Raw genomic sequence first — 144,179 nt, 5'->3', positions numbered from 1 at the left:
TAACACAAAAACCATGATAATTCACTTTTACCTAAATTCAGGTCTCATCATCCTGCTTCTTTTTTTTAAAAAATTTTTTATTTTTTCATCCTGCTTCTTACAGCCATCCAATGACTCCGTATCTCAGACTAGGTCCAATTTATTAAAATGCCGAACTTGAGATATTCTTCTCATTTTCGGTTAAGGTTAGATGAATTGATTGGTGTCTTTATTTATTAGCACACCCTCTAAACTGCAGGGTAGTTCCAATTTTGTGAAGAGGGTTGCTTCCAGACCCTGTACTTTTTATGGCTTCAAGGCTGTGTGTTCTCAATTCTATCAGATCATTTAGGTAAATGAAGTAAAAAAATGTCCTAAAGTGAGCTTTGCATTTAGGGGGTGTTACTTCTCTAGTTTATGGCTCCCACTTTCTTGTGGCTCCTCTGGATATGGCTGACTTTCTTTTAAACATGGATATACTTTTAAAGAGGAGTCCCTGGTGGTGCAGTCAGTCAGACAGGGACTGCTAACCACAGACCTATGAGATGCTCATTGGGAGAAAGACGAGGCTCCTGTAAAGATGTGTGGCCCTGGTATCCCTATGGGTCTGAAGGGACTCCTTCTTGTACAATCCAGAAGAATATTTTATCAACTATTTTGTAAATGCAAGTTTTTAGTAGATCAGGAGATATTTCTAAAGAAGGAAGTCCCACACCACCTTCTACCACCACCACTCCCCGCCCCCCCCCCCCCCCGCTTTTTTTTAAGTGTAAATGCTTTTCTTAAAGATCTAAAGTCATGTACTTATTATTTTTTGGTACAATCAGAAAATTGTGGCGTGTTGACTTGTGGGAATATTTGCTTCTTTAGGGGTATCAAAGTAACGGTCTGTAGGATGGGGGTAGGGGTGGGGACATGGAGTTTTTGTATCCCTAATACAAATCATACTTAATGGCAATTTGGAGTAACTATCATACATTTATATGTCTTGAACATTTAAAATTCTGTTTTGATTTTTTTTTAAGTAGGATTGTGTCTGAAAACTGTTCTCTCTTGCGAGCCATGAATATATGGCTCTTTTCTCAGAAATGTGTGCGTTCTGTAACACTTTTGTTATGGTAGTCCAGTTTTCCTGATAATTTTGTTAAGTGCTATGAAAGGTTGGAAATTTGAGTGTGTCGTGTGTGTGGCATTAAGTTGTGAATTAAACAGCTTATCGGCATTTGAAGGTAATAGTACTTGATATCCTCTTAAGAAAAATTTGCCTGCAAATTTAAAGCTGGAAAATCACTGGAATTTAAAAAATTGTTACTGCATGCCACTTGAGGATTTCATTGTGTGCATTAAGAATTGTGTATAGAGTTTGTATGAGCCCCTAATAAAATGTTTTTTAAGAAAAGAATTGTGTATAAATTGCTCATAATGTCTCCTGATCTCAAAACAACCAATAAAATACCAGTTACAAAAACCAAGTGTATCTTTTAACAAAGTCATAGTGTAACAAAGTTCTCCACTTGCCACATTCCCTAGCTCTATTTTGTTCCGCCCCCCCCCCAACAGCCACTGTCTATGGAAACTATTGACCTATTTCCATCTCTTTGATTGTACTTGTTATATCGATTATGCAAAGGCATTCGACTATGTGACTCATAGCAACTTGTAGATAACATTTCAAAACATGAGCATTTCAGAAAACTTAGTTGTGCTCCTAAAGAACCTGTACATAGACACCCCCCCACCCCACTCCCAAAAAAAGAGGCAGTTGTTTAAGCCGAGCAAGGGATTGCTGCATTGCTTAACAGGTGTGCATCAGGACCGTGTCCTTTCATTGTACTTACTCACTCGCTGTGTTAAGCACATAATGCAAGAAGCTGGACTATATGAAGAAGAAAATGGCTTCAGAATAGGAAGAAGACTCACTAACAATCTGTGATATACAAAGGATACAACCTTGCTTGCCAGATGTGTGGGAGACTTCAAGCAATTACCGATGCATATCAAACCTTTAGTATGAATCACACCTCAACGTAAAGAAAACCAAAACTCTCACAGCTGGAAGACTAAGTAACATCATGATAAATGGTGAAAAACTTGAAGTTGTCAAGGATTTCATTTTACTTTTTGCAATATTATTTTCCACTAATTCTAGTCAGGTGATGTTTAGATTTTTTCCCCATTTTCTGTCATTCTTCTTACCAGGAAAGTTGGTATAAACTATCTAGTCTTCTGTCATCAAAAGTGGGTATTTCATATTTATGTTTCTGACTTTTTAAATTGATACCTGAAAGATAATAGTTTTAATAAAGTCTTATATGGTACATTTGAAAGAGGAATAGCTTCTGGGTAGCCTTAACTTAGAAAAGTCCCTATGAGCAAACCCAAGAGTGTTTCATGAGGGAAAAGGGTACAGATAATAGAGGACTTTGTCCTAGTCATGGAACAGAGTTTGTATCTATCAAGCGTAATTTGGAAAATGTTTAACATTTTTAAGTTGATACTCTAAATTTGGATCAAAATCAGTTGGGAGAGTTCCACGATTAATACTAGAAATTTATATTTTCTTTTTCTTGTTTAATCATTAGAGTCATATACAATTAGTCCTGGAGTGTTATTTGGGCATCTGATTTTAACATGGTCCCCAAGTTATTTTGTTCCCCACCGTGGACTTAAAACATTTTGTTCATCTCTTCCTGTAAGTTCTCAGATAAACTTTTATAATTCTCTGGTTTTTCATATGTTCTTTACATGTTATTATATGAGATCATTTTAAGCATTTTAAAATTCCAAAGCAGGTGGCAACACATTACTAGAGCATGAAACCAACTGGATATATTTTGACTATTGTGTTAGTCTGCGTTGACTAGAGAAATAAATCCAAAGACACGCGTTTGTAAGAGAGAACTTTATATCAAACAGCAATTATACATTAAGAAAAAACAGCCCATCCCAGTTCAGATCACGCCCCTAAGTCCGCTATTATCCCATATGTCAATACTAGCCCATACATTCCTCTTTACGCTCATGTGTATTGACATATGCAATGATGCTGAATGCAGGAAGATCACAGGCCAGTGGGAGGAAGGTCTTATGGATCCAGTGGTGGTAAAAGCATCTCAGCACTGGCATGAATTTCCATGTGGCTCCTCCAGTTCCAGGGCTTTGACTGCACTAGCACACCTCTGTGTGGCTTGTCAGCAGGAAGATGAAGCAGAGAGTGTGTGTCCCACCTCCATGGATGAAAACAGGAGTTCCCAGAATCCCAAGGAGAAAGCCATGCCCACACTCCATCCCTTTGACATGAGATTATTTAACTGCCACAACTGTCGAGTATATATAGAAGAGGAAAAGGCGAGAATAAAAGTAGGGCTGATATTTTGTAAAACTATAGATATGTACTGGGTTGTTATCTGAAAAATAAATATTACTATGGGTCATAGTAAACAAAAATTTTAAAACAATTTGATGTAAGCCTTATGTATATTATGGGTATTATTTTCATATTGTCAGAAATTCTGTTTTTACTGAAATGACAATTATTTTCTTTCATCTTTCAGACTTTTCTTCAGGATGTGTGAGCAAGCACTTACCTCCCAAAAAGGACATTTATGAAGCGACTTAAAAAGACTGGCAAGCTTTACAGCTGTGATCTTGGCAGGTCCACTTCCAAAAACTATTTTCAAATTAATGGCTTTTTGCAGAGGTCATAAAGAAATCAAGAATATTTCAGGGAAGGGATGATAATATATGAAAAAATGTCCATATGCAACCAGCATACTGACTTATCTCAACATCCCCAAAGTAAAAACCAAGGTTTTTCTGAGAAACCCTATAAATGTAAGGAATGCGGAAAATCCTTTAAACGAGCTTCACACCTTACTCAACACCACAGTATTCACACTGGTGAAAAACCCTATGAATGTAAGCAATGTGGAAAGGCCTTCAGCCGTGACTCTCAGCTCAGTCTTCATCAGAGACTTCATACTGGTGAAAAACCATATGCGTGTAAGGAATGTGGCAAAAGCTTTACTCAGAGGTCACAACTTATTTTGCATCATAGAATTCATACTGGAGAAAAACCATATAAATGTGAAGAATGTGGGAAAGCCTTTACCCGTAGCTCACAACTCTCCCGTCATCATAAAGTTCATACTGGTGAGAAACCTTATAGATGTGAAGACTGTGGAAAGGCCTTCCCTCAGAACTCACAACTTACTCTGCACCAGAGACTTCATACGGGTGAGAAACTTTATGAATGTAAAGAGTGTACAAAGGTCTTTACTCAGCTTTCACAACTTGTTCTCCATAAGAGAATTCATACAGGCGAGAGACCCTATAAATGTAAGGAATGTGGGAAGGCTTTTATTTGTGGCTCACAGCTTTCCCAACATCAGAAAATTCATAAAGGGGAAAAACCTTATGAATGTAAGGAATGCGGAAAGGCCTTTATTCGAGGCTCATTACTTATGCAACATCAGAGGATTCACACTGGTGAAAAACCCTATCAATGTGAGCAATGTGGGAAGGCCTTTCTCCGTGGGTCACAACTTAGGCAACACATGATTGTTCATAGTACTGAGAAGCCCTTTGAATGCAAGGAATGTGGGAAAACCTTTTGTCATGGCTCACAACTTACTCAACACCAGAGAATTCACACTGGTGAGAAACCTTATCAATGTAAAGAATGTGGAAAGGCCTTCAATCGTGGCTCACTTCTTACCCGACATAAGCGGATTCATACTGGTGAGAAACCCTACGAATGTAATGTATGTGGCAAGAATTTTAATCGTGCTTCAGAACTTACTCAACATGAGCGAATCCATACTGGTGAGAAGCCTTATGAATGTAAAGAATGTGGGAAGGCTTTCACTCGAAGCTCACAGCTCACCCAACACCAGAGAATTCACACCGGTGAGAAGCCCTATAAGTGTAAAGACTGTAAAATGGCTTTCACTCAGAGTTCACATCTTTCCCAACATCAAAGACTGCATACAGGTGAGAAACCTTATGTTTGTGAAGATTGTGGGAAGGCCTTTGCTCGAGGCTTACTCCTTGTACAACATCAGAGAATTCATACTGGTGAGAAACCATACCAATGTAATGAATGTGGGAAGGCCTTTGTTCGTCGTTCACAACTTACTCAACACCAACGAATTCACACTGGAGAAAAGCCCTATAATTGCAATGAGTGTGGGAAGGCTTTTAGTCATGGCTCTCAACTGACTCTCCATCAGAGAATTCATACTGGTGAGAAGCCTTATGAATGTGAAGAATGTCAAAAGGCCTTTACTCAGAGATCTCATCTGTCTCGACACCAGAGAGTTCATACTGGCGAGAAGCTGTATCAGTGCGAGAAGTGTGGAAAAACTTTTACTCGTGGTTCACAACTAGCTCACCATCAGAGAGTTCATACCTGTGAAAAAGCTTTTGAATATAAGTAATGTGAAATGAATTTTAATCATGGCTCATAGGCTTTCCTATGAATTGTCTGTAGTTTACGTAGAAAATATGTGGTCGCTCACTTGCTATTAAAGACGTCTTATCGATGTAAATATGAGTGTATATTTGCATTTTAGAGTTCAGCATCAGAGATTTTGCATGGAATAAGGAATGTGAAAAAACCTTTGATTACAGAAAACCTGTATATCTTAAAAAATTATAATAGAGAATAATTCTGATAATTCATAAATTCAGGATCCTTTAGACTTATCAAGGAGCCCTGGTAGCATGGTGGTGTAAACCCACAATATTAGAAGTTCAAACCCACCAGCTACTCACTGGAATAAAGATAAGGATGTCTGTTCCTGTAAAGATTTAGTTTGGGAAACCCTACAGAGGGTCACTGTGAGTCAGAATTCACTCACAGACAGCGGGCTGGTTTCATCTGTGCCATCATAATACTTCATCTCCGCCCTGATTTAATCAAGGATCCCTGGTAATACACTGGTTAGTGCACACAGCCACTAACTAAAACCTGGTTAGATCAAGCCAACCACCCCCTCCATGGAGAAAGATGTGGCATTCTGATTTTTGGTAAAGATTTCAGGCTTTGACACCCAATGGGGCAATTCTACTCTATCCTTCAGGGTGCCTATGAGTCAGAATTGGCTTACTGGCAGTGAGGTCAAATTTGGTTATTTCAGTTTAAACACCTGTAAACTATCCTACGATTAGTCCCTGACTTATGTTTATTAGAAGTGTGAGATGTGTTATATTACTCAAAGCTCATAGAAAAATGCCTTGAACAGAATACAAAAATGGCTTGAACATAATACAAACAATGAGTTCCATTCCTGGCTGTATGTCTAATTTATATATAAGCTGGAACAGTTAGATATGGTTCATATTTAATGTCAGCTGCTTGATATATTATACAGTGCACAAAACATTGAAACACTAAAAAAACAAAAAAACATTGAAACACTTCCAGAAAAAGTAAAATATATTTATCATAATGTTGTGTTGACAGTAATATTCTGTGAGTTGCAACGTTACATGTGTTATTATCAACCATTGTATGTACCTCAACTTATGGTTCTCAACTTTTGTTTGTTTGCTATATTAGGTGTTACAGTGTTTGGTTTGTACCTACATGTTTATGTAAATCAGACATTCATAACCTGGGGACTGCCTGTATATCACAGATGTTAGGCATCATGGTCATTTTGTTACTTTAGAGACTTTGCATGTGAGTGGCACACTATGAGTGTCATGAATATTAAGAAATCTCTTTTGAAAAAATCTCTTATTAACACATTTAGATTATTTGTGAAGGAGGATATAATAATAAATGTGAGAAGATTTTTATTTGGATCTCACCCAGTATAAGAGCAAATTAATACTTCAAAAGAACTCTGTGCGTTTAATCAGTGGATTGTTAGCACAGCTGTTAGAGAATTGAGAGAGGTGTGAAGTAACTTATAACAGCCTTGAAACATTTTCTATTCTCGTTAGCCATAGTTTAAAAATAGGGAACAAAATGAAAATATTACCACTATGAAGTTCTTGTGAACATAAACATATAGCTTTTGAATTAAATTAAAAATAAAAACTGACCTTGCAGAACATTTAAAAATGAAAAGTGAAAGCCTGTTTTAGAGACTATACCCTACCCATATATATTTTTCTTCTCTAATAACAGATTTCTGAGCTGAGAAATTATCTCCGCCGAACTGACGAGAGTACAAGAATGGTAGCTGTGTCCGTATGATTTTTAGGAAATATCTTTTTCTCTCTGGCCTCTCCCCACCCTACAATTTGGGCATATACGTGGCAGATCCAGCAATTTTATGGGGAATTCAAGAAAGAATATTGGATATGAATATTGGGAATGAATATTAAGTATGGTGGAACAGAAATACAGTAAACTGCCGCCCTTAAGAACAGACATTCTAACTCATCTCTATTCTTGTCTGTTTTTAATTAAAGCTATTTCTTGATCCTAATATAGTTCTCAATTCTGTACACTAAAACTAAAATTTTAAGGCGATAGAATTTTTGTAGCTGGTTAAATTTTTCATTTTGTAATTGGAAATAGGATGCTATGGGTAAAAGAAAATTCAAACGTGGCACTTGACCACTTGGAGCAAGGCTAACAAAAGCTACCTTCAATTCTGTATTTAAAAAGCTTGTTTCAAGTTGAAGCTGTCATGTTAAGGGAAATGGTAGCAGTGCTTCAGAATGTTGATGTGGTTTGAGTGTTTCTTACTGTTTTCAGAAACATCCTATGAAATAGATAAATCCAGTGTAGCGCTACCTAGGTGACTAGCAAAGAATAAAAGCTATTACTTTGTTAACTAATGCTATCTCTGTCTGTAGGTGTGCAATCCAGCTTGACTAAATTTCATAATTTTGGACTTGGCATGGTTCACAAAGCCAAACTGATTTGTCATCACATCAACAGAAGCTATATTGATTTAAAGTGGCAGCCTTAATAAGAAATAAGACAATTGTCCAACCACAAAGATAATGAGTGTTAGCAGAGATGAGATTCTTAAATATGTTGTCCCCACTCAAGCCTATAGTTCCCAAATTAGCCATCGGTAGTAAATGCTTGTGAGGAACCCTGGTGGTGCTGTGAGTTGCATGTTGGGTTACTAACCACAAGGTCAGCAGTTCAAACTTCCAGCTCTGAGAGGGAAAGATGAGGCTTTCTACTGTGATAAAGAGTTAGAGTCTAAGAAACCCATGGGTGGCAGTTCTGCCCTGTCCTACAGGGGTGCTATGAGTCAAAATTAGCATGATGGCAATAAGTTTATTGAATTCTTACTACATCCCAGGTACTATTCTCTGCCATCAAATCCATTCTGATTCATAGTCACCTTGTCATAGGACAGAGTAGAACTGCCCTTGTGGGTTTCTGTGAGAACCTGAGGATGAGGAAGAGAGTGAATGTGGACGAATTCGCTATACTCATCAAGAAGAAGCCTGGGAGGCCAGGATTCTAGGTGGCGAGAGTAGGCTTCACATTTGTGAGTTGAAGAAGAGTCCCAGTCCCATCCTCCTAATTTAAAAACATCCCTACAATATCCTCCCATTATACTGCTACCTTGATGACATCTCTTATAAGCACACAGCTAATTACTATCAAACAAGCATCTTTATCTATAGGAGCAGACATAACTGGTGATAGGTTATTCCCCCAATAAAGTTAGGGACCTCTAGGGTTAATATGCTGTCCACCTTATTATGTATGTAAGTGTCTGGAGGTGGGGAAAGACTTTCACACCCCCACACTATATAAGTTGGTGAACGAATACATCCTCTCTCTAACTCACACCTGGCTACATGGAGGAGGTGAGCACCCCACAGCTTTTGTCTGTCTTTATATTTCTTCCCTTCAATCGCAGCTGTCTCTTAGGACCCAACCCAGGTGGGCTGGCTCCCACATAGGGCACCTGAACAAGGACGAAGAAGGTCTCCTGGAGGAGAAATAGTCCCTGTAAAGATGGTTGTGTAACCTCATCGGACAGTAAGCTAAGTTGGGGGATTATTTTGAAGTGAGAGTCTGGTTTTGAGGGATTTAAAAATATTTATATAGAGTAATGAGGCAAGGTGAAAGTAAATCTAAAACTATACTACTCTCATCCATCTATTGAAAAAATGTAGTAGCAAACAATAAGATGCAAGAGGGAGAGGGGTCAAGATGGAGCCCCGGTGAGCAGCACATATCTTTAGTGCGCGGTGGGTCTGGTGTCTAGGATGCCTAGTGGAAAGATTCTGGTGAGTGAGAGGACTCCCCGGGACAACACCGCCCCACGCATGTGTCCTGAGCTGGAGCACCTGAGCTCTGGGATCTAATCCTTAGGACACCTCGACTCACTGGGCTGAACTGCCCCAGTGTGCCGCCACCACCACCACCATAGCTATTGACCCCTTCCACCTCCAGGCCTGGTCTCCAAGCCAGGAGTTGCTTGGCTGCTCCGCCAAGACACACACAGCTGTGTTGGGACTCCTGCAGCAGCTGCCCACTCACTGCGCTCCACTTGGAGGGCGGCTTCCTTCTACCGTGGCTCCCCTTTCCCTACATGGCAGCGATCTGCCACCAGGTTTGGGTCTCTCTTTCCATTCACCCAGGGTCCTAGAAACTGACATGTAGTCCTCCTGTAGCAGGTTAGGTGACCTATGACTATGGGGAACCCACCCCAATTGTTGCATCAGATCCCGCCACTGTGTCCCTTCAACCTGCCTACTTCGGCAGGACCTGTGACTCCCAGCACTCCTGCCAGCGCCACTCCTGCCCCCCACCTGGGCCTGCATAGCTTCTGCCCACTCCCGCCAGAGCAGGCTCACACCACTACAGTGTACTTCCCATAGGCGCCACTTCTGCAAACCAGCTCAGCACTCCAGGCCCACAGGGAGCAGAGGGGAATGCATCTTTGATGTGAAGAGTGTACATTCCCCACACATAGTGTGGCTCCAGAGCCCTTGATCACCACCTCCTGTGGCAGCGAGGCCTCCCCCACCTTTGCCTTCTATTAGGCATCTTTAAAAATAATTTTTTTAATTAAACAAGAAGAATGCTAAGCATGACCTGACATACCAAGTTAAAGCAGCCCAGGGGCATACATACAGGTTCCAGCCCCGACTCCAGTTGCTGAAATTCCTCACCAGTTAGCCACTGAACCACTGAGGAACTCTGCCTACACAGCAATCTGACCCACCTCTATAGTAGGTCATAGGTAGCCCCCTCAAAGCATCCTTATCAGTAGCAGAGAAAGACCTCAGGGCCCCTTTGTCTCTTAGAAACATGGGGCCTACAAAGGGACCAAAGAAGCATGAAAGACCACATAAATCTCAACAAAGAAAACATACAAAACATGGTAGCAGAGTTTCCCAAATCCAGACATGGATTTCCCCCCCCAAAAAAATCTTCCAAAGTCTTTTAGGAGTAATACAGTTGTTGAGGGAAGTAACACAGAATGAAGAAGTAATGATAGAGGAGATGAAGTCCATAATAGAGGGGATGAAGTCCACACACCAAAGGGTCAAAAATCCTTAACAAAATAGTGGCTAATAGGATACAAAGTATATAAAACATTATCATCCACCAAGATCAGGTAGGATTCATGTCAGGGATGCAGGGATGGTTTAACATTCAAAAATCTATCAGTATTATATACCACATTGATAAGAAAAAGTATAAGAACCACATGATAACATCGATAGATGTAGAAAAAGTATTTGATAACACCCAAAACCCATTTCTAATTAAGAAACTTATGTTAGATAGGGTTCTCTAGAGAAACAAAACCAGAACATTAATTTATATGTATTTAGATAGCTAAATAACATAAGAAATAAACAATTAATCGATAAAGCAGTACAAATGGCTCAGTGCAAGGCACCTCCATGAGACAGTGAATACACTGGCAGTCCTTCAAGTCTTGAGGGCACCGGGTAGTCCTCTGTAGAGAAATTCAGGCTATCCTGTCACAGGCAGCAAACAGCAAAGCAAGTCACCAAGTCAGCCAGATGATAGGGTCTGACAGTCCCCAGCTCAAGAGATGTATATTCCAAAAGCATGGCAAAGCAGTTCTTGAAGGAACCTCAAATTACAGCAACACAGTCCACGGGTTAGGTGTCTCACAGGTAGTGAAGCTTGCAAATGGAGGCACAGAACAAGCAAGGCAGCTACCCATTGGTACAATCATCAAAGAGCAAGAGACAAGAAAGGCAAGTCTCAATGAGCCATTTATCTCTCCGCCCTTCAATTAATCCCACATGTGTTCATTGGCCATGTTGGCACAGAAAACCTTAACTATCTCAGCACTCATGAATATAGGACTAGAAGGAAAAGTCCTCAAGCTAATACAAACTAAAAGACAAATAATCCCACTTAAAAACGGGTACCAAACAAGGATGTCCCTTGTCCCCACTTCTACTCAATACCTTTCCTGAGGTCCTGGCTAACAACATAAGACAGCGGAAGGACATTAAATGTATCCAACTGGGAGAGGAAGAGGTGAAACTATCGCTATTTGCAGACATGATCCTGTACATGGAAAACTCCAAAAGCTCCACAATGGGAGTACTTGCAGCGACTGAGGAATATGGAAGAGTGGCAGGATACGAAATCAACCAACAGAAGTCGATAGGTATGCTATATACATTGGACAGGGCCATGGAAGAGGAGATCAAGAAAGCAGTACCCTTTACAATAGCCCAAAACCAACTGAAACACCTAGGAAAATATTTAACAAAAAAAACCCCTAAAGACCTATATATGCAAAGAAAACTACGAGACCCTACTACAGGAAATCAAAAGCAACCTCCACAAATGGAAGAATACCCCATGCTTGTGGATTGGAAGGCGCAACATAGTAAAAATGTCAATCTTACCCAAAGCATTTTATAAGTTTAATGCTATTCCGATTTAAATACCAACAACCTTCTTCAAAGAATTGGAAAAATGGACCACCAATGTCATATGGAGAGGGAAGAAGCCCAGAAATGGCAGAGAACTACTCAAGAAGAAGGACAAAGTCAGAGGACTTGCTTTACCTGATTTTAACACCTACTACACAGCCACAGTGGTCAAAACATCATGGCGCTGGCAGAATGATAGACACTCAGACCAGTGAAAAAGAACAGAAAGCCCAGAAATAAAACCATCAGCATATAGACAACTGATTTTTAATACGGGTCCCAAGAACATCAAGTGGGAAGTGGATGCCCTCTTTAACAAGTGCTGGAAACAATGGATATCCACGTGTAGAAAAAAATGAAACAAGATGTTACCTCACCCCATGCACAAGAACAAACTTAAGGTGTATCACCCCAAACCATCAAGGAAGGAATCAGGACTAGCCTAAAATCATTGGCCCAGGAAATACCTAGACTCACTGCAATAGGGAAGGGTACACACACAGGTGAACTGGGAATTGACAAATGGGATTTAATAAGAATAAAACACCCATGTGCCTTGAAAGACTTCACTAAGAGGGTAGCAAGGCAACCCACAGACTGGGAGAAGATTTTTAGTAATGATACATCAGACAAAAGGCTTATTACTAAAATCTACACCCCCCTCCTGGCCTGCAAAAAGAGGAATACAGTTAACCCCCTGAGGAAGTGGGCAAAAGAAAAGAAATTTCGCTAGGGAGGAGACCCGTATAGCCAATAAACACATGAGAAAGTGTTCCCGTTCATTGTGCAAATTAAAACAACCATGAGATAGCATCTAACACCCTTGAAGTTATCCCAAATCAGAAAGTCAGAGAGCAACAAATATTGGAGGGGCTGTGGTGAAGTAGGAACTTTCCTCCAGTGCTGGTGGTTGTGCACATATGTACAGCCACTGTGGAAAGCGATCTGGCGATACTTAAAGAAAATGGAAATTGATCTGCCTTATGACCCAGCCATCCCTCTGCTGGGCATATACCCAGAGGTAAGAAATAAAACAAGACCAGTCATCTGCCTTCCAATGTTTATTGCGGTGCAATTCACAATTGCAAAGAGTTGGAAACAACCTAACATTCCATCAATAGACGAGTGGATTAGTAAACTCTGGCGCATACACACAATGGCGTTTTATGCAGCACTGAAAACCATGGACAATCACATGAAACACGTCATTTCATGGGAAGAGTCGGAGGAAATTATGCAAGCAAGGTCAGCCCGTCACAAAAGGACAAATATAACATCAGCCCCCTGAGGTAAGTATAATCAGCACAGTAGGATTAGAAGAAAAGACATATCTAACAATATGTGGGTGGAGGAGGCACAGGCAGTCAGGGGGAGGGCAGAGCAAACCCAGGGAGGTACATGTAAATTCAACATAAAGAAGAGGAAAGGGGTAAGGAAGAGGGAGAATGGGGGTGGGGAGAAACAGAAATGATGACAAGGGGGGAACAAGGCACTAACCCACCCAGGAGGAGAGTATTGGCTGTGTCTCCATAGAATCGGAGTGTGCACACAGACCCTACCATGGCGCACCAAACCAGGAGGGCAATGTAAAATGGAGGAATGCATGCAAAGACTGGAATACAGACAGGACCAACCCCGATCAGAGCCAGCCTGACCCCCACCCTGGAAGTGTGTGCCACAGAGAACGACACTAGACCTTCCAGCAAAGGAACCGACTTAGCGTGCCCACACGGAAGCAAACCCAGAAGGAAAAAGAGAAAGGGACAGTCAGCCTAGCCTCCATGTAGGCACACCACACCCAGAGGATGAGGTCCCTGCACGGAGCTGCTGGGGCACAGAGAGGTCTGTGGGACTGTCAACAACTCAAGACATGCTGTCCCCTAACTGGAGCATATGGTGACTGGGGACAATAATGGGGACACATAGTGGGGCGACTGTGTGAGAATGGAGCATAACAGGTCAGAAATTGGAGTAAAGCTGATCCTCTGAGGCCCTGAGGAACTCAAGAATGGACTTTGGGCTAGGAGGGGGAGCCCCCAGATCTCCCCCAGGATCATTGGGAGGGACTCGTGGGGGCCAGTGAACAACCCTGATCCTATGTAGGGTTTTTTACTTCTTTTTCTCTCTTCTTTTCTTTTTTCAACCATGTTTTCTTATTGTTCAGAATAGGACATTGCTGGTTTTCCTACTTACATGGGACTGAAATGGGAGAGAGGCTCGGGGAGAAGGCAACAGGGACAATGGCCCCAGAAGATCTAGAGGTATGGAGGAGCGGGGAGAAGGGGGTGGTGAGTGGACAGCATCATGGACAGGGGAACAACTAGGGAATCAAAACCAACATCTAGGAGGGAGAGATCCTGTGAGTACTAGAGCAACACCAGACTAGCCGACAGGAAGCACGAAGAAGGGGGAAAGTGATGGCAGGGAGACAAACGGAAACAGAGGTAAGCTCTAGGAAGCAAAGGTATAGATAAGGGTAGTAACAGAGGTGTGCACTTATTTAAATACATTAATCCATAAAAATAGAGGTATTGACCTATGTACATATAATTATAAGGCAATATACCGAGGCTGCATATAGGCCTTGGGCCTCAGCTCATACCTTCCCTCAATACAAGAACACTTTGTTCTAACAAATTGGCATTCTGTGATGCTCACCCTCACCCCCCACATAATCACTGAAGACAAAATGGTTGCATAAGCAGAGGTAGTGAAGACAGAGGATGGTGCCCTGCTATTAAAAGATATAGTGTCTGGGGTCTGGGGTCTTGAAGTTAAACAAGTGGCCATCCAACAGTAAAGCAACAAGCTGACATGGAATACGCACACCAGCCAATGAGATCGTGAGATGTCATCAGGTCTGGGTAACGGGCATCAGAAGATTCACAACAAACAATAAACAAATGAACAAAAATGCATTGGTGAGAATGGGGCGGGGATTGGAGCAGAGACCCACAGCCCATCGGTGGCCAATGAAACATCACCCATCGAGGTGTCACAGGCAGGGGATGAGTCAATCAGGGTGCAGCAGAGCACCAGTGGACCACACAATATACCTCTGATCCCTTGAGGCCTCCTCACCCCCCACTATCATGACCCCAGGGCCGCTTCCCACTCTGGACTAGATGGGAGCATGTACATATGTATAGACAAGAGATAAAACTTATGACACGCGGAACCCAGGAACAGGAATGGGAATGGTGATACTGAAAGGGTAGGGGAAAGCGGGGGAGAGGTGGGCATGGAGGGGGGTACTGATCGCAATGAATGGCACAGAACCACACACCCCATCCAGGGCAAAGAACAACAGAAATCAGAGGGGGAGGGAGACAGCAGTTGGTGTGAGATTTGAAAATAATTAATAATCTATAATCTATCAAGGCGCCACAGGGGCTGGGGAGTGGGGTGAGGGAGGGGAAAAAAGAAGCTGATCCCAAGGACTCATTGGAAACTAAACGTCTAGAAAAGAACGATGGACTATATGTACTAATATGTCAGATACAATTGATGTGTTGATTGTAACGATAGTTGTAGGAGCTCCCAATAAAATGATATAAAAAAAAAGATGCAAGACTTTCTATTAGTAGTGAAAAGTATAATTCATGGTTCTCTGAGGCACCTTGGAGGAGGTCTGTATAAATTTAAACAAAGCACACACCGAGGGGCAACATGTCCACATGCAGGCCTGGGCTCTGTGGGTGCACGTTAAGAAGATCTTAGAATCTCTGCAGACAGAACAAGCAGAGGAGGAGGAGCTTCTAGATAGTGAAAAGTCTGAACTGAGCTATTTACAAAATTTACAAAAACAGGCAAAAGTCGCTTAAAATGAATATGAAATAGTTGATAAATTTTAAAAGAAGCTGAAAACACTTAGTCCAATTCAGAAGAAAGCCTCCTAGCCAGAGCTTCTGCCCCTCCTAAGGAATGCAGCCCCAGAGGCCCGGGGGCAATAAATCAACAGAGGAAGCCAGTGCAGCAGTGGTTCTTGACCTGTGGGTCACGACCCCTTTGGGGGTCAAATGACCCTTTCACAGGGATCACCTAAAACCATCGGAAAACACATTTCTGATGGTCTTAGGAACGGAGACACGACTCCTCTTTCCCTCTCCAGATGGGTCCGCCCACAGGCAGATACGCCCACATATGAGTACCCGTGTGAAGACTGTTACCCGTGCTACACCATGTTTCAAGACAAAATTCCATTTATTTGTAATTAGAAATAAATATTTCACAATATATGATTACATATAGTTTTGTGATTTACCATTATGCTTTAATTAATTTAATTAATTTAATTAATTAATTTGTAACAATGAAAATGCATCATGCCTATCAGATATTTACATTATGATTCCTAACAGTAGCAAAATTACAGTTATGAAGTAGCAATGAAAGTAATTTCATGGTTGGGGTCACCACAACATGAGGAACTGTATTAAAGTGTCTCAGCCTTAGGAAGGTTGCGAATCTCTGCAGTGCAGGATAAAAGGGTGAGAGAACTAAGTATAACAAAGCTCCTTTACTTCAAAGATAGAGGAATTATAGAGGAAGGAGATTTGGAAATAAGATTAGTCTTCCCTGTTTGTGTATCTGTTTGGGCCAGGTCAGACTAGGCAGCCCCCATCTCCTCTCCAGCTCCTCAGGAGGATAGAACTTCAAGGCCCCCATTACCAGCCGGAAGATGAATGACCTATTGAAGTCTGCATCTTCTGCCCCAACATTCCAAGGAGCTTATCTCTCCAGACCAAGGTTGTGCAGTCCCTGTCCCAGCACTCCAGGGAGTAGGTTGGCAAACAACTAAGGCACTTCCCACGGATCATCGCATCCCGACTCCAGGTCCTGCAGCTGCAAGGAAACAATCTCCCTTCTTGTTGTCAGCATGTACCTCCCTAGCACGAGCCCTAGATATCGCCCACCACCTCACCGACAAGCTGCGATTTCCCTGACCTAACTGATTGGGTCTCGGAACCTCCCAGGAGCTCAAGATGCTCCTGTCCCTTTCTCTGCTCTCCCTTCCCTCCCGGGAGCTCTTTCCCTGCCCTAACAAAGCCCCTCTTAACCTCACGTTCTTGGTCTCAGTCCTATCTCCGTTCAGTGTCTCAGTGTTGACCTCTCATTATCAAGAGAGAATCCAGTGCAGAAAATCCAGAAAGACTTCAGGAGCCTCATTATCATGCCTTTCTCTTTAAGCTGTTAAAGGCCTTCAAACAGGCTGCTTCAAATTATAGGGCTGACTCTTCCTCTGTAATTGTCATGACCAAATCTTTGTTGAAGCTGATAACTGGATTCCTGCTGACTGGACAATTTTAACAAAAGCTTGCCTTTCCCCAGCAGATTACTTACAATATCAAATTTGGTAATTTGGAGGAGCTAAAACATAAGCTTGCCAGACCATAGAAAAGGGTATTGCTGTAGGAACAGATCAGTTATTGTGTTCTGATGCAGCAGACATAACCTACCTGATGAATATGCAAATTTGGATTGCCAAACAGATGCTCATACATGGAACAGGGCATGTTTTTAGACCAGTGGTTCTCAACCTTCCTAATGCTGTGACCCTTTCATACAGTTCCTCATGATGTGGTGACCCTCAACCGTAAAATTATTTTCGTTGCTACTTCATAATTAATTTTGCTACTGTTAGGAATCGTAATGTAAATATCTGATATGCAGGATGTACTGTCATTATTACAAATTGAACATAAACATAAAGCATCGTGATTAGCATACATACTTGTGTATAAGCCGAGTATTTCAGCACATTTTTAATGCAGTTTCTGTGGTAAAATTAGGTGCCTCGGCAGATTTTGGTTTACTTATACTCGAGTATATACGGTAATCACAAAACAATATATAATAATATATTATGAAATATTTATGTTTTCCAATGATCTTAGGCGACCCCTGTGGAGGGGCTGTTTTACCCCCCAAAGGGGTTGCAGCCCACAGGTTGAGAACCGCTGTTTTATCTATCTATCTATTTATTTATTTTTCTGTTTGAGACTGTCCCCAAGATCTGCAAGGGCGTGAGATCTCAGATGCAAAGAGATGACCTAACCGTCACTCTGGCCAATTACACCACACCTAAAGGGAATGTTTTCACTGCTGCAGAATCAGTTATTTTCAAAGAGAGCGCCGCAGCCCACACACACCAATGAGCCAGGCAGTGAGAAGCAAGCAGGGCCTGAGCCAGATCATGGGCCATGAGACCAAGATCAGGTTCAAACACAGCTGGGCTTTGCCTCCACTGCACAAATAAGTGCTGGCTCAAGATTTAGCAGTAAAGGAGTTCCGTTAGCAAATGCTAATTTTCCCAGTGGGAAAATGGAATGAAGCATGCTCCAAGCCTTGCCCAGCAGAGCCTGGGATGCGCTGTTTCAGCCTAACTCGGCACACAAATCCTTAAGCATTAATCAGACCTGTCACCGGCCCTGAAACAAGGGTCCGACCCGGACTTGGCTTGAGAAAGCCTGATGTTTGTTCTCAATAATGTAAATTTAACTAGCCAAGCAAAGGTTCAAGAGCCCCCGCCCCCCAGAAAGCTGTTATAATTGGAACTCTGTGAAAAGGGTTGACTGATAAGAAGGGAGGCCAGAGAGATAACAGAGGACCAATGTGGGACACTGGATGAAAATGTAAACAGCCCAGTTCTCTGTGCGCATAACCGTGGGGTTTGGAAGGCTGACTCTGGTGGGGGAAGGCTCTCCCAGTTCTGAGACAGAGAACTAAAACCTTAGAGGCATTCTCCAGACGGACAGAGTTCTGCCTGCAACTGCTCTCCTTTAAGATGTTGATACAAAACTGATCGTTAAAGGACACCTGGCTTTTGCTACTGGCTGTAAATGCCTATGTCTTAAAAGTAGACAAAACCCCTGTAGTTCTTCTCACCCAGGAGTCAATTTTTCCTTAGTATCCTAGCTGCTGGTACTTTAGAGAAGTATGCACCCGTTTCCTGTACGTTACTAGGAAGCCAGATGCATATAATTCTCCAGGAACAAGCTCTTCACAACTACCCGCTATATATTGATGTTACTGCCTACAAACACCTAGTTTCTCACACATTTAAGAATGTGCTTATCTCTATAGCATCCGAGATCTGCTCTTTAATATTTTCTGCTGTTTAATATTATCACCATTTGGACACCATTTGCTTATGCTTGCCAGACATTTTAAGATGTTCCTCTAAAAGAAGTCAGGATATCTCAGATTCACACTTTGCCCAATCTATCGTATATGTGCCTGATGGAGGTGTGGATACCTTGCTACGATATATACTGCTAATAAACCGGACCCTTCCTCTCTTAATTCTGAAGTCAGGACAGACCCCTCTTGCTCCGTTGTCCATCGTCTGTTTCTTTCACCATCTCACAAGCTGCGCCTCAGACCCCATTCGCTGTGGGGTTGGTTCCCACAGACCAGATCCTGTAAGCAGTTTGGATTTTATTGCGTGGGAAATAGTCACTGGAAAGTTTTGAGGAGAGAACTTGTGTTTTGTGGATGCCGAATTGTGAATTTACCACAAGGGGTTAAGAGTAGAAGACTCTCGCAGTAACTCAGGGAAGCTAGCGGTGCCTCCGACCAGCATGGTAGCAATAGCTGAGGACTCCAGGTGTGTGTTATGGGGCTTACGAAGTAGGCTTCAGATGTAGGAGCAGGGAGAAAGCACATTTACAGTGACTGACTCAAAGGCTTTTTTGTCTTCAGCAACTGGAAAGATGGTGGCCCCATCAGATGAGACAGCTGGTGATCCAGCAGGTTTCTGAGTGAAAATTGCAACTTTTCTTGTCATCACGTTGATTATGAGATCTTTTAAGACTTCTAATCAGGTAGATTGCATATTCAGTTGGATAAACTGTCAACTATTGCCCTGGAGATTATAGAAATTTGGAAGATATTGCCTATATTGGTGTAAGATCATGAGGCAAAAACTAATGGAATAGAAATAGTAGTGGTTTTGTTGTTTGGATGATTTTGTTGTTGTTTGTTTGCCTGTTTGCTCTTGGGATAGGAGGAATAACAGTTCTGTATGTTCATTGGAATAATCTAGAAGAGAGGAGGAAAATTTTTTTAACAATTTATTGGAGCTCATACAACTCTTACCACAGTTCATACATATACATACATGTGTATAAAGCACATGTGTACATTCTTTGCCCTAATCATTTTTTTCTCCTCTTTTCTTTTTTTACATTTTATTAGGGACTCATACAACTCTTATCACAATCCATACATATACATACATCAATTGTATAAAGCACATCTGTACATTCCCTGCCCCAATCATTCTCAAGGCATTTGCTCTCCACTTAAGCCCCTTGCATCAGGTCCTCTTTTTTTCCCCCTCCCTCCGAGGAGGAAAATTTTAAAAGGGAGAATTGCTGAAGCAATTATCTACATGGGAGCAAGGATAGGAATTAGTGACTAACGGCCTTAGCTTTAGGTGCTATAGAATGCTGTAGGAGCAAAAGAGCCAGGGCAGGCACTGTGCTGGTTACAGACAGGAAAGCAAAATATGAAGCGAACGTACTGGTAACTGAGTAGATGAGGTGGGAGAAGTTTTTAGAGGTGTTCTTCCGATTACTAGCTGAAAGTGACCAAGGTTACTAGCTGAAAGTAAGATTCAGGTTTAAGAGAGAAGATATGAAGTCATTAAAGTGAATGGGATATTAATGGAGCAATATATATTATTTATAGTGAGTGGGATATTAACAGAGCAGGATATATATATATATATATATATATATATATATATATATATATATATATATATATATATATATATTTGAAGCAGGGTTTATTTTATGATTGCCTGGGAAGATTTGGAGACTAGAAAGTGAAATCAAAATATCCAGTAAGCAAAAAGAATAATATTAAATATTGCAAAGTAATTTTTGATATGGTAATTAAATAATGGCAAGCTTTTTGAAAGTCTACTGAGCTTTTGAGGAAAAGCACTGCTAATGAAACCCAATGCCAGCGTGCATTACCTTGTTGTGGAAACAGAAAGATTCCTCCCAAGTTGTCTCCCCCAAATATATGCTAAATCCAAGATGCTGCTTGCTACACATGGCAAATGGCTGTACTCTGGGTCATTGAATGTAGGTCAGAGGTTCTTTTCCTTAAGGGAATCTAGAGCAACCAGACTGTATAGTCTGACTCACCCTAAGTAGGGCCCACTCCTGATATTGTTCCCTTGAAGAAGTGTCCAAAGGCAAGCCCAGGACCACTCAAGGATGACTAAGCTTGGGGTACTATATTGAGTCTAGGGTCCACCCATCTTGCTACATATGTACCTCTATTCCCTCCCTGAACTACTGTGTGTATACCCCTAGGCCACCCCGCTCCTATTGCTTGCATTGCCTATGTTACAACCCCTTCTCATGATGTACATTGTTATCTGTAATCAGAGGCCTTGCATTCCCCCAAAGATACATGAGCTTTGCTTAGAAATAAAGCCTCACGAGAGCTCTCTCCTGCCCTCCCGTCCCCCACCTCCATGTGGACCATCAAGAGGAGCTGAGGTGAGCATGCTACCATGAAATGTGTCTGACTTCTTTTTACCCTCTCTCTCCCATGTCTCCCATTTCCCTATGACTTTACTATAATCTCTGTATTTCTTAAATGTACAATTGCACCCAGAGAACCCGTGATTAGTTGTGGGGGGCTGGCTACCCCCACACTGTCACTATTAAATCCCTTCTGCCCCCAAACACTTTCTAGGTTATGGTATAATTCCACGCTACAGTCCATGAAAATAAGACATTTCATACCTTAAGAACTGCGAGATAAACTGAGGCACAGGACGAGTGAGAGGTAAACCGAGGCACAGGATGACAACAAAGTCAGGATGAAGTCGGTGAATTCGGAGACAGCTTTATTGTAGCAAGGAGAGGGAGAGAAAGGGAGCCCCCCGGTGAAGCCCCATGGTCTAGCAAGTAGCCCAGGGGAATCGTGGGCCTCGCCTGAGGTCTAGGATTTCAAAAGGAAAGCGAGGAAGCAGCAGCAAGGTTGATGGCCCAGGATGCAGTTGATCAGCTCTGGCAGGCAGGTCGACTGTTTCTCGGGGAGTCAGGCATTCTAGGTATTGTTCTCCTCATTTCAGGGGGGCAGCTGGTGACCTCGGGAACGTGCATGGAAGACTGGGCCCCAGCCTGCTTCAGCTCAGCCCAATCAAAAACACCATGTCATTTATTTACAAACACTGCCAGACCCTATGCAATCTGTAGTTAAATCCCCTAAAGCCAAATAAGCCTGAGAGTTGTGCCATCTGAGTGCAGGAGACTGTCCTTGTTGGGTGTCCACCTGGTCCTGGAGCGGGGAAGCTGTGCTTACAGTCAGATGGGGACTTTCCCCACGTTTCCCCACTGCTTCCTCTCTGCTTCCACTTGGATCATACCTGAGAGAAAGGGGCCATATTTGTCCTCAAGAAAGAACACTTGTCCTTTCAACTTAACACACTTAACAGAAATCCACGCCAAACATCACGCTAAGTGTGGAACTATTGAAAGTCTTCCTTTAGTGTCAAGTTCAGGGCAAGGATACCTGCTATGACCCCTGCTACTGGCATTTATAGCCAATGTGATTAACAGAACGGATATATGTACTATTATTTACAGACCATGTGATTATCCTTATTTAAAAATCCAAGACAAAGTCCAAATAATTAAACTAATGTGAGATGAGCAAGTTTGCTAAGAACAAGATTAAGGTAGGAAAAAGAAACCCAACAATTTCAAGGTTCATCACTGATTATGAGGGGGCATTAAAAGTTCATGGAAATTTTTCATTATCTTTTAATTGCATGTTCCCACAGAGTTTTTTGAAGCCCCCTCTTATTACCATAAGCAGCACTGGCAGCATAATGGTTCCCGTGTTAGTTTGAAACCACGAGCTGTATCATAGGAGAAAGATAAGGCTTCTAACTGGGTAAGAATTTACTTTCTCAGAAACCCACAAGAGCGGTTCTACGCGGCCCTGTAAGGTGGCTATGAGTCAAAATCAACTCTGTGGCAGTGAGTGAGTGAGGGGAGCAGACAACCAAGTCAAAACTGTTCAAACACACTCTTCACAAAAGCTCTAAGGTACTAGGAATAACCTAAAGGTTGTGTGAAAGCTCCATTTTAAAAATGTATCCAATATACTGTAGTGCATAAAAGTGGTCGCAAAGATGTACCATAATTAAAGATATGATAAAGATGGAAATTTCCCCATCACTATCTTTAACATAATTCTCAATCACACCTGCCAGAGTTTGTAATTCAGCCTCACACTCATTTAAGGTGAAAGAGATGGAAAAGAAAGATGGGGAAAGTACAGGGATAGGATGTTTAAGAGGGGTGGCATAATCAAACATACATGCATGCATCTTTTACCTAGATTATTTCAACAGTTCCTGACTGGTCTTTCCCAACCCTTTGCTACCCTTCTTGCCTCCTCTTTCCTCCTGCCCTTGGTTCATTCTCAAGAGGAAGTACAAAGAGCCGAATGTAGGTTGAACATGATAGTGGGACAGGAGGAAAGTAAAAGGAAATAGAGGAAAGAACTCGGAGACAAAAGACATTTATAGAGGTATAAACATAGGCATGCTCACATGTAAATATATTAATATATAATGATAGGTATATAGGTCTATGTATATATATTTATGGGTTAAGTATTAAGGCAGGAAACAAACATTGGGCCTCTACTCACATCCTTCTTCAAAGCAAGAACCCTTTGTTCTGACAACCTGACATTCTGTGATGCTCACCTTCCCAACATGATCACAGAAGACAAAATGGGTGCATAAGCTAATATGGTGAAGACAGCTGATGGTGCCCAGCTATTACAAGATAAAGGAACTTGGGTCTTAAAGTCTTGAAGTTAAACAAGCGGCCATCTAGCATGGAAGCAACAAAGCCCACATGGAAGAAGCACACCATCCCATGCCATCATCAGATGTTGACGGGATCAGGTATTAGGCATCAGAAGACCCCAAACAAACAATAACTTTGATGCAAATGAGGGGTCAGAATGGAGACCCAAAGCCCATCTGTAGACAATTGGACAACCCTTGACAGGAGGGTCACAGGAAGGGATGAGCCAGCCAGGGTGCAGTGTAGCATCGAAGAAACACACACCATTCCTCTAGTTCCTTAATGCTTACTCCCCTTGCCCCTACACACAATCATGACCCCAGTTATACCTTACGAATCTGGCTAGACCAGAGCAGGTACAGATAAAAGCTCTCAACACACAGAATCCAGGACAGGTAAAACCCTCAGGGCCAGTAATGAGAGTAGTGAGGCCATGAGGGTAAGGGGAAGGTGGGGGGAGAAAGGGGAAATCGACTGAAATGATCAATATGCAGCCTGCCCCACCCCACCCTGGGAGATGAATGACAGAAACGTGGGTGAAGGGAGACAGCAAACAGGGTAAAATATAAAAGTAAAAATAATTTATAAATTAACAAGGGTTCACGAAGGTAGGAGGGTAGGGAATGGAGAGAGGGGTAAAAGAGCTCATACCAAGGGCTTAAGTAAAAAGGAAATGTATGGAAATGAGGATGGCAACATATGTACAAATGTGCTTTGTACAATTGATATATGGATTGCTATAAGAGCTGTAAGAGCCTCCAATAAAATGATTTATTAAAATTTTAAAAAGAGAGAAGGGGCTTTCTACTCCGGGCACGAGTTACCGTCTGAGAAACCCACAGGAAATCTGTTGACCATTGTCCTGTAGGCTCACTATGAGTCGGCATAAACTCCACAGCAGTGAGTTTGGGGAAAATTTTTTTTATTTAATCATTTTATTGGGGGCTCACACAAGTCTTATCGCAATCCATACATACATCCCTTGTGTCAAGCACATTTGCACATCTGTTGCCATCATCATTCTCAAAACATTTGCTTTCTACTTGAGCCCTTGGTATCAGCTCATTTTCCCCTCCCTCCCCATTCCCCCTCCCTCATGAACCCTTGATAATTTATAAATTATTATTTTGTCATATCTTACACTGTCCAACATCTCCCTTCACCCACTTTTCTGTTGTCCATCCCCCAGGGAGGAGGTTATATGTAGATTCTTGTCATTGGTTCCCCTTTCCACCCCAACCTCCCTCCACTCTCCCGGTATCGCCATTCAACACTGGTCCTGAAGGGATCATCTGTCCTGGATTCCCTGTGTTTCCAGTTCCTATCTGTACCAGTGTCCATCCTCTGGTCTAGCCAGATTTGTAAGGTAGAAGTGGGATGGTAGTGGGGTGGGGGCGGGGAGAGGAAGCATTTAAGAACTAGAGGAAAGTTGTATATGTTTCATCATTGCTACACTGTACCCTGACTGGCTCATCTCCTCCCCACGACCCTTCTGTAAGGGGATGTCCAGTTGCCTACAGATGGGTTTTGGGTCTCCACTCTACACTCCCCATCATTCACAATGGCTTGGGTTTTTGTTCTTTGATGCCTGATACCTGGTCCCTTCGACACCTCGTGATCACACAGGCTGGTGTGCTTCTTCCATGTGGGCTTTGTTGCTTCTGAGCTAGATGGCTGCTTGTTTACCTTCAATTCTTTAAGACCCTAGACTCTATATCTTTTGAAAGCTGGGCACCATCAACTTTCTTCGCCACATTTGCTTATGCACCCACTTTTTCTTCAGCAATCATGTCGGGAAGGTGAGCATCATGGAATGCCAGTTTAATAGAACAAAGTATTCTTGCATTGAGGGAGTACTTGAGTGGAGGCCCAATGTCCATCTGTAACTTTAATAGTAAGCGTATAAATATATGCACATAGATCTATTTGAGTTTGGGGAATTTTTACTAACAGGTAATTCACAAAAGATATATAAAAATCGCTTCTCAGCCTTTTGGCTAAGTCAAGTGTAGTAAAAGATATATAAAAATGCTTGACTCCAGTAGTTATGAAACTATTGCAAATTAAAATAAACAAATAATTATATTTAGCCAGGAAGTTAACAAAGATTACTAATGTTTGCCACATTCATTGTTAACATGGGAATATATGTATAAGCAGTCTTAGGCCAATAATATTATAGACTAATGGAACCTTACAGGAAAACAGATTCAGGGAGCCTTTATTAAGGCATGTACTGACCTTATGGGGAACATGGCATCCCCCATAGACCACACCAGAAGGACATGATGTGGAAAACCTACTGAACAAACTGGGCCCTACCTGAAAACTACCTGGGATTTTTAGACTTAAGACTGAAATTCCCTGATGCGAGAGACTGTGGAATTGGTGATCCTTTGACTTTGGTTAGGATCCCTATCTTTTTAAAGTGACAACTGTGGAAGTGTATAATCTGTGAATTGTAAACAAACTGTTGAAAAAAATTAAAGGCATGCATTGTGACTTGTTTGTTCTGATTTTAGATGTTTACTCTTCTCTGGAATTACAAACTATAGCATTTATCAATTGGTTGTTGACAAATGCGTTGTTTAAAAAGAACCAAAATTTTTTTCCTGGGGGCAAGGGGATGGCGGTGGCAAATAAAGGGTGGGACCAAATTGACTTAGTGGGGTGAGGGTGGAGTGGGGGTGAGCCCTAGGAGAACAAAGCTCCCGGCCACTGGCCTGCAATAAGTGGCAGAAGTGACCGTCACTGGCTCCAGCACAGGAAGAAGGGGAGGGAAAGCGTGGAGAGGCGGGGAGGGCACACGGGGGTGGGGACAGGTTCCAGCCTGGGTGAAGTGTTGGTTCCTTTCCCTAATTTTTAAGGAAATGAATCTCAGGAAGGGGCAAGAGGCAGCAGCATGCCTGCCTGGGGTAGGCCGGCAAAAGAACCAAATCAATGAAGAACTGAAGTAAACACTTTGAAATGATCCTACGAAACTCTATATGAAGACCTAGATTTATGATTGTGTGGATGGAAAGATACTAACCTTGTAGTATTCAACGAAAAAAGTAGACTTGAGAATCGCATGTCCAGTGTGATAGCTGGGTTGTTTTTCTTTTAATCACTTACAGCTCTAATCACAATCCACACATGCATCCACTGTGTCAAACACAAGTTTTAAAGCCATTATGCATGTATATGAAATGCAGGCTTTGGAGCTTGGAGGTGGAGTAAGAGAAGATACTGAGGGGAGATAAAGCTATGGGCTAGCCCAGTGGTCAGCAAACTTTTGAGATGCAAGAGCCAGTCCCATCCCTCACAACAATTTAAAAATTAGAGCCATAAATATGTTTGCAAACAAATGAAATCACCATAGTCTGAATACTAGCCCTTACAAATTTTATAAATGAAACTATGATAGTTTTATTTTCATTTTCAAATTTATTTCAGAGCCACATGTATGTACTGCAAGAGTTACATATGGCTCATGAGCAGCAGCTTGCTGACCCCTGGGCTACAGACTGTTGTGTTAGGCAGGGTTCTCTAGAGAAACAAAACCAGGACACTTATGACTTTATAAATATAGCTAGATGGAGAGATATAGTTTTGATAGGTTTATACAGTGAGAAACAATATAACAGCTAATTAGTCCACCCAGTAGTACAGAGGGTTCAGTTCCACTCACTTTGTGGAACAGTTAACATACTAGAGTCCTTCAACTCACATGGGCTGCCGGGTCCAAGGTGAAGGAAGCAGGCAGTGGAGTTCCCTGAAGCAAGGCAAGCAGAGGCTGCCCACAAGCAGGTCAGCAAGTCAGTAGCTGGGAGCTTAGCGAAGAAGGCCCTGATGATCTTGAACTCAAGCAGAGTGGGGTAGCAGGACTCAAAGGAGCCTTGGCTTGGCCACAGGTAGTGAAGCATACATGTTGAGGCAGAGAACTAGCTAAAGCAGCAGCATGCTGGTCCGATCACCAGAAAGCAAGCGGGAGATGGCAAGCTGGCGGTCTCTATCTATCTCGGTTGTCCTCCAATCAAGCTGCAACCTGACTAAGCCTTCGCTCACATGCTCCTTTTGGCCTAGTTGGCACAATAAACCTAACTATCACAACTGTTGGCGGGTGTTCATGGGCCAAAGAGAAGACAGTAGTACATAAGATGCGAAATCAGGGAGAAGGTGAGGGTACATTTGGGGAGTTGATGAGTGATATAAACTGTTGAATGCAAAGTTTATGATCTGCAATGTAAACTCCTACCTCATTTACCAAAAAAGAGTGATCCCCCTGGGGGAGGTGTGAGGAATAGACTTTTTGGTGTGGTGGGGAGGGACAGTCAGAGCCAGCCTGATTCCTAGCTCCTGGAAGCAGTCAGAAGAAGGAGAAGAAGTTTTGTGTGATTGGCCGTGCGAAGGAGACCTATGCCCCGGCACTGGGGGGGGGGGGGGGGGGTCACAAGTTCATGGCTAAACACAAAACATCACTGCCATGTGGGAAAATGAAGACCTGGAAGAAGGTGTACGTGGTCGACTCCCAGCACTCGTGACTACAGGGCTTTGGCACGCCAGCCTTAGTGTCGGGGCATGCCTCCCCTGTCCAAGACCTGGAGTCACGCATGAAACACTAATTCCAGGCAGGAGTTTCTCCGCAACACATCTGTTCTCTATAAATGCTTAGATTGAGCTGTTTTCCTACAGACGTTTACCTTAAAAGAAAATTTGTTCCTTTTGTCACTTATCTTAAGGAACATTGGCTCCTCGTAAGCTTTGTACTCTTTGAAAGCCTGGACTACCAAGATTAGTACATTGCACATTTGTGTGGGGAATATGATTCATGAGAGGCTTACATGCCTCAAGAGGTATAAAACCCACTGTTGAATAAACTCAGGACTCTTCTCCTGAGACTGGAGTCCCCTGTACCCCCTTTTCTGTCTTCTTTAATAGAACATCGCTCCTCAGGTCGTTCAATTGTGGGCTAGATCCCACAGTCAATTCTAGCTCGTGACCCTACAGGACAGAGTAGAACTTCCCGGTGGGTTTCTGAAATGGCAACTCTTTATCGGAGTAGAAAGTCTCCTCTTTCCCCCAAGGAGCAGCTGCTGATTTTAAACTGCTAACCCCAATGAAAGCAGCCTAACTTTTAACCACTATGGCACCGGGGCTCCTTGCAAACACTGCATTGGGCCCTCGCTCCATTTTGAGTTCATGATTTGCAGAGCTGGTCAGAAGCTTGGATCAGATGGGGAGTTTGAAGGTCTAACTCAGTCATCCTCCAACAGAGAATTCTCCAGGAGGAAGGAGGCCAAGCAGGGGTTCTCCAAACACCAGCTTTTCTTCCATCTCTAACCCCACCCCCATTTGACCCTTATGTACACCCAAAGCACTTCTGAATCTACAGCACCTCGAATGCAGAGTGCTCCTCAGAGGCTACTGTGAACTTGAGGGAAGATTCCTGTCCGCCAATGTCTGGACATGTGTTTATCTGCTAGTCAGGGGGGAAACTGGTGGGAGGAGAAGCAGGTAAGGGAAGGAGTAAGACTTTCCCACTTGATGGTAGGAAGGAGCATTGGCGGGAAGTCTGGCATGCATCACTCCTACTTACCTCCTCAGGTTTCTGCATTAGGGGGAGCGCAGGAGGAAAAGGCATGACACACCAAAGCCTTGACTGAAGCCTTAGTATTTCCTTCTTTTAATGACTGCTACAAACACCTGCCTGTTTTCAGACCCTTAGAACATTGCTCGTGCTCTCCCTCTGGCTCTGACTCTCACTTTTCCGGCGGTGACACGGTAGTGGTGGCTTGCGGCCTAATAGGGATCCATCATCTGGAAATCTAGCCGTTTATCCTTAGCCCAGTGCATGATGACCTCTCTTAGTGACCTTCCTCTCCACCAAATGCTCACCATGCATTCTTTATGCACCGTCTTTTCCTATGAATTCTGATGACACAGAAGTAAATGGACTAGTGAAATGTGGGGATCTTCATTACAGAGACTGTAATGTCTTGAAAAAGTGAGTGGTGGTAATGAAGCATCCCCAGATCATCTTCGACACTCTCCACACAACCTGTCTTTAAAATCAGCAGAAGAACCATGTGAGAAAGAGGGAACGAACACACACCTGGCAGGGGACATACCTTGATCGGGAAGGTGGTTTTCCCAGGGCGAGGCTTGTCCATTGCACTCGGGATGTGCTGACCCCTGCGATTTTCCCCAAATGTGGGAAACTCGACTGCACAATTGGTGGCAATGGGGGACTGCGTTCCGCTCTCCCCTTATTTAAAAAAAAAAAAGCAAAGAAAGAAAGAGGGGTGTGACACATTCACACCGGCCATCACCGGATTATAAATACAAGAGTCACAAGCAAAGCGTGGATGCTCTCTGATCCATGTCTCCAAAGTCACCTGTTTGTTCTCAGAGTACGAAAAGCCTAATGGGGGTGCTAGTCGTGGGGATGGGCAGGAGTATACAGCACCTGCACAACTCTACCCCCAAGCTCTTTGGGAAATCCAGCACAATGCTTGGAACTCCATACTCACCAACCCATTTGTTACTAATCACCTCCCACCGAACCGAACCAAATCAAAAAGAAAGACATTGCCTTCAGTCGACTGGGACTTATAATGGCCCTTGTTGGGCAGGGTGTCCCTGGACACTATGGCTACGATCTGTAAGGTTCGCAGTTCGAACCAACCAGCCACTCCGAGGAAGAAAGACGGGGCTTTGTATTCCCATAAATAGTTACAGGCACAGAAACCCAGAGGGACAGTTCCGCGGTGCCCTCTGGGGCCGCCGAGTCAGCACGAACTCGAGGGCAGGGAGTTTGGTTAGGGTTGGGTTCTTCAGGGCAGAGGATTTCCAGTCGCCGCATCTTTTTCCGCCGCCGAGCAGAGCGCTGGTGGGCACGGCAGGCTGTTAGCGGTCCCCGGCGCGCCGCACCCCGGGGATCCCTGGGCTTAGTGGCCCGGCTGCTGAGCGAGGCAGGCCCGCCGTTGGCGCCAGGGCACTCCCACCCCAGGCCGCTCGGAGGGGCGTTCGGCCCACTAGGGCTGGTTCCGAGCAGGGAAGAACCGGGCCGCCGGGCTCCGCTCTGGAAGGCCGGTGAGAAAGCCGCGTTGGACCCGGGGCGTTGCGGACCCCGGGCCGCGCCGTGCGGCGACGCCGCCACTTCCCGCCCCCGCCGCCGCCCCACCTCTGCGGCACCCCCTCCGCCGCCGCAGCCCCCCTCCCGTCGCAGCCCCTCCCCCGCCCCCCCTCCGCCTCTCCCCTCCCGTCGCCGCTTCGACCCCCTCCCGCCGCCGCCGCGCCCCCTCCCACCCCTCGGCTTCCCCTCCGCCCCCCGCCGCCGCCGCAGCGCCCCGCACCCCCGGACTACAATTCCCGGTGGCCTCTGCTGGCGGCGGCCGGCGCCCTTTGTGAGGTCCGGAGAGCCGGGCAGCTCGGGCGCCTCTTTGCGGGCTGTCCCCCGCGCGGGCCCACCGCGCTCGCAGAGCCAGGGCCCAGTGCAGAGCCCCCGAGTCCTGGGGCGGGGACGGGGTGTCGGGGGCCCAGGGCTGCAGGTAAGGAGTGGGCTGAGGAGGAGCTTGGGGTCACCCACCCAGGCGCCCGTCACCGCGGCCTCTGAGCGACCCCGCGGGAGAGACTTGCACCCGTGTGCCCGTCCCTGTCGCACCTGTGTGGCTGTGGGTGCGGAGGAGTCGGTGCTGTGACGTCCCGTGTGTGTGTGTGTGTGTGTGTGTGTGTGTGTGTGTGTGTGTGTGTGTGTGTGTGTGTGTGTGTGTGTTTGTGTGTGTGTGTCCTCTGCCTGGACCCTGTGAGGGACTTGGTGGATTTCGATCCCTTTGCTCATGTTTGAGGCTTTGAGGGTTTGGGAGAGTGTGCCCACATCCATGGCCCCGACACGTGTAAGACAGCGGATAACGGGGTGGTTTCTAAGACTGGGAGGGGGGGTGGGTGGGACCCAGAATGTGTCACCCAGGATCATAAAACTAGCCAACTGGAATCGTGTGACTAAGTTTCAAAATCACGGGTTTGGTGGATTGGAGGATCGTGGAGTCAGCCTGAATTTTATTTGCTCTTGGTGCTGTTACTAGTTATGTGACTTCATTCTTTGCCTTTAAAATCTAGAACGCCTTTGGTTAAAATCGTAAGCTACGAAGTGACTTGGGCATGGGCTAAATTGCCTGTCAAATTTCTAGGTGTACCTTAGAGGCTCTCTTTGAAGGAAGAGTGGAACTGGGAAAAGACGTCACTTTCTAGACTGGTAGATTGCGAGGCTACAAGGAAAGCCTGGTTGCTCACTTTCTCTCCTTCTCGTTTATCTAAGGCCCCTGCTGTTTCCCAGAAGAGCCAGGAAGAGGAGAAAATGGCTGTTGGACTTCTGAAAGCGATGTACCAGGTAAGTTTCTATCTTCTTGCTTGCCTGAAATACCTACTACCTGCACTCCCAAACAAGTAGACATTAGCTCTCCTTCTGAAACGCCTATGGGTTATCAATTATATCACTTCACAGTGGTTTCTCACCTTCTTAAGGATAAATGAAGTTCTTGATTTGACCTGCAGGGACCAACCTAATTGGTCCAACATAATAAATTCCTAATGAATTTATCAAATTCTTCTTACTCTGTGTGTAACTCATTCAGCTCCAACCAGACTGACTTCCTTGTAGGGTGCTGAGGACATTCTTAATTCATGGCCTTGTACTTGCCCCAGGTGCAGACCAACTGCTTCATTCCTAATCTTTGCCCAAACAGCATTCATGTATTCACAGATATTTACTAAGGAATTACTAACTTTTTAAAAAAGCTCTGCCTACATTCACTCCTTTAATTATCTCTTCCTGCTTCATGGCTTTTTTTTACCAGTCACATGCCAAGGTAATAGAGACTATAGTAGAGACAAATCCATGAAAGCAAAACAAAAGAGGTTTATTGAAGGTTCAATACAGTTGAACTGGAAAACCTGCAGATCATAAAAATGAAATCACAGGTTTGGGGTCCTCAAACTACAGCCGTGGGCCACATGCGGCCCGCCGTGGACATTTATCCGGCCTGCCGGGTGTTTTTGCCCCATTAGTTTTTTTTACTTCAAAATAAGATATGTGCAGTGTGCATAGGAATTTGTTCATAGTTTTTTTTTTTAACTATAGTCCGGCCCTCCAACGGGTCTGAGCAACAGTGAACTGGCCCCCTGTTTAAAACGTTTGAGGACCCCTGATTAATGATCAGAGAAACATGGTTACAGGATTTAGACAAAAAACGGGAGCTACAATATTCTGGTTGGTTTTCAGACAATCAAGGAAGTTAGAAGCAGGCTTTCCAAAAGCAGTGGCTTGTCAATGATTGGGGCTCCGTGACTTGGGTTGCAGCAGTGTGTACAGGGAGGTGGGTACACAGGATCACAGGGCAATGACAGAGCATGCTGCTCTAGGAAGGTGCTGTTAAATTCGTTCTCAAGCATGTCTTTGGAAGGGGTCCACCATGAAGGATATTTTTCTAATAATGTGTGTCAGAACTCTCTGGGAACAGGTTGTGAGATCCTGCTTATATATGACCACAGAGGAAATAAGCTTCTGGGAACAGGCTGTGATACCCAGCCTCTGCTAGACACCAGAGGAAAAATATTTGCTTCAGGGAATATTTTTAAGGATGACCTACAGTTAAGAATAGTAGAGAAAAGTTGCTGTATTTAAATGAAGTTTTTTCTCAAGCCTGGGCCAGATTCCCCTACTAACACCAAATGCCTCATATAATTTTGAAATTTTCTGTCATATTCCTTCTTTTGATCGAGGAATTCTAGGGAAATTCTTTGATCACATTTTAAAGAATGCCTTCTGCATAGATTTGGGACTCCCGGTTTCTGCTTATCTCTCAAGCCTCTGAGATTCCAGATACTATTTTTATTCCAAGTTTTACCTGGATCTTCACAGTGCCATGGCTTTGGCACTCAGCTTCAGCGATCTCTTGGGAGGGAAGAATTTAAATAGGGCTCTATGAGAGGACTGTTTGGTCACTCAAGGGAACTGGTCTAAGGAGTTCAAATTTATCTGAACAATAGCTTTTGTCAGAGTACATTATATTTCTCAAGGGTGATTGGTTTTCTGGGTCACAACATTGGAGGTGTCTTTCATATAGCCTTCGAGAGTTCCAATAATAAGTCTAATAACTATACATATCATTAATCTAGTTAATGAGATAGACTTGGTTCATGATCTGATTCTTAAGTAGTTAAAAAATACTTAAGAAAGAGGAGTTTGGCTAGCGGCCATCTAGCTCAGAAGCAACAAAGCCCACATGGAAGAACACACCAGCCTGTGTGAGCGAGTGATCCCAAAGGGATCAGTTATTAGGCATCAAAGAACAAAAAATCATCATATCATTGGCTGCACACCTCCATGATAGGATCGCTGAAGACAAATGGGTGCATAAGCAAATGTGGTGAAAAAAGCTGATGGTGCCCGGCTATCAAAAGAGATAGTGTCTGGGGTCTTAAAGGCTTGAAGATAAACAAGCGGCCATCTAGCTCAGAAGCAAAAAAGCCCACATGGAAGAAGCACACCAGCCAGTGCGATCACGAGGTGCCAAAGGGACCAGGTATAAGGCATCATGCAAAAAAAAAAAAAAAAGAATATGTGTGTGTGTGTGTGTGTATATATATATATGTGTGTGTGTGTGTGTGTATATATATATATGTGTGTGTGTGTGTGTGTGTGTGTATACCATATTGAATGAAGGGGGAAGTGCAGAGTGGAGACCCAAGGCCCAAGTGTTGGCCACTGGAGATCCCCTCATAGAGGGGTTTAGGAGAGGAGATGGGTCAGTCAGGGTGCGAGGTAGTACCGATGAAGAGCACAGCTTTCCCCCAGATTCTGGATGCTTCCTCCCCCCAACTACCATGATCCGAATTCTACCTTGCAGGGCTGGATAGGGCAGAGGTTGTACACTGGTGCATATGGGAGCTGGAGGCACAGGGAATCCAGGGTGGATGATACCTTCAGGACCAAGGGTGTGAGGGGTGATGCTGGGAGAGTGGAGGGTGAGTGGGTTGGAAAGGGGGAACTGATTACAGGGATCCACATGTGACCTCCTCCCTGGGAGATGGACAGCAGAGAAGGGGGGGAAGGGAGACTCGGGATAGGGCAAGATATGACAAAATAACAATGTATAAATTACCAAGGGTACATGAGGGAGGGGGGAGCGGGAGGGAGAGGAAAAAAAGAGGACCTGATGCAAAGGGCTTAAGTGGAGAGCAAATGCTTTGAGAATGATTGGGGCAGGGAATGTGCGGATGTGCTTTATACAATTGATGTATGTATATGTATGGATTGTGATAAGAGTTGTATGAGTCCCTAATAAAATGTAAAAAAAGAAAAGGAAAAAAAAAAATTAAGAAAGAAAAGAAAATGATTAGGGCAAAGAATGTACAGATGTGCTTTATACAATTGATGTATGTATATGTATGGACTGTGATAAGAGTTGTATGAGCCCCTAATAAAACGTTTAAAACAAAAAAAGAGAGGAGTTTGGCATGCAAACATTTGAAATTTAGTAGCTTTGTGGCAGATGTATCTGATAGGCTGTTCTCTTTCTGGTGTATTACGTATTAATTCCAAGGCAGCAGGAGACACTGGCAATTGTCCAGACTCTTAAAGAAGAGTTTGGATAAGTGAAAAGTAGAGGTAATTCTTTATCCAGTACAACTTTAATTACAGAAGGCAATGCCGTACATCACTCGTTATGATCTACACATGGAAGACCTTTTCCAGTGAAACACAAGTAAACATCTCTGCTTTCAGCTATGATCCATTTGACGTCAGCAATGATAGTTCATTCCATGTTATCATCATAATTAAGGGCAATATACTGTTGATCTACTGCTTCATCTGTATTTGCATTATGCCCTGTAAAATTTTACTTTTATGTGTTATTAATGGCATTGGTCAATACTTTCTGCATATCGGGGTCATCTTTCTAAGGAATGGACACGGGTATCGATCTCTTCTAGCAGTTGACCAGGTGGCCCTAGTGAGTGCTTCTAGCATTGCACCGGTTTTTGGAAGCATTTCAGTAAAGTAGTAGGAACACTGAAAATAGATTTTTAAAATTCAAGAATAGCAATAGGTGTTAAGAGGCCTCAGAGTAATGCCCTGTCCGTGAAAGGTTTTTTAAAAATTAGATTTCTTTTTTCCTCAATTTTATGTTGAGTAAGGATGTTCACATTGTTGGTCTAATGTATGCTTTCATCATAGAAATGGATAACAAAAGGGACTCCTAAAAGACTTAACATACCTTGGACTGTCATATTAACCACCCAAGCAGGATAAAGCCCAGGTATGGGATTCTTCTTTTGGGTTTGGATTGGCAATGTTTGGGGGTCTTGATTATCTACCTAAAATAGGTGCTTCTATGGGGCGCATATTAGGGCAGTTCTACTGTGGAGAGGGATGGTTTGATTTATTAGTTCAAGCCAGTTTTCCATGAGATGGTTATAAACACGTGGTTGCCCTACTCAGCCAATTCAACATTTTTTTTTAATACAAAAAAGCTTTTTCTCTAGTCATGCTGTTAAATTGCTTGTAAAAACATTTTTCAAAGTCTGGGAGGAACATTAAATATAATAATAATCCTTCATTTTAATCTGGGTTAAACTGAAACATGGGACCTGGGACAACCCCAGGTGATGCCATAGTCCCGTATGAATGGCTTGTTCAGAGGTTAGCTTAAGAGTTGATGATAGCAGAGAGGACAAAACTATAATTCAATATAAGTGAAGCTAATGGATAGAAATTTTTAATATGACCAGATTTTGGAATTTAATGGTAAATCCAACAATGAGACAGGGTACCATTACTAGCTATTGACTGGGCTATTGAAACAAAAACATTCCTTTGTCATACATTAATAGTAGTTATGGGGAAGAGTTAAAGAACATTAATACAAACTCCATAATACAAAATTATTAACCAAAAATAATATAAGTAATTTAATAATAATAATAAATAATTTATTTCAAAAATAAATTCCTCCTCGATTTAAAGGCCTATATATTTTTAATAGAAAAACAGTGGTTATTGTGATTAGTAAAATACCAATGATCAATATTATCTAATAATTCTAGCATGAAAATAGTTAAATATCACTAACTTATGAATTGTGATGTACAGAATAAGGTCAATTTAAAAGATAAACGTCTTAGACAGGAGGCAGTGACCTCCAGGGGGGACATAAGGAATTAACACTATGGAAGAAATTTCCCAACATCAGGATAAGACAATTTAATGTAGTCCCTTAAGGATTACTCACACTTGTACGGACAGATGTTGAAGGGTTCAATAGCCTGCATATGGGAAGGAAATAAAGGAGTGTCTGTAAATCAGAAACGGAGCCCTGGTGGCGTAATTGTTAGGCATTGGGCTGAGATCTGACCCAGTTTGAAACCACCAGTGGCTCTGCTGGAGAAAAATCGGGCTTGCTAATCCCCTACACATTCACAGCCTGGGGACTCACAGGGGCAGTTCTATCCCCTGCGCTATAGGGTCGCTGTGAGTTGGCATCAACTCAATGGCAGTGAGAAAGAGAGATAAATTCGAAAGTAACAGATCTTTACATTTCAGCTGATAAATTCTGTTTGAAAAGATGTAATTCCCCTAGGGGTTTTCATATAATGTACCTTACCAGAGGAGAATACCAACTTGGAGAAGGATAATCAAGATAAATAGGAAAGCTAAGATTTTAGAGCACATTTCAGAAATTTTAGCTGTCTGCACAAGTCTTGTTCTGTGATCCTAGGGAAGTCATCCACTAGTCATACATTCAGGAGGCTGAGTTTCCGTTTGGGGCCTCCGTTGTTTTAAAATCTAGGTAGATACCACAGCCTTTTCCAAGTGGAGAGATGGCTCCAAGTCCCAATTCTGTCATTTAGTGGGACTAGGATTATTAAGAATTATATGTAACCCCTTTCAATAAGATTTTAGGACAAAAAAAAGACTTTAGGAAATTTCTTTGCTGATGACTTTTAAAATATATATATTTTAATTTAATATATGTCCTCTGGGACGATACCAGGCAGATTTGGGGATTTTGGTTTTTGGTCATCAAAGATGTTTTAGATCTGTGAAAACATTTCTTACAGTATTATTTTAAAGATGTACAATGTTTAATATTATAATCAGTATAACCAGCACCAGGGGGACCATTCACTGTTGAAGAACCACCCCTTCCCATCATGATCAGTTCAGCATATATTTCTTGGGAGTTCCTGATATTTCTGAATTTATTTTTGTCAGAATTTTGACATGAGCAAAACCATCATTTAATTCATAGGATTTTTTCCCATAGGATGTTTTGTAATCAACATAATGTTATTAGTTCCTGAAATAACCGATTCTGATATTAAGGGGAAAATGAAAACAAAATTATTTCCTAGACCAATAAATCACATCTGTTTTTGAACTGTCTTCCAAAATGGGCGCAGGTCTGCATCAACAGAGGCCTGCTGGAAATCCAAGGCAGATTCACAAGAGGACATGGAAAGTGCGATATCATAGCTGACATCAGGCAGAGTGTGGCTGAAAGCAGAAAGTACCAGAAAGATGTTTACTTGCATTTTATTGACTGCAAAGACGGTAGACCATTAGCAAACTCACGATAACATTGCGAAGAATAGGAATTCCTCTCAAGGATACTTCATTGTGCTCATGGGTAACCTGTATAAAGACAAATAGGCAGATGTTTGAACAGAATAAAGACACACTGAAGGGTTTAAAATGAAGAAATATGTGCTTCCGGGTTGTGTCTTTTCACTATCCTTATTCAGTCTGTAGCTGAGCAAGTGATGTGAGAAGCAGGCTGGGCATATGAAGAACACAGCACCAGGATAGGAGGAAGGCTCATTAGCAACCTGTGAGATGCAGATGACACAACCCTTGCATGCCGAAAGCCAAGATGACCCGAAGCATCTACTGATGAAGATAAAATACTCCAGGGTGGATTAAAACTCAATGGAAAGGAAACAAAAATGTTCACAACTGGACCAATAGCCAACCTCTTGGTGGGGGGTTAGATTTTATGGCAACTTTAATTTGTGTGCAAGTGTAGGGACGGAGTTCAGCCTGTCAACCTGGTGATGCCTCTTTGGGAGTGTGACCTTTTTCTAAGAAAGACACCAGAAATTTTTCCATCTTCCCCTTGGCACCTTCTTGCTGAGACTGTCAGCCTGCAGGGGAGGCACCAGGTGTTTTCAAGTGAAGTTTGTTCTTAGATCGAGGCCAGGTTCACCTACTCATACTTTATAAATTTTGAGTTTCTCTTACCGAGAACAACCAAATTTATTTGTATAGCTCTTGAACTCCAGATTTGTGGATCCAAATGCTTACTCAGTATTTGGCTGCCTAATATTAAGCCCAAATCAAGCACACTGTCATGAAGTTGATTTCAGTTTACAGTGAACCTCTGTAGGTTTTCCGATGTGTTGTTTTCATTAAGGACATCATGCTTGGTAAAGTAAAGGGGCAGTGACAAAGACGCAGGCCTTCAAAAAGATGGGTTGACACAACGGCTGCAACAATGGCTCAAATATGACAACAATTGTGAGGGTGGAAGAGGATCAGCTAATGTTTTGTTTTGTTGTACATAGGATCACTGTGCGTCAGAATCGACTCAACGGCACCTAACAACAACAACACTTCACTTTTCTGGTTTCTAATATCCATTATAATGGCTACCCAGAACTATAGACAAAATGTATGATTGTGAATTTTATTAAGGAAGTTAACTAGTTGTAATGCCAGTGAGCTATGTGCAGGATAGTCGTTTATCCGGATATGTTACCAAGCTCTTTCAGGTCTGCTAATAAATGCCCAAAGGGGTATTCCGTTCAGCTGGAAGCCCCTACCCCAAGGCAGGCAGCTCAAGTTCCATGGGTGAGCAAACCCAACTCCCTGACTTAGGTGCCCAAAGGCACCCCACTCCAGTAAGCTTCAGCCTGAAGGCACTCAGCCCCACTTCCATGAGTTAGCAAGCCCAGCTTCCCAAACTAAGTGCCCAGACACATCCCAATTTGGAAGCCAGCCTCCTGGACAAAAGCACTCAGCTTTTCTAGCTCAGTGGGTTGGGAAGCCTCCCACTCCGCTTCATGCCCCGGCTCCTGGGTCTGCTGCTGCTCCTCGAATGTCACAGCTATCTTCTGAGTCCAGGAGCTTCACGGTGCAGTGAGGGTAATGAGAGCCAGTCTACTGCTTCTCAGGGGGCTCATTTCATATACAGCAGGACAGCATTCCAGGGAATCCTGCTCACAGTGACTCACAGGGGAATCCTATTGAGAGGTTGGAGACCGAGGCGCAGAAGGAGATAAGGCTTAGGCGGGAATGAGAAGTAGAGAGAGGCTTTATTAAGGCCAGGGATAACTCCCGGACGAGTTCCCCAACCCAACGACTTAGGTCAGGGGAGTCGCAGCTTGTCAGTGAGGCTGTGGAAGATATATAGGGCTGGAGCTAAGGAAGTTTACATTGAGAGAAGGAAGGGGGATTTTTTTTATCAATTGCAGCTCCAGGGCCTTGGGTCAGGATGCAACCCATGGGAAGTCATCTTGGTTGCAAACCTGGAGTGCTGGGAAAGGGGCTATTCAAACCGGCCCGGGAAGAAAAATTGCTTCCTGGGGTGCTGGGGAAGGGGCAGCACAAAGACACAAACCAGGCCTGGAGAGATAAGCTCCTTGGAGTGTTGGGGCAGGAGTTGCATAGTCCAACAGGTCATCCATCCTCCTGAGAGGCTGGGAATGGGGGCTTTGAGGTTTCATCTTCCTGAAGAGCCGGAGAGGAGGTGGGGGCTGCCCGGACGGGCTCCAGCCCAAACACCTATTAGTATCTTTCCACCTTCTTACCAGACTCATGCAGGGAAAGGCCGTTTGGTGCGAGTTAGAGATTTTGGCTAGAAGAGCCACAGTGAATTCATTCCCCTGCATCAAAGACTACCGTCTTTCTGGGAGCAGACAACTCCCTCTTCCTCCACCACCCCCCTCTCTCCCCCCCCCCCATGGATTGGCTATTTTAAGCTACCAACCTTGCCGTTAACAGCCCAACCCTTGTCTCCCAGTACCATTGAAGCCCCTTAAACTTAAACAGCTTAAAACTCAATGATGCGCTAGAGCCTAAATCCTACAGCACTTGGTCTATGGAAGACTGCGGTCTATAGCCAGGGGCCCTAACGCCACTTTCAGTCTTGAAATAGTTCAGATGCCATTTAATTAGGTTACTTTCCCGTATGTGCTGACCATTAAGCCAGCAATGTGGCTAGACTTAAGTCTGGGGTGAGTTCAGGGAAGGGAAGTTTGCCTTCAGTAAGAGAGTGGTTCAAAGTTGATTAACTAGTTTGCAGAGAGTGCTCATACAAAATCTTGCCTGGGTCTTTACCAAATGCCGGCAATCAAATGCATGTTATGTAATTTAAGTTGTGGGTCCCGTTATTGTCTTGTAAGCAGCCATCTTGTAGCTAAGACTTTGAGTGTCATGATTGAACCATATCCTGATGGCTGTGTAACTGAAGCCCCGATCCTGTGATCTATGTTGATCTGTAGGTCCCGTAATAATAGCCCTTTCCTCATTTCTCTAGTCCTGCCTGCAACAGTGATGGGCTGAATTGCCACCAATCTTGTGGTGATTTCCTTTGTTCTTGAATATGTATAGTAAACACCCCTGCCTGTGACTCTTCAGACTTTCTACACTATGTGCTTGCTGATGGGTTTCTTACCAAGCCAGGTCTCCCTCTGTGAAGCTGAAGACAATTACAGAGATGGATGTAAGTGAAAGCAGAAATCGTTACTTTGGTTGAACAAGTAGTTGCAAGGCAGGACTACCAAGACAAGTTCCCCCAAAAGGGAGATTTGCAGTTTTATGCATATACACCGAGAAGTAAACTACATGGCTTATGAACATGTAGTAGATGTCTGAAGAATAATCATGAATATTCATTAGGATGGAGTTGGGATTCTTGACCAGAAATGGCTTATTAGATGTCTCACTTTCAAATGTTGTCCTTTTACTTTCAAATTTTATCTTCTCGCTTTCAATTGTCCAAGTTGGTCTAGTGAGTTATTCTTTGACCAAAGTTCTTTCATTTTGGGTTGGCTTCAGGTTGTGAGTGTCCTTTCTGCACATGTTTGGCAGGCCAAACCTGGTTCTAATGTATACTGCTTGCCGTGTGGCAACAAATACTTTGCTGGGAGGAAAGAGTTCAAAAGAGACAGGTTATCAGTAAGGAACCAAAACCAAAAAATCAAACTGACTGCCCTTGAGTCCATTTTGACTCATCACAACCCCACTGAACAGAGTAGAACGGCTCTAGGGTTTCCAGGGCTTTAAATCAGGGGTCCTCAAATGTTTTAAACAGGGGGCCAGTTCACTGTCCCTCAGACCCATTAGAGGGCCAGACTATAGCTTAAAAAAAAACAAACAAAACTATGAACAAATTCCTATGCACTCTGCACATATCTTATTTTGAAGTAAAAAAACAAACGGGGCAAAAACACATGTGGCCCGCGGGCCATAGTTTAAGGACGCCTGCATTAAATCCTTACCGGAGAATCCATCCTCCTCTTTGTCCGTCCAACTGCTGACTTTGCAGTTAGCAGCCCAACACCTAACCAACTACACCAAGGTGGCTCCTTTCAGGAAGGAGAATTCCGGTTAATTACGGGCAATACATGAAGTATATATCTTTCCACATCTCGTAGCAGCACCTCTTCTATCCTAAGGATAAGTTCATTGAGAAAAATGTGGCATTGACAATGCTAAACAGAGTGGAAACAGTTTGGGCAGTGGTCTCAGTTTCCCTCACCCAGATGATTGTTTTCTCTCTGCCCTGTTTAAGGCTCCATAAAAGGTTTGAATCTGGGGTCTTGTTCCCCTAGCACAGTGAAAGTTGGGGCTATGCCAGACAGATAACGTGGTGTTCTGCAAATAACCCTAGAAATAGCCTGAGTAGGGCATTTCCTGCTGCTCTCCGCTCTGCCCACGTGTTGCTCTGCTTGCTGTGCCGCCATCATCTCCCCAAACCTGCCGTTGTGATTAGCTGGAGGAGCCATGAGCAGACCCACACCAGCGCTGAGATGTTCCACTGCCACTCGATCCACAGACTTTTCACCCACTGTCCTGTGATCTTCCTGCATTTGGTGTCTTTGCGTGTGTTGTGTGAGTCTGAAGAGGAATTTATAGACTGGTATTGGTATATAGGCTAATATCAGACTTATGGACTTGATCTGGACTGGGCTGGGATGTTTTATTAATATACAATTACTCTTTGATATAGCACTCTTTCTTATACACCTATGAAGGAATTTGCTTCTCTAATCAACCCAGACTAACACAAGGATATTTAGAAATAGAGAAATGCTAACAAATTATAACCCCAAACAAAACAAAATAAAAATCTCTACGGAGCAGGTCCAGTTTGCAACACATGGCATGCAAGTCAGAATTGATTCTAAGGCAAGGTTGTTTGCTTTTTTATTATTATTGGATAAAGAGAAAGCGATGTCAGGGAACTGGGAGAGGGCGATTGCTACTCTTTATAGTGTACTAGGAGAAGTACAAAGACCCTGAGGGAGAACATGCTGGATATATCTGCGGATATAACACCAGCATACATGGAGCAGAGTGAAAGATACAAGTATGGGAAGAAGTGGGTTTATCTAATTTATTTTATTTTAGGAGCTAGTGACCTTCAGAGATGTGGCTGTAGACTTTTCCCAAGAGGAGTGGGATTGCCTGGATTCTTCTCAGAAGCATTTGTACAGCAATGTGATGCTGGAGAACTACAGGATTCTGGTGTCACTGGGTAAGAATACAAATTTCACGTCTATTCCTAAGGAGCTCTTTGATACTGGCGGATGTTTGGATAGCATCTGAAATACTTGACTGATGGATACTTTCTATGCCAAAGAAGTGATTTCATTTTAGTGGAGCTGGCCTTGCTAACTTATGACTGAAGTTTCATTTTCTCTATTCTTCTAAGAAATGTCCTAAATACATATTTCTCTGACTTACTGCAAACTCACTCTTCCCTGATAATCGAAGGATTGAATGTAAATCTGATTTATTTTGATGTTTGCAGGACTTTGTTTTTCAAAGCCAAGTGTGATATTAATGTTGGAGCACGGAAAAGAGCCCTGGATGGTGAAGCGAGAACTGACTACAGGTCTGTGTTCAGGTGAGTAAAGAGAAAACAATCAGGCAAATTATTTCTCAAGTGACGGCTCAACTTGACTCAACATTGAGCCCCCTTTCACTATACTTTGTTGAAATAGTCTTCTCAAATGTTCTAGGTCTTGGAGCCAAGCTCCATTCTTTCTAAGTTGTACTATGACTCAGAATATAATCTTGACATTTGTTGGTGCTTGAAAAGAATGTGTGCTCTTCTGTTCTTGAGTAGAGGGTTCTATAACTGTGAACTTGATCTCCTTGGTTGGTGGTATTGTTTACATCGATATCCTTACTGATTTCCTTCCCACTTGTTATATAAATAAATCCAAGGATAGATAAGCTGTGACTAGTTGTGAGAATATCATTAGAATTGGGACTTACAAGATAGAGTGTCCACATGTTCCTGGTGGAGAAGTGGTAAGGGAGTGGCAACAGATTTAAAATTCAACCCTGGCCTTCCTGAAGGTCATTATGAAGGTATAATTTTCAAAAGAGAATAGAATGTAATATATTTAAGAATTTTCTAGTATGATCTATAACTTCAATATTTAGATGTATGGTATGTTTAACTCCATTTGTACTTTTTCTAATGGCCCTGAAATGTAGGAATAGTTCTACTTATATACTTTTAGATCTCTATCTAAATTTTTTATTTTGTACAGTGCCGCAGCCATGCTGTTTTCATTTCTCCTGGTTTGTAATTTATAGTCTTCATTGATTTACCTTTTTGTAAAAGATCAGAATTTTTTCTTAAAGATGAAAGAAGTCTGTTAAAGATTTTATTGGAATTGAGTGGAAATAATAGTGAGACTTGATTTATTATGTTATGGATTCATCATATACAAAAATAATATTTGTATCACCCTTATTCGGACATTTTAAAATTCCTAATAACTTTAAATTTGGAGGGTTATTTATTTGTTTGCTCATTACTTGTAAAATTCATTTCTAGCATTTTGTTTTATTTTTTTCTTTCTAGAGTGTTATTACCATTGTTAATAATGTCTTTATAGTCCATCATTGCTGATGGCTTTTCCATTATTTCACTGTTCGGGCATAAACTTTGAGGAAATGCTTGTCTCTTCTTTTTCTATCTCATTCCCCACAGTATATTTAGAATCTGACCACCTTGCCCTCGTTTCTGAATCACGGTATCTCTGTCCTGGATTAATATTATAAAGAATTTCCTTCTCTCTTTGTTCCCTACTTACAATATGTTCACAAAACAGAGAGTTGGGATTGTAGCCCTTTACTCAAATCATTTTAGTGCTGTCCATTTCACTCAGAGAATTAGCTAGATTGACAGGAGCCCTGTAAGGCTTAAGTAACCTGGTAACCCATGACATCCTGCCTCCACATCCTACTACTCACTCCCCTCAAACATACCAGACCCCTAGCTGCTTTGTGGCCTTTAATCCAGCTCTTCTGCCCAGAGTGCTCTTTCCTTAGTTTTTTAAATGACTAAGTATAGTCACTTCACATCTTTGCTTAAATGTTAGTTTATCAATAATTTTTACCTCTGACATGCCTCACACTCCTGTTCTCTTTAGCCTTGCTTTTCTTTGTGTGTAGGACTTATTACCTTCTACATGTAAGTAACATTACTTTTTATCATGTGTTTTCGGTGTCCCTAAGAATTAAGGTCAATAAAGGTGAGCATCTTTGTTTTGTTTACGAGGACATAAAAATATATACGACAGTACCTGGTAGATATTTGTTCAATGAATGTTCTTGAGTAGAGCAGCTGTAAGAATGGACATTATTTCAGTACTTGTACTATTAGTATAGGCATCACTTTTTAGCTGAGCCAGACCACCTTCATCATGTATTCGTGCTTGTCCTGAAATTCACCTCACTGATTGTCTCATAAATTAATTCATTTCTCCTCAGGTTTCTTTGTGAGTTATTTAGATCTTGCACATTTAAGAATTATAAAAGCAATGTTCTTCTGGGTTTAATTTGCTATGAAATTTTTATACATCGTTTTATGAATGTACATTCTAATAGAGAAGACTTTTCTTATCCTTTTTCAGGCTGGGAATCTATGTGTGAGACTGAAGAATTACCCCACAAACAGGCCATATATGAAAAAGAATCATCCCAGAAGATAATAGAAAAACTTACAAGCTGTGGCCTTGAATACTCCAGTTTAAAAGATGAATGGAAAGGTCACAGCCATTTTGAGGGGCAACTAAGAAATCAGAAGACATATTTTAAAGAAGAGACAATGACTCATGAAGAAACCCGTGTTGATAAAAGAGGACAAGAATTTAACAAATCTTGGGGAAGCTTCTATCAGAACATACTTTTTCATAAACAACAGATAATCCCCAAAGAGGAGGAAGTACATAGGCCTGACACATATAAGAAAAGCTTCAAAAAAAATCTAATGGGCATTAATCCCAAGAGTGTCTATGTAGAGAAGAAACTTTTGAAATGTAATGACTGTGAAAAAGTCTTCAGCCAGAGCTCATCCCTCACTCTTCATCAAAGAATTCACACTGGAGAGAAACCATATAAATGTATAGAATGTGGAAAAGCCTTCAGCCAGAGATCAAATCTTGTTCAGCATCAAAGGGTTCATACTGGAGAAAAACCCTATGAATGTAAGCAGTGTAACAAAGCCTTCAGTCAGAATGCACATCTAGTTCAACATATTAGAGTTCACACTGGAGAAAAACCTTATGAATGTAGGGTTTGTAGGAAAGCCTTTAGCCAGTTTGCTTACCTTGCTCAACATCAGAGAGTTCATACTGGAGAGAAACCCTATGAATGTATTGAATGTGGGAAAGCATTTAGCAATAGATCATCTATTGCCCAACACCAGAGAGTTCACACTGGAGAGAAACCTTATCAGTGTAATGTCTGTGGAAAAGCATTTAGTCTGCGTGCATATCTTACTGTACATCAGAGAATACATACTGGAGAGAGACCATATAAATGTAAGGAGTGTGGGAAGGCCTTCAGCCAGAATTCACACCTTGCCCAGCATCAGAGAATACATACTGGAGAAAAACCTTATATATGTCAGGAATGTGGGAAGGCCTTCAGCCAGATTGCTTACCTTGCTCAACATCAGAGAGTTCATACAGGAGAAAAACCTTATGAGTGTATTAAATGTGGGAAGGCTTTTAGCAATGACTCGTCTCTCACTCAACATCAGAGGGTGCATACTGGAGAGAAACCTTATGAATGTAATGTTTGTGGGAAAGCCTTCAGTTATTGTGGATCTCTTGCCCAACATCAGAGAATTCACACTGGAGAAAGACCCTATGAATGTAAGGAATGCAAAAAAACCTTCAGACAGCATGCACACCTTGCTCATCATCAGAAAATTCACATTGTGGAATCACTCTCGCCACCCAAACCAATTAGTCCTCAAATCCTATAGCTTTTATCCTCCAAGTCTGGAATATATCCTCGCTCGCTTTCTCGCTCGCTCATGTTGTCACTTCAACCAAGATTTATCTTATCTGGGCAACTGCTATCATTTCCTAAAGGATTTCTTTTATCTGCTTTTGTTCACCTTAAAGTCATTTCCACAAGGCATCCAGATCTTTTAAAAATATAAGAATACACATGTTATCAATGGTGCAGAAGTTAGAAGTGCTCAGCTGCTAACTGAAATGCCAGTTCCCCTGCTGGAGAAAGATGTGGCAGTCTACTTCCATAAAGATAACAGCCTTGGAAACTCTATAAGTCAGTCCTCCTCTGTCTGCGAGGGCCACTATGGGTTGGAATCACCTTTATAGCAGTGGCAGATTGTTGTGGTTTTTGTTTTTATTGTTCTTGAGCTAATATCCACAATCTTAAAAATTGTGTATGAGATGCTCCCCTGCCTGATTTGTACTAGAATTCAACCCTATTTTATTTCAATCTTCTTCTCTGAGTGCTAAGCACTTCATATGACTAAGAATTTAGATTATGGAAAGATCATTGTTCTGCCACTATTGTGGCACTGTATGACAATTTGTTTGACTTCCAAAAATCTCAGGGTTTTCTTTAATTAGTAAAAGAGGCAATAAATGATGGTATGTACTAGAAATGTAAGTATTAACTGAAGTATTAGTTTCCATTGTAGATTTATGAATAAATAAGAAGTCTGCATATAAAGTACTTCACAAAATGCCTCATGTAAGCAGATGCTCAATAAATAATAACTGATATGTATCAAGTGCCTACTACGCACCATACTGTGCAAAGTACTCAACATGTATTAGCTAATTTACTCCTTACAGCTAAGACAAGACGTCCTGGTAAGCCATGTAAAGCATCCCTGGGAAGTATTAGGTTAGAACTAAGAAAGCCTAAAGATTGTAGAACATAAGTGAGAGTCTCTGTACCTTAATGGATAATAAAGTACAAATATAGTACTTATAACTGGTTTTAGGAGGGTTTTAATGAGAATAGATTGGATGATGGCGTTCTTGCTGTTAGATGCTATCAAGTCTTTTCTGATTCATAGCAACCCTATGTACAATAGAGCAAATATTATCTGATCCTGTGCCATCTCCACAGTTGTTAACTCTGAGTCCATTGTTGCAGCCACTATGTCAATTCATCTCATTGAGGGTCTTCACGAAGCATGATAGTCTTCCTTCACTAGTGACTTATCTCTCCTGGTAACATGTCCAAAATATGTGAGATAAAGTCTCACCATCCTCATTTCTTGTTCTTCCAAGGCATATTTGGTAGTCCATGTTGTTGTAGTTAGGTACCATTGAATTAGTTCCTACTCATAGCAAATCTTGTAGGACAGAATGAAATACTGCCTGATCTTGTGCCATCTTAACAATTGTTTGAGCCCATTGTTGCAGCCATTGTGCCAACTCAATGAGCATGCACTTGTCTGTGGCCCATTACTCTGTCAACTGATCCCTGGCGGTGCAGTGGATTAAGTATTGGACTCTAACTCAAGGTCAACAGTTTGAACCCAATAGTTGCTCCTTGGGAGAAAGAGGAGATAGTCAGCTGCTCTAAAGATTTACAACCTCAGAGAACCTAGTGAGCAGTTCTACTCTGCTATAGGGTCACTAAGAGTCAGACTGACTTAGTGGTAGTTGGTGTACTTAGTAAGTATGATGTCCTACTCCAGGGATTGATCCCTCCTGATAGCATGCCCAAAGTACATGAAATGAAGCCTTGCTGGTCTTGCTTTTAAGGAGCATTCTGACTGCATTTCTAAGATTTGTTTCTCATACTCCACGGTATAGTCAATATTCTTTGCCAGCACCATAATTCAAAGCCATCAATTCTTTGATCTTCCTTATTCATTTTTCAGCTTTTGTATGAATTTAAGGCAGTTGACCATGCAAAGGTATTGGACAGTGTGGATTATATCAAATTATGGATTATATTGCAAAGAGTGAATTTTGGGATACTTAATTATGTATTTGTGGGACATAAGCATAGACAAGAGGATAAACACTGCATGGTTTAAAACCCAAGAAAGATGTGCATCAGTGTTGTATCCTTTCACTATACATATTTGATCTGTATGCTGAACAGATAACCAGAGAGCCTGTACTATATGAAGAATGGATTGGCACATCAGTTGAAATAAGGAAAATAAATAAAATTTGGGATTCACTGAAATGTAGAATTTCTGTTTAGCTTACATCACAATTAACTCTAAAAACCCACTAAACATGAAAACTCATACTTTCCCGTAAAAAGGCACTAGACTCTCACAATCATTTAGATGATTTCTAACACATTTAAACTGTTCCACTATAGAAAAAGTGGAAAGTGTCCAAAGTTTTGGTTCATTTGTTGAAAAACTGAAAAGGAACTTGAAGGAAGAAAACAGATAGGTTGGCTTTCATTCATTCAATGAATATTGAGTAGCTACCATTTGCCAAAGATGCCCCGGTGAAGCAGTGGTTTAAGGGCTTAGCTGCTAACTGGAAGGTCAGTCATTTGAACCTCTCAGCTTCTTCAAGGAAGTAAAGACCTAGCAATGTGCTCTGTAGAGATGACAGTCAAGAAACCCTGTGAACGGCTCTGTCTTACAGGGTTGCTATGAGTCAGAATGGACCTGATGGCACACTACCATAGTAACTTGCCACACATTGGTTTGGATACAAGGAGACAATGAATAAAAAAGACCGTGTCCTAAACAGGATAAATTGTAGCGATGGAGACGGTATTAATGTTTACATAGTAATATTTAATAGTGATACTTAAATATAAAAACATAAATCTCCTAATACCAGAAAACCGCAAAATAATACAAATATAATTTGAGAACTAGACTGAAGAAACAACATACAAAATGAACAGCTCTTTACATACACTGCAATCCAAACCAAATTACTCAATACACAAGTGTACTCTGAAATTCGTCTATGAAGTATAAATTTTTAAGGATACAAAGAAATTTATTGAATATTATCTATGTGTAGAGCTCTTGTATATAATATGGTGGTTCATGTCAGGTGACAATGGATGAATTTGTTGTATTAGAATAATTGACTACATGCATTAATAGTAAGGGCAATGCCAAATAAAATAACGAACTCTTTCAAAAGCATCACATTGGCAAAAATTCCATAGCAATTATGGAAAAAATGTGGTGCTTTAGGAATTTCCACAACAGTGCCATTAGAACTAACTGTATTTAGAACAATTGGGTAACATCCAGTAAAGTGAATACTATTGAAATCCCAATTCCACACTTAAAATTACACCCCCAGTATGTGCAGGAAGACACACATGAATGGAGGTCCACTGAAGCATTGTGAGAATGAAAATTGAAAACAACTTAAATAAGGCTTAATATATGTTAGAAGGATGAACTAGAGTTAATTTTATTAACATGGATAAATCTCAAAAAACAGTATTGAGATAGAACTTGAAAGTGTTTTTAATGATATAATATCAGTTGTTTATATAAAGTAAAAACATGTAAATCAATGTTATATCTTTATCATGGCTAAATGCTAAACATTCATGAAAATAAACTTGAAACAGAAACCTGGGGAGGGAAAAAATTAGATTGGAGGAAGAATGCAAGGGAAATTCTTTTTAAAATATTCCAAATGTGGCTAATTTTTATGGATACAATATTATAGGTCCTTTTCTCTGCACCTTTCTGTATATTTAAACTTTCATAATTAAAAAATAAAGAACACTTAAAGGATTTACCTTGTAAGCCATTTCCTTACTGTATACTAGACCTGCCACCTTCCCCCCCCCCCCAGAAAGCAGCTGCAATGCCATGTTTCTAATATACCCTTGTTTTACATTGAGTTATAATCCCCACTGAAGGCTGCCGTCCTTGATCATAACGAGCAAGGGCTTCAAGTCAATTTCAGCAAGCAAGGTTGTGCCATCTGCATATTACAGCTTGTTAATAAGCCTACCTCCAATCCTGATGCCACATTCTTCTCCATGGAGTCATGTAATTGCTATTCAAATAGTGCCTTGAAAATCCACCCTTTAGAATTGAGTGACTTAGGTTTACTGAGGGGATTGGTTGATTCATCGTCCTGTTTAAAGGACATGCCTTGAAATGGACAAGGTGTTTGTTGGTATAAATGGCAATTCCAAAAAGGCAAGGGCAGAGAGGCATAAATTGAACAACATAGAAGCTAGACCTTTATGAAAAATAAGTAGAGAAAATTACTAAACATTAGAAAAAACTTCAAGAATTCAAGAAAGACAGATTGTAACTGATGACACCAAATGGAACAATTATTGAAAGATAAAAGGAGAAAGCTTTAAAAGCTCTAAAAAAATTTTCTTAGTGCATTGAAAAAAATCCTGGAAACATTTTTAAAAGGTTACTCAAGGGGAAAGGAAGAAGAAAAAAATTAACAGAATGGACATGTAGACATTGTGATATCTATTTAGAAAATCATACAAAAAGTCAAAGGGCAGGGGATATCAACAACTTAATTTTAAGAAGTAAGATATCTGATCCTATTGGGAAGTAGAGAACGGGACTCCATCTCACTGAGTGCAGCTTACTCTTGAGATCCTGCCTCGCTATGCTTTGCTATTGTGTAGCAGCCACGGAAGGAAATAAACCAAGCATAAGTAAAATATGTCATTTTATTGGCAGAAATGGAAATGGGACCTCTTTGAAGAGGAATTCAGCAACATCTACAAAAATGATAAAATAACAATGACATAATCATTTGTATCTTTTGCATATATAAATACAAGAAAAAGATTCACTCGGTGCTGAAAAATGAAACAGCACGGGAAGAAAAGAAGCTGGCCAGAATATTAAATGCAGTTTGATTGAAATAGTAAGTTAAATGTAGTTTATTTTTCATTTCTCAAAAGGAGATTCCATTTTTCCTCCTTGTACTCTTCCTTCTGCTCTTGTCACTGTGTGATTATTTTCTTTTTAGCACCTAGTTATTGTCTTCCTGACACCTAAAAACATATTAGTTCTGTTTTTTAAACATTCCCTCACCCTTTTTTTCTCAGTATTCCCTCCTTAACTGCTATTATTACTTCTTAAGACTTCAACAACCACTTCTATGCTTTTAGGAACACAATTATTTTTCTAGCCTGGAAGATCTGAAATCCAGCTTCATTGATCCACTTGAATTTTCTACTCATATGTCAATCCTTAAATATTCTAAGCCATCAAATTTTACCAAGCCATCTCTTTATCTGGATTTCTTTTTACATGCAAAGGCCACAGTTTCCTTCCAATGTAAGCAAAACTAAAATTTAAATTCTTTAGCTCCTCAGCTTATCTGCTTGAAAATGTATTTTGGAAATTTATCATAGATATGGTATCTATTTTTCATTGTTTCAGGGCCACCTTACTATTTTTGGTGAAGTTGAATGTTCTCTATAAAGATCAAGCACTTTTATTGGATTTGTTCTTATGAACCTTTTAATTTTGTTGTTGATAATGTAAATAGCATTGTTGGATTTTTTTTTTTAGCAAGCTAACAGTATTCTGCAAGCAATGGGGACTCCATACAAGTTGTTAAAATAAGGTTTGTTTTTTTTTCCTTGTTTGCCTTTTAAAATATGTGTATTGTAGAAAGAAGCAAACAGCAAAAAACAAAACATAAAAGGTATCCAAAATCACTTTGATGATTCGACAGTTACAATTTGACCAGCCTTTCTACGTCCTAGGTGTGTATGTAGATAATTGAGCTGTTTGCTCACAAGGTGGTTGAGGTCACACAATATGAATTCATAAATATGTACCATTTTGAAGTCCAAAGCCATGGGTACTTTGACAAGCCAGAATATATTAGGTTGAGTCTATCAAGAAAAGAAACAAACAACCAAAAAATCCTCTGCTTTTATAGGAGAAAATTTTTTTTATAAAAGACAACTATAGTAACTGGCCTCTATGGCAGTGAATTTGGTTAAGTTTTTTTTATTTTAACATACTTTGGACATTAGGATTTGTTTGTCCTTTAACATGCAGCAATATCTCATAACTGAAATGAACGTATGAAACCATGTTTAGGCAACTTGTCTAACTCCCAGTCATAGAACCCTCTCCTTTCGATCTTCTTTCCCACTCCCCACCACTGTTCAGTACACTGCCTCCAAGACATCAGAAGGAACACTTCCATTTCCCCAAGCTCAAGCATTTCTATGAAACAACAAAAGAAGAGAGAAACTATTTGAACAGTGTTATTTTACATCCTCTCAACATATGTTGGGCGTTTCTAAACATCTAGAATGACTATTTCTAGTTGTTTCCAACAAGGATTGAAATGTGTCCACTATACATAAAAGCAGTGTTGAACACAACACAATTGTAGCAAAGGCTAGAATGTGAAGGTGTTTTCTAAAAAACATTATGGTCTAAAATCCCTCCCCCTTCTCACCTCTATCAACTCAGTGAACAAAAATAAGCATATGTATACTTCTAGGGGATTTAAAACAATTTTCTTTAAAAAAAAACAAAACAATTTTCTTTTCCCAAGTCCTCCCTCTGAATGGGAACATAAAATGTTCGTCTGAAGGCAGCACCATTCCTCTTGATTGTTTCATTCTCCGCATAGTAACCCGTACCATTTTCTGATTCAGACTGGCCAATGCCAGTCCATTTCAGCTCACTAATGCCTAGAATATCCTTCTTTGTGTGTTCCATTTCATTTTTAATGACTTCCAATTTTCCTAGATTCATATTTCATACAATCCAAGTGCCCCTTATTAATTGATGTCTGCAGCTGCTGCTTCTCATGTTGAGTCCTGCCCCATCAGCAAATGAAAGTCCTGAAGGCTTTCCTCCCTCGGAGTCACTATGGTTCACTCCACTCTGAGAGGGCAACTCCTGCTCTGTCTTCTTCGGAGTGCTTTCTGACCTCACACGCTCATCTTCTGGCACTGCCTCCAACCGTGTTCTGCTTCTTGTCAATATCTGACAATGTTTTTATTCTGTCCACAAGATTTCTAGTGGTTAATTCCTCAGAAGTAGATAGCCTGTTTCTTCTTCCTAATCTGTTCTCCATCTGGAAGCTGCCCCCAAACCTGTTCACTTTGAGTGACCCGGCTGGCATTTGGACTCCCCGTGACATACCTTTCATCATCATAGTATCACCTAAGCCATCAAAGTGTGACAAACTGACAGACAAGTGCCGAACATCTAGAAACTACATTCTGCAAAGTTAGGACTCCTTTGTCCATTATATATATTCCACTCTGCAAAGCAAAGTGCTTATAATGATTTGGGCTGAGACTGTCCAAATATGAACACACTAGCATATTCTCTTTTGTAGTTCCTTCCCTCCTGCCTCTTCCAAACCAAGAACAAGAATTGACATTGGTATGCCATCCAGAGGGGTTTAACAATCCCATCCCCCCAAAAAACCTTTCCTGTGAATTTTAGCAGGAAGATATATACAAAGTGATATGTTACTGCTACTGCTTCTTGTAACATATGTTGGGCCTTTCTAAACATCCAGATAGACTAGATGCTTCAAATAAGGACTGTTGGTCCACTGTATACACAGCATATTATACAGTTTTGGGGGAAATCTGTATACATGTAAAAATAGTTATAATATTAAAGTGTCTTCAAAATATGAACATGGCTTTGTAGACCATTCCCTTCTCTCCCTCCTGTGCTGAGCAAGGGAGCTATAAATGCTCCACTTTCAGAAGACTTTAAAGAATTTTAACATAAAATGTACTAGTTTTATTAAGTCTAATTTTGCTATACACTGGCAACCTCTTTAACATCTAGGATGATGTAGTTATAAATTATGACTCATCTATCCTTCATATACACTATATACACAGGAAAGTAAAACAATTCACAAACATAAGCAACAGTGGGTTATTCTTGCCTCACTATAAACACACTGGCATAGAGCCTTTTCCATCCTCTTTTCCTCCCGCCTCCTCAGAACCGTACACATATACACAACAACAAAAACAATAACAGGTGTACTACTCAAAGAGGTGATTCAAACATTCAACTTAAAAAGCTGAAAACAACCCCCATCACCCAATATTTCATATGAATTTTAACAGACTGACAAAATGTATTACTTTATTATTTCTACTTTTGACTTGTATCAAGCACTTAAGAACCTCCCGAAAGACTAGATTCTTTTTAAGTTCTTATTATTTGCCAACTATATATAGAGGACAATAATCAAAAAAATATAAACTCACTGCTATCGAGTTGATTCCACCCCATGGTGACCCTATAGGACAGTGTGGAATTTCCAAGATGGTAATTGCTTACGGTAGAAGAAAATTTCATTTTTCTCCCGTGAAGGGGCTGGTAGTTCAAACTGCTGGCCTTGCAGTTAGTAGCAAAGATGTAACAACTATGCCACCAGGACTCTCCACAAATAACAGTAGACAAAATTTGAAAATTTTTTTCCAGTCCGGAATAGAACTTTCTTCCTTTGTTCTTAATGGCTGCCTGATCCTCTTCTTCAAACCCACTGAACATTCATGGGGATATGTCCCTACAAGAGGTGGTCTAACAATTCCATTTAAGGTCATTTCGAGAAGTCATTTTACATATATTTTAAGCAAATGGACATTTCCAAGACATATGATTTTCTAACTCTCCTTTAAAAAAATTTTTTTTAATTGGGAGTCCTTACATCTCATCACAATCCATATATTCATCCAGTGTGTCAAGCACATTTGCACATATGTCGCCATCATCATTTTCAAAGCATTCTCTTCCCACTTGAGTCCCTGATATCATTTCCCCATTTCTTCCCACCCACCCTCATGAACCCTTGATAATTTATAAATTATTATTATATTTTCATGTCTTACACTGATTGATGTCTCCCTTCACCCACTTTTCTGTTGTCCATTCCCCTGGGAGGGGGTTATAGATAGATCAAAAACAAATAAACAACAACAACAAAGACCAAGGACAAAAAAAGAAAAGCCTATAAATAGTTCCAGGGCTATTTTTTGATCTTTAGGAGTGTTTTGCAGTCAGTCTGGGGTGCCATGCTCTGACCCCAAAGTCTATTTTTGGTATTCCCTGGGGACTTCATTGCTTTGCTCCCCTTGCTGTTCTGTTGCGCGCCCTTAGTGCTTCACCTGGATGTGGTGGGGTCAGATCGGGAAAAATTCCCGCACTGTGTCTTCACTTGCTCATTTGACATGATGGCAGTGAGTTTGGTTTGGGAGTTACTGTCTAAACTAGTTGTTTTTCCTCTATTATGTCTGACATTATATGTTTTTTCCCTTCACAACACTTTTGAAACTGCAATTAAAAGGTCTGTTCTTACTAGAACTAAGAAGAAAAGTTGACTTTCTATGATGATAGAAGTGAAATGATTTAGATAAAACAAGTCTTGGCAGCTATATTTCCTGTTACGAAAAGGAAGCTAGTCTCAATTTCAGAATCAATCATTATCTATCCATTCTTTGTATTGCCTTTATTTCTACATTTATCCAGACACTTTCGTTATATTTCAAACAATCCAAATCATAGAGGTTTGACTCAGACACCGATGTTTGCGGTACAAAAACTTATGGTTATATTTATTCAGCAGATATACTTGGCATCTCATGGGCTGGTATTTTCAGAAAGAATTATTGTAGTTGATCAGTACTTGTGAGCCATTTTATGGATCCTCAAAATAAAAGAAGAGGATAAAGTAATAGACATGATTGTGAGAGATGAGCGGAAGTCAATATTTAAATACTTCACATGTTCATCACTGCTTTTTAGTGATGTATAGTCTCCATTGTATGTATACACCATAACTTTTTAATCCCGTGGTCAGTTGATGGAAATTTGGGTTGTTTCCAACTCCTTGCAGATGCGAACTATACTGCAATGAACATTGGAGCACAGATGTCTGGCTGTGGTTTGTTTCTTGCCTCTTCTGGGTATATGCTCAGTAGGGTGATTGCTGGGTCGTATGGTAACTCGATTTCCATCTGTTTTAGATATTGCCAGATCAATTTCCATAGTGGCTGTAAATTATAAAATGTTTCTTAAACTTTTTGTCCCTTTAATTTTTGTTCTTCTAATATAGATTCTCTCATCTACTTTTCTCATGGTAATTTTTACTTATTAAACATAGTTTGTTTTCGATCTAATTCTAATTCAACTTGGCATATTACTTAGATTACAGAAGGTTTGTTCTGTTTCTGACTTTCTCTGGATCTTTTTCTCCCTAAATTTGTTTCATGTTACCAAATTTTTCTATACCCATAGTTTATAGTATTTCATTATTTTTATTTGTTGAGATCATTAATAGATTTTTCCAACTAACCTTTAATTTTAAGTAGTTGTAGGTTTTCAGAATACGACAAAGATGCTGCAGATGGTGTCCTATGTTTACTAGCTTTTCCTCTTATTAACATCTTACATTCTCTAGTCCATCTGTCACAACTAATGAACCAATGGGGATACATAATTATTAACTAAAATCCATCGTTTTTAAAGAATTTTTCAGTTTTTTCCTAATGCCTCTTTTCTGTTTCAGGATAATATCCAGAAGAGCACATTGCATGGAGTCTTAATATCTCTTTGAACTCTTCTTGGCTGTGACAGACTTCTGTCATTTTTGAGAAACACTGGGCTCGTCTGTGGGTTTTCTCATGATTACCCGGAAATGGCAGATTTTTGGGGAGGAAGATCTTAGAGGTAGAGTGCCACTTAGAGGTAGACTTTAGAGGCGGTTAGCCATTCTCTCCAGTGATCTTAAACTTGCTCATTTGACCCAGGCAAATATGTCATAGTTCTATACTGTAAAATGACTCCGTTCGACTTCCCATTAATGTACTCGTTGGAAAGAAGTCTCGACAAACAGTCTAACCTTAAGGGACATGGAGTTTGGCGCACTTTCTTGAGGGCAGAGTATCTATGTAAATTATTTGGAATTCTGCTGCACCGATTTATCTGCTTTCCCCTAGTTATTTATTCACTCATTTATTTATATCAGTATGAACTCATGGATATTTATTTTATACTTTGGGTTATAATTCAATATTGCATTACTGTTTCTTAACATTTTCCAACTTTGGCCATTGGGAACTCGTTCAGTTAGCTCCTGTGCTTTGACAAACTGCTTTTGTTGTAGTTTGTTTTTGCACCACGTTACTTTCTTGTACTACCAGATGCTTCCGTTTCATCTTCTGTAATTTTTGCCCCAATCCTAGAGTTAGCCATTTTCCAACAACTCTGTCCTTTTTTTGTTTCTTTTTTAAAAATTGTTTTATTAGGGGCTCATACAACTCTTATCAGAATCCATAAATATATCAATTGTGTAAAGCACATTTGTACATTCATTACCCTCATCATTCTCAAAACATTTGCTCTCCATGTAGGCCTCTGGCATCAGCTCCTCATTTCCCCCCAACTCTGTCCTTTTTATAATTGGAAAATTATATCAGAAGCCAGATTTGAGCGTTGTTTGTTCATTGCTACTGGTGTATCATTGCTTTTAGGCCTAACTGACTGAGTGAGGAAATATATGTGTACATACACTAACCTATGAGCATTTTTACTAGATAGATATATCTTGAAAAGAATGATGGAAAGACTTGGTCTCACTCCTTTTTGACATATTGTCAGGAGAAACCAGTCTCTGGAGAAGGACTTCAATCTTCGCAAAGTAGAGGGTTAGCTACATAAAGGAAGACCCTCCGGGAGCTGGGTTGATACAGCGGCTGTAATGGGTGACTCAAACATACCTCCTATTGTGAGGATGGCCCTGGTCTGGGCGATATTTCATTTTGTTATTTATAAATTTGTTATGAATCAGAGTTAGCTGGGTAACACCTAACAACATCAGCAGGTTGTATGTTAAACTAAACATGATTTTAAAATGTTTCATTCTAATTCAACACCAAATGAATATATATAGCCTTCCAGCTTTGTTGTTTATACCCTCTTATTCCTAGGGTGAGAAATCTGGCTCCTACCATCCTTCACATAAGTACATCATTGTTTGATTTCTGTATAGTGTTTCAGAATTGCTAACCTATATGCATGTAAGATACAGTTTTTTTTCAATTTGAGTGCAATGTGTATGTATGCGCAATTCTTGGTGACGTTAGTTTAATGGTCTTTACCCATTTCCATAGTTACCTAGGTTATTACCTCCCCCATCCACTTTGGTGAGATTATTTCATCTATTTCCAATACAGTTAGATTTTTCTTTGGTCATAGTCTACATTTCATTCTGTATTGGTAAGAACCAAAGCTCTCTGAACTGACAGATATCAATTGAGATGTTTCAATAAACATATGCAATACATGCACTACTGGAAGTACTCACTTATCTCTGCCAAGACATTTGGAAGGCAGCCACCTGATCTGTGGGACTCAGCCTCACAGCTGAATGGGTCCTTCCTTAGGAGGGGCATGTGCAATTATGGAAAATATAAAAGAAAGTAAAGATAGGGGAATCAGGGTCTTCCCATCCAAATCAAAGAAAGCAAAATTATTTTAACAGAGAGTATATATGTGGGGGTACCCCCAACAATCTGGATTTTTCCCCAAAGCTATGTATTTAGTAAATGTGTGCAAACTTCCATCAGGCACATAGACAATAGATTGGGCAATGTGAATCTGAGATATACTGACTTCTTTTGGAGAACATCTCAAAGGAAGTGTCTGGTAGGCAAGTGAACAAATGGTGACAAATGCTCTTAAGAATACAGTAGGCCAAGAATGCTTTAGAGATAAGCATATTCTCAACACTATGTGTGAGAAAGTAGGCTTCGCTAGGAAACATCTTATTTTAGAGGCTACATGTGCAAAACCTGTTTCCTGAAGAATCTGGCTTCCTCTGAATTTACAGAGTGGATCCTTTTCCATAACTACCAGGCAGCTAAGAGACAAAGGAGAAGCTGACTTTTAGCATGACAAGGAAGCTAGACTGGTTTAAGAGATAGTCATCTTACAACAGAGAAGTGAGTAGTGAAATGCCAGGCACCTGTAAAAGGCAGCTTTACATTAACATCTTAAAGGAGAGCAGTTGTGAAGAGGACTCTCTGTATCTGGAGAATGCATATTAAGTTTTATCTCTAGCTCAGAACTGTGAGAGTTTTCCTTCATTAGAGCTGGTCTTCCAAGACCTGTGGTCATGAGTGTAGAGACTAGGCTGCTACACTTTCATCAAAATTCTTAGTTTCCTACAATTCCTACTTTTGTTTTATATTTTAAATTCAAAAGGGCTATTCAGTGACATAGCTTCTTTCTACTTGATGGAGCTTTCTGTAAAAGCAGCAGGAGACTGCTACTTTTATAAAGATAATGACAATAAGTAACACAATCCATCCAGAACTGAGACTGAGTCAAGTTTTGTACCCAAGCTCAAGGGCCAAGCCCCTTCAGTCCCTCCATAAATTTTTAATCATGCCAGTGCTAGGGAATGTCTTTAACCCATCTCTAAATGTATTAAAAAATCTCAGTTTTAGCTGTTTGATAGCTTTAAAATCCTACAGATAATTTCTTTCCTTTTTTAAAGTCATTTTATTGGGGACTCGGACAGTTCTTATCACAATCCATCCATGTGTCAAGCACATTTGTACATATGTTACCATCATCATTTTCAAAACATTTTCTTTCAACTTGAGCCTTTGGTATCAGCTCATTGCCACCTACACACACACACACACACACACTCCCCATGAACCCTTGATAATGTCTTTTTTATTTATGTCTCAACACTGACTTATGTCTCCCTTCACCTGCTTTTCTGTTGTCCTTCCCCCTGGGGGGGAATTATATGTAGATCATTGTGCTTGATTCCTCCTCCCCCCCCCCCCACCCACCTTTCCCTTCCCCTCTGCTCTCATTATTGGTCTTGAGGCATTTATCTGTCCTGGATTCCCTGTGTTTCCAGCTCTTCTCTATACCCATGTACATGCTCTGGTTTAGCTGAATTTGTAAGGTAGAATTGGGGTCATGATAGTGGATGGGAGGAAGCATTAAAAAACTAGAGGAAGAGTGGAGACCCAAGGCCCAAGTGTCAGCCAATGGAGATCCCCTCATAGAGGCGTTTAGGGGAGGAGATGGGTTAATTAGGGTGCGAGGTAGTACCGATGAAGAACACAGCTTTCCCCCAGATCCTGGATGCTTCCTCCCCCCAACTACCATGATCCAAATTCTACCTTGCAGGCCTGGATAGAACAGAGGCTGTACACTGGTACATATGAGGGCTGGAGGTACAGGGAATCCAGGGTGGATGATACCTTCAGGACCAAGGGTGTGAGGGACGATGCTGGGAGAGTGGAGGGTGAGTGGGTTGGAAAGGGGGAACTGATTACAAGGATCCACATGTGACCTCTTCCCTGGGAGAGGGACAGCAGAGAAGGGGGGAAGGGAGACTCCGGATAGGGCAAGATATGACAAAATAACGAGGTATAAATTACCAAGGGCACATGAGGGAGGGGGGAAAGGGGAGGGAGGGAAAAAAAAAAAAGAGGACCTGATGCAAGGGGCTTAAGTGGAGAGCAAATGCCTTGAGAATGATTGGGGCAGGGAATGTATGGATGTGCTTTATACAATTGATGTATGTATATGTATGGATGGTGATAAGAGTTGTATGAGTCCCTAATAAAATGTAAAAAAAGAAAAGAGGAGAAAAAATGATTAGGGCAAAGACTGTACAGATGTGCTTTATACAATTGATGTATGTATATGTATGAACTGTGATAAGAATTGTATGAGTCCCTAATAAATTGTTAAAATTAAAAAAAAAAACTAGAGGAAAGCTCTAGGTTTCATTGGTGCTATACTGCACCCTGACTGGCTCGTCTCTTCCTTGTGACCCTTCTGTAAGGGTCCAGTTGTCCAAATGTCCAATTGTCTACAGATAGACTTTGGGTCTCCACTACGCACTTCCCCTCATTCACATTGATATCATTTTTTTGTTCTGGGTCTTTGATGCCTGATACCTAATCCTATCGACACCTCATGATCACACATGCTGGTGTGCTTCTTCTATGTGGGCTTTGTTGTTTCTCAGCTAGATGGCTGTTTGTTTATCTTTAAGCTTTTAATACCCCATACACTATATCTTTTGATAGCCGGGCACCATCAGCTTTCTTCAACACATATTGCTTATGTACCCATTTTGTCTCCAGTGATCATTTTGGGAAGATGAGCATCACAAAATGCCAGGTTATTAGAACAAAGTGTTCTTGCCTTGAGGGAGTACTTGAGTAGAGGTCCAATGTCCAACTGCTACCTAACATATACTAAACATATAAATATATACATAGACCTATTTCCATATCATTATATATAAATGTATTTACATATGTACATGTCTATATTTAGATCTCTGTAAATGTCCTTTGCCTACTAGTTCTTTCCTCTATTTCCTTTTACTTTCCTTTTGTCCCACTATCATGCTCAGCCTTCATTTGGGTTTCAGTAATTCCTCTAGGCTACATTGCCTTTGATCAAGCCCCACCAGGCAACCTGTCCCCTCCTTGCCATCGATTTTAGATCACTTGCTGTTCTCTTGCCCTTGGGTTTGTTGAAACCCCCTTCCCCTACCTCTCTCTCCCCCGTGTCCCCTTGTTTTCTCCTCCGGGTTGTTGGGTTGTTTATCCCACGTATCTTATCTAGGTAGACATGCCGAGACAATAAGCATGGAAAAAAAAAAGCAAAACAACAACAACAGAAACCAACTACAAAAGAAGAAAAGCCTGTAAATAGTTCCAGGTCTGTTTGTTGGCCGTTAGGAATGTTTTCCATTCGAGTATGATAGGATGCCTGCCACTCCCTGGCCCCAATCCTGATGCCACATCCTTCTTCATATAAGCCAGCTTCTCTGATGATTTTCTCAGCATGCAAATTGAATAAGGATGCTGAGAGAATATAATCCTGTTGCACACCTTTCCTGATTTCAAACCATGCAATGTGCCCTTGTTCCTTTCACGCAACTGCCACATACACGTTTGAGCCACACAGTCAAATGCCTTTGCATAGTCAATAAAATACACAAGTAAACATCTTTCTGGTATGCTCTGCTTTTCCTCCAGGGCCTTAAGAGCCAAAGAGATCTAGGATTTGTTTGGTTCACTAGCATATGTACAGTGTTAGAAGAATGCTGGAACTCTCGTGTGTACTCAAAAAATATTTGGTGAACTAATACACAAATCTTACTGTGCATCCCATAATATAGTGATGTTACTTACACACGTTTTATATGTCAGTGTTCACAAAAGGTAGATATACACTTTACGGATAAGTGAAACTGATGTTCAAAACATTAAACAATTAACCTATAAGTTATGAGTGTCCAAATGAGGTGTGATTCAAAATGCAGTCCTCTTTCAGGATGTCATTTGCGTGAATGGGAAAATATTCAACAAATCCCAAGGAATCGATGCTTCTATTCGTTAAAGATGCATCTCAAGAGGTGTCAGACACAGATGACCTTTATTACTCCACAGAAATGTAGTTTGAAGACAAACTGAAAATACTTTAATTCTAAGTCAACAACAAACTATGAAACCTAAAAGACGTCCTTGTCTGGCCAGTCAACACTTCTTTACCCAAAGTGGGAATAATTGTGTTTGACATAGAATTCAGGATACCCAAACCAAACCCATTGCCATTGTGTCGATTCCAACTCAAAGATACCCTTGAGAGGGTGTCTGTGGCTGTACATCTTGATGGGAGCAAATAGCATCCTCTTTTTTCCTTCAGAGTGGCTGGTAGGTTTAAAAAGCTGATGTTAAAGTTAAACAACCCAACAGTGTGCCAGGCCTCCGTAGAATTCAAATTACAGGACACTCTAATTCTAAACTACTTAGGGAGCTCAGCTGCAAGGTCAGCAGTTCAAAACCACCAGCAGCTCGGCAGGAAAAAAAAAATGGGGCTCTCTAATCCCTTAAAGCAGGATCCTCAAACTATGGCCCATGAGCCACATATAGCCCGCTGAGGACATTTATCCGGCCCTGCCTGTCCTGCTTAGCTGCCAACTCATCCAGTGTGCATAGGAATTTGTTCATAGTTTTTTTTAAAAAAACTATAGTCCAGCCCTCCACCAGTCTGAGGGACAGTGAACTGACCCCATGTTTAAAAAGTTGGAGGACCCCTGCCTTAAAGAGTTAACAATCTCAGAAACTCACAGGGGCAGTTAGTTCTACCCTGTTCTATAAGGTCACAGTTAAGATTTAAAAATAAAAAGATAAGAGCCCTAAAACGAATGTTCCAAGAAAAGCAACATTCTTCCCGATCCCCCAACCCTAAACCCTGGAAAATCCGAAAAATGCACCAAAGCCAGGGTCCTAGCAAGTAAAGGTATTTGGAAATAAGGGGTGTTATTGAAGCTATAACCATCATTGGAGGATACATTCCCTCGTGCCCCCCTCACTAAGAGTCTTGTAATCGTTCAGGCCATTCATTCTTGGATAAGAAGAGTCTGGCTACTAAGGCTGGGAAGCTTTGCTATTTATTATATAAAAATGGCAATGGTGTTTTGTAAGGCTCAAAAATATACTCATCTACTGAGGTGCTGGAAATTGGAGACCCCATTCTTGACTGGTAAGATAGACCTTACAAGAAAATTTGGGTAGCATATGCCTATATCTTCATATTTCAGCAATTACTTTTCTTATCTCACCACCAAGTCAAACACTGGTTTGAATAGTCATCTCCAAGGAGTTTGGCAGTGTACCAAGTATACCAAGTCAGTGATTGTAATGTGGTGTCTAATACCTTTACATTGAAAAAATCATTTTATTGGGGTCATACAGCTCTTACCAAAATACATACATACATACATTGGGTCAAGTACATTTGTACATTTGTTGCCATCATCATTTTCAAGACATTTTCCTTCTACTTGAGCCCTTGGTATCAGCTCCCCATTTTCCTCCTCCCTCCCCTACTCTCCCTCACGAACCCTTGATAATTTATAAATTATTATTAATTTTTCATGTCTTACATTGACCAATGTCTCCCTTCACCCACTTTTCTATTGTCCATTCGCCTGGGAGGGGGTTATATGCGATCATTATGATGAGTTCCACCTTTCTCCCACACCTTCCACTTCCCCTCCCGGTATGGATGCTCTCATTGTTGGTCCTGAGGAGTTTATCTGTCCTGGATTCCCTGTGTTCCCAGCTCTTATCTGTACATGCTCTGGTCTAGCCAGATTTGTAAGGTAGAATTGGGATCATGATAGTGGGGGGAGGAAGCATTAAAGAACTAGAGGTAAGCAGCTCGCAGGACTCTGGCTCTCGTGCGCCTGGCCGCCGCGGCCGCCATCAGTCCCCTCGGCTCGGCTCCACTCCTGGGGCGGGAGCTGCACGCCCAGCGCCGGCGACTCCGCACGCCCTCGCGCTCGCCCGCCCGCGCGCTCGGCCCCGGCCGCAGTCCGCCCGCTCCGCCGGGAGAGCCGAGCCCACGCCATGGGCTGTCTCGGCAACAGCAAAACCGAGGACCAGCGCAACGAGGAGAAGGCGCAGCGCGAGGCCAACAAGAAGATCGAGAAGCAGCTGCAGAAGGACCGGCAGGTCTATCGGGCCACGCACCGCCTGCTGCTGCTGGGTGCTGGAGAATCTGGTATAAGCACCATTGTGAAGCAAATGAGGATCCTGCATGTTAATGGGTTTAACGGAGAAGACTATTATTTCTAGATGTGATGGCTACAGTGTCTCAACTTCCCGCCTATATCCGACCCCAAATTGCATGCTGGAATATCTCCACCCTTAGGGGCTTCTATAAGAATACTATTCTCTCTGGGTGGGAGGGGGAGGGAGGAGGGGTCCCCTACTTACCTACCCTTTGTGATCACTGCTCAGCCATCTAAAGAAAGTGGCATGAGATCCTTGACTGACACCATGTGTAATGACAGCCCGGGCTCGGGTATCTGCATACAATGGCAGCATTTGGTATCTCCTGCCCCATAAGCCGGCCCTTGAGAAGTAGACTTGACCAACAGAGCAGCCTGCTGTGTCCTCGTGGTTGTACACCCACCTACCCCAACCCTCCCTTCAAAACCAACTACTAATCCCCTGCCTGCAGCTCTGTCCCTGACTCTACTCTATAGCTAAATATTAATTATTAACTTAAACGTGATCAATAAAAACTCTGCATGTCTCAGCAAAAAAAAAAAAAAAAAGAACTAGAGGAAAGTTGTGTGTTTCATCAGTGCAATACTGCACCCTGATTGGCTCATCTCTCCCTTGTGACCCTTCTGTGAGGGGATGTCCAGTTATGTACAGATGGGCTTTGGGTCTCTGCTCTATATTCCCCCTCACTCACATTGATTAGATTTTTTGTTCTGGGTCTTTGATGCCTGGTACCTGATCCCACTGACACCTCATGATCACACAGACTGGTGTGCTTCTTCCATGTGGGCTTTCTTGCTTCTCAGCTAGATGGCCGCTTGTTTGTCTTCAAGCCTTTAAGACCCCAGATGCTATATCTTTTGATAGCTGGTCACCATCAGCTTTTTTCACCACATTTGCTATGCATAAATTTTTTTGATTGAGAACATACGCAGCAAAACATACACCTATTCAACATTACATCACATTCCTCAAGGTATCCAATCATTCTCACCCTCCTTTTCTGAGTTTTCCCTTTTCTCGATGAGTTTTTCCTTTCCCGTTAGTATAAATCCAGTGCCCCATGTGGTTCCTTCCTATCTAATCATTTGAGTTGCTGTGATTAATTTTGAGGTGCCCTGGTGACTTAGTCAGTTACATGTTTGATTGTTAGCTGCAAGGCCAGTCGTTCAAAATCATCAGCCACTCCTTGGGAGAAAGATGAGGCTTTCTACTCCTGAAAACACTTACCGTCTCAGAAACCAAACCCACAGGGGCAGTTATAGTCCATCCTATAGGGTCACTATCCCCTCTTTCATCCAAGTCAATATTTGTCAGCCTTCCAGTCCGGTGCTTCAGTTTCCTACCCTTGCCCTTTGTGATGTTTTGTTGGCAACTTGGGTTGGCCAGGACTCTCCCATGATTTGTTCTATTACTGTGTGCTCAACTCCATGACGCGATCTTCTGTGAAGTAATCAAGCTGTGAATCTGGTCATAATCTTGAAACACTTGAGGGAGGTTTCATTCGCGATGTGAGCTACTCAGTATAGACTGAGAGTGTGTAGAAGCTAGCTCACTTTTACTGCTGGATTCGGCATCTGGTTCATCAACCTCCTGTGACATTGCCAGCTGCTCCCAGGAGCCATCAGCAGACTGCCGGCCTTGGACTCATTCACCTTTGGATCTATCAGCATGGGATCTTGCTGCTTCATCTTCCTGCTTCCCATTTCTCAGCTCCTGCAGCTACAGGAATCAAGCTGCAGGGTCAACTTACATCAAACCCATGGACTTGATCTGACCTGGACTTACTTCCATAAATGTGTGAGCACTTTCTTGTCATACATATCTTTTTTGTTTTTAAGCACTAATTTTTAAATTTTAATCATTTTATTGGGGACTCGTACAACTCTTATACAATCCATCCTTACATCCATTGTGTCAAGCACATTTGTACATTTGTTGCCATCATCATGCTCAAAACATTTTCTTTCTACTTGAGCCCTTGGTATCAGCTCCTCATTTTTCCCCTCTCTCCCCGTCCCTCCTCCCTCATGAACCCTTGATAATTTATAAAGTATTATTTTGTCATATCTTACACTGTCCAACGTCTTCCTTCACACGTTTTTCTGTTGTCCACCCCCCAAGGAGGAGGTTATAAGTAAATCCTTGTAATCGCTTCTCCCTTTCCAACTCACCCTCCCTCTACTCTCCCAGTATCGCCACTCTCACCACTGGTCCTGAAGGGATTATATGTCCTGGATTCCCTGTGTTTCCAGTTCCTATCTGTACTAGTGTACGTCCTCTGATCTAACTGGATTTGTAAGGTAGAATTGGGATCATGATAGTGGGGAAGGGGGAAGCATTTAGGAACTAGAGGAAAGTTGTATGTTTCATTGTTGCTACACTGCAACAATGGCTCATCTCCTCTCTGAGACCCTTCTGTAAGGGGATGTCCAGTTGCCTACAGATGGTCTTGGGTCCCCACTCTGTACTCCCCTTCATTCACAATGATATGATTTTTTGTTCTTTGCTGCCTGATACCTGATCCCTTCAACACCTCATGATCACACAGGCTGGTGTGCTTCTTCAGGTGGGCTTTGTTGCTTCTGAGACATGACATCTTTCTATATGTATGCACATACAAAAGACACTGGTTTTGCTTCTTTAAACAAACTCGTCCAACACATCCTCCCTCCCTGGGGATCTTCCAATGTCTTTGTCTTGTTTTTTATTACTTTAGTAGTGGTCTCGTATAATATTTGTCTTTTTATGATTGATCAGCTTCACTCAGCATAATGTTCTCCAAGTCCATTCATGTCATGAGGTACTTAGTGGTTTCATTATTGGTTTGTTTGTTTGTTTGTTTTCTAATGGTACATAGTGATGCAGCTCACATGAGAGAATTTTGCAAGACTCATGATTTGTTCATAGCAAATGCCTTTTTTTAAACAACACGAAAAGGCAGCTATATCCATGGACTTTTCCCGATGGGATACACAGAAATGAAATTGACTACATTTGTGGAAAGCGATGCTGGTAAAGCTCAATACCAGCAGCTAAACCTAGGCCAAGAGCTGACTATGGAACAGACCATCAATTGCTCATATGTAAATTCAGGATGAACCTAGAGAAATTAAAACAAGTCCACAGGAGCCAAAATACAACCTCGAGTCTATCTCACCTGAAGTTTGAGAACATTTGAAGTACAGATTTAATGTATTGAATACAAATGATAGAACACCTGATAAGCTGAGGAAGGACATCAAGAATATCAGTTTTGAGGAAACCAAAAGGTCATTAAAGAAAGAAGAGGTCAAAGTCTATGTCAAAGAGACTCTGAAACTTGCTCTGAATCTTGAGTAGCTAAGGCACATAGAAGCAAGGATGAAGACCAAGAGCTGGACAGAAATTTTCAAAGGGTCGCTCAAGAAGAAAAAGCCAAATGTTGTCATGAGATGTGCAAAGACCTAGAGTTAGAAAACCAGAATGGAAGAGCATGCTGCAGGGCTGTCCACGGCTTTCTTGCCAGGGCCTGGGAGCACCCAGGGCTTCCTTGTTGGTGTGTGGGTGCAGCTGGGGCCTTCCAGAGGGGTAATCTTGATTGATTTCCTTGAAAGACACAAGGTCATGGGGGTTTGTGATGGAGTTTCAGGAAAACTGAAAGTTCTGGTGGTGAGACAAGGGCCAGGAAATTTGTATTGAGGACACGTACCATTATGACAATGCTCATTTTTCAAGGATGCTGCAGTGCAGTGAATTACATATGGCTCTTTTGTGATTCCCACCAAATGGCTTATTTCCTAATAGGTCCTGGTAAAATGTCAGGGAAGATACTGATTGCATTATATGATTCAGGTGTGAGTCATTGACATCCTGCTGAGTATAAAGCGAGCCATCACAGAAGCAAAGGGTGGGAGCTTACTGCCAGCAAGAGAGGTGAGTCACGAAAGGAAGGAGAGTATCCTTTTAACCCTGCATCTGGTTTGTCTTTCTCTGCCAGACTTCCAGTTTTGGGAACTGGAGTTAAGGGCTGTCACCTGGTCTGATTTCACCAACTTCTGCAGCCTCAGGGAGGAAGAGGATCCTCCAGATGAATGTCTGGTTTGGATGTAGGACTTACTGGCACCCACAACTACATGAGCTATTTTCCTTCACATTGTGACTTCTGGGTAGCCACTGAAGTGAATTGCTAAACCGTGGGCTATAAGGGAATATTCTAGGTCAGCGGTTCTCAACCTGTGGGTCAGGACCCCTTTGGGGATCAAAGGACCCTTTCACAGGGGTCACCTGATTCATAACAGTAGCAAAATTAGAGTGATGAAGTAGCAACAAAAATGATTTTATGGTTGGGGGGGGTCACCACCACATGAGGAACTGTATGAAAGGGTTGGGACATGAGGAAGGTTGAGAACCACTGTATTAAGGAAAGGAGTGGTAGCGGGTGTCAGAGATGATAGAATGGTTTCAAAAAGTGGGACATATTTAAGCTCCACTTTCTTAGGACTAGTCATATTTTTTTTCTAAAATATTTCTTTGGGTACCTTGGGCTGCCCTACAAAAAATGGGATGCTTGACTCCATCTACCAGGCCCTACAGACCTGATCTTGCCCATACAGATTCTGGGCCCCAACCCCCCACCCCGACACAAATAAAACAACTTCTCTGAACCGCTGCTCTAGAGCCAGCAGAGAGAGCATCCCAATGCCCGCACTAAATTTAGAGTTTTAGCCTGGAGGCATAATAAGTTAGGATTTGGGCTGCTAGCCACAAGGTCGGCAGTTTGAAACCACCAGCAGCTCTGAGGGAGCGAGAAAAGGCTTTCCGCTCCAGTAAAGACTGACAGCACTGGAAGCCCCGTGGAGGGTCACTCTGGGTCAGAACTGACTTGAAGGCAGTGGGAGAGGAGGAGCCTCATTAACTGAGAAAATATATTTTGATTCATTAAAGACAACCACTTGTGATATTTGCTATAGCAGACCTAGATAACTGAGGTCTATCTGCACCTTGGAGTGGAATTGCTGAGCCATCTGGTTGTCCTCTTTGTACTGTGTGTGGGTTTAGAACTTTGTGATTTGGACAAAAGTATACAGAGCAAATTGTTATTCAACAATTCAGATTCGCTTTGTGATCGACTGTAATCTTCTCACTATCATCGCACTCTTTCAATGTCCTCCCTATGTTGACCATTTCCCTTTGCCTTTCTTTTTTATTCCTTCCTGGAATCTCAGGTTCATTCCCGGCAAACGCTGCCCTGCTCATCTCCTATGGCTGATTGTTCTGAGGAGTGTGTACCGGTGGTCATTGTTCACCGGGGAACCTGTCTATTGTTTGGCTGAAAGGCAGGCCACAATTGTGAGTTCAGTCCGAGCTTGATGGGTGTTTAAGGGCGATAGTATGAAGGCCCACCAGTAAACCTGGTTCTTTCCTGGTCTGTTTGTGGTGTTGTTTTTTTGTTGTTGTTGTTGAATGTTGGGTTTAGTTCTACATTTTCTTCTACTCTGCGGGGATCTCCTACTGGGATCCCTTTCTGAGCAATCAGCTGGGCGTCATCTAGTTCTGATTTCGAGGTTGTGGAAGCTGACTAATTTGGACTAATTGTTTCCTGGGCCTTCGATTTTCTTCACTCTTATTTGTTCCATGTGAGCAGACACCAATAGTTGCATTTTGAAACATCTTTAAAAAAATTTCCTCTAATGTTTGTACCAATTCTACACCCACACAAACACACACACACAATCAACCCCCAATAAAATGATTTTTTTTCAAAGAAATTAAACTGACACATTATATGAACACACACATACACACAAAGAATTGTGAGCCCCCAATAAAATGATTTTTAATACCCCCCCCCTAAAAAACAAACAGCGAGAAAAAAAAATAACAGCACCACAGAAAAGAAAAACTTAAAAACAAAACACAAAAAAGATGCTGAGCATCATTAGCCAACAGAGAGATGCCTTATCACAATCCATACATACATCAATTGTATCAAGCACATTTGTACATTTGTTGCCTTCATCATTCTCAAACCATTTGCTCTCCACTTAAGCCCTTGGCATCGGCTCCTCATTTCCCCCCTCCCCACTCCCTCAAAAGCCTTGATCATTTAAAAATTATTATTTTGTTCGACGTCTTCCATCACCCACTTTTCTGTTGTCCATCCCTCAGGGAGGTTATATGTAGATCCTTGTAATCGCTTCCCCATTGCTCAGCATCTTTTTTGTTTGAGTTATACATGCATTTTTTTAAAACTCATCTGCCAATTACATTCTGCCAATTTTGCGTTTTCCACCAACCTGGGGAGCAGAAACTTTCCCAGGCTTCCCAACTTTTGCTGAGGTGCTGCCTTGTGGGAGCCTTGGTCGCAGTCATTGCTGCCGTTTACGAGGCTTGCTTTGCCTGTCTTGCTTCCTTGGCAGCCCCTGTAGTCTGTTCTCCGTGGGCCTTTATAACTTCCGGTTTCGGATTCCACTTGGCCATTATATCAACGAGATGCACCAGTGATTGATGGTCCTTTGGAATGACAGCACGGAGGGTTCTTTTCTTTTGCATGTCTTCCTCTTTGTGTTTCCTCCTGTAGAGAACTGTCCGGTTGATCTGCGGAGGGATCCTCTTGGAAGGGAATGCTGATTCGCATTTTGCATTCAGTAACTGGAAAACCTTTCCATCAGTCCTGGCGCAGCGCCTCTCCTGTCAGGGATACTTTTTTTTTTTGGACTGGGGTAAATTTTTGTTCCCGCTGAAACGGCACAGCTTGTCCCTCCTGGCTGCAACAGCAGAGGAACAGGGAAGATAGCGAAGGGAGCATCTTTTCTTGTGTTTGTAGGCATTTGAATGTCCTCTTTGGTGAACTGTTTATTCATGTCCTTTGCCCATTTTATAAGTGTTATTTGTTTTTATTGTAAATTTGTTGATGTATTACATGTATTTTGGTTATTAGATTATTGTTATATAGTTTTCAGAAATATTCTCTTAGCTAGTAGCTTATCTATTCACTTTTTTGGGGGGTAAATTCTTTTGATGAACAACATTTTCTAATTTATATGAGATCCCATTTTGGATGTGTTTTTGTGACTGGTTGGAGACATAGAACCACCTCCATTTGTCTCTTTGTGGGAACCCATTTTCCCTGCAAGACATTGGCCTGTAGCTTTCTTTTCTTGTGGTGCCTTTATCCGGTTGGGTATCCGGGTTATGTCTGCCTGACTGATTGGATTGTGGAGCATTCTTTCTTTCTGTATCTTTTGGAAGAGTTTGAACAGTATTGGTGTCAGTTCCAATATGTTCAGGTTCTGCACAAGGGCAATAAAGTGTTCTGGAACCCACATTCTTCCCAACATGATGCTTTTTATGTTACCTTGCTGAAAAAGGTATTGGCAATGATGAAGTCATTGATCTTTCAAAATGCTCTCATGCAATCTCCAGCATCTTTTGTACCACCAAAGACATATTTTTTCAACGAATTCGCTTTTGTTTGTAACAGCCCTTACACTTCAGTTTCCAGTAATTAGCAATGCATCTTCATTGTATGGTTGATCAATTTTATACCGAAGAAGCTGGTAGAATTCTTCAATTGCTGCATCACTGACTTTAGTAGTTGGTGCTTAAATTTGAATAATCAAATTGTGTGGTCTTCCTCATAGAAATATTATCCTTTCAGACAGCATGGTTCTTCAAACTAGATCTTGAGATGTTCTTTTGACAATGAATGGGACATCCTTCTCCTTCAATTTGTCATTTCTAGCACAGTAAACCACCTGACTGTCTGACTAAAAATGGCCAATACCATTCCATTTCAACTCATTAATGCCTAGGACATTGACATTTATGTATTTGGTTTCATTGGTGGACTTTGGAATTGGAGCAGGAGAACCAGGGAATTGGCCTGTGTGCATAACTATAGATGAGAAAGCTTATAGGATTGGTTCTGGGGACCTACTGATCATCTTGATCTGGGTATAACTTATAATCACATGACACTAGACCCTAATTTTTTCTTTTTAAAAACATCATTTTATTGGGGGCTTGTACAGCTCTTATTCATACATATATCTATTGTCTCAAGCACATTTGTACATTTGTTGCCATCATCATTTTCGAAACATTTTCTTTCTACTTGAGTCCCTGATATTGGCTTCTTCCCCCCCTCCTCGACCTTCCCTCCGTGAACCCTTGATTATTTATAGATTATTATTAATTTTTCATATCTTAGACTGACCGATGTCTCCCTTCACCCACATTTCTGTTGTCCATCCCCTGGGAGAGGGTTATATGTTGATCACATTGTGATCGGTTCCCCCTTTCTCCTCCCATCTTCCCTTTACCCTCCTGGTATGACTACTCTCATTATTGGTCCTGAGGGGTTTATCTGTCCTGGATTCCCCGTGTTTCCAGCTCTTATCTGTACCAGTGTACATACTCTGGTCTAGCCGCTTTGTAAGGTAGAACTGGGGTCATGATAGTGGGGGGGGGGAGAAGGATTAAAGAACTAGAGGAAAGGTGGATGTTCCATTGGTTCTACACTGCACCCTGGTTGGCTCATCCCTTGTGACCCTTCTGTAAGGGGATGTCCAATTGTCTACAGATGGGCTTTAGGTCTCCACTCTACACTCCCCATCATTCACATTGATATGATTTTTTGTTCTGGGTCTTTGATGCCTGATACCTGATCCCATCAATATCTCATGATCACACAGACTGGTGTGCTTTATCCATGTGGACTTTGTTGCTTCTCAGCTAGATGGCTGATTGTTTATCTTGAAGCCTTTAAAACCCCAGACACTATATCTTTTAATAGTTTACTCTAATTTTCATTAAGGGAACACTAAGGCAAGTCCCTTGAGGGAAGACTATTTCTTCCTGGACTAACCAAACCAACCCTACCAAATCCATTGTCACTTAGTATATTCTAAGTCTTAGTGACCCTATAGGACAATTTAGGATTCCCATAGAACTGCCAAAGGGTTTCCAAGATTGTAAATCTTTACAAGAGTAAATAGCCTCATTTTCATTCCTGGGAGCACCAGGTGAATTTGAACAGATGACTTTGGTTAGCAGCTCAATATTTAGCCTACAAAGCCACCATTGTTGCTGCGTTCTGGGAGTTGTGATCTATTTTCAAGCACATTCTGCCTGAAGGCAAAGCTATTTCTATTGTCAGCTAATAGAAAGAACTCAAATGAATCTGAGTTGATGTCAAGCCTGAAAATAGAGTTAAAACTCTCCTTTTAAACTACAGCCTGCAGGAAACCAAGTACTTGAAATTTAACACAGAACAAAGTTAAGCCCCAATGCTGCAGATCCCTGTGCATATGAAAACGGCGTGGAAGGGAGCAGGACCAAGAGTCTTGTGCAAGGAACTGAAACATGATCTTATGAAAACTGTTTTAAATCCTTTATTAGATGAATACATCTATTTTGCAACTTCAAGTGCCCACTAACCTAAGTCATAGGAGTCCTGGTGGTGTAGTGGTTATGAATTCGGCTGCGGTTTGCATAGTTGGCAGTTCCATGGGAGAAAGACTGGGCTTTTCCGTCCTGTAAACAATTACAGTCCCTGAAACCCACAAGTGTGTGTGTGTGTGTGTGTGTGTGTGTGTGACTATGAGTTGGTATCGACTCCATGACAGTGCGTTTTTGAGAATCCCACGTCACACACTAGAATCCTCCTCAAGGCCATTCTGTCCACTCTTGCTCCTCCTCCTCCTCCTCCCTGCTACTTAGTGTTCACTCTGCAGCCATACTGAGCCCCATCGGCACCATTCTGGGTTCCAGGACTCCTGCTTCCCCAGCAGCGCACAGGTTGGGGACTCCCAGATTCCACTTGCATAAGGGTACACAGGCCCAACATAGAAAGTCCTTCATAGCCACGTTCGCCCACGTTCCCTGGAATCAGCATCTTGCCACCTCCCTGCCCCCCCCCGCCCCCCGCAACCTTTCCTCGGATCGGGACTACATTTCCCCCAAGTTCTTGCGGCCAGAGGCAACTTCCGGCGCATACCTGGACCACCCCCCCACACCACCCCCATCCCCATTACAAATCAATAGATTTGAACCATGGCGCTCCCTTATGGTGTCCCGTTGGTATAATGCTGCTAGTTGGGCTGCTGTCCCACAAGGTCCACAATCTGACCCCGCCACCCACCCTCCGGGAGGCAGAGGACTTGTGCCCCGCAGCGCTGGACGCCCTGGCTCGGCATCCACCCCGTGGCCGTGGCTCACGACTCCGTGGGGAGAGCAGCTCAGGCCGATGGAGGACGCTTCTCTGTGGCCGTGGGGTCCCCGTGGGGAGGCACCCCGATGCGCGTCGGCGTCCAGACCCCGCGAGGCCCGGCGCGATGTGACCGGAAGCACAGTTTGGCTAGTCGGTGGCCGGACCCGAGGAGGCACCCGGAGGGTCCAGTGTCCTGCGGGCGGGGCGCGTCCATCTGCAGACTACATTTCCCAGAGGCTTCTCGGGAGCAGGACCGTTACTTCCCTTGCCTGCGGAAATCCTCGGCCGGAGGAAAGGACGAGTTGCTCGGCCTTGGCCTTGGGACTTGGGCGGAACTCCACAGGTGCGTTGTCTGGGGCCTGAGATGATGCACGTGGCAGAGCCTTGATTGGGGCTGACCTGTGCGTGTTTGTGGGGCAGGGGGGCAGGGGAGGAGGCGTGCGGGAAGGGATGGCCCAGGTCCCGTTGGGACGTGGCACTGACTGCGTGGACGAGATGGCAGGCCACCATGGAGGGTGAAGGTGAGCACGTGTCTTCACTGCTTCTGCGGGGGCCATGATGACCGATGCGTGGGTACAGATTGAGATGCTGTCTCCTGGGTGGCTGCTTCCATTGGTCGGGCATTGTTTCCTGGTGTCCTGTGCGTATGTGATCGGGTTTGTGAGAATGTGAGCATCGTTAAGTGTACGGAAGGCTTGTTAGTGTGAGAGGATGTGTCGGTGTGACCCTGTAATTATATTGGTGGGGGGGGGGGGAGGAGTGCCTGGAATTATGCCCGAATGACCGTGTGCCACTGAGTTTCCTTTTGGTGACGTGGTATGATGACGGGGATTTGTTTAGGGGCCAGACTGTAACTCTGAGTGGGTCGGTGGGGCATGCGATACTGAGAGGCAGGTATGATTGTGCGGTGCTGTGTTCGAGGGGTCTGTAACCAGATGCATGGGGCCCCCAGGGTGGGCGTGGACTACAATTGCGTGACTGCGTAGTGATTGCACAGATGTGAGTGAGATGGGGTGTGGGTGCTTGTGAATAACCGCTGTGAAATCAGGGCGCATCCTGTCGTAGACCGCAAAAACTTGACCCCTTTTCTGTGATACCAGGAATGATCAAGCTGGTCCAGACCCCTCTGTGCAGCCTTCCTTCCTGGATCTGTGGGTGGGAGGGAAGTATCTAGATGGATTTTGCATCTGGGAAGGCTGGGCAAGGGGAAAGACCTGGTGTTTCATGATTCCCTTCCTCCTCAGCACTGTTCTCAGAAAATTCCCAGAAGAGGAGACGGCAGAATGGCTGTTGACCAAACCATTTACAAGGTGTGCTGGGGTTTCCATTTGCTTTCTTTCTTTTGGTTCATCATGCTTAACATACTCATCAAGTGACTTGGTACCTACAAATTTCCATTCCAAAAAATAATGGGAAGCCCTGGCTGTGGACACGCAAATCCTAGTATCCTTCCTGACTGCTCTCTATATGCTGTTCACCTACTAACATGGAAACTGGCTCCATTTCTTCTGTGTGGTTTTTAATTTTTATTTTATATACATAAGAGCTTTATTGTAAAAGAGCAATTGTATATTGAGAAAACATCCCAGCCCAGTCTGGATCAAGTCCATAAGTCTCATTTTAGCCCATATGTCCGATACTAGTCCATAAATTCCTCTTTCGAGTCACCCAGCCATGCAATGGTCCTGAATGCAGAAGATCACAGGTCAGTGAGTGAAAAGTCTTGTGGACCCAATGCTGGTGGCTCCTCCAGCTCCCTGAGTGTCTTGCCAGTAGGGAGTTGAAGCAGAGAGAGAGTGTGTCATGTTTGCTTTTTTAATGAACTATGAGAGGGCTTCACAAACATTATGGGGAAAGTTCATTGTCTTTTCTATTTTTCCACAATTTTTTGAGGCCCCCTCCTATATTCTTATATGAAGTCCCTGGATAGTGCAAATAGTTACCTTGCTCAGCTGCTAGTGAAAAGGTTGGAAGTTTTAGCCCACCCAACAGTACCTCAGAAAGGTGTAGTAATCTACTTCCAAAATATCAGCCATCGAAAGCTCTATGGGGCATAGTTTTCCCCTGACACAAATGGGGTCACCTTGAGGCATAGTGTCCTTCCCGTCAAGTGGTTCCCTAGCACATCATGACTTTAAATCATTTCATTAGTAAGTCTTAGCGTTTTTTCTATCACTGAATATTATATACATAAAGAAAGTTCTTTAGGATATATCTTTAATGAAGTAATTGTAACCCCCACCTTGTCCACAATAAAACATTTTAAAAATTACTAAGTTAATGCAATGATGTCATTATAATCATAAATGCAATGTGCAATGCATCATGTAAAAAATGGATTCATTTCCAAGATGATAAAATGGGTCTAGGGGTCTAGGGGAGGAGATGAGTCAGTCAGGGTGCAATGTAGCACCGATGAAGAATACAGCTTTCCTCCCGTTCCTAAATGCTTCCTCTCTCCCCCCCCCCCCCCCCCAACTACCATGATCTGAATTCAACCTCGCAAGTCTGGATAGAGCAGAGGTTGTACACTGGTGCAGATAGGAGCTGGAGGCACAGGGAATCCAGGGTGGATGATACCTTTAGGACCAGGGGTGCGAGGGGTGATACTGGGAGAGTAGAGGGTGAGTGGGTTGGAAAGAGAGAACAGATTACAAGGATCTACATGTGACCTCCTCCCTGGGGCACGGACAATAGGGAAGGGGGGCGCCGGATAGGGCAAGAGATGACAAAATAATAATCTATAAATTATCAAGGGCTCATGAGGGAGGAGGGAGCGGGGAGGGAAGGGAAAAAAAAGAGGACCTGATGCAAAGGGCTTAAGTGGAGAGCAAATGCTTTGAAAATGATTACAGATGCGCTTTATACAATTGATGTATGTATATGTATGGGTTGTGATAAGAGTTGTATGAGCCCCTAATAAAATGTTTTAAAAAATTTTAAAGCTCAGATGTATTTTGCATAGTAAATGCTATGCAAATTTCACATAATCTATTAAAATTGATGATCAAAATAATGAATTTTTGAAATTTGTGGTAATAGAAATGCTTATTATAAAATCTATACTGTCCTCATAATAATTAAGTTAATATTATTTATAACATAAAAGTAACTTTATAAAAGGAACCTCTATATTACAAAAACTTGAACTTCATCAGAGTTCCAGAAGCCCATTTGTTCAACACTCTCAAAGAAACCTTATCTTTTCTCTGTGTAACCTTAACCTTAGCATTGATAATAATTATTTTCTTGTTTTTAAAAATAGTTTTTGCAAAAAAATATAGTTTTCACCTATATGCATGCTTCCCTAAACAATATAGTTTTGCCTTTAAAAGTACTTCATAGACATGTGCTATGTAGTATTCTTTTGAGTCCTCAGACAATATTAAATTTGGTTTACCTTTGTTGTTATACATAGCTATTTTCCCCCTAGTTTTTAACCTTTATGAAAGTGCTACTCTGAGCATTTCTGTACAAGTTCCTTGTTGCATGTATACATGTTCCCTGGTATGAACTTTAGAAAAGAACGGCTGGGCCTTAAGACGTATGTGTATTTCCCACTAGCTTAGGTAATATCAAACTGATATGACCAGAGCAGTTACATTTCTACCAATAGTTTGTAAGTGCAACAATCATTCCGTATTTTCTCTAATACTTGGTCACCTGTTATTTTATCTTTGATGATGTAATCTGGCGATACAATGACTTTTCAGAATGTTACATTATAATTAAAAAGTATCTATTCTTACTAAAGTATAACATTGTAGCGAGTATAGAAATCAAAGTATAAAATTTGGTGATAATTTACAAAATGAACATATTTATTTAATCAGATCTCAAATCTGGTCAGAAAATAAAACATCAAGCACTCCAGAAGTTGATTTTTACCCCATCTGGTCACTCCCTAGTTTTTATCTGTTCTTGAATTGTATGTAAATAAAATCACAAGATGGCTTCTTTTGTTCAACATTACATTTGTGCAGTTCATTAATGTTGATACCTGTTGATTGCTGTTTAAAATGTCCCTATATAAATATACCACCATTTATCCATTCTGTGGGTCAACTCGAGTTGGGCAGTGAACCAGAAAGTCAGCAGTTTGAAACCACCAGCTGCTGTGCAGAGGAAGACGATACTTTCTACTCCTGTGAAGAGTTACGGCCCACAAACTCCCACGCTGTTCTACCCTGACCTTTAGAGTTGCTACGGATTGGAATCAACTCAATGGCAGTGAGTTGTTTCCAATGTGAGACTTTTATGACCAGAGCAGCTAAAGTACACTTGTATATTTCTTTGGTGAGCATATGAGGGGCCTTCAAAAAGTTCATGGAAAAGTGGGATTAAAAGATAAAAGTTTAAAAAAAAGAGGGAACTTTATTTCTCAACATTAATTTCATCAAGCTCAAGACACTTTTGTTAGTGATGATACCAGCCATCTAGACCATCCCTAAAGAACTGAGGTTCTGGAATTTAACCGTGCCAAGTTAGTCTTTTTTTACATGATTAATTTTAGAGAATTAGCTGCCCTTTTAAAAGATTTATTAAGATTAGGAAACAGAAAGAAGTCTCAAGGAGCCAAATTAAGACTCTAAGGTAGATGCTTAATGATTTCCTATAGAAACTCTTACAAAATTGCCTTTGGTTGATGAGAGGAATGAGCTGGAGCATTGTCGTGATGGAGAAGGGCTCGCGTGAAGCTTTGCTGGAGGTTTTTCACCTAAAGCTTTGACTAACTTTCTCAAAACGCTCTCATGATAGCAGCTGTTCCATTCGTTGGCTGTCCAGAAAGTCAAGCAAGATGCCATGAGCAACCCCCAAATCCTGTTGCCATGTCCTTTGCCATTCACTGGTTTGCTTTTGCTTTGACTGGACCACTTCCACCCCTTGGTCATCATCATTTTGAATTTGCTTCGTCTTCGGGATCATATTAGTAAAGATATGTTTCATATCCTGTTACATTTCTTCTAAGGAATGCTTCAGGATCTTGATCTCACTTACTTAAAATTTCCATTGAAAGCTCGGTTCTTGTCTGCAGCCCCCTGGGCAGAGCAGGTTTGGTATCCATCAAGCTGAAAGTTTGCTAAATTTTAATTTTTCAGTCAGAATTGTGCGAACTGAGCAGACTGAGATGTCTGTGGTACTGACTGTTGTTTCTACTGTTAAGGGTAGGTCCGCTTTAGTTAGGGCAAATCAATATGGATGTTGTGGCCCTGTGGGCTGTACCTTCCTAATCATTCTGCCCTGTCTTAACCTGAGTTCTCCCTTTGTAAACTGCATGTTTCTCTAACGCATTGTCTTCTAAAACTTTTTGTAAAGCATCAGTGACTTCCCCGTTCCTCTACCCAACCTTCGAACTAAACTTGATGTTTGTAATTGCTTCCCCTGTAGCAGAATTCATGTTTCTCTGATAGGGGCACTTTTCAAACTAATGTCTTCTCTTCCAAAATACCCCATGATGAACACTGTTCAGACAGGTTATAACAAGTTACTGAGAGTTTATTTGGGTAAAAAAATAAAACTATTATAAACCCAGGCATAGATTTTTTCCCCCATATAATAAATACAGTTTCCACGAACCTGCTGAAAATCCCTCATATGAATACATTTCTGTTGGATATATACCCTAGGTGTGAAATTATTGGGTCATAGCTTTTGTATGTAATTAACTGTAGTTGATATTGACAGTTTTCCAAGATGATAGTACTGGTTTATGTTCTCAACTTCAATGTACGAGAATAGACTTTAGAACAAAAAAACTGCTCAAAATAAAGAAGAATATTTCATAATAAAATAGTCAGTCTACTAGGAAAGTAGTGTAGTTCTAAATGCATATATTCTCATTAAATAACTCAAAAGTTTTTGATAGAACTAAACATGAGAAGTAAGCAAAAATAGTAAGGGGGACTTTTAATACTTTTTCAATAGCTGCTAGAACCATCAATATCATTCTCATAAAGACAGAAGTTCTGAATAATGTAATTGGTGCACTTGACCTAGCTGACATGTCAGTGTACCTTATAACTACAAAATATGCATGATTTTTAAATAAAGATGATACATATGTACAGATTGATCATAAGCTGGATAATTGATAGATCTCAACACATTTCAAAGGATTAGAATAAGACTGTGTCTGACAACAGTGGAATTAAGCTAAGGGAGTTATTAGCAAAAGGATAAGTGTAAATACTCTAGTGTTGGGATTTAATGTATTTCTAAGTCACTGATGAATCAGAACAGAAATGACAGTGGAAGTTAAAGACTCTTTGGACTGAATGATAATGAAAATATGTAACATCTCAAAACTTATTTTCCCTTTCTAATATCACATTATGACTTAATTCAATATTTTAATCAGTATATTTAAAATATTTGCTGTATTTAACATTAAATGAGCCCTGGGGACACGTAGTAGTTTATGCATTAGGTTGCTAACCACAGAGTCAGCAGTTCAAATCCACCAGCAGCTCTTCAGGAGAAAGATGTGGGTTTCTACTCCCATACGGAGTTGCATAAACCCCCAGGGTCCTGCCCTGAGGGTCACTGAGTTGGAATCGACCTGATGGCAGTGAGTTTTGAGGTGTTTATAATATTAAATATTTATGATTTTATATTACATTTAATAGTATTTGTAGAATGGTAATTTCTTAAGTGATAGTTGATTATTCACTTTGGCTGTTCAGGTAATTTATTATTGTACTGCGTGCAGTGTCTGCCTGGGCTGTGTGTCCACATGTGCTGATGACGTTGGAATCTTATTTCTATCTCAGATGACTGCATGAGACCGCAGGTGTGAGGGCGCCTTCTTGCTATCAAGTCCATTCCGACTTCTAGAGACCCGAGTCGACCTGCCTGGGCAGAGTAGAACTGCCCTTGTGGGCAATGTCTGTGACTGTAACTCTGTATGGGAGTAGAAAGCCTCGACTTTCTCTTACGGAGCAGCTGGTGTGGTCGAACTGCATACCTTTTGGTTAGCAGCCCAACTCACAACCACTACGCCACCAGGGTGCCTTTGTGGTTTTCCTTCTGTTGGTACTTTGTTTTTGCTTTTCCTTGTTTGGGGTGGGCGGTGATGGCTAACTGGCATTTTAAAAGGTCAAGTTTATTCTTTCGTTTGGTAGAAAAAGTGCTTTATATGAGAAACAAAATACTAGGGTGGAAAAATAACCCATGTATAATCGCTCTGATGATTGCAGACTTTTTTAAAAAAAAAAAAAAAACACCCTCTTACGTGAAACACCTTCTCATGTGTGTACTTCATAACAATACTCTCATATGTCATTAGGGAGTTCCAACCGTCCACAGACAATATTTCAGGTCCCCATTAGTAATCATAGACCTCATCACAGGAGGATGAGTGATTACAAGAGAAGTAGTCTTCAGGTGTTGTGCAAATTTTAACTGTTTGTACATTTCCCTGATGACTAATGATACTCAGCTGGCTTAGGGTTTAAGAACCCAGCTCTTTAGAATCCCTTTCTCTTAGTTTTCATGATGGTCTGTTCCTTCCCCATAGGCATTCCCATTAATGTTGGACTAGGTAGTAAACCCTGTTTCCCATTTTGAAAGTGCAATTGAGGGTGCCATGAACATTTGGGGTGAGTCATGAGAGCGAGCCCTGGTGACGTGGTGGTTATGTGCAGCGGCCATGGGTTGGGCTGCTCAGCCTCTCTGCAGGAGACAGATGCAGCATCTTACACACAGAGAGGAAGCCCACAGGGGAGGTTCTGCCCTGCCTTGAGGGGTTGCTATGCATTGGAATTCATGGCAATCAGAGAGAGAAAGAGGAATCCAAATATGATTGAGGGTGGGTTTTCCCCAGAAAATGCATTAGGAAAGCTTAGACCTAATAAATCAAGGGATGGTGCTTCTCGTTCTGATATTCTCTTATTGGAAACGCCAGGCTTAGTTAGACATTTTCATCTACACCACCCAAATAGCTTTCATTCAGCGTTAGCTCCTTAAGAATAAAACTCAAGCCAACCCACATCCGCTGCCAAATGGATTGCAACTGCTAGTGACTGTGTTAGTCTGGGTACTTTAGAGAAACAAAACCACAGAAACTCATTTATAAGAGAGAGTTTTATATAAAGGGTAAGTGCGCATCAACAACATCCCAACCCAGTGCTGCCCAAGCCCACAAGTCCAACATTAACCTATATTTCCAACACCAACCCACAAAGTCCTCCTCCATTTCACAAAACAGAGGCAATGATGTTGACTGCAGGAGGAAAGCCTAGTCAGTGAATGTGTAAGCATCTCAGCACTGCCAAGGGTCTCCTTATGGCACCCAGGGCTGGACCAGGGTAGGTCCCTGTGGCTTCTTCTCAGGGATGTCTTACAGGAAGTGAACCTTTCCAGCTGAAGCAGGGAACTGGCTAAGGTAGCTGCACCCTGGTCGGACCATCACAAAGCAAAAGACCCAAGAACTAGAAAGGCAAGGCTCACGGAGCCATTTATCCCTCCACCCTTCAATGAACCCCACATGTGTTTATTGGCCAGGTTGGCACAATAAACTACCTCAGTGACCCTATAAAGCAGGGAAAAACTGCTTCTTAGGATTTCTAAGACCATAAATCTTTGTGTGGACAGCCTCATCTTTCTCCAACAGAGCAGCTGGTAGGTTTGAACCATTAGCCTTATGGTCATCTGTTCATTGTCTAATCACAGTGCCACCCAAATACTTACTTTGCAAGTATTCTGAATTCATTGTGCTTGCTAATTTTTAGGTAAAACAATTTTAGGCAAGTTAAGAGGCTCGTTAGGTCATGAAGTAATCAGTGGAGTAATCAATTACTGTATAATAAAATATTTAGTGAACTTTCTGGGGAAAAATGAAAACAGCTGAAAGTTCCTGTCATGCCTCAGGAATAGGGTATCCATCTGAAATGTAAGAATTTGGGGTCTTGTTTTGTCATTTTAAAGTGTGTTTCTTGTTTTATATGTTTATTGCAGGAAAGTCTCCGATTTAATTACTTCCTCAATTAACCCCCAAGAATTTGTCAAACTAAGAGATTTTTGAAGGTTGCTAACAATCATTTACTATAAGAGGACTAGGAAATATTAATGTGAACACAAAACCTTAAAATGAAAATTCTTCAGCTCTGCCACCACTTAAAGTAGCCCAACAATAATAGAACTTTTGCCCAGCATCTTAAGGTTCAGCATAAGCCTCCACATTTTTTCCCTATCATTTTATTGGGGGCTCCTACAACTCTTATCACAATACATACATACATTGTGTCAAGCACATTTGTACATATGTTGCCATCATCATTTTCAAAGCATTTGCTTTCTACTTGAGCCCTTGGTATTAGCTCTTCATTTTTTCCCCTTCCTCCCTACCCTTCCTCCCTCATGAACCCTTGATAATTGATAAAGTATTATTTTTTTCAGTATTTTTTTCATGTCTTACCCTGACCAATGTCTCCCTCCAACCACTTTTCTGTTGTCCATCCCCCTGAGAGGGGATTATATGTAGATCATTGTGATCCGCTCCCCCTCTCTGCCCCCACCTTCTCCTTACCCTCCTGGTATGGCTACTCTCAGTATTGGTCCTGAGGGATTTGTTTATCCTGGATTCTCTGTGTTTCCAGTTCTTATCTGTCCCTGCGTACATGCTCTGGTCTACAGCCAGATTTGTGAGGTATAATTGGGGTCATGATAAGGGGGGGTAGTATTAAAGAACTAAAGGAAAGTTGTATGTTTCATCAGTGCTATACTGCACCCTGACAGACTCCACTTTTTGTTTTTTAATTCAACTTGAAGATAGAAAAGAGAAGAGAAGAGAATTAAAAGAGGAATCCTGTAGGTTTTCCCATGACAATATGGAAGTGTGTGTGTGAGTTTGGATCTGATATTTGTTTAAAACAGCCTCACTTTGGGGCAATAGTACAAGGTTCCACATCTAAGCCAGTCTGAGATTATACAATACATTGAGTTATACATTTTAACTGGGTGAATTATATAGTATGTGACTTATTTCCTACTAAGTTAAATAATAAAGTTAAAAAATTAATGGGTGGAACTCCAGATGAAAAAATATTGTCTGTAACTTCATAAATGATGAAGTTTGGTAATAGGTACTTGGGTCAGAGTACTCCATAGGACACAAAAGGATACACTGTCGTGATTATTTACCATAACTTTTACTATCAGATTTCTGTAGGGGCCAGTGAATTCTCTACTCTTGGAGGAGTTTTTCTGTCCATGTTGGACAGTAAGTTTTCTGGTTACTGCCCCAAACCCATCGAATTTTAATAATTAGTGTCTACTCCACTGTGATAATCAAGACCATAAAATTGTCTTAAAGTTAAACTTCTTTCCACATAAAATAGAAGTGTTCAGTGAGCAAGCCATTAGCACATTTTACATTTCCTTTCGTAGAACTCTTCTTATTCACACTAGGCATCCCCCAACGAGCTGAGTTGAGGCGGCAAAGGGAGACACAAGTAAAAGAACAAGGACAATCTTGACTTAGACCGGTCACCGTGAGTTAGAAGTAATTCAGAAACGGGGTTGGTTTTGCTGGGTGAGGACTTGTTCTAACACTACTGTTTCTCTGAACCGTGGGTCTAGTTGACATCTGAAGTGTTTAGGGTGGGCATTCTAATTAAAATCCTTTTGCTGGAGGCTGTACCCCAGCTAACAGCTCTCAGCCTTTGGCCCTCATTTCTCCACCCCTCGGTGTTGTCCCTGCTCTTTCATAGAAACCCTTTTAGTAGTGTCAGAACCAACCTAGGCCCGGGCTGCCTCCTCCAGGGGGGTCTTTGTCTCGCCTCAAGAGGAAATTGGGCCCCAATGTCTGTGTCACCTAAACTTGGGAACACACGAAACCATTTTCTGCGATGTCCCCCTAGGTTCTACTTGCAACCCTGGTGGCACTGCGGTTCCCTCCTTCCCTGGTGAGCCGACAACTCAAATGACACCAGTCATTTCCAAAAGTAGATCTTTCACCCAAAGACAACCTTTCTTAGACTCTCCCAGGCTCTTAAATACTTCAGAAGTAGACACTGAATTAAACCAAGGGCACAAAATCCCTTGTTAACCAGCTCTTTGCAAGCCCTGCGTACAGTAGCCAAGATTTTCACTGTGTAATGCAGGGTTTCCCGACTTTGTCTTCCTCTCCTCCAGACGTGTAAACTGAGAGTGGGGGAGGCATATTTTAACATCACATTACGGACCAAAAACTAGTACAAATAAGAGAATTTAAAAAGATACACAGGTAATCAGTGATATTTTTATAGCATCATTGTGAATTCACAGATGTAGACATTTTTTATGTAATTAATACATTGTAGCCATGATCCTTATAATTTTGTGCTCAAATTAGTATATTTTTGGCTATTGGGAGCCTCTTAAGGCTTGCTCCTGAGTCCTTTTAACACAGCCCTAATTGTTTCTAATAGCTTCCTTGCTTTCTATTATGACAAGAGGGTAAGCTCATTCTGTGTATTTCTGACTCGATCCTAAAGTCAAGGCTTTCTCTAAAGATCTTTGGTCTCCTTTACTTTAAAGTGGTATAAACACCACAGTTTCAGAACTCGAGTGTTCATTGCTACTGGCTTCATCAGTGCTTCAAGGCTTTTCAGTGGACATAGCTAGGAATTTGTTTGTTGTTTATATGAAATAAACTTCTTACTCTTGCACCTATTTTTATGCTTGATCTTAGCCAAAAGGCCAAGAAGCAATGTCTTGCACCCATTTCTGAGATCGAAAATTATTGGCTCTTAGTTCTACTAATATACTTTTTTTTACTTCTTTATTTTATTTTATTTTTTAACATTTTATTAGGGACTTATCCAACTCTGATCACAATCCACACATACATCCATTGTATAAAGCACATCTGTGCATTCTTTGCCCTCATCATTTTCAAAGCACTAATATACTTACTTGTTTGTTATTATCTCAATACAAACATAAGAGTCTCAGAAGTACTTCTTTACTTACATGAGTTATCCATGTTTGTTGTTTCAGGAGTCAGTGGTGTTCAGTGATGTGTCTGTAGACTTCTCTCAGGAGGAGTGGGAGTGCCTGAACCCTGCTCAGAGGGACTTGTATAGGGATGTGATGTTGGAAAATTACAGCAATCTGGTTTCAATGGGTAAGACTATCTCTACCAGTAATTTAAAGTTTTCTCTAGGGAATGTCTGCTGCTCCTTTCACAGAGGAGTGAATTTCTCAGCCGCTTTTCAAGTTATCAGCTACGTTTCTGTTCCCTGCTAGGACCGTGACTGAGCACTTGGCTTCTATTCTAGAGGTCAGGTTCAAATCCACCAACCAGCCCCCAGAAGGAGGATGTGGCAATCTGTTTCCATAAAGATTACAGCCTTTGAAGCCCTGCACGCCAGTTCTACTCTGTCCTATAGGGTCACCACGAGCTGCAATCGACTCAACAGCAATGATGGGTTTTGTTTGCTTGTTTTGTATTCCAAAATGAGTTGTTTGGAAAAGGAAGAGTGGGAAGTAGACCCTCCCATGGGCTTTGGCTGAAGCTGCATCCACCTTCCTTCTTGGCTGTGTCTATAGTGGCATTGCTTCCTTGATCATCAAGGGAACCAGTATAACCATGTATATAGCACAGTATAATCATGTATACAGCACAGTATAACCATGTATACAGCACGGTATAACCATGTATATAGCACAGTATAACCATGTATATAGCACAGTATAACCATGTATACAGCACAGTATAATCATGTACACAGCACGGTATAACCATGTATACAGCACAGTATAACCATGTATACAGCACAGTATAACCATGTATATATCACAGTATAACCATGTATACAGCACAGTATGACCATGTTCCTTATCTTTTCTCATACGCAGGACCTTACATTCCTAAGCCTCAAGTGATCTCCTTATTGGAACAAGGGAAAGAGCCTTGGATGGTAGGCAAAAATCTTACAAGAGGCCTTTGTTCAGGTGAGTGAAAGCTGCCTGGCTAGAAGCCAGGCAGTCCACTATCAGTGAGGAAGCAGCACCTTTGAGATGCCAGTTAGAAGCTTCTGTGAAGGCCCTATGCCTATGGAGAAGAAGTAATTCCCTTTACTGTGAGCTTTCAAATGGATTTCATCCCTTCCTTCCAACTTTCACTCTTTCTAATGAAGTGCCCTTCACTTAACCTTCCAATGAAAATTATAAATCCTGTGGATTCGGTTCCTTGCTATCTTTTTTCTATCTCTTTAAACCATGTTTTCCATTATCCAAACAACCCGAACTCACTGCTATCCAGTCAATGCTGACTCCTAGCGACCCCCTGTGGGTTTCAGAGACTGTAACTCTTTATGGCAGTAGAAAGACCAGTCTTCCTCCCATGGAGCTGCTAGTGGTTTTGAAATGCCAACCATGCAGATCACAGACTAACAGGTAACCACCACGCCACCAAGGGTCCTCCAAAATAACATACTGTGATTTGTGTGTGTGTGTGTGTGTGCATGCACACATACATTTACATTTACATCTTTCCCACCCGCTCCTTCCCCCTTCCCTATTTTTCATTGTGCTTCCTTCCTGTGACCTGTTTCATTAGCTTTTTTTTGACTTCTCCTTTTACCCAACCTTTAAAAAAAGTTTTTATTGTGAATTCTGTGGAGATTTACATTTAAGATCCTCTTTTTTCTCCCCCACCAACTTAAAATACTTATCAAATCTCCTAATAGTTTACCCTGCTCCCTCGCCCCCTTACCCAACATTTTTCATTTCAAAATTTGTGCAAGGAAATTTTCCAAGTGCTAAAGTGTACTAATGATGTCAGCTGTTACGAATTCAGACTCTGAAGTAGTGTTAAAATATATCCATAAATAAGTTCTGCAAAGTAGAATCTGATAAAAGGGGGGTAAAAGTCAGATAGAGGTGAACAGAATGTCGGTGGGGAAATAAGTAGAAGTGAAATTACTTCATACTGAAATAGTATCTAGAGTTTTGGCAATGATTACCGTCTCTAGCGTCTGTCTAAGTTATCCAGTGCTGCTATCACAGACATCCACAAGTGGAAAGCTTTTACAAACCAATTTATTATCTCGCCGTGGAGGAAGCTAAAAGTCCAAATTCAGGACACTAAATCCAAGGGAAAGTGTTCTCTGTGGGTTGGTTCTAGAGGAATGTTCTTTTCTCTTTTCAATATTCTTTCTTTGAGTTCTTGAGGATTTTATGAGACAGCATCTCTCTTCCCCACCTCTACTTCTTTTTGTTTGGTTGATTGTTCAGTCTGCTCTTTTATATGTCAACAAGGATAGACTGAAGACATAGCCTACACTAACACGCCTCCATTAATGAGAAAACTCATTCCTAAGTGGGATTATAAACAAAGGTTTAGAAGTTAGGATTTACAACACGTATTTGGGGGGGGGCACAGTTCAATCCCTATAATTTCCTGTAGACACAATGTTGGGGAAACTGTGTATGCCTATATTGAAAAGGAAAAGGTGGCAAATAGGCAAAGATTCAGGACAGGGAGAAAAGAGTGCTTACTGAGCAGTTACCATATACCAAGCATTGGTCTAGTTGTTGGGGTTATATTACTTAAGAAAAAAAATGCAAAGGTTTGTACTTCTGAAGCCTATATTATCGAGGAAGTATATATACATATGTTAGAAAATGCCTCTGTTAGGATGGGTAGTCTAGGGAACCAAAACCAGTGGCACTCATATATAAATATATATGAAGGAGCTTTATATCAAGAAGTAACTTAATGTCAAGAAAGGATTACAACCCATTCCAGCTCAAGTCTTGTGTCCAGTGCTAGGCAGAGGGGTCCTCTTCGGACTCACGTAGCTGAAGGCCAAGGATGCAGACAGGTACAGGGGGACGCAGGGAGATCACAGGCTGGCAGGTAGAGTGTCCCATGGATCCGAGGTTGGTGGAAACCTGGGAGGCCAGAGGCAGCTGGAGGTTGGCTCCCAGGGTCAACTGCCCACATGGGCCTACCTCGGGAGGCAGCTACAGAGTCCCAGCAAGGATGAAGGTCAAGAGCAAGAGAGGAAGGAGAAGTTCTCACTGTGTCTCTTCAGAAAAAGCCGCACACCCCAGGAGGCATCATCAGACTGTAACCTGATTGATAAATTAAGAGTCCACCCTAGACTTTCATATAAATTCAAGTTGACATAACATCTTACCTACTACAGCCTCTCTGATAAACTGAGTTCCTTCATGTGACCTTTTGGCTTGCTTCTTTAAGAAAACCCTCGAGAGATTTCCCACTCGTGTCCCAGGGGGTTATTACATTTCCTGGTTAAGCATTAAACAACTCTGGTATTTTTGTCTGGTTCTGGGCTGCAGCCTGCCCTGTGACTGGTGTATAGTGTACTCTTTAAATGAAGAGTGTGACCTACTAAGAGGTCTACTAAGAATTAGTCAAATCACAGCGGTGGCAGGAAGGCTATGCCTTGTAATTGACCAGTAATTTATGTGTATAGGCAGTCAACTCCACGGAGATTTCAGAAACAGAAATAGGAAGAGAGGAAACAGAAAAAGAAGGCAAGGAACCTCTAAAAGAGCTAAAACAGGTCAGGGTCTGTAACTCTGAAGGTAACGATGGATGGGCTTTGAAAGGACCCAGTAGCAGAACTGGCAGAGACTTGTTTGGAAGGAGCCCAGTGACAGACAGGAGAGCCTGCCCTGAAGGATCCAAGAGAAGCTTGTCCTCAGAGGACCAAGAGGAGACCTATCCTCAGAGGCTGAGAGGAGACCACCCATAACCCAAAGGAACTGAGAGAACTGGCCTGACACCGAAGAATGGAGAATCTGCCCCATTCTTCCCAATCCTGAGAGTGTAGCATGTTGAGCCGGAGACAAGCTATCCCCTGTAGTATCCTTTATTCCAGGCACGTCACTGTAAGTTCTGTGTGACCATGGCAACAGATTGCCAGACCCTGCTGTGGGAGGAATGGTTGGTGTCCAAATTAGTAAAAAGTTTGAGAGTGCTGGTATCCGAGTCAATAACCCCCCTGAAATTAAACAGACTCTGACTTATATTCTTCCTCCCAGCATTTCACACCCTTATTTAAGTATGAGTAAATCTCTGTATTTCAGGGATAGGTTGGAGTATTGCCTGTCCATTCTTGGGGTTTTGTGGGCCTTGGTGTGGATTATGAATTTTATTCTGAGTAAAATGTAAAGCCATTAGATGATTTGGATTTCTTTTGGTAGAATTGGAGGGAGGTCAATGAACTTGAGTGACTAGAAAAGAAGATATCTTAATTTTTAGTGACCTCCAATGAAAAATTAGTATTTCTTCTTTTAGTATATATTTGACAAACAAACCATAGTAGTATGAGCAGTTCCTGTGACTTTTATAATAACATAAATCACAAATATTTTACATCATATTACTCTTACATACTTATTAGAATAGCATTCATGCTCATAAGTACTATGGAATTGCTCTAGTGTTATTAAGCTTACTAGTAGATCTTCTTATTTAATATATGATTAATGAAGACCATTCTTTTTTTAATGAAGACAAGTCTAAGCAGAAGAAATTCTTAAAGGTTCTGATAAGAAGGGAGAACTTGGGTTTTTGAAGAACTGAAGAAAGCAGTGTTGCTGGGCTTTGTGAGCAAGTGACAATTGATTATCATACAAGGTCGGAGAGGAAGGAATCATATCATTTAGCCATCGCTGGTGATCATGAGGATTTGGGGTTTTGATCAGGAAACCAGTTGAACCAAATGTTCTTTTGATCCCTGACTAGATTAAATGGTATGATAATTTAATTTGGGAGATTGGGTTAGGCTTCATCAGTAGGCTAGATAAAAGGTGATTCTGTTTTTAGAGAAGACTTTGGCAGTGGAGGATTATTAAACAACTTAACTAGATGAAAGTTGCAGATCTATCCAATAGAGGCTAGGAGAAACATAATTCTCCTCAAATGAATTCCCCTGTCTGCCTTGAGATGTTCTAGTAGGCTCCACTTTGATGGCTTAGAGGGCATACCTAATATCCCCGTTTTGGATCAGCTCTTCCATAAGATAGTCACAAACATACATTCTCCATATTTATCCTCCCAGTGTAATAGCAAATTAAGGATTATCTCCCTTTTACAAATGAAAGATCCAGACCAAAAAAAACAAACTCGCTACTATCAAGTTAATTCTGACTCTTAGGAACCTGACCATGAAGAACTGCCCCTTTGGGTTTCCAACACTGTACCTCTTTATGGGATTAGAAAGCCTCATCTTTCTCTGAGGATCGTGGTTTTAAACTGCTGACCTTGCAGTAATCCACTCTGCCACCAGAGCTCTAAATGAAGGATAAAACTAATGAAATAATTGCCTACGGACATAAACCAATTACTTTCAAAGATAGGGCTCAGCTCCTATCAATCTGTTCTGGCATCTTTTCATGGCAGTGTGGTGTACTATCTTACTTTGTTTCCACTAAAATTCTTTAACTACCTCCCCTCTCTATCACTGGTGTTGTAAATGAGCAATCTCTCTTCCTCTTCCAAGATAAGCATCATAGAATTCTTCCACAAAATCTTTTTACCAAATCCCATATTCTGGTTATGGGAGAGTCTCAATAACCACTCACATGAAATTAGTTCAAAACGTTAGATTCACATCAGGCCCTTTGCCCTTGTAGTTAATCCTGTGTTACCTTCTTCATTTTTAGTCATTACATCCTTTATTACAGAGCCCAAGAATCTTCCCCTGTGTGCATTTATCCCTCTTCGGAGAACTTTAGTGGAAGGGAAATTTTTCCATGTTTTATGCTCCATATAATACAATGACACACACACTCACCCACAAATACATGCATGCTTACAAGTAATTTAATTTTGACTATTCATCATTCAGGAGCCCTGAATGGTGGCATAGTGGTTACATGTTGGACTGCCAACCACAAGGAATTTGAAACCACCAGCTGCTCCTCAGGAGAAAGACAAGGGTTTCTACTGTACAGAGTTGGTCTTAGAAATCCACAGGGGCAGTTCTATCCTGGCCTATAGGGTCACTTTGAGCCAGAATCGAACCTATGGCAGTGAGTTAAAATTATCGTTCAATATGGAAAGTAGTCTTAAGTATTGCACATTCATAAAGCTTTACAGATGATTCTGATCCACATCATATTTGACAATCACTGTGAAGTAGACAAGCTCATATCAACACATTTAAGCCAAACTGACAAAAACACTTTCCCTTAAGCAAGGGCATCTTGCTAACCCCACCTCCCTCTGAGCGTCCTCTTGAGGGCATCTGTTTTAACATCACAATGGAATGAAGCTTTGTAAGTGTCCTTAGACAATTCTTGTTTAAACTACCCCTCTCTCTTTACCAAGAGCCATTATAAGTCTTTCTCCCAGTCACCTGGAGTGTTCATTTCCCATCCCCGCTAGGACAGCTGGAGACGAAATCCAGAAATAGGGACATAAAACAAGGCACCTGAACCTTTACCTATACTTTTGTTTTGCTTCTGCCAATACCACTTGGTAATATATGTATTTTAACTTGCTTTTTCTTCTGCTTTTTGCATTCTGCCCTCCCTGAATAATATAAAAAAGGTTTGGCCAGGGAAGACAGGCACTGCATGCTGGTGGTTAGTTCCTTTGAACATCCCCATCCCTGCAGTCTGGGCTAGCCTGGTATACAGTAAATGCTTCACATCATTCTAACTGGACATTGTAATGGTCCTCTTTTACCCGAACCCACTGCAACTGTAGTAATATTGTTTCCTTCCTCTACTTCCTGCATTATATTTCTTTAATTTCTGTAAAGTTTTTGTCCACTTTTGGGGTTATATAGGTACATTTTAACTGCGTGCCATTGAATACTAGATATTACATTCACTTAAATTCTCCATTTATGTTATAAAAGTTGAACTATAGCAAAAGAAGAAAAAGAATCTTTAACATTTCATTTTCTTTCAGATCTGGAATCAATGTGTGAAACCAAGTTATTATCTCTAAAGAAGGAAGTGTATGAAATAGAATCATGTCAGAGGGATGTACTTGGACTTACGAAGCAGGGCCTGGAATACTCCAATTTTAGAGATATCTTGGACTATAGAGTGCACTTGGGAAGAAATCTGGGATATTTCAGTCCTGAATACATGCCCATATTTTCTCAACACACGTTTCTTAATCTACATCAAATAGTTAATAATGAAGAGAGACCCTATGAATGTAAAAAATGTGGAAAGGCCTTTAGCCAAAACTCACAATTTATGCAACATCAGAGAATTCATATTGGTGAAAAATCTTATGAATGTAAGGAATGTGGGAAATTTTTCAGCTGTGGCTCACATGTTACTCGACATCAAAGGATCCATACGGGTGAAAAGCCCTTTGAATGTAAGGAATGTGGAAAGACCTTCAGTTGCAACTCCTACCTTTCGCAACATCAGAGGATTCACACTGGGAATAAACCCTATGAGTGTAAGGAATGTGGGAAAGCCTTTAGTTACTGCTCAAATCTTATTGACCACCAGAGAATTCACACTGGTGAAAAACCCTATGAATGTAAAGTTTGTAGGAAAGCATTTACTAAGAGCTCACAGCTCTTTCAACATGTGCGAATTCATACAGGTGAGAAACCCTATGTGTGTAAGGAATGTGGCAAAGCCTTCACGCAAAGTTCAAAGCTTGTTCAGCATCAGAGAATCCACACTGGGGAGAAACCATATGAATGCAAGGAGTGTGGTAAAGCCTTCAGTAGTGGCTCAGCACTCACTAATCATCAGAGAATCCACACCGGGGAGAAACCCTATAATTGTACGGAATGTGGGAAGGCTTTTACCCAGAGTTCACAACTTCACCAACATCAGCGAATCCATGCTGGCGAGAAACCCTTTGAGTGTTTTCAGTGTGGGAAGGCTTTTACTCAGAATTCACAACTTTTTCAGCATCAGAGAATTCATACAGACGAAAAACCATATGAATGTAATGAGTGCGGAAAGTCCTTTAATAAATGTTCGAACCTTACTCGGCATCAGCGAACACATAACGGTGAAAAACCCTTTAACTGTACAGAATGTGGGAAGATATTTAGTAGTGGCTCAGACCTCATTCGTCATCAGGGAATTCATACTGATGGAGAATAAAACGTAAAGCTCTTTCCACCTTCTTAATCGTTTAAATTTTTAAAAATCATGTTTAAGTGTTACATTCTCCAAATATTTTTAGTCTCAAAATTTGTATTTTATGTTTTTAATGCAGAAGTTATTTCACTCTACAACATAAATCAAGGCCTCAATTAACATTTGTCCTCTTCCCTGAAACTCATATCCTTTCTAATTTACTCAATGCCATCCTTCTCGGTTGTTTTATTTACCTTCTTGCTGTTATGTTATATTATTTATGTTTGTGTTTCAGAGTTATCTTCCCTCCTGATATATGTATTTGTTGTACTTGTACCTATATGCTGTTTAGATTTTGTTGCCTTTAGTACAAGAGACTTCAAATGGTTTGTGGGAAAAATCTTACTTCATTTGATTTTTCCATGAACTTTTTGAACCCCACTTATATTTCTAAATTCTTTGTAGAATTATAATTTTGTTTTTTAAATCAGTGTTAATGCTTTTATTTCATTTTATAAATGTATACTAATAAGTAAAGAACAGAAAACACTAAAATGCCGAGATACTTGGAATGATACCAAGTACAGTTTAGTAATTTGAATTTTTTTGAGAAAATCCTATCAGATTTGGTTTATGGAATTGTAATCATGGTAGGTATGCTGTGCCTTTTATATGCTATAATATATCATATTTTCCATCTCAGTAAATATAGATATTATATTCATTCATGATGTTCATGTTGATGAACATTTTTAGCTCCCATGTTTTGTGATTATAAAAGTAGCTGATGAAGACAATCAAAATTTATTTTTGAATGTTTGCTTGCTTTTGTTTTCTTTTAAAACATTTTTGAAACCTGAAATTATCTATATATTCTTATTACAAGCTGTGTTGTTCTTTTTCATCAACAGTCCTAATCTCATTCTCATACCAGAAAGGTAACTATTGTTATCAAACATTTGTTTATCCTGCCCAATATTTTTTTTCAATTTTGCTTACATAAATACTGTTTTATTTCTTATGTACCAGAATATATAATTATGTATTGGTTTGCTGTGAAGATTCAATGAGTTAATAAATTCATTTTAAAATCATTTTAAAAATCATTTTATTGGGTGCTAGTACAACTCTTACCACAATCCATACATACATCCATTGTGTCAAGCACATTTGTACACTTGTTGCCATCATCATTCTCAAAGCATTTGCTTTCTACTTGAGCCCTTAGTATCAGCTCATTTTGCCCCTCCCTCATGAACCCTTGATAATTTATAAATTATTATTTCGTCATATCTTACATAGTCCGATGGCTCCCTTCACCTACTTTTCTGTTGTCTACCCCCCAAGGGAGGAAGTTATATGTAGATCCTTGTCATCGGTTCCCCTTTTCTACCCCACCTTCCCGGTATCCCCACTCTCAACACTGGTCCTGAAGGGATCATCTGTTCTGGATTCCCTGTGCTTCCAGTTCCGATCTGTACCTCCTCTGGTCTAGCTGGATTTGTAAGGTAGATTTGGGTTCATGATAGTGGGGTGGGGGAAGAAGCATTTAGGAACTAGAGGAAAGTTGTGTTTCATCGTTGCTACACTAAACCCTGACTGGCTCATCTCCACCCTGTGACCCTTCTGTAAGGGGATGTCCAGTTGCCTACAGATGGGTCTTAGGTCCCCAATCTGCACTCCCCTCATTCCCAATGATTTGATTTTTTGTTCTTCGATACCTGATCCTGTCGACACTTCATGATCACACAGGTTGGTGTGCTTCTTCCATGTGGACTTTGTTGCTTCTGAGTTAGATGATTGCTTGTTTACCTTAACGCCTTTATGACCCCAGATGCTGTATCTTTTGATAGCCGGGCACCATCAGCTTTCTTCACCACATTTGCTTATGCAAACATTTGTCTTCAGTGATCGTATCTGGAAGGTGAGCACCCACTGATATGATTTTTTGTTCTTTGATACCTGATACCTGATCCATTTGGAACCTTGTGACCACACAGGCTGGTGTCCTTCTTCCATGTGGGCTTTGTTGCTTCTGAGCTAGTTGGCCACTTGTTTATCTAGTACATTCTAAATACCATATATACTCGTGTATATGCTGAGTTTTTCAGCACAAAAACTGTGGTACCCCAGTGAGGTGTAACATCTCGCGGTGATTGCCATTCCTCCGCTGTTCATTCAAAGCCCCACTGACACTGAGGTCTTTGAATGTTTGTTTATTCACATCTAATTCTAACTAATCAGAGCCGTCCTATGATGTGGATGGCTCCAATTCGCAGAAGCACCCGTAGTGGTTCACCTACACCGACAGCTGAACTGGTAAGGATGTGTCTGTGGCTGCGCTCCATCTCTGCCCTCTGGTCTCTGTGTTAATTCACATCCTGCATTTCCTACCCTAGAGTCGATCAGTTTTTCTGGTTTCCCAGGTAATAATTAGGTACCTCGGCTTATACTCGGGTCGGCTTATATTCTAGTATATATGGTAATAATAATAAGGAAGGATTTTTACCATGTTGCTTGTCTCTTTCAAAATTAGAAAATTCATAATAGAAAATAATTTTTTAAATGTGGGATAAACCACATTGAGCCATAAAGCAAGCAGGGCAATAAACAAGGAAAACCATAAAAGAATTAGGGTGTCAGCAAAGACTACTAGAGAAACAAACACATTTGTCTTGGAGGAAGTACAGCCAGAATGCTCCATAGAAATGAGGATGCTAAGACTTCATCTCACGTACTTTAGATGTGTTGTCAGGAAGGACCAATCCTAGAAAAGGACATTGTGGTTGATAACAAAGAGGGTCAGTAAAAAAAGAAGACCCTCAACTAGGTGGATTGACATTGTGGCTGCAGCAGTGGGCTCAAACATAACAACTGTGAGGAGGAGATAGAAGGGCACGGCAATGCTCCTTCTGTTGTGTATAGAGTTCCTACGAGTTGAAACCAACTCAGTGGCAACTAACAGCAAACTTAACCATGGATGTGAAAAATTTGTGCACAAAACACTAATAGTGAAATGTGGTTGGAAGGGATGCCAGCCCCCCACCACTAATCACGGTTTCAGTAAGCACAATTGTACGGTTAAGATATATAAATATTATATTAAAGTCATAGAAAAGAGATTGAAATAATGGAGTCAGACACATTTCATAGTAGCATGCTCACCTCCTGGTGGATGGCCATGATCTTACCAGCCAGGTCCACACACAACGTGGCTCAAGGTGAGGTGGGGCAGGGACCCGGCAGGATTCTCGAGGAACCGGTTTCTTGCTAACCAAGGGTTATATCCACTTCAGGGGCGTGATTGCAGGTAACCACACGTCACAGGAAGGGGCAGTACCATAGGCATACACATTATAGGTAAAGGGGAATGACTGTCTCCAGATCCTACAGGTAGCACATGTCTGCTCCTACAGTGAAAGTTGCCAGCCAGATAGCAATCAGCCATGTGTTTGGAAGAGGTAACCTTTAAGGTAGCACTATTATGAGAGGATAGTGTGCAGAACAATATTAATTATGCAAATGTGAGTGGGACTCATCTCTAACTTACAAGGGTGAAGGCCTCTCTTCATCCCAGAAACCCAGCCTGCCCGACTTCTTAAAGTATGAGAATAAAGAATTCATCTGCATACACTTTTCCCAGACCTCTGCTTCCCACAGCCCTTAAAATGAGACGTGCATTCACCATCAATTTTAGTGCTCCCTCCTGCCTCCCACCTTCATCCCCCCCAACAGTTTTATTGATATATAATTTACCTATCATACCACTGAATAGTTCAATCCTTTGATCATAGCAAGGGGAATTGTATAATCACCACCACGCCAATCTCAGAGCATCCCACCCTTTGTTAGTCTGGGTAGACTAGAGAAACAAATTCATAGACACTCATATGTGTACAGGAAAGAGCTTTATATAAAGAGGAATTGTACATTAAAACATCCCAGCCCAGTCCAGGTCAAGCCCATTAGTCCATTATTAGCTCACATGTCCAGTACCAGTCTGTAAAGGCCTCTTCAGACTCATGCAACACATGCAATGACACTGAGTGCAGGAAGATCACAGGCCAGTGGGTGGAAAGTCTTGGGTGGCAGCATCTTAGTGCTAGCATTGGTCTCCATGTGGCTTCTCCAGCTCCAGGGTTCTGGCTCCATCAACATAACTCCATGTGTCTTGTCAACAGGAATGCCTCACAGGAAGTGAGTGTGTGTACCACCTCTAGCAAGTTACTTATCGCCTTATCACCTCCTAATGAGATCATCAAGTCGCAACCCGATTTACAGGCTAAACTCCATCTCTTCATTCTTAATTGTCTCAAATTGATGACAGATTATGTAACTACCACACACACCCCACACCCTACCCCTGGTTAAATTGTCTTTAAAATGAGCTGTGCAGGCCCCCTCCTCCCTCCTGCTTTATTTACTCCCAAGACCCCTTTCCCTCCCTTTTTTTCCTTTCCCCCACCCCAATTCCCTATATTCCCTTGCATCAGTAATCATGATTATGCAATGCAACCTCTCCTGTGCTTCACATCTGGGATACTCAAAAGAAAACAATAAAAAGCAAATCACACTAAGATGGTAAAGATAAGATCATATTAGTGTAAAGACAAAAATACAAATAATGCATAAGAAGAAGACTCCTGTAGTACAGATCTTCAAAAAGCCAGGGAAGCAATTTCTGTCATGGAACAACGGAGAGATACTTACACCCAGTACAAATTCAGGTCATGTCTACAGGGACGTCAACTGGCCAAGTACCTAGTTCAATCCAGCATAATCAAGATTACCATGGTCTCTGCCTAATAGTAAAGCTGTTTGGGACTCTTGCCCTTGGCTAGCTAGAGCAGATCTGCCAGCGGCTCAGTCTGACAAGACACTCCGCAGATGCATTTGGGGTTCCCACTGTCCCCCACAGCCTTCTACAAATCAGGCGCTCGTAATTTTAGTTCTGCTGCTTTCTCTTCACCACATTCGAATTTTGTGATTGCCATCTGTGGATCACAGAAGCTGAGGTGCCATCTGTGGATCACAAAAGCTGAGGTGCCATCTGTGGATCACAAAAGCTGAGGTGCCATCTGTGGATCACAGAAGCTGAGGTGCCATCTGTGGATCACAAAAGCTGAGGTGCCATCTGTGGATCACAGAAGCTGAGGTGCTTCGTCTGTGTGAGCTTGCTTGACTCCTTGCTTGATGGCTGCTTGTTTGAACACAAGCCTTTAAGACCACCGACACTATTCCGATAGCCGAGCACCATCTACTTTCTTCACCACACTTTGCTGTAGCACCCTTATTTTCATATTACCCTTTTTTCTAGGTGCTCTGTATCCTCTATTTTCCCACCCAGCCTTTTTTCCTTCTAAGCTGCATTTTCTGTCATCCAAACTTGGTTGTCCTTTTCATGGTATAACTGTCTCAAAGAACTCATCCATTCTGACACTCCATGTTGTTCACAACTGGTCTCTTTCCCAACAGCTATAATGTGAACTGCTAATACTACTGTGTTTTGTTGTTTACAGTCATAATCTAAGGAAATGGTGGATTTCATTAGCGCTTATTAAAAAATAGAGATGTAATATTTTTCCTATCTCCTAAATTCTATCTAGCAAATCAAGATCTCTTTAAGTCCTAATTATGTTCCTTGATTGCCTTCTTTTATCTAGATCATCAGTCATTTATCTTGTAACTAACTATCCTAGCATGATAAACTCCTTGATGATTACTCACCTAGTAACATCTTGTTAAAATTCAGATTCAAATTCAGTAGGTCTACAATGGTCTCAGTAGGTCTGAGGTTCTGCATGTCTAAAAAGCTCTCTGATGAGACTGGAGAACCACACATTTGAACAGAAAGATGCTAAATGGCATTTATCCCCATTTCTCTGTAACAGGGACTGGCAAACAATGGCTACTTGTTTTGGTAAATCAGAACAAAGCCACATTTATATATTTACATATTGTCTGTAACTGTTTTAGCATTATAATAGCAGAGTTGAGTAGTGACAAAGATTGTATGTCCCACAAAAGTATTAATATTTACTTTCTTGCCTTTGGAAAAAAGTTTGCTACTTCTGCTCAATAACATCATTTTAAATTTTCTCTATAATACAATATAAAATTATTTCTCTCTGTACTCTATGACTAATGTTCCATTCCGTTTGTGTCCATCATGTGAATCTTCTCCCAACTCCACGTGGACCACCAAGAGGACCTGAGGTGAGCACACTACCATGTGTCTGACTCCTTTATTTTATTCTCTCTTATCCTTCCTATCTTCTATGCCATTACTATGATCTTTATATATTATAATGGTACAATTGTGCCTACAGACCCTTTGGTTGTTAGAGGCTGATATCCTCTGACATTGGGTTCTGCCACTCGTAGGACCTCTCGTTTTAATATGTCTTGTTTCGCTGTTTTCAAAATTTTTCTTGCAAAAAAGTATACCAGTCAGACCTGCATGGAGCTGTGTATGGCTGGATTCCAGCCCATAATGCACTCATCGGACTCTGCTGAAACAGGACAATTTTAGGCTGTTCATTGTCCATGTCCAGTATGAAGAAATTACAGAAGAGACCTTCACCCATATTCCATAGCATTAAAACGCAGGAATAAAGGGTCTGGCAGAAACGCTGTGGTTCTCAGTCATAGGCAGCATCTCTAACCCATTCTCCATCCCCACCTAGCGTAACAGGACACCCTGACTTCTCCAGACGTCTCACAGAAGCCTTCCCCCTCTCCTCTGTTCTGCTGGTGCCACAGCCAATGGGGGGGAGCGCAGGCTCCTTTGAGACATAATAATTTGGGATTCCTTTGTTCACTCTGTCTTCACCTTCTTGTGTGGCTGCACATCCATCCCTGTCTCTTCCTCTCTCTAGCTCTCCCTTTCTTACTTTCAGTTAGTCTCTCTTTACTGTCTTCAAATTTCCCCTCACTCTGATCCCTTGACTCTCTTGCCATTCTAAACACCTTTTATAAACCTGTTAATTAAAACCCACACTCTGGGCCCACTTTCCTTTTATTCCCATTCTAACAGAAAATAAGCAATTAGCCAAAGGGATGGCATGTTAAGAAGCTATCAAAGGGGCATCAGGTGTAGCTGGGGTCACCGCTGGAAGTTGGGGGTGGAAGGGGTGTCTGGGTGGGCACAGTTGTGAATCCCCAGCTCTGAGAACTCAACAAAAATGCAGTAGAAGGCTTTTCAGCAGGTTTATGCGGGACCAGCTTCCCTAAACCGAATGGGTGTAACTGAAGGTGTAACTGAAGGGTAAATAAAAGAGACACCAGACCAGATAACGCATGTGTTAAATGCTCACCTTCATAGTCAGGACTTCAGGAGTCAGGGCTGAGTAGAGAGCTTGTAATGTAATCTCACATGCTTACATAATCTGGACATGCAGACCACAGTAAGCACATAGGTAACAGGAAGGGGTTGTACAATAAACAATACACAAAACAGGAGGGGGACAAGCTTGAGGTAATAAGGTGGCCAGATGTTCACATTGGTACAGCGGGACACCATTGATAAAACTCATATCCTGGTGAAATAGCCACATGGCAGCCGAAAACCGTATATCCTAGTTTGTCGTGCATTCTTTCCAAAAATCGGGACTTTCCAAAAATGCCATGGGACGCAGGACAAATTTGCTTAAAATCAGGACTTTCCTGCCCAAAGCGGGACATCTGGTCACCTTAAGGAGGCACTAGGGACATATATGTGACAGGAAGGCACAAATGTAACAAGATGGGCAAGTTCTAGAATCAAAATGGCACCTTGGTCATCTGACCTTAGGTTGGCTTGAATTTAGGTGTCTTTGGGTTCTCCTTCAGGGGAACAATCCATTGTCCTTATTAGGAGGGAGAGTCCTATTCAGGGTGGGACAGACAACCCTCCAAGGGTTTAGTCAATGACTATATGTGTTTGCAAACATCACCTTGAATTTGGCATTATTATGGGGGGCCATTGTGGGGAATAACTTTTACTTAGGAGAATGTGAGTGGGACACATCTCTAACCCACCAATGGGAAGGTTTCCTCCCTGAAAGCCTTGGCCTCCCAGACTCCTTAACATATGAATGTTGAAAGTTTGTCCTCGTACACTCTCTTCCAGGTTGTTTCCCACACAGGTTTAATAGATGACAATGATATTTATCGATGGGAATTATTTTATTGGTCCTCCTGACACACTTTATGAAGGTGGTGTTTTTATGGCTCATCTCACCTTCCCAAAGATTATCCCCTATGGCCTCCTAAAATGAAATTCATTACAGAAATCTGGCTCTCAAATGTTGATAAAAATGGTGATGTACATATTTCTATTCCTCATGAGCCTGGTTTTGAAAAGCCAGAGGAACGTTGGCTCCCCATCTACACCATGGAAGCCATCATGAATAGCGTCATTCTTATTCTGGCAGACCCTACTGAGGAGTCACCTGCTAATGGGGACACTGCAAAAGAATGGAGGGAAAACAGAAATGGAGAATTCAGAAGGAAAGTTTCCTGCTGCATAAGAAAAAGTCAAGAGACAGCTTCTGAGTGACATTTATTCAGCAGCTAGTAACTTCACTTATTTAAGAGTCTCCAATTGAGAAACATGGCACTGAGTTTCCCCTGCACTCAACCCACCCATTGCTGGACATCTGTTGGAACAAGTTGGCAAACACTGGGCAGCAATGAAACATGCCAGTTATCGACGCTGATAAGAGCCTTAACAAGTGGCCAACTTACAGATGAGTATGCATTTTGAATTTTAATGAGCAGTTTTAACCTTCACGAAGAATTGTAAAGATGTGTACCTGCCACAACTTGATTCAGATAATATGTATACTGCTCATGTACATCCACAAATACACTTTGTACCAAATAATTCTTTCTTGTAGAATAATAATCATGTAAATTCTTAAAGATTTTAGCAGAATTCCTTTTCCTATCCATCATTTCTTAACAGTTTTAAAAGACTCCTTATACTTTAAGGCTTAAACCATGTAAGATGAAAAGTAATTAGGATTTGAAAGTTTCCACTTAATTTCCTTTTAAATCAGTGAGGCCTCATTAAAACCTTTTCATTTACTACACTTTTGTATCTTCTTTGTTCTGGAACCGTCCCCTTTGTTTTCCATTCTCTCTGTCTCCTCAAATCACTGGTTCAAATCCTGAAATATGTACAAAGCAACTACTTGACTTTTTAATGACCACTTCAGAGAGTGGTCATCACTAGGTGCTTTGTCCTTTTTGTACTCTACTTGTACCCTGTGGGTTACAGGAAGGGTTTCCCCAAGTTGCCCCCTGCCCCCAAAATATATGCCAAACCTAAGATGCTGCTTGCCAGGGCATGGTGGGAGGTCAGCTGCTTAGAGGTATTCTCCCTGAGGGCACTCAGCCCTATAGAGCAACTAGACGCTATTGTCTGTCCCACCATAGGTGGGGCTCACTCCCTGCTAAGGATGGTAGATTGCTTTCCTGAAGGAGAGCTCAGAATAAGTCACGCCAGCTCAAGGACAACCAAGGTTAGGCTGCCATCTTGAATCTACAAGCCACTCATCTTGTCATATTGATACTCCTAGTCCCTCCCCTTCCTATTGCATGTACACCCCAAGATGGCCCCCTTCCCATTGCTTGTATTGCCAATGGCACTACAACAGGTATGTGGTTACTGTAATCAGGGGGGCTTGCACGCCCCCTAAGGATATCAGCCTTGGTTAGAAATATTGTGTCCCCCTGCCTATCTTCTCCCACCTCCACGTGGACCACTAAGAGGGGCTGAGGTGAGCATGCTACCATGAAATGTGTCTGACTCCTTTATTTTTTCTCTCCTATCTTCTATGACTTTATTATAATCTTTATGTATTATAGCCATACAGTTGCACTTACAGACCTCACATGGTTGTTAAAGGCTGGTTTACTCTAACAGCACCCATTCTCTCCCATTGGATGTAGCAATGCTCTTTTTGGCTTTTGAGAGCTCTTGAACCCAGTCATGACCCTCAAGAACTAAAGAGTTGGTTCTGAATTCAATGTACCCTAAGCAATTCAGAATTCTAAATGCCACCTTCCTCTTCCCCAGCACTCCTCCAGCTGCTTAATCTTAAGGCTGGATAAATAAAGCATGTACAAGGGAGCGGGGAGGGGGGAGGGAGGGGAAAAAAAGGACCTGATACAAAGGGCTTACGTGGAGAGCAAAAGCTTTGAGAATGATTGGGGCAGGGAATGTGCGGATGTGCTTTATACAACTGATGTATGTATATGTATGGATTGTGGTAAGAGTTGTATGAGCCCCTAATAAAATGTAAAAAAAGAAAAGAAGAGGAAAAAAAAGAAAATGATTAGGGCAAAGAATGTATAGATGTGCTTTATACAATTGATGTATGTATATGTATGGATTGTGATAAGAGTTGTATGAACCCGTAATAAAATGTTTTTAAAAAATAAAAATAAAATAAAGCATGTACAACTATATGCTTTCGACTTATCGTCTGAATTTGCTATTACAAATGCTGTTTAGCCTCCAACCCTTCCCATAGCCCTTCCTCCTTCTTTGCCTCTATTCTCTACTGCAGGTCCCCCCTCACCTATTGTACAAAGAAATTGCGATGTATAGTCTCATGTAATTTGATTTTGGAATTCTGCCACCTTATGTAGTCAGTTCTTCCAAAATACCATTCCCCCCCCCCCCCAATTAAAAAAGAAAACTGGTGCTCACTTCGGCGGCACATATACTAAAATTGGAACGATACAGAGAAGATCAGCATGGTCCCTGCGCAAGGGTGACACGCAAATTCGTGAAGCATTGCATATTTAAAAATAATAAAAGTTGTCAAAGGAAATAATAAAATCCAAATCCACAGGACGGTACAGTTTCAGAGTTTACATTCTGAACACCCAGTTTGCACAAGACTGTGGATGACAGTGGAAGCTTAAAATCCATTTGCACGGTCCACACGCGGATTAAACCCCTGGTGAATTCCCTTTGACCATAGACCAGGGATGTGAATAGCCTTGTATTCCGAGTCACGGAACTCAGAGCACAGTGGAAAGTACATTACTGCAGATGTAATTAGAATAAATAGCACACCAGCCTGGGTGATCATGAGGTGTTGAAGGGATCTGGTATGAGGCATCAAAAAACAAAAAATCTATCACTGTGTGCTCATCTCCCAGATACGATCACTGAACACAAAGCGGGTGCATAAGCAAATGTGGTGAAGAAAGTTGATGGTGCCTGGCTTTCAAAAGATACAGCATCTGGGGTCTTAAAGGCTTGAAGATAAACGAGCAGCCATCTAGCTCAGAGGAACAAAGCCCGCATGGAAGAAACACACCAGCCTGTGTGATCACGAGTTGTCAATGGGATCAGGTATCAGGCATCAAAGAACAAAAAGCCAAATCATTGTGAATGAGGGGGAGTGCAGAGTGGGGACCCAAAACCTATCTGTAGAAGGGTCTCAAGGAGGAAATGAGCCAGTCAGGACGCAGTGTAGCAATGATGAAACATACAACTTTCCTCTAGTTCCTAAACATTTCTTCCACCCCCGCCACCACCCCCACTATCATGATCCTAGTTCTACCTTACAAATCTGGCTAGACCAGAGCATGTACACTGGTACAGATAGGAACTGGAAACACTGGGAATCCAGGGCAGATAATCCCTTCAAGACCAGTGCTGAGAGTGGCGTTACCGGGAAGGTGGGGTAGAAAAGGGGAAACAATTAGAAGGATCTATAAATAACCTCCTCCCTGGGAGATGGACAACAGAAAAGTAGGTGAAGGGAGACGTCGGACAGTGTAAGATCTGACAAAATAATAATAATTCATAAATTATCAAGGGTTCATGAGGAGGAGGAATCAGGGGGGGAGGGGAAAAATGAGGAGCTGATATCAAGGGCTCAAGCAGAAAGCAAATGTTTTGAGAATGATGATGGCAACAAATGTACAAATGTGCTTGGCACAATGGATGGATGTATGGATTGTGATGAGAGTTGTACAAGCTCCCAATAAAATTATTAAAAATAAAAATTTAAGAATATATTAAAACTTTTAAAATAAATGAATAAAATAAAAAATAACACTTTATCATATAATCGCCCCTTTTGATCCATTTAAAATTTGCTCTCGTTTTGAATACTTTTCTGCTTTCTTTTTGATTGGGGTTTTCCTTTGGTACTGTGGTTGTTTTGCTTGCTTGTCCACTTTTCGCTGTGTTTGTCTGCACGTGAGACCCACCCGGAATAGGCAAAGCTCTAGAAACAGGAGCGCATCGCTGGTCTCCTGCAGGGTATTACAGAGGAAGGTGTGCAGAAACGAGAAGCTGCTGCCAATGAGCGCAAGAAGAACATGTCCTAACATTGATTGCGGTGATGATTGCACAACTCCTTTCATATGACTGAACTATGAATTGTATGACATATTAGTTATATGCCAGTACACTGTTAAACAATAAACAGAAAAATCGAAGTTTTCCAAAGAAATAACTACAATATATATGAATATTGATATAACCAAGAAATACATGGCAGCTGTAGGAATCGGGCCAAAATGGCCACAACAAGATATCAAGGGTTACCTTGATAAGAGGTCATAGTTGAAGTTTATTGACTGATGAGTGGAAATGGGATAGTGGGAAAGGAAGTGCATACTAAAAAAAAACATACTTTTTTCCTCAATGAAAACTTTTAAGAGTTGTATGAGTCCCTTTAAGAGTTTTATGAGTCCCTAATAAAATGTAAAAAAAGAAAAGAGGAGAAAAAAAAAGAAAATGATTGGGGCAAAGAATGTACAGATGTGCTTTACACAATTGATGTATGTATATGTATGGACTGTGATAAGAGTTGTATGAGCCCCTAATAAATTGTTTTTAAAAATTTTTTTAAAAGAAAACTTAAAAAAAATTTTTGTGGTAAATTTTCAATTATAAACATTTTTGCATTTTAAATATACAACTCAATGATATTAATCGTATGCAAATTCTAACTGGATTAAAAGGAAAACAATTTTAAAATCAAAGGTGTAGTATAGTCAACAGAGCACAGCTAAGTATTAAGTCAAATGAAGACCGGACAGGAGGTTAATTAGCTAACTGATAAGGAGGAAAAGTAGCAAAAGAGCAATAAAATATAGATTTCAGGGTAGTTAAGACCTATTGATGAGAAAGAAATAATAAAAATTCACCAACTCCTGGCTAGGTTCATGCAGTCAAATCCAGAATTGCTTCTCAAATCCAATAAAGGCATGACGATTCTGTTTCCAAAAGTATCTCTGTGGGTAATGAAATCCACTTACAACACCCCAACCATTTCTTCTACTTGAACAAATTCTACTTGAATGTTTTTAACCATCTTATCATTTTCCTCTGACTTTTGAAGCAAGATTTTATTTTGAAGACTCTACTTTGTGGAATTTAAAGAAATGTCTTAAATAGCACATTAAGACAATTAGCTTGTTTAAAAGCCTACATATTATATAAACTATGCAGCACCTAGCAGACTATCTCCGTAAATTTAAGGTAAAATGTTTTTTTATTTAATATTTCATAATTAATTCTCCCCAAACTGACCTAGAGATTCATTTCAACCTCAATCTAAATCATAACAGTAATTTGAGGGAGAGAAATATTAATAAGATGGTTCTAAAATGCAAATACAAATTTTCAATGGAACAAAATGTACTCTATCATATATCCAGTCCAAAGATATACTATAGTAGGTAGTAGGGAGCCCTGATGGGATAGTGTTTACACATTGGTCTGTGACCTAAATGGTCAGTGGTTCGAAACCATCAGCAGCAACTTTCTCCTCCTGTAAATAGTCACAGTCTCAAAAATCCAAAAGGAGTTACTATGAGTCAGCATTGACTCAATGGCAGGAAGCTTGGTGTTGCATAGTAGGGAGTGAGTTAACTGTCAGAAGTACCTCAGGCATTTTAGGTCTAATAAAGAAGAAGATGTTACTTCAGGTGTATTACCAGGTATTGTACATGGGGACAAACCCTTACACCAAGAGAGCATCCACAAGCAAACAATGGCAGGGGAAGAGGACAAGAGAACTCTGGAGCGAAGGGTGGGAGGCTTTATGTTTATAGGCAACATCTCTCAGCAGCAAAACTGAGTCTCGGAGAGTTCTGAAGGGCGGCCGTAGCCTGGGGTCTTCACAACTACAGTTTATCCTAGCTGTGGCTAGCAGATATTGGGCACATTTTACAGGCAGCATATTAAAAATCGGAAGGCTATAAATGGCCAAAAAAAGTACTTATTTGGACTATTTAAAAAGAAAACTGATGTGTAAAAGTTGGATTTGGTAATAGTAGGCTTCTAAAATAAAATATGTGAATAGAATAATTGGCTTTGATATGAAGAAAGAAGGCACTTGCTATGCTGAACTGTAAGTTGGGGGGGAGCAAGAAAGCTCATATGGAAGAAGTCTTGGGCCCTTGAGGGAAGCTTCTGGGTCATATCTCAGAGGTGTGATTTCCTAAGCATCCTGCTTCCTGCCAGACAATCCCTCAGTTACCTGAACACAGCAAGCCTCTCTTCGATCCTCTGTCAACCTTCCTTGTCCTAATAAGGAGATCACAGCTGGGGTAGAATTGGAGAATCCTTCTTGCAAGAAAGACATAGGACTATGGAAGTCATACCGGATATGACCTCCCCTCCCTGGTAGAACAAGGAAAAGCAGCCACTACAAGAAGGACCAGAGAAAGACGGAGGAGAGAAAGCCCTTTGGAGTCACAGCCCATTGAAGCTGCCCATTCACAACTCTCATTCCATTCCAACTCAAACCATTCCTTTGGGAACAGGGACCCAAAATTCAATTCAGTTGGTTACTTGAAATAAGCAATTCACAATGAAAGAGATGTTCCTGGGGGTATAACTGGGGGGCCAGTTAACTTTACCTGCTGAAATCAGTTTACTGCAATTCTCCTACATTGTTTCTCTGTATAAATCCATCTGACCAGAGTCCAGGCATTCCATTCCTCCCTGATCATTAACCCCTGAAACAACAAACATGGGTTCACATGGAAGGAGAAAAGAAAAAGATGGTATTAGAGGAGTGGGGAGGGAACTCTAAAGAAAATAGAGATTAGTGAGCAAATTAAAGGGGTTGGGATCCTATTATATAAGCAGATGGCTTATCTCTTGTGTACAGAGAAATCAGATGAACCAGTAAGTATCCAGCTTAATACCTGGCACATAGTAAAATCTTCTAATAGACAAGCATGTACCTTACTGGGGTTATTCCTAGATATCAACATTTTGGGTAGCTTTTATTATTTTATTTTATTGAAAATTGATTTATTATTATTATTTTAAATTAATAAATATTTTTATTGGGGCTCATACAACTCTTATCACAATCCATACATACATCAATTGAGCAAAGCACCCTTATACATTTGTTGCCCTCATCATTTTTTTTCTTTTTTTATATTTTATTAGGGACTCACACAACTCTTATCACAATCCATACATGTACATACATTAATTGTATAAAGCACATCCATACATTCCCCGCCCCAATCATTCTCAAAGCATTCGCTCTCCACTTAAGCCCTTTGCATCAGGTCCTCTTTTTTTTCCCCCTCCCTCTTATTATTCTTTAACATTTTATTAGGGACTCATACAACTCTTATCAGAATCCATACATACCTCAATTGTGTAAAGCACATCTGTACATTTTTTGTCCTCATCATTTTCAAAGCATTTTCTCTCCACTTAAGTCCTTTGCATCAAGTCCTCTTTTTCCTCCACCCTCATGAGCCCTTAATAATTTATAAATTATTATTTTGTCCTATCTTGCCCTGTCTGAAGTCTCCCTTCACACCTTTTTCTGTTGTCCATCCCCCAGGGAGGAGGTCACACGTAGGTCCTTGTAATCGGTTCTCTTTCCAACCCACTCACCCTCCCAGTACCGCCCCTCACACCCCTGGTCCTGGAGGTATCATCCGCCCTGGATTCCCTGTGCCTCCAGCTCCTATCTGCGCCAGTTTACATCCTCTGCTCTATCCAGACTTGCAAGGTAGAATTCGGATCATGATAGTGGGAGTAGGTGGGGGGGGGAGGAAGCATTTAGGAACTGGAGGAAAGCTGTATTCTTCATCGATGCTACATCGCACCCTGACTGACTCATCTCCTCTCCTAAACCCCTCTGCAAGGGGATCTCCAGTGGCCCATAAATGGGCCTTGGGTCTCCACTGCACTTCCTCCTTCATTCACTATGGCAAGATTTTTGTTTTCTGATGATGCCTTATACCTGATCCCTTCGACACCTCATGATCGCACAGGCTAGTGTGCTTCTTCCAACAAATTGCTTCTGAACTAGATGGCCGCTTGTTTACTTTCAAGCATTTAAGACCCCAGACACTATCTCTTTTGATAGCCAGGCACCATCAGCTTTCTTCGCCACATTTGCTTATGAACCCGTTTGTCCTCAGCGATTGTATCATGGGGGTGTGCACCCAATGATATGATTTTTAGTTCTTTGATGCCTGATAACTGATCCCTTCGGAACCACGAGATCACACAGGCTGGTGTGTTCTTCCATGTGGGCTTTGTTGCTTCTGAGCTAGATGGCCACTTGTTTATCTTCAAGCCTTTAAGACCCCAGACACTATCTCTTTTGATAGCCGTGCACCATCAGCTTTCTTCACCACATTTGCTTGTTCACCCACGTTGGCTTCAGCGGTTGTCAGGAGGATGAGCATCATAGAATGGCAATTTAATAGAAGAAAATATTCATGCATTGAGGGAGTGCTTGAGTAGAGGTCCAAGGTCCTTCCGCCATTTGGGTAGCTTTTAAAAATAGGCTTTTATCCCCCAAAATCTTCCACATCTGTTGTCTGTATGAACAGAGCCTACTGATTTCTGTATGTTAATTTTATACCTTCCTAAGTCTCTCACTAATTTCACTGGTTTTGTCTACAAGATGTGCCTGCTGCCCATATTGTTGAAGAGCCCCCAGAGAGAGTGTAAAAAAAAAGTACAAATACAGAATCCTACTGGCTGAAATTAATTTGTAACCCCCAGATCAAAAGTTATAATGCTTTCTTCATAGTCATGTACAGATATGTGTGGAACAGCAAAACAATTTTTCAGCTGAGGTTGAACAAGGCAATGCTTTTTTTCCTTCTCAATACGTACTAAACAAATATTCTTTCCATAGTGAATGTTCACATTTTTTGTGTTTTATTGATCCCGCTGCTTTAAAATGACCCCAAGTATAATGCTAAAGTACTATCCAGTGTTCGTACACACAAGAAGGCTGAGAGGTGCTTTACTGAGAAAATATTGTGTATTAGGTAAGCTAACACTACTAGACACGAGACACTGTTGTTGGCCAGCAGTTCAATGCTAATGAGTCAACAACATAAACATATCATGTAAGATGCCTTTAAAGGGAAACACAAAAAACAAAGTTATATGTGATAAAAATATTGTGACCGGAGGTTGAGTTTTACTAATTAAGTGTTCTAGGTGACTTTATAAAGTGATTTTATAAAGCATGTGGAGCCCCAGTGGTTCAGTGGGCGACACACTGAACTGCTAACCACAAGGTCAATGGTTCAAACCCACAAGCCACCCCTCAGGAGGAAGATAAAATTGTCTACTCTCATAAAGATTTAAATCTCTGAAGCCCAAAGGGGAAGTCACTGAGTCAGAATGGCAGTGAGTTTTGTTGTTTTTTTTTAACAGCCTTACATCATTTATTGTTAAACTTGATTAGGAAGCAAAAAAACAAGGAATAAACCAGATTATTTGCCAATAGAAGTTCAAGTCATCAGATGGGGACAAAATTTGAGCCTGGGAAAATGTGGCCATGCATGCTGCCCTTCAGGGGGCTCCTTACAGCCCCAGCTTGGTTCTTCTTCAATGTCTTCTCTTGGAGTTGTACCTGACTTTATTACCAGTTTTCATTCGAATCCATTGGGGATTGGGCCGGTTCTGCTTCTGTTTCTTGGCCAGGAATCTCTTGATCCTGAAAGTCTTATGAGATGACATGAAGTTGGAGCACCACCACACTCGGGGTGGCAGAGAAACGGAGAGAGGGAGAGAACGGAAGTGCCGGCAGTGAGTTTTTTTATAAGCTACAAATGAGAATTGACTCTGTGTTTGTGCACAGTTGTATGTGTGTATAAATCATTATATACCCTTCACGTTTGGCAAACATTTTAAATCTGACACTGTTGCTCCCAGAAAGAAAACAACCTAGACCCCCAACAAGTACAAAAGAAAAGTTTTATTCCCTACACAGGGACCATCAGCCCTCTCGAGAGGAGACTGAGCGGTGTCCAATTTACTTTTCCAAAGGTTTTTATACTGTTGCAATGTGCAGGTTCGCAAGCAAGCAGAGTACAGAAGCAGGATATTGTGGTTAGCCATTCTTAGTCAAACAATAATTGCCCTCAGTTGAATAATCATCGCTCTGGTCATTCTTCCAAGCCTTCTGAACATGCATTTCCTTTGGTACATTCCATTGCACTTGTCAGCACAGCCTGCCTCCCTAACATCAGCTAGTTCATTTACACCTAATTCATTTATAGTTCATAATGGCTTCTTCCAGCTCAAAATGGCTTCACTCTTGTCAAGGCTGTTTAAGCTTTTCCTAGAGTGACTACAACACTATTGATCTCAGTTTGTCATTTAGAAAGTTTCCTTTATAGTATTTGTTAAATTTACACATACTTTTATGTATACGCTATGCTATATAAGAAAAAATACAAACCACACCCCCTTCATACAAATAAATAATATTTATCTTAATGAAAGTTATTTGCAAAGGTCATTTGATGATACGGGAGAATATTTATAAAACTCCCCCCCCCCACCCGCCCCAATAAAGTTGCTAACAAGCATGTGGTTACTACTATATAGGCTTGAAGCTTAACTGCTTGAAGACTACTTGCTGGAAGGTTGTCTGCCTTCAAGGGCAATCAGACCTATTGTCTGTCCCTGCTAGGTAGGGCCCACTCCCTCCTGATAAGGATCAGACTGTTTTCCTGAAGAAGAGCTCAGGGCACCCAAGGTTAGGCTGCCATTTGACCCTAGAACCCACCCATCTAGTTACAGATGTGCCTTCCTGTCACGTGCATGCCTCTAGTACCTCCCCTTCCTGTTTCATGTACACCTCTAGCCGGTCCCCTTCCTGTTATGTGTATCCCTCTAATTATTAGAGTCTAGTACAACCCCTTCCTGTTAAGAATGTGGTCACTGTGGCTTGCATGCCTGAGATTGTGTCAGGCTGGGAGAGAATACATTATTCCCTCATTCTGGTTCCAGTCTCCTTCACAATTGGTGAGCATGCCTTGTCTCATGTCTAATTTACCCCTAAATACACAACTACCCCCTTAGCACCCATCTGGATGTGGGACTGGATCCCACAAAAAGGTGTGCTATAAAATAGTGGTGTCTAATTTGATTTTTGAAAAATGGAACCAAATGGCTGTAAGGAAGTCGAGAGGTGCTTGAGACCAAATCAGTCGAATTAGAGCAAACAGGCTTTATTAGGGAGAAAGACCCAGCCTGGGCGAAGTCCCACGGTCCACAGTGTCTGGGCCGGAGGAGTCACACTGCAGGCTACAGGGGTGATGCTTATATATGGACAGGTATGTCCGGGTTTCTGGAATTTAAGGAGTCTCCCTGGTTCCGGGTGTATTCGTGCCGGGTGCAGAGTGGTGGGCTGAGAACAAGGCAGGCACTGAGCCAAATGGGCCGTGCTGAGTGCAGAGTGGAGGGTAGAGAGCAAAGTGGGCACTGAGCCAAAAAGGCCATGAACAAAATGGGCCGTGAGTAAAAGGAAAAAACTGGCAAAGCTGCTGACAGGTCAGCTCCACAGGTGTGTGTGGGAGATTCAAGGCCACTTGCTGCTAGATGTTTCAGCCAGTTCTGGTCAGCTCCACATGGGTGGGGGGAGATCCAAGGTCACTTGCTGCTAGGAACCAGCCTGGCATTGATCCGGCCATACAATGGCCATTAACAGTTAAATTTTATCTTTTTTTTTTTCATGGCAATTCTTTATTTTCAAAATCTCTAAAATAATCATGTTTTTCTTTAAAAATATTGCATTTGAGAAGACAAGAACTCTATGCAGTGAAGTGTAGTCATTTTCTAAATAAATGAATGTTTTAAGGACTCAGAATCAAATGAGTTCCTGGGGGAACAAATGGTTAAGCGCTCAGCTATTAATGAGAAGGTTAAGAGACTGAATCCCCTGTGAGGCACAGTGGAAAAAAGGGTGGGTGATCTACTTCCAAAATAATATGGATACTGAAAACCCTATGGAATACAACTCTCCTCTCACACACTGGGCTTATTATGAATCAAAACTGATGCCACAACAGTTTCGGTTATAATTAAATTACCCATCCTTATTAAGCACGAATTTTCAGAAGAAAGAGAGTAGAGACACACTCCAACACACCTTGGACACTGTTTCTAATGCATTCATGGTGCGCTCTTGCCTTCTTCTCCTGGGAACCTTACTTAGAGAAGGGTAGAACTAGGGGAGAAGAAAATTACTGTGTTTTTCTTGGTATCCAAATGGGTCTGGTCACCGATAATCCCAGCCGTGCCCCTATCACTCACCAACACCAGGAACGAAGATCATAGGACCATTAAGCAGCTTGCCCAAATCCCAGCATCATAGGGTGAGGCTGAGGTCACTGCTAGTTAGAACAAGAATTGGATCACATCTTCAAAACTAGAAGTCTTTAGTCAAAATCGCACTGTTAGATTGGGGAATGGAATGCGAGCTCACCTTGGGCACACGGAAGAATTACGACCAGTTGAGATGCAAAAATGGCAAAAGGAGTTTATTTTTCTAGCTCGAGCTAGGGCTTCCTCCCTCCACTGTCCAGTGCAGCGGAGACCCAGCATCCAAAGGGGATCAGCCCTGAGTTCTTTGTTCTCCAGGCTTTTATAGGGCTAGGGGGCAAGGGGCAGTCCAGGGTTATTATTCTTTAAATTTATTGGAGAATATTTCTGGTGCCAGTCTTGTCCAGCAGTGACTGGCCAGTAGGGTCACGTGTGTCCTCCCGATTGGTCTGCCGACAGTGGGTGGTCTCCTATTGGACACTGTGTCCCATGGGTCAGCGTGGGTCAGGCTACATCAGGCGGTGGTTTACATCTGTTCCAGGAACCTGAAACTGAACCTTAGGCCCTTTCCGAGAAACCGAAACTTAGGCCGACCTCAAACTTTGGTTTTCCACAGCCTATTCTAGCCCTGACCCAGTTGATCTATACTTGTGCCCCACAGCACAGTTGACAGAATCTCCACCAAATCCAAATCAAGCCGACTGCCCAACGAGTAGATTCCAACTCACAGCAAGTGTGAGATGAAAAAGGCCTTTTCCCAAGTTTGTCTCCCCCAGAGATATGTTAGACCTAGGATCGCATGGTAAATGATTGTAACACACTTGGAAGCAAGCTACTTAGAAGTTATTTCCCTGAAGGCATCAGCCATCCAGTGCAATGAGACACTATTGTTTATCTCTCAGGTGGGGCTCACACCCTACTGATAAGGCTGTGATTGCTTTGCTGGAGAGTCCAGAGAAAAGTCTAAGCCCATTCAAGGATGATCAAGGTTAGGCTGCCATCTTGAATCTAGGATAGGCCCATCTTGTCACATGTCCCTCCCCTTCCTATTGCATGCACACCCCTAGATCATTCCCTTCCCATTGCTGTATTGCCTATCATACAATCACTTTCTATGACATATGTGATCACCTGTAATCCGGGCGGCTTGCACTGATTTTATATAAGCCCTGGTCAGAAATATATTACCTCTCTCCTCCCACTCTCTGGTGGGACTTGGCAGTTGGGATCATGGCCGTCCAGGAGGTAAGCATGCTACCATGAAATGTGTCTGACTCCTTTATTTTACTTTTTCTCTTATCTTCTATGACTTTCCTATGATCTTAATATTATTAGAAGCCATACAATTGCACCTGTGGACCGCCCACGATGGTCAGAGGTTGGTTACTCTGACAAGCAAGCCTCTGAGACAGAGTGCAATTGCTCCACAGGAATTCCATGGCTGCACATCTGTACAAGAGCCCACCTTTCTCCCATGGAATGGCTGGAGTGGCGGGTGGATCAAACCATTGACATTTCTGTTAGCAGCCGCCCACTTTAACCTCTGTGCCACATATAGGCCAAGTCACATAAAGCCACAACCACACATGGTCAATGGCAACCACACACCCACGATAGGGCACAGTGAGTGACAACCCCATAGTCTCAAGCACTCCTCAGTGTCGCAATCATACATTCTAAGCGACCCCCTGTGGGTTTCCTAAATTGTAATTTAGGAATTGATAGCCCAGTTTTTCTCCCCTGGAGCTGCTAGTGGTCTTGAACTGCCAGCCATGATGAACGCAGGCCAATCCATCACTAGGGCTCTGATAGTGCCCTCAGGGCCCATAAAAATTAGTTTCTTATCAGTATCTCCTATCAATACATGACAGCGGTGACAACAATCTCCCACAGTGTCTCCCGACACCATCTCACCACCTCCCCCTTTTCAGGCCGCTCGGTGGTCACAGGTTCTAGAACCCACGCCCCAGGCCCGCCCCACCCTCGGGGCTCCTCACCTCAGGTCTTACAGATTAGACCCTGCAGAGGTGAACGGTCCCCTGGGGGGCCCATCGGATCTGTCGCCTTAGAATCAAACCATCCAGTCAGGCTTCCTAGGAACAGAGCCCGCCACGTGGTCCTGGGAAACGTGGTGCCCCGCGAGGCCCCCGTTGACCAATGGCGTGCGTGCGTGCGTAGCGTGCGTGCCTGCGGCCGGCCAATCGGGCCCACCCCCAACGTCGGTTCGGGCGCCACCAGCGTCACATCCGGTCTGCGTTTACGGCCCGCGCGCGGGGGGCTGGGGGTGGGGGTCGGGAGTGGACCTTGTTCGCGGACCTCCGGGTCCACACGGCTTCCCGCCCGACCGGAAGTGGGGTCTAGCCGCGAGCCCTTCTGGGAGATGTCGTTCCCGGCTGCGCTCAACCTCGGCGAGCGGCGGAGGTGCGGCGCGAGCGTCTGCGTGGGCGGCGGTTGGCCTCGGGCACCCACCGTTCGCCTTCTTCGCCCTCCTCCCGGGGGCGGCGTGCCGCAGGCGCTTCCCGCCGGTGACCAGCCGCGCGGGGAGAAGGGCGCCTGAGGTGGGGCCCCCGCAGTGGGGCCGCCGCGGGCGGGACCCGGAGCGAAGCCGCTAGACTTAGAGAGGAACGGCTTTGGGGAACCTGGCGGCGGAGGAGGGGTGTCAGTGTGAGTGTCGCTGCTTGAAGAGTGGTGGGAGTTGTCGGAGCCAGAAACTGGAGGGAGGGAGAGACAGACACCGTGAGACAGACTGATCTGGCATATGTGATTGTGGTGATATGTATGAATACTTGTTCCAGATGATAGTGGTGTGTGTGTGTGTGAGAGAGACAGATTGACAGAAAAGACCGTGAGACAGACTGATCTGGCATATGTGATTGTGGTGATATGTATGAATACTTGTTCCAGATGATGGTGTGTGTGTTTGTGTGTGTGTGTGTGTGTGTGAGTGTGTGAGACAGATTGACAGAAAAGACCGTGAGACAGAGTGATCTGGCATGTGTGATTGTGGTGATATGTATGATTTGTGGTTCCAGATGATAATTGTGTGTGTGTGAGAGAGAGACAGATTGACAGAAAAGACCGTGAGACAGAGTGATCTGGCATGTGTGATTGTGGTGATATGTATGATTTGTTGTTCCAGATGATAATTGTGTGTGTGTGTGTGTGTGACAGACAGACGGAGACCAGATCGTGAGGCAAGACTGATTTGACATATGTGATTGGTGACATGTATGATTAGTTGTTCCAGATGAGAGTGGTGTGTGTGTGTGTGTGTGTGTGTGTGTGTGAGAAAGAGAAGGCGTGAGTACTTGTGATGGTTTGAGAGGTCGTGATATATGTGTAACTGGATGTGTAGGATAGTGTCAGTAATCATGAATTATAGGGTGGGGGATGCTAAGTGTATTTGGACTTACACTTATTAATCATATGGTCATGAAACGTGTGGTGGCATGTGCGAGAGAGAAAGAACGCCGAGCTTGGGGAGCTAGGGTGTGATAATCATGTGGAGTTCATCTCTGTAGCATTTGACCTTGTTGGTAAACTCTTCACAAGCATGTCTGTATTTGCTGCCTCGTGGTTCTCCTCCCCTGTTCTCCACTCCTTCTTAGCCTTCTCTCCAGGCTCATTATTCTCTCATTAACTTATAGCTTGTATTCTTTATAGGATGAGTTGAGATATGCTCATGTGTCACTCCTGGGGCCCAGGCTAAAAGGGACAGTGGTTGCTCCTGCATGATCTTCTCATGGTGGATCACCAAAGCCCAGGAGCACAAAACAGAACTTGCACATGTCCTTACAATCTCTGCCCCTTGTACTCCGTTGGCCCAAACACGTCATGTGTCTAAGTTGAATGTCACTAAGTGGGGCATTGCTACATTCACAGTAGGAAGGCAGGGCCAAATTATATGACAGAGTATGAGTTTATAATGTTAATTCGGGGTGAGCCTGGATCCTGGTGGAGGTGTGGGCTGCTAACCAAGAGGTGGGAAATTCAAACAAGTCACTGCTGAAAAATGATAAAGCCGTTCCAATAAAGATTTGTCTCTGAAACCCTACATAAGGTCACTTCAAAACTCAGTGCCATCAAGTCGATACTGACTTACAGTGACTGTAGACCACGTAGAGCTGCCTCTATGAATTTCCAAGACTGTTTTGTTTGTTTTATAAATCATTTTATTGAGGGTTCATACAAGTCTTATCACAGTCCATCCATCCATTGTGTCAAGCACATTTGTACATTTGTTGTCCTCATTTTCTTTCTCAAAACATTTGTTTTCTACTTGAGCCCTTGGTATCAGCTCCTCATTTTCCCCCTCCCTCACGAACCCTTGGTAATTTATAAATTATTATTTTTCCATGTCTTACACTGTTCGATGTCTCCCTTTACCCACTTTGTTGTCTGTTCCCCTGTAGATTATCGGTTTCCCCTTTTCCCCCATCTTCCCCTTACCTTGCTGGTATCTCTACTCTTGGGATTTATCTATCCTGGATTCCCTGTGTTTCCAGTTCCTATCTGTACCACTGTACATCCTCTGGATTTGTAAGGTAGAATTGGGATCATGATAATGGGGGAGAGAGGGAAGAAGCTTTAAAGAACTAGAGGAAAGTTGTATGTTTCACCGGTGCTATACTGCACCCTGACTATTAATAAGAGTTGAAAACCCAGTCTTTCTCCCATATAGTGTCACTATGAGTTGAAAACTCAGTGCAGAAGCTTTTTATAATTTGGGTTTTTATCATTGAAATCCACTTGTGGCAGTAGAATTAGAATTGTAGAACTGGAGCCAGTATTCCAATATACCACTTTACCAAACATGCCAGTTCATATAGTAATTGTATCTCACTGTTCTTTCTCCTCTGGTATTATTGCTTATCAGATTTTGTTGTTACTATATTTAGCAAAAAATTTACTTTTTCAACTGCTTCTCATTTTCCTTGTTTCAGGTCTGTTTTCTGTAAAGAATATAGTGCTGAGTTATTTACTTTTCTTCTTATTTGACTGGTATAGGTGAGTATACTTCAATTACATGTATTGCAATTCTTGATATGCATTAACTTGCTTTTTTCCCTTAAGTTCAATTATGCCATTTTAAAATTATACAGGTTTAGCATTTCCCTTTTACCATTTCAACTTGTTTCTATGTTACTAATTCAATTTCTTTTGTTTTCATTTTTAATATGCATAAAATTTTCATATGCATACTAAAGAAGCCCATACGCAAATAAACCTTTAGGATACTTTAACTCCAAATTACCTACTTGTATCTGCTATGTTACTTCTAATTTTTAATACCTAAAAGTAAATTCTGTGGGTTTCTACTCCCATAAAGAGTTACAGACTTGGGAACTCACCTTGTCCTATAGGATCACTATGTCCTAGAGTTCTCCCTGTCCTATAGGATCATTATATCCTATAGTTCTAGAATGGACTCAATGGCGGTGAGTTGAGAAATTAGTAAATAGTTCATTTGTTAAACATACATAATTTCGAGAGCCTAGTGGAAGGCACCCTAGAGGTGTGTTAGATCGCAAACTACAGTGTCAGCAGTTGGAACCCAGCAGGGACTCAGCAGGAGAAAGAGGTGGCTGCTGCTCCCATGAAGATTTACAGTCTTGGGAACCCTAAGAAGGCACTGTCACTGTAAATCCACTCAATGGTAGTGCGTTTGTTTCTTTCTTTCTTTGAGTTTTCTATTAGCAGAAAGAGACAAAGAATACCAGTTTTCATGACTTTTATATCAGGGAGGGATGACAGACAATATAAGGGGACTTCAAAAAAAATTGTGGAAAATTTCCTTTTTTTTAAATTCCATTTTTCCCATGAAAAGTTTGAAATTCCCTCATATATATATGATAAGTATATTACTTACTTAGTAGTTAGAAGGTGATCATTATTATTTTAAAAATTGGTGTATAACCTAATTTTAATGCCTAAATTAGTAAATTCTGCTACCTTAATACTTAACATATAAATATATGTACATAGATCTATGTCCCTATCATTATATATAAATATATTTATCATTATATATAAATATATTTATATATGTACGTGCCTGTATTTAGACCTTTATGAATGCCCTTTGCCTCCTAGTTCTTTCCTCTACTTCCTTTTGCTTTCCTCTTGTCCCACTATCATCTTCGATCTTCATTTGGCTTTCAGTAATTCCTCTCAGCTACATTGCACTTGATCAAACCCCACCAGGCTTTCTGTGTCGTCGATTTTGGATCACTTGTTCCCTTGTCCCTGGGTTTGTTGGCTCATCACTTCATTTCCCCCACTTCCCTCTCTCCCATGTCCCCCTGGAACTGTTGGTCCTATTTTTATCTCCTCGAATTGTTTATCAACATTTACTTTTTTTTATTTAGCTAATAGCCATGTCATTGATTCAGTCACTCTCATCATGAAATAAACATACAAGTAATTCTAATTTCAAATGTAGAGTCTGGGACTTTTGATATAACTCTTATTTTCACTTCAGTTGCCAATATAACCCAAGCAGAAAATGGAAATCTGGAGTTATTGCAAATCTGAGTGTGTTTAGACTCAGTTTTATATCTGTCACTGCATCAGGCCACACATTTATGCCCAGAAAAGATATTTGAAGAGTAGATAGTTTTTGAAAATCACCATTCACTTCTACACTGTTATTATCTCTGTTGAGCAGTTGATTCAGCCTGGATTGCTGAGTCATTGAGTTTTCCTCCGTGTTCTTAAGCTGGTCTCTCCTCTAGCATCTCTGGTCAGTGACTTCAAAGATTGTGATTCTAGTCAAGGAAGCTAAATCTTCGGTGTTGTATTAGTTGTCTGCTGATGTGCAACAAATTATCTCAAACCTCAGTGGCCTTGGAATTATGTAAGTTTTTTTACAATAATTTCTTTTTATTTGGCCTTTATTATTTTTTGTTTGCCTACTTAAATAAAATAGGCATGGCAAGCCTGAGGAGAAATCTGGACCAATGGTTCAGAAGGGACTTGGGGAGAGAAGGAGGCGGGAGATGGAAGCAGTGAGCAAACAGTACCATAGACAGGGGAACAACTAGGAAATGAAAATCAACAAGGAAGACATAGAGATCCTGGGGGTATTGGAGCAATAGCAATCTAGGAATTACCGAGGTGGAAGTAGGGCAAGCATGATGAAGGAGAAAGGTAAAAGGCAATGGAAGAACGATCTAGGAAGCAAAGCTATGATAGAGGTATAAGCATAGGTATGTACATGTGTAAATACATTACTTTATAAAAATAGAGGTATTGGCCTTGGTACATATATTTATATTGGCAGTACACTGAGGTAGTGGGCAGACATCGGGCCTCTGCTCACAGCCTCCCTTAATGCAAGAACACTTTGTTCTTACAAACTAGCATTCTGTGATGTTCAACCTCCCGGTACAATCACTGAAGACAAAATGGGTGCATAAACTAATGTGGTGAAGAAAGTGATGGTGCCTAGCTGTCAAAAGATCTGGGTCTTAAAGGCTTGAAGTTAAACAAGCGGCCATATAGCAGAAAAGCAACAAGCCCACATGGAAGAAGCACACCAGCCCGTGCAGTCATGAGGAGTCATCAGGACCCGGTAATAGACATCAGAAGACCTAAAACAAACAAACAAAACAAAACATTGTTGAGAACGAGGGGGTTGGAGCAGAGACCAAAAGCCCATCTGTAGATAATGGGACATCCCCTCACAGAGGGTCACAGGGAAGGGATGAGTCAACCAGGGCACAGTAAAGCACCGATGGAAACTCATTCCTTTGGTTCTTTGAGGCTTCCTCAACCCTTTCCCCCTCCACTATCATGACCCCTATACTGCCTTTTACTGTGGGTTAGACCGGAGCATGTGCACAGGTACAGATAAGAGGTAAGAGCTCAAGACACACGAATTCCAGGAACAGGAATGGGAGTAGCCATACCAGAAGGGTAGAGGGAGAGGAAGGGAGGAAGGGGGAAGTGATTGCAATGATCGACACATAACCACACACCCTTCAGGGGGATGAACAACAGAAACCATGGGGAAGGAAGACAGTGATCGGTGTAAGAAAGGAAAATAATATTTATCAAGGGTCATGAGGGTGGTTGATGTGGAGGGAGGGAAAAAAGAGGAGCTGATACCAAGGGCTCAATAGAAAGTAAATGTCTAGAAGAGAATGATGGCAACATATGTACAAATATGCTTGATATAATTGATGATTTGTGAGAGCCTCAATAAAATGATCTTTAGTTTTTAAAAATAAAAAGATTTTAAAAACCTTTTAGTGGCTTAAGAAAAGGAAAATATTTGTCACAGTTCTATGGTTAACAGAGAGTGGCTTGAATGAAGATTTCTGGTTCAGAGCTTTCATGAAATTACAATCAAGAGTTCAGTGGAGCTATGGTCATAAACAGGCTGGATAGAGGCCATAGGATTAAATTCTAAGATGATAGGCAAATTAGTATTGGCTCCTGTCAGGAGACCTGTCCTTAGGTGTGGGAGACCAGCCCCATAACTGACAGGGTCTATGGAGAGATTATGTAATTGAAAAGGATAAATAAACAGACAAAAGGTTTAGAATGCTTATCTCCTCCACGAAGCCAGGTATGAAACAGAGCAAATGTACTTAGCCATGTCTCGGGACATGCAGGCCTCATTAATTACCTGTGTAACAAGGTGGGCAGTATCTTAACCCGAGAGGTCATTGAGCCCATTAGAGGAGAAGAGAAACCCAACACTAGCATTGGGGGCAGGCAGAGGAGAGTTGGCTGCCCTGCAAAGGAAATATGTCTGCTCCTATAGTTTGTCAGAGGACACCAGCTTTCAACAACCGAAGGGACCAGTAGGCGATCATATATAAAGATTATTGTGAAGTAGTAGAGGATACGAAAGATAGAAGAGAAGATAAAGGAGTCAGACACACTTTATGGTAGCATGCTCACCTCAGCTCCTCTTGATGGTCCACATGGAACTGGGAGAAGAGAGAGAGCCTTTACTTGGGATGTTTATAGGTGGCCAGAGACATGCATATTCAGTAGTTACATGCGTCACAAGGTGGGTGATACCTACATTAGGGTCCCTGAGCTCACAGGTGAGGAAACCTAATGCCTGCATTGGGGGAAGGTCGGAGGGGGGCTGGGTGACACGGCAGGAAGAGAGAGCAAAAGGCTGCCTGCTCTACAGGGAGATAGAATCAACCACGTGCTCACTCTAAGGCAGCATAGGTGTCAGGGGAGACTCTGTGGGAATGCTGTTTAAAGCAGGATCATGTACTTGGACCGTATCTGTAACTTACCAAAGTGGAGGCTTTCCTACCATGGAAACTAGCTTTCCAGATTCCCTATTATAAGTTAGGGAATAGAGTCCTCGTCATTTTTCCTCGGGGTGTTTCCCACAGTAAATAAAGGCCTCCAGCTGTACATGGCCACGTTACTAGAACAAACCCTTCTTGTTCTGAGCTAAGGTTTAAGTAGAGGTCCAAAGTCCATCTGCTTCCTTGTATTTATATATATATATATATATATATATATATATATATATATATATATATATATATACAGACAAATGCACCTATCTTTGTTTATATATCTATATTTATACCTACATACCATATATACTCATGTATAAGCCAAGTCTTTTCAGCACATTTTAAATGCAGTTTTTGTGGTAAAATTAGGTGCCTCGGCTGATATTCAGGTTGGCTTATACTCTATTTTATATGGTATGTTAGGGTTCTCTAGAAAGATAAAACTAGGTTGCTGATAATTTTATATATATATTTATAAAGATAGGTATATAGCACAAGAAAGGAAAAGTTAAATTATAAACAGATATATAATACAAGAAATGAACAGTTAAATTATAAAGCAGTACAAACGGCTCAGTGCGACTCACTCCCGTGAGAGAGTTGTGAGACACTGGCAGTCCTTCAAGTCTTGAGGGCCGTCAGGTAGTCCTCTGTAGACAGAGAGCTAGGCTACCCCAGCACAGGCAGCAACAGCAAGGCAGGTCACCAACTGTCAGTCCTCAGCTCGGGAGATGTAAATTTCATCCGAGTGGTCTTAAAGGGACCGCAACTTACAGCGACACAGTCTACAGACTAGGCGTCCCACAGGTAGTGTGCCCTTTAAATTGAGGAAAAGCCCAAGCAAGGCAGCTGCACACTAGTCGATTAAAGAGCAAGAGACAAGAAAGCAAGGCTCACCAAGCCACTTATCTCCCCGCCTTTCAATTAATTCCACTTGTGTTTATCGGCCAGACTGGCACAATAAACTATCTTATATGGTATATATTTTTTTACTTTCTTGTTCTTTCTCCTACTTCGTTTTTCTTTCCTCTTGCCTCGCGATCATGTTGAATCATCATTCACCTATCAGTAATTCTCTCAGATACATTTCAATCGATCAAACACAATCAGGTATGCTACACCCGTCTCACTTCCAATTTTAGATCCCTTGCTATTCCCATGTCCCTGTCATTGGCTCACTGCTCCCCTCCTCCTGCCTCCTCCTCTCCCATGCATCCCCCACTCCCACCCTCACCTGATGGTTGCTCCCATTGCTGTATCCTTAGGATTAGACACCAAAAGAAAAAGAAAATTAGAGAGACCAAACAAAGAGTTCCAAGTCTAACTGTTGTCCTGACTCAGAGTAGAATATCTCTGTGTTAAATAGCAGGTAGACCCTGTTATGATCCACCAGCCCAGTCCCCTTTTTCTTTCAGGGTTCCATATCCCAGGACCTGCTTACCTAATAGCACTTAAGCCCTTTTAGTCCTCAGCATTCGTGACCCAGAGGTGCACCTTCTACAAGACCCATTGCCTTTCCTGCAGTCAAGGATGATGGGGTGGTTTAGTGCCCCAACCCCATTACACCTTTTGACTTTCATTGTGGCCCCTGTGAATATCCCCCAAACAGTTTAGATGTGCTCTATAATCAGGATTCCTCAGGGACTTCGTCGCTTTGCTCCCATTGCTGGTCTGTTGCACTCCCCTCTTGGGGTTTCTTCCAATTTATACATTTTGTTTGAATGCTGTAAACCAGGATACCAGCTTTATGGAAAACCAGCAAAGAAAGAATATAGGAATTAGGGATTCCTCACAATTCAATATGAGAACTTAATTTCCCTGTTTTTCCTCTGTTACTTCAACCACATCTTTATCTAGGTCTGGTATAACTGAAGTGTACAGTCTGTCTCATTCAGTATTTCTAGACAGGGAATCTCTCATTGTTCTTTGCCGGGGTTTGGAACATCTCATCAAGTTTTATAGAATGAAAGAGGACATCCTGTGCTCTTAGTAACTTCTTATAACATCTTACATCTATTTCTCTGATTCTCAGCCATGCCACAAACCCCTGCCTACAAAAATACGTAATTCCAAAACCTTCCCAAGATTCTCTCATGACTTCCCCATCCTGCCTTTAGTTTTAGCTCTCTCTGGTTTGCTAAGTTAGGTACCAGCCTTCCAAAATTTAGTTGACATTTTTAAAATCTGCTGAAATCATTTTCCTTGTAAGTTTAGGCCTCTTTTGTTCCTTTACTATAATTTTGATTACATTTGAGAGAGAACAAAGATAAATGCCAATATTCAGTCTGCCATTTTAAACTAGAAGGCCCTTATTTACTTTTCTTTTAACACTGTGTAAAAAGGATTTTTCTCAGCATTCCTCTCCCATCTCCCTTTTCAACTGCTGACAGCCACAAATAAACTTAAGCATTTGTCCATTCTTGATATTTTATGTCAAGTCATACAATATTTGTTCCTTTGTACTTGGTCTATTTTACTCAGCATTTTTCAAGAAGTCATGCCCCAACATGTTTTAGAACATTATTTCTCTTTGTAGTTGAATAATTCTGTATTATTTGCGTATATCACATTTTGTTTATCAATTCTGCTGATAAACATTTGGGGTGTTCCTACTCTTCACGACCTGAAATTTTTAGGACTAAAATAAATCAGTGCTATTTTAATGTCATTAGACTCAATTTTATTATATTGTATGGTTGCTCTATAATGCCTGTAATTATTTTTGTAATTTATTTATTTCTTTTAATAATAATGCTTATAATTTTTGGCTAAAGTTTATTTTCAAACTTTATCATCATAAATATTGCCTTAAAGAACATCCTACCCCTTATTAGTATTGTTCTTAATCCTTATTATGTACTCAGCATAAATTCCTTGGAATAAAATTGCAAGAGCCTAGGAGAATAGTGTTATTGACAATGGGCATCCTCCCTTTGCCCTCTAGATATCCCCATTAGATCTCAAATGATCAGATTAGTCATGTGGGTAAATTTCAACATCTCCTTAGCCTGGTGGCTGTTAACATTTTCTAAGGATTATTAATCTTCAGGGTGCCTGATAGCCACTTAGGGCTCAAGATTTCTATACTTGATCATCGGGAGCTCTGAAACAAATCTCTTTTCTCTTCCCTCAGCTTGGCCTTCTCGGAATCTGTCCTCTCCAGGGAAGAAGAGGACATGACCAGGTCTCTTGTACGTTTTTAAGCAAGTTCTTTACATCTTGCCTTTCTTTATAAAGTTTAGTTAGATATCACAAACCACTTTGTAAATTAGGAAAAATAGATGAAAATCAAAAGTAAGGAAATATAGAAGATCTGAACCAGAGGAAATTTAAGACGTGAATATGCAGGAAGAGATCCATAAGTAATGACAAAATCTGAATATGATTTAAAGAGGCACAATGAACTAACACCAAACTCATTTCATAAATTGTACTTAGGTCTATGCGAAAGAAGTTTAACAACTACTTAGAAAAAATGAAAGTTTTTCATTGGCAGTAAGTTTTTAAAAATTATAAAATGTATTATCATTCTTATAATTGTTAAACACATTTTTTTAAAAGACTGTCTTACCTAAAGATTAAAAACTCAACCCACTGCCTGAAGGCACTCAGTGTTCTCACTCTTGGTCTGGAAAGTCTACCACGCTCTCCTGGCTCACCTAATTCAAAAACCAAACTCACCACCATCCAGTCAATGCTGACTCATAGAGACCCCCAGTGGGTTTCCAAGACCAACTCTTTACAAGAGTAGAAAGCGCAGTCTTTCTCCCGAGGAAATGCTGGTGGTTTCCAACTGGCAGTCATGCAGATCACAGTCAACGAGTAGCTACTACCCACTGGGCTCCTTTCTAAAATGCTTCCTTTTCTCGGCGGCTGCTGGTCACCATCTCCCTGCCATCTCTGGTGTCACAGTGGTCTGTCTCTTGAACAGAGGAGGTTTGGCAGGTGGTTCTTCAAACCAAAGGACACACTCTTTCATGTTCTTTGCTTTTGCTTACAATGAAAGCCCCCTTTCCACCTCTGGGTTAGCTCATCCTCAGGCTAACAGAATGACAATTCTGAGCAAGCCCCTTCTTAGGGTTCCATACACCTGAGGTGTATGTTCCCACCTCATCAGCGTGTTTTGTATTTTATTTGCATTATTAGCAAGCTGTCTAAACCCTTTGGTTGGTCACATACACCTCTCATTTGCATAGTGCTACCTAGGCATTTAATGGGAGTTACCAAGACTATGGCTAGAAAGGTCATGGCACTAGATGGTGAAATAACAGGATAAATATTGACAGTAGTGACACAACATGAGTACTGTCATTGAACTATATATGTAGAGATTGTTTAATGGATATCTGCTATGTATATTTTCACTAATAGTAGACAGTTTAAAAACAACAAACTTTCACACCTTTTTACCTTCTCCTGCCTTCTTTTCACTTACTTTTCATTTCATACTTTGTTCCTTTTCTCTCTCAACCACCTGGAAAGGTTCCAAATCAGTTAACCATGAGTCTCTAACTCTTTGTCTCCATCTTTGTCAGCCCAGTACAAATCAATGACTGCTATCTCTGCCTTCCTGCATAATGAATAATGAATTCATGTTTACTGACTCAATAAGGTACATTAACAATATAGTTACTCTATTGTTTATTCCCTCCCTCCCTCCACACACAGAACAATACAAAATTAGCTAACTGCCTGTATAAAGATATAATATATGCTTTTTAATTAGCTGATCCCTAAATACTTGCTAATTTGAGGTTTTGTGTTTTGACCATAATACTCATTTTTGATGACTTCAAATTACTTAGGATTTTTTTTTGCTTTTCAGGAAACAGTGACATTTAAGGATGTGGCTGTGGACTTCACACAGGAGGAGTGGCATGAAATGAAACCTGCTCAGAGGAACTTGTACCGAGATGTGATGCTGGAGAATTATAGCAACCTAGTCACAGTGGGTAAGAGTAGCTTTGCCATTTAACTCAGAAATTAGTTCTACTTCGAAAATGTATGACTACTAACAGGTTAGGTGAGACTAGCCCTCCCCCCTTTTTTCTTCACATGACCATACTTATATGTGCTTTAGTCTCTAAAATAAAGGCAAATGACTTGTGTCATTGTACTGCTTTAGAATTTCTTTCCCTCATCCTGCATTAGCCTTCAAGTCCCCTGAATTCTGCCTAAGACCTAGGGTGGAGTTTTATTTATTTATTCGTTCATTTATTTATTTTTGCCTTCAGCATTAATGTTCCAAGACATTTGTCTTTTCTAATAATAGGCTGTCAAGACACCAAACCAGATGTGATCTTCAAGTTGGAGCAGGAAGAGGAGCCATGGTTGATAGAGGAGGAAATGTTTAGGAAGCAGTGCCCAGGTAAAGAAGTGAAAGCCAGACAGCACTGCATCAGAAAGTTACATGCAAGTTATTCAGTGAGAGGTTAATACCATTTCACACCTCCGCGATTCTCTTTAGGGGCTAGTCTTACAGAGTGACAAATGGGCTAGATGTCTTACATTACTGTGATATTGCTACATTTTTTTCCTGTGTGGGGGCTCTCTCTTCAACTTTTAGAGGACCAGAAACCCTTCATCTGATTTCAGGATGATAGCACTGTGATTCATTTATAACCAGGAGCTCTTTGACTTGTAACCTTTCTCTTTCCAGCCGGTTCATAGTTCCAAGTTTCTTTCTTTTTAAAAAAAATCACTTTATTGGGGGCTCGTACAACTCTTATCACAATCCATACATACATCCATTGTGTCAAGCACATTTGTACATTTGTTGCCATCATCATTCTCAAAACATTTGCTTTCTGCTTGAGCCCTTGATAACAGTTCCTCATTTTCCCTTTCCTCCCTGCTCCCCCTCCCTTAAGTTTCTTATACAGTCAGTAGTATCTCATGTTTGTATAGTATTTTTTCCCTTTTCTTTTTAAAAAAAATCATTTTATTAGGGCTCATACAACTTACCACAATCCACACATGCATCAATTGAGCAAAGCATCCTTATACATTCGTTGCCCTCCGTGTAGTATTTTTTTAAGAATTTTTTTCTTTTGACGCTAGGCTCTTTTTCACTGGGTTCTTGGAAAAACCTTGGAGTTCTGTCTTATAATGATACTCAGACTGTGCGTTATACTTCACAGCTCTGATAATCCCATGCAGCTTTAAAAGCTTTTGGCTTAGATATTGATGCCATCTTCCTGTTCACTCCCACCTTCCAGTTCATATAAATTTACTTGTACATATATATGTATATATTATATAGACTCAATTAATAAAGGTCCCCCTCTCATTTTGATACCTAATTTCTTCCTTTCTCTGACGTATTAAGAAAAAACCGCTGGCATCCAATCGATGGCAACCCTAGTGACCTACAGGACAGGGTAGAACTACCTCTGCGAGTTTCGGAGAACGAAACTCTCCATGGGAATAGAAAGCTTCCCCTTTCTCCCTCGGAGTGGCTGGTGGTATTGAGCTGGTCACCGTACAGTTAGCAGCCCAACAAGTAACTGCTGTGCCACCAGGCTCCTTCCCACCTGTAGATGTTGATGTTGTTAGGTGTTATCGAGTTGGTGCTGACCCATAATGACCCTATGCACAATAAAACGGTCCTGTGCCATCCTCACAATTGTGTCCTCTTTCTCTCTTGAAGTGGTGAGAATCTTTATTCCCAAAATTCTGGGGGAATTTTTTTTCTATCATCTTTTGGAGGCTCTTATAACAGTCCATACATTGATTGTATCAAGCATATCTGTACATATGTTGCCATCATCATTTCCAAACATTTTCTACTTGAGTCCTCGGTATAAACTCCTCTTTTTTCCCCTCCCTCTCCCACCCTCCCAGCCTCATGAATCCTTAATCAATTATGTCTTGTTATTATTTCGTATCTTACATTGTCCATTGTCTCCCTTCACCCACATATCTGTGATTCATTCCCTTAGTTGGGGATATATCCAACCTTGTGATGGGTCACCCCTTTCTCTCCCTTCCCTCTTCCCAACCATCCCTCACCTCTCAAGATATCACTACTACCACCATTATTCCTGAGGAGTTTATCTGTCCTGAATTCCATGTGTCAAGGGCTCATATGTGTACCAATGTATGTTCAATTCTGAATTTTTTTGATGATGTGCTCTTGAGTAGAGGTTTTTTCACTAATTTTGCTGGATATGTAGTGATTGCTTTTGATCTAGAACAGTGGTTCTCAACCTTCCTCATGCCACGACCCTTGAATACAGTTCCTCATGTTGTGGTGACCCCCCAACCATAAAATTATTTTTGTTGCTACTTCATGATTGTGATTTTGCTACTGTTATGAATCCGGCGGCCGCTGTGAAATGGTTGTTTGACCCCCCCAAATGGGGTTGAGAACCGCTGGTCTAGAATACATATTTTAATCCTTTAAATTATTTTTTAAAATATTTTTACTTTTCTATGTTCTATTAATATGAGAATAACTTTTATTAATTGAGTGTAATTTTCTACTGTTCTTTGTTGTTTTTTCTAAGAAAAAGCCTTGGCTTTAATTTCAAAATTGTATTTGTTCATTTTTAAGTATTCCTTATTTTAGTTGTTCTCTTCTGTTTTGTGTATCTAGTATCTCTGTGGTATGATATCTTTTTCTTTGCAACATTTTCTTTTCAATATTTATGCTTCTTTAATGTTTCATGTGTGTTTTGATATCTTATATTCAAGATTATTCTTAAAAATCTAGATTATGATCTGTCAGTTCAATTTTCAAAATTACAGATAAAAGAATGCTGTTTGTAATCTCTGTTTGCCTACCCGACAACAAACAAACAAACCCACTGCTATTGAGTCAATTCCATCTAAAAGGATTTCCAAGGCTGTAAATCTTTGTTGTTAATTGCCACCAAGTTAGTTCACAGCAGTCCAGTGCACAACAAAATGAAACACTGCCTGGTCCTGCGCCATTCTTACAATTGTTCTTAAGCTTGAGTCCATTGTTGCAGCCATGTGTCAATCCATCACATGGAGAGCCTTTCTATTTTCGATGCCTCTCTACTTCACCAAGCATTATGTCCGTCTCTAGGGGATGTTCTCTCCTGACAACATATCCAAAGTATGCATAACAAAGTCTCACCATCCTTACGTGGAAGGAGCACCGTGGCCATATTTTTTCCAAGACAGATCGGTTTGTCCTTTTAGCAAGCAATGACACTTTCAATATTCTTCACTAGCACCACCATTCAAACACATTGATTCTTCTTTGATCTTTTTTATTCAATGTTCAACCTTCACATGCATATAAGGCAATTGAAAACACCATGGTTTGGGTCAGGCATACCTCAGACCTCAAAGTAACATTCTTGCTATAAATCTTTTTTTTATTATCATTTTATTGGGGACTAATACAACTCTTCCTTGCTGTACATCTTTACAGGAACAGAAAGTCTCTTCTTTCTTCCTTGAAGTGGTTGGTGGGTTTGAGCTACTGACCCTGCAGACAGCAGGCCAATAATACTACCAGGGCTCCTTTGCATATCAATAGGTAGGCGTTTTTGACTAGTAGACAATACTGTAGAATGGTTGAATTAGAATCCAGGACTTTATTATGGAGCCCCAAGTACTAATATGAATAGACCCTTTATTTTTAGCCTTCCTATCTTCTACCTGGTGGCAAATGCCAGTATTCATGGGAATAAACAATAGAAAGGAATTGGATGCCTCAGTGTTCAGTATTAAATTTTCATGTATTTCCTAATTCTTTAGTATCAGACCTTTCCTCTTCATCTATTTTCTTTGTTCCTAAATCCGGAGGTTCTCTGATTCATTTTCTATAGAAAGTAAACCTTCCTTTTTCTGTTGAGGTATGGATACATGGTCACTATCTGTATAGATGGAAGGAAAGAGTATATTGATTACGGGTAAGTTACAGAGAAAATAATCTACTTAATAATTTAAGAAAGAAGAAATTTGTGTCAAAGTAAGAAATGTTTCCAAATAGAAATGTTTCTGAAACTCAGAACACAGAACTAAGTTGCAAAGAGAGCCCTTCTGTCACAATCGAGGAGTTACTTCTGGTTCAAATAGGTAGATGCCAGCCGTAGAATCCAGAAATGTGCTGGTGATTTTGGAATGTCTTGAACATAATGGATGCCTTATGCCCAGTCTCTTCTTTTTGTTCAGTTCACAGTTAAAATGTTTTATTTGTGCAATGGTGAATCCAGATAATATCCAGAAACCTATACCCAAATGTATCTAAGAAATATAGTTTTTTACTGTTTCAATCTCTTCAGATTGAAAAGAGGTTACTTGAGCAATTTCATAATACCTGCATCAGGGCATCTATCTAACTACTCCTTGTTCAAACTTTACATTCATTCTCTTCTTTTCAGCCACAATCCTGTTCCTACCCTTTGAGTATCTAGATTCTTCAATATATGAGCTTTTCCAGTGTTCTATAGCCAAGTCTCTTTTTAAAATTTTTGTTTTACTTATTGGCATTGTCATCCTCATGAGACTTTTATTTTAAATTCTTAGCTCTGCTATCAGTTAACAATTTCCCATATATGAGGAGGCTTCAAAAAAATTCATGGAGAAGATAGTGAAATTTTCCCATGAACTTTTTGAAGCCCATTGGACGTTTCATCTTCCAGTATTTTATTGAAATATCTTTATCCTTTTGTTCTTATAAGTCCTTCAGAAGGAGGAGAAATAAACATGTATATTAAATAAACAGTATTTAACACAATGTTAAAATATCCTTGTCGTGAAATCTTTACCCAGTTATTTATTTATGTATTTTCCTTTCATCTTATTATAATAATTTTACTGATTTCTATATTTTATAGGGATGTTTAAAAAAAATCAAAACTACTCTAGCCTATTTAGAGTACTCTAACTTCTCTCTTTTTTAGACTACTCCAGACTTTTTCCTCTTTTGAGTAATTTTTTTAGAATTTACCACCTAAAACCTTAAGATGTTTACCCTTTGGATGTCTTTCATATTGGGAAATTGGGGCCATCAGACATTCAACTTCACATTAAAAAATTTCTGAAATGTTATTAATAGTATAAAGTAGAAATGTTTACTAGTAATAATTTTTGGTCCTCTATTTTAGAAGTTTGGGAAATTGATGAACAGATTGAGAAGCAACAGGAAACACCTATGATGAAAATCACATCCATCTCCAAAAACTCTCTGATTAAAGAAGAAGGCAATGGATGCAAAAAAGTTAAAAACTTAATTCCTCTTAGCTCAGACATTGCTTCTTTGAGACAAAGCTTCTATGAACTTGATAAGGACTTGGAACATAATTTAGACTTTCTCAGTGTTAAGAAACAATATATAAGAGGTAAAAACTGTGAATATAATGAATATAGGAAACCATCTTATACCTCATCTCATCCTTTTAAGTGTACTCACTGTGGACAAGAATTCAATCATAAGTTTGATCTCATTAGACATGAGAGAATTCATTCTGGAGAGAAACCATATCAATGTAAGGAATGCAGAAAAGTCTTTAGTAGGAAGGAAAATCTTATTACACATCAAAAAATTCATACTGGTGAAAAACCTTATAAGTGTAATGAATGTGGAAAGGCTTTCATTCAGATGTCAAACCTTATTAGACACCAAAGAATTCATACTGGGGAGAAACCTTTTGCATGCAAGGATTGTTGGAAAGCCTTCAGTCAGAAATCAAATCTAATTGAACATAAAAGAATTCATAGTGGAGAAAAGCCCTATGAATGTAAAGAATGTGGGAAGTCTTTCAGCCAGAAGCAAAACCTTATTGAACATGAAAAAATTCATACTGGGGAGAAACCGTATGCATGTAATGAATGTGGCAGAGCTTTCTCTCGAATGTCATCTGTTACTCTGCACATGAGAAGTCACACAGGGGAGAAACCATATAAATGTAATAAATGTGGGAAAGCCTTCTCTCAGTGCTCAGTATTTATTATACACATGCGAAGTCATACAGGTGAGAAACCCTATGTATGTAGTGAATGTGGGAAGGCATTCTCTCAAAGTTCATCTCTTACTGTACACATGAGAAATCACACAGCTGAGAAACCCTATGAATGTAATGAATGTGGAAAAGCCTTCAGCCGGAAAGAAAATCTTATTACACATCAGAAAATCCACACTGGAGAGAAACCTTATGAATGTAATGAATGTGGGAAAGCTTTTATTCAGATGTCAAACCTCGTTCGACACCAGAGAATACATACTGGTGAAAAACCCTATGCATGCACAGTATGTGGTAAAACCTTTAGTCAGAAATCAAATCTGACTGAACATGGGAAAATCCATACTGGAGAGAAACCATATCATTGTAATCAATGTGGAAAAGCTTTTAGTCAAAGACAAAATCTCCTTGAGCATGAGAAAATTCATACTGGAGAGAAACCATTTAAATGTACTGAATGTGGTAAAGCCTTCTCTCGAATCTCATCCCTTACTCTTCATGTAAGAAGTCATACAGGGGAGAAACCATATGAGTGTAATAAGTGTGGGAAAGCCTTTTCTCAGTGTTCAATACTTATTATACATATGAGAAGTCATACTGGTGAAAAACCCTTTGAATGTCATGAATGTGGGAAAGCATTCTCTCAAAGAGCATCCCTTTCTATACATAAAAGAATCCATATAGGTGAGAAGTGTCAAGTGTACTAAATAAGAGCAGACTTCTCAAATTCAAACCATGCTCTAACTTTAAATATCCTGGAGTATACAACAAAAACTCACAAGATCTTTATGGAAAAAATTGTTAAAGGGCATAAAACATGAATATATACAGGGAAGTACCATGTAACTAAATGGGAAAATTCAATATAAAATTTTCAATAATCTAAACAATTTATAGATTTAATGCAGTTTCAAATTAAATCTCACAAGAATATTTTAGGATCTTTATAAAATGACCCTAAAATCATGTTAAATAGAATTCTATGGATTGCTGAAACACTTTTGAAAAGGAACAGCGGATGTGCCTTCAAACTATATATTACACATATTATAAAAGTTATTAATATTCATTACTAGTACATTAATAGATAAATTAAAAAGTCTTGCAAAATAGACCAGCTAAAGCAGTCTGCAGAATATATGTGAACATCATATTAGACAAGATATGAATAAGTATGGAAATGATTGCTAATGAAGTCTTTAGCTATTTATGTTGGGAAATAAAACTGCATCTAACCTTACAACATATAAAAACAATTTCAAAGGTTTTGGACCCTAGACTGGGAAAATCCAAACTGAAGTTATTAGGATAAAACACAGGACAATATCAATTATGTCATCAGGTAAGCATTTTATTTTTAATAAAAAGACCTTGCAATTCCACTTCTTTACATACACATTCTAAAGAAACTCCTGACTCTGTGCACACATTTGTATGCCTTAATTGAAAACAACCTAAACATTTATCAGTGGGGTAGTGAATGAATAAAATGTATTATATTCAAATGAAGGAGTTATATCCAGCAGTTAAAAACAATATATTTGTAATATGTGTTGGTAAAATTGTTAATAATGTCGAGTGAAAATATATGTCTATATATAAATGATGCTGTAGAATGATATTCATGTACATTAAAATCATTTACAAAGAACAGGACCATGGTTTTATTATCATACATATGTATCTAAAATGGACCAAATTAATGCTAATAGTTGTATCCAGCAGACTGGGATTAGGATTGCTGATTAAAGGAGGCTATCAGCTCTACTTGTAATTTTTTCTCTTAAAAAGAAGATAAATCTTAAAAGTTATATGTTATGGTGATATGGGTGTTTTTTATTAATAATGTTTTTTAACTTATTTCTCAGAATTAATGGGATGGAGGGAACTCTATGCATATAGAAAATAAATTGTAACAACCATATATGCCTTATTAGATGCTAAATTTTCATTAAAATATATCTAGAAAATTAGTAATTAGAAATGATAGTCATGTTCACTATGATAAAAATTAATATATCAACTTTGTGATACCTTTTTTACATTGTATCATTTCTGAAATTAAGACTCAGTTTCAAAAGTTTCATAGCTTTAAGTAAATATGTAATCTATTAAAATTTTTAAAATTAAATGGCAGTGTGACAAATATGTTTTTACATATTATTTTAGAGTATCATGGTATGTTTCCAGGATTCTTTAATAACATGTCCAAGATTGTTTAATAACAGATTTGTAGATTTATAATTTATGTGCAGATTATTTATGGAGAATGATTTTTCTAAGAAATTTACAATATTTTCTTGTTCTGTAAATTCCTATATGAATAGTACAACCATTAGTATTGCTATTTATCACAATGTTTGTTTCTATAATGTGACCATAAGTGGTTATGTTAAGTTACTTAAATCTTAAACTACAAATAATTTTATGCATCCCACAACCCTGACTGATGCATTTAAAGGTGAAACAGGTACAGGGAGACGGACAAACATAACTGACAGGACCAGGGAGAGCAGAAACAGAAATAGCTTTATTAGGGGGAGCTCCCAGACTAGGTTCAGTGACCTAGGTCAATAGGTCAGGGAAATCGTGCTCAGCAGCTGGGGGCATAAGTTTTTAAAGAGGAGGTGAGGAATGTAGGGCAATTAGCATATGGGGTCTGGAATTGCTTGTCAGCTCCTTGCTGCTTTCTTTGAACCCTGAGCATCTGGTTTCACTGGTTATCTTTTTTGGCGCTGTCTGCTGCTGACCTTTGGGATGTGCAGGGAAGCACATGCAGGGCCAGGACCTGGTTCAGCTTAGTCCAAACAGGGCTGCCTAGTTCAGACCTGGCCCAAACAATGCACTCTTTCTAGTTCGTAATGGAAACAATGGAGGTGATCTTAGACGCTAAAAGAATCTTTCTCTGACAATGCATTGTGGGAAACAAAGATTTCTTCAACTTGTCTCCCCCAAATATATGTTAGACTTAAGAAACTGCTTGCAGCTAGTGATAAATGATTGTCAAACTACCTCCCTAAAGGCTTGTGACCATTAGCTTGATCTCTGTAGGTGGGGTTTACACCCTACTGATAATGGTTTCTATGGAGATCCAGAGAACAAGTCAAACCTCAGTGACATCCAAAGTTAGGCTGCCATACTGAATCTAGTATCTGCCCATCTTGTCACATGGAAACCCCAAATCCCTCTTCCTATTGCGTGTATATCCCTAGATTGTTCCCCTCTCATTGCTGTATAGTGCAACCCTTTCCTGTGACATATATCTTTACCTGTAATTAGTGGGCTTGCACTCCCTGCAAAGGTATATAGATAGCCCTTGGTTAACAATAAAGAGCTCTCTCTCTGGTTCCCCTCTGTTGGTTTCTGGTCGGCCTCTCCTCTCCTGTCCTCACTCCCCTTTCCCCTTACCCTCCTTCCCTTCCCTCTCCATGTGGACCACCAAGTGAGACTGAGGTGAGCATGCTACCATGAAATATGTCTGGCTCCATTATTTCTATCTCCTATCCCTCATGCTCTCAATGACTTTAATATAATATTTATATATTTCAACCATACAATTGCATCTATCGAACCATTGATTAGTGGTGGGGGGCTGGCACCCTTCCAACCACAATGCGTTGCTTAAGGTAATTTTTATTATACCATCTCCACAATATTTCTTGATACAAAGAAACTACTAATTCCTTTTTAAAAGAGGAGATTGGCATTTGAAGTGTTGGCTAAATAGGACCTTTAGCTTTCATATTTAAACCTCAATTGCATGTATTCAAAGCCGATTTAGTAAAATTAAGATTTTCAAACTAAAGTTGTAAAGAGAAATCATGATTATACCAATGGTTGACTTTTGGTAGCTATTTTTTGAAGATTGACAATGGTTTATAAATTTTAACAGGTGATTTTTTTAAATGGGATGATTTTTATGAGAACAAAATTTACCAAAACTTAAACAACTATGACTATTGTTATTGCATAATCTCTTCTTAGTAGAGTATGTAATAAATCTAGCCTAAAAAGAACACCTAACATCTGCAGACCTTTTGTTGCTGTTATTAACAGTTTTCAAAATCAATGTGTTATCTTGCTAAGAAAGCCTCTGTACATATTTTTAGTTTCAAGATGTCATCTCCCCCCTTTTTTTGCTAAATTTTCATTGTCCTCTCATAATTCTTTGAGGATTTTTTTATGTAGTCCATATTTCATATATCTTTGGACACATATTTCATATAAAATAAGGCATATGCCTTATATTTCCTTGCCCCCAGCTTTGGAGATACTGGAACCATTTAACATTTTGCTAACATTCCCTATGGGCAACATTAGATACTATACTCTTTTTGGACAAGCCGTTATTCTCCCCCTCCTAAGTGTGACTCCAAACCAAGTGAGCTAAAGTGCTTAACATTAAACCTGAATCTGTGGTACAGTTGAATTATACATTAACTAGCAAATAATCAGATTTTTGTAAATCTGTTTGTTATTCGTGTTCTCAGAGTCAAGAGATACAAATGACTGAGATGGTAAATCTGTCTGCTTGGGTGTACATGATTTCATGCTAGAAAAGTTTTTCATTCTTTTTAACTTCATGATGTCCAATAATGCACATGACCTTACAAAACAAAATAGAACAATATGGGTTGAATTAGAGATAGAACAGTGTAAGTTGATAGATTTGAAATATTTTTTAAATGAACCAATAGGATTTTCCAATATGAAATATGAGTAAAAAGATAAAGTGTGGGATACAAAAAGACTTTCCCTGCTTGACTCCCCCAAATATATATGTTAGACATAGGACACTGCTTGCAACTGATGGTAAATGATTGTTAAGTTATCTCCCTGAAGACTCCGGCCATCCAGAGCAAGCAGACACCATTGTTTCTCCCGCAATAGGTAGGGCTCACTCCCTGCTGTTAGGGACAGTGGATTGCTTCCCCTGAAAGCTTAGACTAAATAAAGTCTCCAGCTCTAGGACAATCAAGGTTAGGCCGCCATCATGAATCTAGGGTCTGCACTTCTTGTCACATGTGTACCCTTAATCCCTCCTCTTCCTATTGTGAGTATACCCTCTAGATTTCCCCCCTCCCATTACTGTATTACCTATAGCAACAACCCCTTCCTGTGACATATGTCCTTATCTGTAATAGTGGGCTTGGATACCCCAAAAGATACATAAGGAATGGTTAGTAATAAACTTGCTCTTTCTCCTGCCCTATACCATCAAGCGGGGCTGAGGTGAGCATGCTATGATGAAATGTGTCTGACTCCATTATTTCAATCTCTCCTCATATTCTCTATGACTTTACTATAATCTTTACTTATTATTGCTGTACAATTGTATCTACTGGGTCTGTGATGATTTGCTAGGGGCCAGCTCCCCTAACAATAAAGGAGGTTTCTTAAGATTTTAGGACAACAATTAGCCGAGAGGCTGTTCATTTTCTAAAAATATAACATTTGTGGCTAAAGGTTGAATAATGGAATATAATTTTGTTTGGAACATTCTTTTAGGCTGTTTCCTGGAAGCAGATCTTAAGATGAGTATTTCTGTATCAGTGATTTATTAAGAACCTGCTCCCAGAAAGAAGGGAAGGACATGGAAGGAGCAGAATACGAAAGAGTAATAAGTGAAGGGTATGATCTCAGGCATAGTCCTGCCATTGGTCATTTCAATCTGGTAACTAGGGGAGCTCTGAAGTGTAAGTACAAAGTTAGGGAGGTGAGCACAAAACTTTGACACTAAATGCAAATTAGGAGGTGAGTTAAAATGTATTGTGCCAACCTGGCAGATAAACACCTGTGGGGTCAATTGAAGGGTGGAGAGAACAATGGTTCTCGGGTCTCTTGTTTTGTGATGGTCAGACCAGGGTGCAGCTACCTTATCCAGTTCCCTATTTCAGCTCGCAAGGCTTGCTTCCTGCAAGACATCCCTGAGGAAAAGCCAAATGGACCTACCCCAATGCAGCCCTGGGTGCTGGAGCAGCCGTGTGGAGCCCCCTGCCAGTGCTGAGATGCTTACACGCTCACTGATTTGGCTTTCCTCCTGCAGTTGGCATCATTGAGTGTGTTTCATGAGATGGAGGAGGATTTTGTGGATTGGTGTCAGACATATGGGTTAATGTTGGACTTGTGGGCTTGAGCAGCACTGGGTTTGGGATGTTTTCTTGATGTGCACTTACCCTTTATATAAAACTCTCTCTTATGCATGAGTTTCTGTGGATTTGTTTCTGTAAAGTACCCAGAATAACACATTAGTTCTCCAGCCCTTCCTCACTTCTGATAGCATTTACACGTTTAGAAGACCCCAAGGCTATCTTCAGATTCAATGCTTAGTGAAATAACACAGAATTCACTAAGAGGTGTTACTGTTATAAGAATACAGATTAAAATTTCCCAAGGGAAGAGACATGAGGAACAGAGTCCAGGGAATTCCTAAGCGCACAGTTTCTGATAGTACACATCCAGAAGAGTCAGGGATAACATTATTTTGCCCTGAAATGATGTGTATTGCCAACTGTGGAAGTTCATCTAAGCCTTCGTGTCCAAAGTTGGAGTTCCATCATGTTGGCGTGGTTGAATTCCCACACAGCTGATAACAGATTTCAACACACACCCCCTCCCCCTTGAAGTTAAATTGATATTCACCCTAACACAAATTGTTAGACTATCTGGTGTGACCTAGGGCCTCTAGAAAAAATATATTCCTACCAGGTCTGACACTTCTTGTCATTATGATCTGAAGACAAAGACCCGGCCTCTGTTTAGGCAAGGGTAAATTCTTTACTGGGTAGTAAGTTGTAGTAAATTCTTCAGAGTTGTCAGGTTCCACAATGAGTAACAGGGGCACTCATACCTCTTGCCAACTGAAAATGGCTATCTAGACTACTGATAACCCAAAGCTAAATTGCACCTCAGAAATTGCTTTCAGATGAATGGAGCTTCCCAGCCTCCCCAAGGACACCCTGGTCCTCTTTGCCTCAAATTAGGACAACTCCAAATGACCACACCAGATCTACAGCTCACCAAGGAATTGTAACCAGAACACAGTTCAATTACACCCAATTCTGCTCCCCTTACAGGTGATGTTCCAATAAATCTAGCCACAAGTTTTCATCTCAGAATCTGTTTTCTCAGGACCCTGACCTAGAACAACGCCTCATTTTACAACAACAACCTCAAGCTGGAAGATACCTTAATATTTTTATTTTAAAATAAACTGTATATATTAATCTCTTTTGTGAAAATAAATCTATTTTTAAAATTTTACTGCGGGCTCATACAACTCATCACAATCCATACAAACATCCATTGTATGTCAAGCACATTTGTAC

General features: G+C 41.2%; 2 protein-coding genes and 2 non-coding genes across 4 annotated transcripts; all 4 read left to right on the top strand.

Moving 5' to 3' along the window:
- The first annotated feature begins 3,540 nt into the window (after nt 1-3,540).
- Nucleotides 3,541-5,485, top strand: LOC142432064 (uncharacterized). The gene has a single exon (XM_075537139.1). It carries the CDS (start codon nt 3,714-3,716, stop codon nt 5,415-5,417), a length of 1,704 nt encoding a protein of 567 aa, XP_075393254.1. The 5' UTR covers nt 3,541-3,713; the 3' UTR covers nt 5,418-5,485.
- A 24,300-nt stretch (nt 5,486-29,785) lies between these two features.
- Nucleotides 29,786-29,949, top strand: LOC142432980 (U1 spliceosomal RNA). Its single transcript, XR_012781051.1, has one exon. It is a non-coding gene; the product is annotated as a U1 spliceosomal RNA (small nuclear RNA).
- A 1,152-nt stretch (nt 29,950-31,101) lies between these two features.
- On the top strand, nt 31,102-138,957 carry LOC142431672 (uncharacterized). Its single transcript, XM_075536685.1, has 12 exons — nt 31,102-31,231; nt 31,999-32,070; nt 43,375-43,501; nt 43,778-43,873; nt 45,900-47,065; nt 95,339-96,077; nt 118,815-119,057; nt 121,580-121,643; nt 129,045-129,102; nt 130,737-130,863; nt 131,184-131,279; nt 135,997-138,957. Exons 2-12 carry the CDS (start codon nt 32,038-32,040, stop codon nt 137,556-137,558), a joined length of 4,311 nt encoding a protein of 1,436 aa, XP_075392800.1. The 5' UTR covers nt 31,102-31,231; nt 31,999-32,037; the 3' UTR covers nt 137,559-138,957.
- Nucleotides 106,750-106,856, top strand: LOC142432837 (U6 spliceosomal RNA). Its single transcript, XR_012780941.1, has one exon. It is a non-coding gene; the product is annotated as a U6 spliceosomal RNA (small nuclear RNA).
- Nucleotides 138,958-144,179: the final 5,222 nt, after the last annotated feature.

This window comes from Tenrec ecaudatus, chromosome 18, assembly GCF_050624435.1.
Source record: "Tenrec ecaudatus isolate mTenEca1 chromosome 18, mTenEca1.hap1, whole genome shotgun sequence".
In the NCBI taxonomy this organism is placed as follows: Eukaryota; Metazoa; Chordata; class Mammalia; order Afrosoricida; family Tenrecidae; genus Tenrec; species Tenrec ecaudatus.
The sequence above is the reverse complement of the archived record's forward strand: the minus strand, read 5'-3'. Positions and strand labels throughout refer to the sequence as shown.

What these genes read in the sequence shown, in the direction of transcription:
- LOC142432064 (XM_075537139.1), top strand. Translation starts at nt 3,714, where the DNA reads ATGATAATATATGAAAAAATGTCCATATGCAACCAGCATACTGACTTA.
- LOC142431672 (XM_075536685.1), top strand. Translation starts at nt 32,038, where the DNA reads ATGGCTGTTGGACTTCTGAAAGCGATGTACCAG. An exon ending in AACCTCGGCGAGCGGCGGAG is followed by an intron (nt 119,058 to 121,579) that starts GTGCGGCGCGAG and finishes TCCTTGTTTCAG; the next exon opens with GTCTGTTTTCTGTAAAGAAT. An exon ending in AGGACATGACCAGGTCTCTT is followed by an intron (nt 129,103 to 130,736) that starts GTACGTTTTTAA and finishes TTTGCTTTTCAG; the next exon opens with GAAACAGTGACATTTAAGGA.